A 124505-nucleotide genomic window follows, 5' to 3' on the forward strand; every position below is an offset into this window, starting at 1 on the left:
GGAAGCTACACAGAAGGTGATGAAGAGAGAGCTAACCTCCTACTTCATACACACTTCCCAGGTAGCATATCTATTGATACGCAAGTAGCTCCGACCGAACCCCACAATCCTCGCAGGGAAGACTGGGAGACGGCCAAGCTAGTAATAACAGAACAAAAACTGAAATGGGCTATTGACACCTTTCAGCCTTATAAAAAGGCAGGAATAGATGGGATTTTTCCTGCCCTTCTAAAGAAGGGTCAGGAAATAGCTACACACCATCTATTAAACATTACAAGAAGCAGCTTAGCGATGGGATATATACCAACCATCTGGAGAAGAGCTAAAGTCATCTTCATACCCAAAATAGGCAAAACTGACTGGGCTAACCCCAAATCATTTAGGCCTATTAGTCTCACATCGTTCATATTAAAAACGATGGAGAAAGTAGTGGACAACCATATTAGAGTAAATCATCTACAGGTTAAACCACTGCACGATAGTCAGCATGCATATAGAGCTGGCAGATCCACAGAAACTGCTCTGTACCAGTTAACTGAGCTAATACAGGCAAGCCTGGATAGCAAAGAAACAGCACTTTGTGCCTTCTTGGACATTGCAGGGGCGTTTGACAATATACCTCACAAGGTGGTCCAGCGATCTCTTGAAACAAGAGGGGTGAACAGTACGATAATTCGCTAGTTTTGGGAAATGCTCTCGACACAAACAGCAGAGGCTGAGATATGTACCAAAACTGTAGTTGTTAAAACAACGCAAGGAACTCCACAAGGTAAAGTGACCTCCCCCCTACTGTGGAGCTTGGTAGTGGATGAACTACTGGAAGAATTAACTCTAGCGGGCATACACTGCATAGGGTATGCAGATGACATAGTCATCAGTGCACGGGGGAAACATGAAGGCACCCTGTGTGATATTATCCAAAGAGATCTCCGCATCACTGTGTGGGTCAGCTGCGCTTTGCGAAGATACACTTTAGGGTAGGCATGATTCTCATAGATTGTGCATCTGAAAAATCGGCGGATTGGTTGGTGGAAACGGCACCTAAGCCTGGTTGCGATGAGAGGAGAAAACATCCCTAAAGGGACAACCATCACGGTCTTTCTGCCAAGAAGCAAGGGGAAAGACACCACCTACCTGCTTGACCTTATCCAGCCTCAGAATGAGAATGTAAGCATGCATATAGACACTGTCTCCTCAAGGAACACCTCAGTAGGCTGAAGCTGAGAAACAACGACGAATGCAGATTCTGTGGGGAAAATGGGGAAACACCAGAACATCTTATCACTGAGTGCGCCGAGACAACGACCTTTCGTGCCATGAACTTTGGTACGTCTGATGTCGAGGATGGAGAGCTGGCCTCTGTGGAGCCGTCTCAGATACTGGCTTTTGTTAAAACCCTGAGACTGTATGATGAGTTATAACTCGTTATAACTCAAGAAAGGGGAACACACAATAGATCTATAAGGTCGGGGTGATTAACTCCCCTCCTAAACATTCTACATTCTACGTAATTGTTAGTTCCGTCAAAGATTACATATTCGTTTCTTCATATAAACATTTTATTACATTGATCATTTTATCACCAACATTTCGTTTCTTTAACGGGGTCCATATTTCTTGTCTTGGGACTCTATCAAATGCTTTTTCCATGTCTAGGAATGCGAAGTATGCCCCTTTATTATGTGTCAGAGTTTTGTTTATAATTTCTTAAATTGTAAAAATATGATCCTGAGTGCTTCTTCCTTTTCTAAATCCACTTTGGGAATTTACTAAACTTGCTTCTGTTATTGATCTCAGTTTTCTTTCTGTTATTTGTTCAAAGATTTTGACCGCCGTACTTAATATTGTTAGTCCTCTATAATTATTATTACATTCTTTCCTGTCACCCTTTTTATGTATAGAAATTATATAATAAATTAGTTAATGAATGATGAATAAACAATTATTCTTCTTGGAAATTGAAGTAGTTGAAGGAAAGAATTATTGAAGGAAAATGTGTTGAAGTAGTTTCTTAAAACTCGAGGTATTAATTAAAAATACATATTTTAATTATTGTTTTTATTATAAACCTTAAAAATGTTCCTTTGATAACTTACTGACATTTATACTAATATCACAATGAAACTAATTCTTGTTATATTCTGTTAATTAAAGAAACAAAAATACCCATCTGTGTCACAAGTAAAAAGTACAAATAAATGTCTAATTAAACCGCCTTAACAAAACAATTGTTGCTCAATTAATAAAAACAGTAAAATATTAGAAATGTCGAAATAAGTAAAAAGCAAAAAAAAAGATAAAATAAATAAGAAATAATCAGGCAGTAACTAAGCTATTCAATAAAATTTAAAGAAAGATGTTCTGTTATAACTAATATATTTATGATAAAATTCATTTTATGTAACGTTGTTTGTAGCTTTATGAATAGAATATATGTGTCTCTAAAAAACATATAAATTTAATTTAAAACTTATAAAAATCTTTAAAACTAATAAATTTTAAAACATTGAAATTATATTATTTGTTACATACTACAGGGTGGTCCGAACTGTATTCCGGAAACTTCGGCAGCATATTGTGCAGATAAATATAAGTAAAAAAGTTCGTCTAATGTATGTCCTGAAATGCTTAGTTTCGGAGATACAGGGTGTAGAAGTTTCATTTTTATTTCGATTTTTTCCAAATCATTTCAGAAGAAACGTCAATAGTTGGATAAAAATTGGTGTCTAGGAGTTTTTTGATATGAGAAGTTTGTTTTTGATGTTAATAAGACTCCTATTTGTAGAGGGCTCCACCCACGTGCGCTTTAACTGTTTTGAAGAGTAAAAACTTTTCGTCCGTACCTGTATAAAACTACTCACTTAAAACTTGAATTTGTACGTAAAAAATGTGTCTTCGTGAAAATCGCTACGAGCAACCGTTTTCAACATATTTAGAATGGAAATAGTCAATACATGTCATTATAAACACAAAATATAACAAAAAAATAAACACGAAGAGCAGTTAGTTATTTGATTGAAATAAATAAGTTCGTGAAATTTTTATTTTTTTAAATTATCACAAATTTTTCTGCGAAAAAATGACGATAAAACAGTTTCCTGTTGATTTTTTGGCACAAAACCATTTCTGAATTTATAATTTCAGTGTAATAACTATTTAGTCAACATGTTTGTTTAATTTAACAATGATAACAGGTATTGATAATTTCGATTCCAAATATCTGGAGAACGATTTCCAAAAGACCTTTTTACGTAAAAACGTCGTAAATGTATATTTTTTACTCAGCAATTTTATACAGGTTCGGACGAAAAGTTTCTTCAAACCAGTTAAAAAATATGTCCCACTTGCATAGGGCGCCACCTACACAGGAGTCATATATTCAAATTTCTCATGTCAAAAAACTCTTAGACGCCAATTTTCATCCAAATATTGACGTTATTTCATAAATTACTTGGAAAAAATCTCCAAATAAAATTGAAACTTCTGCACCCTGTATCTCTGAAACTAAGCATTTTAGGACATACTAAATGTATGTCCTTTTTTAACAACGAACTTTTTTACTTATTTTTATCTGCAGCTACCGAAGTTTCCGGAATACAGTTCGAATCACCCTGTATAATGGTGGAAAAATTATGACTAACATCAAACGTAACACAAAAACTTTAGTGAATAAATATAAATAGTTACAGTGCTACTGACATCGTTACACATCCCGTAGAATGTCAATATATCTAAATAATCGGTGATATTATAAAGGTTCGTAAATCAAATGATTCTTAATGACAGATCTACTGTCATTAAGAATCATTGATATATTATGAAATCTGCATAATATAAAAAAAGTTAAAATACTTTGGTATTAAGACCAAATAATCCTATATAAATATATGAATAAAATACATAGCTTACTTTTACTACTTAACATATTATACGTTGAAAGTATACACAGAAAAGAAATTTCGCCGGCACGAAAAACGAGCACCTTAAAATTTCCATGTGTTAATTAAAGTTTGTAAATTTGTAGCTAAATTATTTTACTTTTTGTATCTCTTTTTAAATTAAAAATGAAAGTTGTCATCTGTATCAGTGTGGGAAAACAAAATGTTTGTTGTTGAAAGTTTGAAACACCCTGTGGAGTACGTTAACAAAGCAAGGAATTTAAAAATTATTTTATCATCTAGATTATCTCTTCTCGATAGTTTGCTTTTTGATTCATTTCAATAGCTTTATTTTTTTTGGAGATGTTCGCTTTTGAAGAAGACACTTACATTTTTTCGTATTTTTTACATTAAAACCACGCCTTTGCTTTTACTCCTAGAAAACAGACCTATAAAATAGTGTTTATGATTTATGTAATGTGATTGTCTTTCAAAAATTGAATTATTGTTGTCTGTTGGGCAGTTACTCTAGCAGATTGGTTTTAAGTCCAAAAGTTGATCTCTACCAGAATCAATTAAGGCAACAACAGCCGATGCTTCAAAACTTAAAACAATCTCTTCTAGAGTAAACGTCAGTAAACAATAGTAATATGACTTTTCAATGATAGTGATATTACCAAAACAATACACTCTATTTTATAAGTGTGTTGATGAAGACCTAAAAACAATGCCATCATTGCTGTAAATAGTTACTGTCTTATTCAAAAGCGAATGTATCCAATAAAAACAAAACTAATGAGATGAATGAAAAAACAAACTAATGAAAAAGACGCGCCAAGATGATAAAATAGTTTTTAAATTCCTTGCTTTGTTAACATCAACATTTTGTTTTCCCCCCAAATGACAGATGGAAATTTTAACTTTTAATTTAGAAAGAGATACTAAAAATTCAAATAATGTATCTACAAATTAACACGTTATCGAATGGTTTCAAGAGAAACGCAAGTGTGAGACAGGGATGCGGGGCCGAGCCGCCCATGTGTGCGAAGTATGCGGCGCACACAGGCGCTATAGCAATAGGGGCGCCGGATGAAGTGCCAGCGCCATTTTTTAAATAATACTGAGTTGTACTGCTGAATGCACTGCTGACACGTACCTAGAGCAAATTTGTAACATTATAAGATTTGTCAGTTTTAACACAGAAACTAAAATGTTTAAAATAGGAAAGCATTTTCTAGCGTTTTGTATGATTATCTATACAGATGGCGCTGGCTTAACATCGTTTATAATACTCGTAGAAGAACTAAAAAAATGAATGTGGGTCTTAAAATATGCTCGGTAAGAACAATGGTCTTCAAAAAAAATTTACTGGGTCTAAACCTCGCGCTTTTTATATACATATACCCTTCGCTAGCAGTAAAGGACACTGTCAACCTCAATTATTACGACTGGATTATTTAGCATTGTGCAAAAATTATATAGATATTTTTCGTCCTCTATCAAAAGATGGGATTTATTAAAAAAATATATTTTAAATCTAACCTTAAAACCATTATCCGAAAACAGATGGTCAAGCAAAATGAAAATAAAACAAAAATTGGTATACAAATTTATCCCAAATGTATTCCTTATAGGTATGATATATCAAATGGCACCTGCATCATTCGATCAGAAGAAAAAATATGACGCTAAATGTTTATTATACTTAGAGCCTTTGGTGTTACAACAGCAATATAAAACCCTAATTCACCACAGTATATCAAACACTTAACTTTTGCACTGGACGCGTCAGTTTTAATAATAATCTGCTGATGATGCTTAATGAACATGATTAGTGAAAGGCGCGTTCAGTGGAAAAGTAAAGTGCTTAGGTGAATTGTGGTGAATTAGTCTTTTATTTTGTTGCTAAATGTCTAATTTCAGAAAAAATATGTACTTTTTCATTTATTTCTTTACTAAATGTATAGGCATGACATATATTATTGACAACAGTAAATTTTGTGAAAGCAAGTCAACAATCCATCGATATGAATATGCAAGAAGCTTTAGATGCTTAAACGGAATTAAAGAAGTTTTTGATAGAAATTAGAACCGACAAAAATTTTCACAAATTTTGTAAATGATACCATGTAAATTGCCAAAAAGTTAAATGTCGAAGCTGAATTTTAAACTTCCTGATCCAGAGATCCAGAGGTCGTAAAACTCCAAAGAGTTGATTATGAGCACGATGGCCATACTATAAATGGTAGTAATTGACAAGCGGAAGCGCACCGTTTTTACATATTTAGGAAAATAATATATTTAAAAATTATATAAAACTGCAGAACATATTTCAGTCCAAATATTAAAAATAAAAAAATGTCATGTCGAATAAAGACGACAAAAAAGGCGCATCATAGGTTTTGCCAGGGGTCGGCGCGGCCCTGCAGGGATGTATACTCTCGCCAATCCTGTTTAATATCTACACTGAATATATCATGCGTCGAGTAATAGAAAAATGGAACGTTGGGATATCCATGGGGGCAGGAGGATAAATAACCTGAGATACGCGGATGATTATAGCCGTAATTATAGCCGCCAGCAAAGAAGAGTTGCAGGAAGTTATGGCTGTACTGTGCTCTATTAGTAAAGAATATGGCTTGGAACTAAGCAAACGGAAAACCAAGACGATGATTGACCGCCTCCGCAACAACCAACCTGATGTCCGAATCGTGGCTGGATACAAGGTTGTGAGCCAGTTCAACTATTTAGGTTCCACGATAGCAAACTCTGGAGGGTGCGAGGCTGAAATCAAGCGCAGAGTTGCAATGGCAAGGAATGCAACAACAAAGCTGACTAAGGCTAAGAACATAGTGGAGCGACGAGGATAGCGGCGAGCAAGCAACGCGACATTGCGTTCAAAACAAACCTGTGAAGACAAGTACGTCCGAACGTAGTAAAGCGATCTGCTCGAGCGGTTAGATCGAGCGGTGAGATCGATTCAAATAATTTTGTTTTCGTGGCCCTGTCGCGCTGTAGAAAATGATAGATTCCCAAAAATTAACAGATTTAGTACTTGTAAGAGAGATTTTATGGGATCAGAAAGATAGTAATCACTATAACCGGTACATTTTAGATAAGTTATGAGATGAAGTGGCCACAAATTTTCGTGAAGGTTATAAAACTTGCCACACTTTCTCCGGTTTTTGAAAATTTCATGTAACCAAATGTTTGCGACACTACTGCCCATAATTTTTGCCACTGTTAACATTTTAAATTATCAATAAGCAAATGAAAATAATAAATTTGCACAAGTACCTCGCTATTCCTCGCCGATCTACTATGTTTCAGCACCTCGAGGCTTGCTTGCCGCTATCCTCGTCGCTTCACTATGTTCTTAGCCTAAGATATGGAAAACTTCAGTAATCAAACGGAAAACTAAACTGCGCATTACAAACTCCCCCATTTTCTCCATAGCTATGTATGGCTCTGAAATATGGACACTAATGGAACGTGATAAGCAAAGAATAAACACCTTGGAGATGTGAGTAGATCGACGGCTGCTGCGAATACCATGAACCGCTCGTCGAACAAACATTTCTATTATTGAAGAACTAAAAATTGAGACACGCCTGGTTACCAAATTAAATCAGTCAATCCTCCGATATTGTGGCCATATTGCCAGGAGTGGCACGTCAATTGAGAGACTGATGGAAGGGAAGGTAGAGGGAAGACGATCACGTGGAAGGTCACCTAAGAGGTGGGTAGACCAAATCAAAACCCTAGTGGGCCACAACCTCCCCGAAGCCTCACATATGGTGCAGTGTCGAACAACTTGGTCCGAGGAAGTGAGGGGAATCAAGACATGATGTCACCATACTCTCACGTAGGGTGAAGGACTGAAGAGAGGTCTACAAATTGCTTAAAAAATCATCAAAATCGGCCCAGTAGAACAAAATATACCTATTAAACTCTAAAATATATCAAAATTTGAAAGTGCCCGTTTTTCGTGCCTGTGATTGAATTTTTAGTATGCACCCGGCATTTTAATTTGTAATTACAATTATGTGTTTGATTACGTCAAGCAACATTAAAAGTTCAAATGTGTTTATATTATTAATACAAATTACATATTATTTTCTTTTAATTAGTCCATCTATACAAAAGCTGGCCATAATTAGTTTTTGGTATGGTTTCTATTTAATAATTTAACATATTATTATATGTATGTAGTTTTAAACACAATCAAATAGAAGGATTAATTTTCAACTAAAAGAACAGTATCAAACAAATCAAATGCCCTATCAATTTTTAAAATAAAAATATGTAATAAACTCAATTAATAAAATCTGGAAAGTATCATTACGACAAAGGTGACCAAGGAGGAGCTTAGACTCACGCCGGAGCTCTTAGGCTGCTGACTGGCTGCAACTGTTTGTACCGCTGGTTCTCCACAGGGCATTTGTTTCTTCAAAAATTTAAAGAAAGCATCAACTATGTTAGCCGGAGTGGTATTCTCGCACTTTTCCAAAACGTTTGTGACGCAGTCACGAATTGTGGCAAAATCTCTGAAATTGAAAATAAGTTTTAGTAAGCGCAATTCTATGATTCATTTATAAAAACTGAAGATAATTAAGACTTTATTTTATAAAAAAATACGAGACAGGTAAGAAAGCATTGGATTACAAATTGTTCCCTTTAGATTTGTATTGTTTTTGTATTTATTATGTAATTCTAGCAATCAGGGTGATCCGAATTGTAATCGGGAAATTTATGCAACATATCAGTGGCGGCTCGTGGGTATAAAATTAGGTGAAGAGTTAATTTTTTAACTTTTTTTGGCGCATTCACCATTTTGTCAACATTTTTTAAAATATTATTTAAAACTTTTTTGCTGCATTCACCATTTTGTCAACATTCTTTTTTTGTTATTATTTATGCACTAATTCCTATAATATTTTCGTTTTAGTTTGGGCTAAAACACATTAAGTAAAAAGAGATACAAGTTACAACCAGTTTTCGATAAACACATTATTTTGCATTCCAGTGAAAATATAATTAAATTTAAATTAAATATAATAAACAGTATATACAGTGTCCCCCATAAAGTTGGATCCATATAGACGTTTTTTTTTTATATTAGAGTTTTAAAAATCTTTTTGTGGCAATCACTTCTGCTTTGAAAACAACTTAAAAAGCAAGCACCAAGTCAAAGTTGACACCTAACATCTGGGAGCTGTCAAATACAAAATATTTAAAAGAAATTTTTAAAAATTGGTTAAATAATTATTATTTTAAAAAAGGTGACTAACAAAATTATGTTTCACCTTTGACTTGGTGCATTTTAAGTTGTTTTTAAAGCAGAATTGATTGCCACAGAAGTTTTTATTTAAACTCTAATACCAAAAAAACGTCCATATGGATCCAACTTTATCGCGAACACTGTAATTATTGAAGGGCTTCCCCGAAAAACGTTGTAACCGACATTTTTTTCAAAATAGAGAATTCAGTGAAATAAGGTTGTAATTTTCATAGGTATAACGTTTTTTCCTCGGTTTTTTGACTAAAATTTCGATATTGAAGAAATTGTTGGTTACAACCGAGGAGCCATTCAATTATTATATAATTATTACATTAATTATTATTACATTAATGTTTACTAAGCAATATTAGCTACATAGCCATTTAAAATCAGAAAACCAGGAAGACTTAAATTTAATATTATAAGATTTACCACTTTTTCTTATTTCTTTTTTGCAATTTATGGATAAAGTTTCAGTTGGTCGCCCTTGAGATAAAACATCCCTCTTATCTTCATCTGTCCACCGTCTGAAGGGACTTTCCAATAAATTGCACACCAAGTCAATAATTGGGTTAATTTTTTAACACATACACACACATAAAACAGTTTTAAAACACCACAACAAAACAAACAGTAAAAATCGGCAAAAATTAACAAGTTAAATCAACAAAAGCCATTAACAAACAACAATAAATAACAACAACAACTTTCAGTCTTTACACGGTTAATTACTCGCCGAAGTAGCCGAATATTAGCATAAATGCATAAATTATGCGCCGCCGCGCCGGCGCCGTCACGCATTTCCTGAACAAAAGGAATACGAAGAGAACTGGTCAAAACCAACAACTCATTCACAGAAGTGTCTGGCCCCTAAGCTTGACCAATCAGGTTGGTTAGCGTGGTTATTTGGAGTGTGTTAATTCATTAGTTTTTGTCAAAAACTCTAACGTGATTGGTCGGGCTTAATAGTTGCCTGCTGGGGCTAGACGCTAGACACAAGTCTCATTCACATCGGTCGCCGATAATAAACCTCGGGGCGGGGGGATTTACATCTGCCGCTAGACTGGCGTTACCATGGAAACCGTGCAGCCGCTTGGCTCAGAAATAGAAACATTTTCACTTGCATTTCTGACTTGTAGGCGCTTGCGGGCCTATAATACTACTTTTTCGGTTGGAATTAACGATGCGGTGGAGCTATTATGCAGAGGTCCACCCAGAAAAAAATAAATAACTTATAAAAATTTACCATTTTATTATTTAGATACATGTAAATATATTAAACTAAATTAATATTTGAAGAAGTAAAGTTTTTTCTTTAATTTGAGTATTTTTTCGGTGAAGTGCCTCTTCACCTACTGCACCTGACGAGCCGCCATTGCTGATATGTTTTGATCACTAGGTAAAGCCGCGTATAAATATGCCGAGGCAAGTACGAGACAAACCCGAGTATGAAACGAGGCTATAGCAAATACGAGTATGAAACGAGGCTATAGCAAATTCTTTCCAAAAGGCGTACTAATATGCCGAGACGAGGACGAGACGAGTCAACCTCAAGCGGAATTCGTCATATTATAGCCTCGAGCCGAGCGATTTAGCCTCGAGCAGAGTCCCTGCCCAGTCGAACGGCGTTGTCTCGCGGCTATCCATTTTCAGTGGAGCCTTTGGCGAACCCACAAAATTCTTCATAGGGCTGTGCGATACTGAGGCAGTATCGATATTTTGGTATCGGTTGTATTGAATATAAAGTATCGATACTTTAAAATATTGATAAATATATTAAAGTATTATTCGATACCATTCAATATTTTAAAAAATTAATTAATAAATTTAAGTATAATGTGTTTTTTAATTGGATTAGGATCGAAAAAAATCAACAGAAGTCCTTTGTTTTAAATTTGTCGACGTTTCGCAAAATTTATTTGCATCTTCAGGACACTACAAAGTTAAGAGAGCAAAATACAATCAAAAAATTTTAAAAATTTAACAAACAACTTAAAACACATATCAGTGGAATTCCACACATACACAATTGGTAAAACTACCCTAATGTTAACAATTAAATAAAATATATGTATATGTTATAAACTTAAGATCGCTTGTAAATAAAAATAATAAGGGATAGGGCCAGAATATAATCAGGATATTTTCTTATTCGCATTTAACGAAAAAAATCGACGATGGTGGCACTGTTTTATACAAAAAACTACCCGGATCAGAACTAAATCAGTCATCAAACGATCTCAAATTACTAAAAGCACTTGGAAGAAAATGATAAAACACTTAACCTAGGGTTGGCAACTTTGAAAATAAAAAATAGGGGCGAGAGGATAAAAAAAGGCACAGGCGAAACATTTTTGAAACGTCGCTCAAATGTCGAGAATTTACCAAAAAGTTATATAAACGGTATGCGATAAATATTTAAAATACACAAAAATATTTATACTCAAAACTTATTAAAATAAAGCAAACCATTGTCAACAAACTTTTTTTCAAGACATAAACTAACAGTAAGTAAACATAAAATTACATAAAAGACACAGATTAACAATTCTTTAAAGCATTGTGGCGATAAACGAATATTTTTTAGATTTTGAAGTTAGTATGTAACAAAGTTTTCAATACGTGAGAGAAAAGAGGACAATCAGATCAAAAAGAGGACTGTTTCTGGAATAGAGGACGGTTGGGAACCCTATTTTAACCCCCTGTAGCTACGAATCAAAGCAGAATTGGATTGGTTGATATAAAAAATAAATCTTATTTTTACGTGAGGAACTTCCCCACGAGAGATGGAACATGTTTTTTGAAACACCCTGTATATGTTTGTTTAATTTCAAAATAGGTAAAAAAACAAGCTAGATAAATTAAAGGAATTCATGATAAATTTAAATTATATTCGGGCTGTTTACATTAAAAAAAAACTGGAGAACGCCGACTGAGATACCTGGAGATAACGACACGGCAGCGGCGGCGGCGGAGCCTTCTGCCAGTGCCGTTTTTTTGAGTCTTTAATTATTTTATTCAATAATATATTTTGTATGTGGTTTGTATATCTATAAAATTTTTAAATAGAGTAACAGCGCTTTCAGATGGAGCGGACCGTACGCGCAGAGCGTCCGCACGGATGTTTTTTCAAGATAGCTCATCCGGACGGAGCATACGCAACCCAAATGAAATTGTTCATATAAGCTCATGGTACTTGCTCGAAGTCGCGGACGCTCCGTTCCATTTGAAAGCGCTGTAAGATAAGACCTAATTCGACTTTATTTACTTAAAAAATTAGAAATTTATGTAATTAAGATTTAAATTATTAATTTAAATCTACATTTAAGTGCCAATAACTAACCTGGAACAAATATTGTAAATAATATATCTGCATTTCTTCATTTCTAAAGTTGTATATTTTTTCAAGGTATTCCATTCGCCACATTATCATTCTATGGCTTTCCATCATTGCAGCACGCTTATTAATAATTTTTAAAATATTATTATGTATATAATTTTAAATCTAATTCCCATGCAGTTTTTTAAACCTTCGCCGTAATGTGCTTTCTGAACAGGGTTTTTTTAAAGCTCAGAGAGTTTTTTTTTAATTATATCTATGGCGGGAACTTTATTATTTTCATATTTGCCATAAATTAAGTTTCTTAGTAGTCTGGATAGTTCAAATTTCTGGATTTTTCTATATCGAATCGTTCCTTTCTTTGTCGATTCCCTTTATTTATGAGAGTACCGTAAGGAACTTCTGAGAGCATGGCCACCTTTTTCAACACTCTCGATTTGCCTCTCTTATCTTCTATGTATCCTATATGTAAAGAAGCTTGTTTCACATCTTTAATTCCGTTCAGCAGAAAAAGCGCATAATTTACGTTTGAGCCGTTAATAACTCGACGAAAAGTTCATTACGTTTATTCATTTTTATAAAATTTTCATGTTTTTATAAAAGAAATCACTAATAAATCTTTGTATATGAGATTTACCTACTTTGGCTAACTTACCTATACTATTTTAGAGAAGACAAAATTGCATCTTTCTAGTTAGGATGCATTATTAACATTATTACAAATAAAGGAAAAACTATTTATTTTTATATAAAAATGAGATGTGGAATCCGAGCCCCTTGAGACTCGAGGCAATTGTTCCGCGGAGCCGCGGTGTATACGCCACTGGTTAAATAGACGCCCCAATCCTTTTGATGGTTCGCCAAAGGCTCCGGAGAAAAAAGAGACAACGCCGTCCGGCTGGGCATAGGCTCGGCTCGAAGCTCAGACCCCGTCCCAATATGACGAGTCAACCTCAAATCCGCTTGAGGTTGACTCGTCTCGGGTGTCTCTCGCACTCGTCTCGACATATTTATACGCAGCTTAATATGTCGTTGGCATAAGCTAAGGGCTGTAGGATTTTAATGTACTCTTCAATATATTCGAGATCAATTTCTTTAGTTAGTCTGTCGGGCTGCATAACCGAGCCATGGATTCACATGAAAGACAACAGACCCACTACGCACGCGTAACACGACAAATAATCAAAACCGGTTCCGAAAAACTAACATTTTAATTATTGGTATTGAGTAATGATTTTTTTATCTGCGTCCTGGCTGCCGCCTAACAATTTAAAAAGAAATTCTGCTGTTAGAAATTTATCAAAAAATTGTATAACTTAAGTTTTTTTTAAAAGACTTAAATCTTTTTAATAACTTAATTTTTTTCTAAAAAGACTTAAATCTTTTTCTATTTCGGAATAAAGATTTTAAATCACAAATCATTTTGAAAAAGACTTAAACTTTAAGTCTTAAGTCAGTTTTCAAAAAAAATGTATTTTTGTGTCTTTAAAATGATGTAAGTCAAAAAAAGACTTAGGTCTTCTGTGAGCTTGCAGCTCTGCCTCCTTGGCAGTGTAAAATATACATATTTTGTACCTATTAACTATTAATGCGTGCACATAATTACCCGTTTTCAACCAAGCTAATAATGTTTTTCTGTAAATAATTATGGCAAATTAAATTCATAACATAAAAGCAGACATACATACATAAAACTGTTCTATTTCTGTCGATATATTCTAGAAGATTATAAAAGAATAACTTATTGTCTCCAACAATAATGCTTATATTTATGTTTTTGTAACAATACTTTTACAGTACCGCAAATTAGTGTAAAGTACCAGTTCTATTTGTAAAATATTTCAGTATGTTGAACGTTGTTGAAATATTAAAAAAAATAGTATTACAGAGCAATGAACATCGGTCAGCGTCAAATATGCCAATCAAGATAGAAGTCAAGAAAATATAGATTTTTGTCATTGATCATGACATAGTATAAGTATAATACCCCAGTCAAAATAGACATTTCAATTAACAATAATTCGCATAGAGCTGAAAATTGGTACTGGTCTTAAACACACTATTATAAATGATATCTGAAGAATTCCCACCCCTCCCACGTCTGCTAAAAAAATTATTCAAAAAGGTCAAAAGTCAAAAATATGCTTTTTTTGCTTTTTTCTCCTAAACGTAAGCGCTATCGCAAAAGTACCTTAAACAAATGTTGTAGACCATTAAATTTTCTACAATAATGGTTCTTATACTTTTTTCTTACGAAGCACCATTCCTGAGATATGGTGATTTCAAAAGTTGAAAAACTCGTATTTTTCATAATATGCACATATTTCCGCACCACCTGTGAGGTAGTGTACTTTGCGCGTTTTTTTAACGTGGTTTCCCCTGTAGGCCTAGTCCACGATGTATTGTGGTTAAGTTTTATTACACATTATACTATTAATTTTAAAAAACGGTGCTCTTGGTAATGATTATAGTCGAACGAATTATTGTTGATTTTAGGAGAATTTTAATCTGAGTGGTAATCTTCAAATGATACTTCAACAGTAATGTCTTCTTCGCTTTCTTCTTTCTCATCTTCTTGCGGAATATCTGGAAATCCATCTATGAAAGATGCATCAGCTGTCTCCTCATCAGTCAAAATTGGAGCAAGACTGACCTTGACAATTGGTACATATTGGTCTACAAAAGAATCCGACCTTTTTACAACCACTGTTTGCGCTACAACCCTTTTTGCAATTGCAAAAAATTGTATTAAGTAGTTTTTCTGGAGCAGGTGAAAGTAAAGTTTTAATCAGCTCCAAAGTATTATCTATAAATGTCCAACCCCAGTCTTCTGGGTTCAGTTGATTGCCTAGCCACAATCGAACTTGATAGTATACACGATATAAGTGTTAACAGGCAGAAGCAGATGTTGGAGGAAGACAAGAAAGTTGTACCATTTTATTGTTCCGAATATTTTTAACAAAACTTAAATATCTATACTTGTCTATAGAATCAATTTTTTTGGAGCACCATATACCGTGTGTTGCATCGTCGGACTGGAGATAGGAAATCCCATGCAAATTTTAATGGGGTCAATTATTGGCTTCCCTGATTATTTTAGAGAAAAATTCTATTTAGGTTTATTGAAGAGCACTAAAACCCACATTCAAAAGAATAACTTTAGATATTTTTGATTAGCTCGTTTACGAGTTATCGCCCATTTCTTTTTAAATATTTCTCCTTTCTTATGGCCCTGTATTTACTTATGAGCACCAGTCAAGGTAAAAGATAACTGTCAAATGAAGTTGTCATTTCAGAAATTTACCTATTTGGTGCTTTATTATTATTGAAAACTCATTCCTACATCGGAAATCTTAAAGATGTATTTATAAATACAAATTAATATGAATTAAAGTAAAATAAAGTAACCAATTACAAGATTATTTATAGTATTATTACAATATTCAATAACTTATTAATTTAGGTACTATTAAATTGTTAGAACTTTAGGATTTAAGAAGACGTTCAAATATTCCTCCATCGACTGCTAGACAATAACCCAGGCGATCATAAAATTCTCTTCTTACATTCGCTAGTTGGTAAACTTAAATTGTATTGCATTCGGCAGAAATAACGTTTTTTAACTCGTCTAGATTTGGGTATTTTTTATCCTTGTCTATCCTGTTTTTTAAATGGCCCCAGAGAAAGAAATCGTTTGGCAAAATATCAGGAGACCTTGCTTTAAAAATTCCCTATCCGTGTTTACTCTTTCCATCATATCAAAAAAAAGCCTGCCACCGTATTTCATCCCCATCTCCTAGCTCTTGGTGCTTTTCATATTTGAAGGAATAGTATTTATGTCGTTTCAAAATTCGAAACGCTCTAGTGTGATCTATTCCTATTTCATCCTCAAGTTTTCTTGTGCTGATCTTTCCATCGTTCTCTTCCACGCACAATAGAAAATCGGTATCATTTCTTGCATCTTCTCTTTGTTCCTGCCTTGCTTCACATCTGCAGTTATTTATTAGTGTACCTTTGGTCTCAAATCTCTGGTTATTCCTTGCGATTGTAGATTTTCCAGGTATCGGTCTATTCGGATACAGAGCAGCAAACATGTCCGACACCTTTTGATAACCATTTCCTTGATAATACCATTTAATCATCAATACTTTTTCTTCGGTAGTGTAATTCATGGCTAATATTTTCGATGTAGGTATGAGTTTTTAATAATAATAATTAAGCACTAAATAGATAAATTTCTGAAATGACAACTTCATTTGACAGTTATCTTTTACCTTGACTGGTGCTCATAAGTAAATACAGGGCCATAAGAAAGGAGAAATATTTAAAAAGAAATCGGCGATAACTCGTAAACGGCCTAATCAAAAATATCTAAAGTTATTCTTTTGAATGTGGGTTTTAGTGCTCTTCAATAAACCTAAATAGAATTATTCTCTAAAATAATTAGGGAAGTCAATAATTGACCCCATTAAAATTTACATGGGATTTCCTATGTCCCGCTCGACGATGGGTATAGCAAGAAGCAAGCGAATTCCACATGTGATGATGACTTGTGGAGAAGAGTCAATCTCTTTGCATACGTCTGCGCCAACATTACTGTTGAGATTATTTGAAGATTACCACTCAGATTAAAAGTCTCCCAAAATCAACAATAATCCGTTTGACTATAATCATTACCAAGAGCACCGTTTTTTAAAATTAATATTATAATGTGTAATAAAATAAAACTTGACCATAATAGATCGTGGACTTGGCCTACAGGGGTTAAAAAAACGCGCCAAGTACACTACCTCACAGGTGGTGCGGAAATGTGTGCATATTATGAAAAATACGAGTTTTTCAACTTTTGAAATCGCCATATCTCAGGAATTGTGGTTCGTAAGAAAAAAGTATAAGAACAATTATTGTAGAAAATTTAATGGCCTACAACATTTGTTTAAGGTACTTTTGCGATAGCGCTTACCGTTTAGGAGAAAAAAGCAAAAGAAAACATATTTTTAACCTTTGAACTTAAATAATTTTTTTAGCAGACGTGGGAGCGGTGGGGACTTTTCAGATATCATTTATAATAGTGTATTTAAGACCTGTACGAATTTTCAGCTCTATGCGAATTATTGTTATTTAACCTCCTTTTTTTGTTTATTTTGACTGGGGTATAAGTAATATTTGGCCTGCAGACTTGGTTTGCGGATAAAAACTTTGTGTTTGTGTGGCGAACTAAGTCTGTCACAGACCTAATCCGCAGATTTAATCTGTCAGATTAGCGTGGTCTAAAAAATCGAATGAAGAATAAAGTCGGCGGACTTGTAACTTGCGGATTGGAAGAGAACTCATTTTCTTTCCATTTAAGGGCATTTTTTATTCCGATAAACATTTATCTATATAAAAACTGGTATAAAACGTCGAATTTTGTCCTAAACGAGAATATTTAATCCAAGTCCGCAGGCCAAAATACGAGAGTTTTGCTAAGTAATATTCCAAGTCCGCGGACTAAATCCGCAGGTCAAAACTCCTGGTGTATGGGGGGCTATTCTTACAAAAACAAGTATAAAATTAATTAAGACATAAAAATAACGTTATAAAACACAGAAATGCTGATAATTGAAATGCAATTGAATATGAATTTACCTAAAATATGTCTTAATACCCACTTTGAAAAAAAAAATACTTACTGGCAAGTTTCTTGGTTAAAAGCCAACACAGGCAATGATGCAACAGATAATTCATCTACATCTGACGGTAACCTATCTTTTAATGTCGCATTTAAGCAGTCTTGAATGCCATCCTTTTGTTTTTCGACGCACTCAACTCCTCCTTCAGCAACAAACACTAAAACAAAAAACACACATTAAGAGTCCATTTCACTAGTCCGAAAAAGTAGCAAAATAAGTGTTCGGCATTTAACGTTTTATGTAAAACTGGCTAGGCATTTATCAGCGCCGGTTTAACATAAAGCGGAACAAGCGGCCGCTTGGGGGCCCGTATTTCGGTCATAAAAAAAATAAATATGAAAATGAAGCAGAAGTCAATAAATAAATGGTCTTTTAAAAAAGGTAAAGTAAATATTTTAACAAAATTTTTTTATTATGTACAATATAATGTTCATGATCAACGATTAACCGAGAAGGGTTTAATAGATATAATAATTTATTGTTCTGCTCGGTACCTTAAAACTGAGTTATTTTTTAATGAAATTAAATCTGCGAAGTATTATTCTCTTATAGTAGATTCCACACCTGATATTAGCCATTGTGATCAATTAACTTTTATTTTAAGATACATACATAATAAACAAGTAGAGGAAAGGTTCTTGGGATTGATTAAAATAGAAAAACACACTGGCAGAATATCTTAAAGATCTTGTTTTAAAAAAACTAGAAGCCTTAGGCTTAAAAATTTAGAACTGTCGTGGGCAATCTTATGACAATGCAGCTAATATGTCTGGTAATTATAACGGGCTGCAAGCTAGAATCAAGCTGTTATCTCCTACTGCTGTATACCATGTGCGAGCCATTCTTTAAACTTATCAGTTAATTTTTCAAGTGAATCTTGTCTTCAGGCTTCCAATTACTTTTCCTTAGTTCAAGAAATATACGTATTCTTTTCCTCATCCACCCACCGTTTGTCTATTCTATTAAGTCAGTGTAAAATTTCTCTTAAACGTCTTAGTGGTACTATATGGTCGGCCCAGGCTGATGCAGTTGCTGCTCTTAAACTAAATTATAAAGCAATTATAGAAATTTTTTCTGTCATTGCGAATGACCAAAATGCTGCAAAAAAAGATGATTTTATAAGTAATTTTTTTAGCATTAAATGTATTCAAATCGATTTTAAAACTAATTACGAGCATGTCCGGAAGCTTCCTTAATAAAGTGAAACAAAAATTATTTCAAGAGCGATCCCTTCCTGAGCGATCCCTTCCTAACAAACACAGGCGTTAAGCAGGGATGTGTCTTAGCGCGTCTCCTATTCAATATATTCATGGCAGCGCTCTCCATTATAGTGGACAGCAAACTGCAGGAGAGAGGTTTGGGCATTAGATACAGATACGACGGCGGTCTGTTCAACATAAAAAGACTCAGTGCAAAAACACGTACAAAATTCATCACAGAACTTCAATACGCTGATGACTGTGCTCTAGTTGCAAATACGTTACAGCAATTGCAAGAAGTGTTGAACACATATACATGGGCATATGAGGCCTTGGGACTTAAGCTGAACATCGATAAAACTAAGATCATGTGCACTCCCCCGGAATATCACAACAGTGCTATAATAATCGGAGATGAGCTGTTGGAATATCTAGCGGAATTAAATTACCTCGGCAGTTTGATTTCGGAAAAGGCCAATATCAACTCTGAAATTCAGCACAGGATTAGCAGCGCCTCAAGAGCATTCTGGAAATTAAAAGACAGGGTTTTCTACAATCATGACTTGAGCACAAAAACGAAACTTGCGGTGTACCGAGCGATAATAATCCCCACCATGTTGTATGGGAGCGAAACCTGGGTGGCCGTACCGCCGACACATGAACGCATTAAACAAGTTGCAAAAGAGACACCTTAGACAACCCTTAAGAATCAAATGGTTCCGTCATGTCTCAATGGGGCCTTGAAAAAGCTAACTGCGAGAGTATTGGAGTCATGGTTACAAAATCCCGCATAAGATGGGCTGGTCACGTATGCAAAATGCAAGAAAACCGCATACCGAAATCTCTGCTTTACGGTGAGCTTGTAGACGATAAGAGGAGGCCGGGTGGACAACTCAAAAGGTTGAAGGATATTTTCCACGAAAACTTAAAGGGAATTAACAAGCAGAATGAGTGGGAAGAGGCAGCTCACAATAGAACGGAATGGAGAAGAATTGTAAAGTCAGTTAAGAGCGACAACCAAAAAGTAAAGAGGCACCAAAGCAATGAGATTTTTGAATGCCTGGAGTGCGGTAGACAGATAACATCACGTATCGGGCTTTTCAGTCACAGAAAAGCTCATAAAAGAAAACGCCTTGAGTGACAATCTTCTGATGCGTGTCAAATACTCGTCAGCGAGTAATGGCGGCACAAAACATCCCCCTTTAGAACTTTTTCTTTAATGGCCATAAGCGGGAGTAAAAGACCAACCGCCCGAACAAACACTAGAGGCGCCACCGATCATCAAATAGTGTAAAAATTGCGAAAATTTAATCATCTAATTTTTACACAAGGGGTCGCGCTTCAGTCGCACTTAACTCTTTTTCAATTTTAATTCAATATTCATTGTTTTCAAACTATATTATTAGACTTTGTTGTATTTTGTGAATGTATAAATGTTTTCTTAGTATAAAGTTGCATTATAGTAATTTAAATTATATTACATACATATTTAAGATTCAAATATTATGACATAGATGTCAGTTGCCGTCTAAAATGTCATCTTGATAAAAAGTTAGTTATTGTCCAAAGTAGTTAAAATCATGTTAAAATATTAAAATTTACAAGTTATAATTAGATATTTTATATTATTTCAACAACAAACACATAATAGTACAGCGTAATGTTAATATGCAGGTCCAAAACAAAAAGTGCCGTTATATTTTTCAGTTTTCGTTGTCAGCCGCGGAAGTTTCAGTTATTTTAGTGTTGTCGGATATTTTTATTTGTGAAATAGAAATATTGCGTTTGGATTGCAAAACTAAAAGTGGAAGTTTTATTGCAATGTAAGTAAGCGTTTGTCCATTTTTTATTTTACTTTTTTCATACCTACGACAAATATACATATATTGAAATTTTATAATTCGTTTTATTTAAAAAATGTTAGAAAACAAGCTTGTAATCCTGCAATTGACATAATTGTTATGTAATAAATTCCATTTAAATGTAATATATTACTTTTCAATTAAAAAAATGTAAATTTAAAAAATATATTAAAAATATATACAGGCATTAATTGAAATTTTTTGAGTGCGAACAAACACGAGAGGCGCTTTATTATTTACTTTCATTTCTTAACATGACAGAAGAAGTTCTAAAGGGGGATGTTTTGTGAATGGCGGTATGTATATGAAACCGATAAAGATGTTTTTGTTTATGAATATCGGGAGGTCGACGGTAGGAGAGCAGGGACATTATTATTTTTTTAGTTAGTTGGCTTTCTGTATTGTATCGATATACAGTATTCTAATTAAAATATTATGATCGCTAAATAATCTTATTATTTTGGCCATACCTTACATAATTCAAATTTTTAGTACACGAACAAACACTAGAGGCGCTTACTTATTTACTTTCATTTCTTAACATGACAGATGAAGTTCTAAAGGGGGATGTTTTGTGATTGTAGCTTTCTCTGGGCCGTATATATACAGGGTGGTCCGAACTGTATTCCGGAAACTTCGGCATCATATCCTGCAGATAAAAATAAGTAAAAAAGTTCGTATAAATGTATACCCTAAAATGCTTAGTTTCGGAGATAGAGGGTGTAGAAGTTTCATTTTTATTTCGATTCTTTCCAAATAATTTCTGAAGTAACGTCAACATTGGGATAAAAATTAGTGTCTGGGAGTTTTTTGACATGAGAAATTTGATTTTGATGTCAATATGACTCCTATTTGCACAGGGCGCCATCTACATGTGTTTTAACTGTTTTGGAGAGTAATAACTTTTCGTCCGTACCTGTATAAAATTACTGAGTGAAAAAATATTCATTTCTGTGATTTTTTACGTAAAGAAATGTCTCTTGGTAAAAGTCGCTACGATCAACCGTTCTCAAGATATTTAGAATGGAAATAGTCAATACATGTCATTATTGATCAGGGTTGGCATGATTTAAATAGTGATTTAAATCAAGTGATATTTTTAATTTTAATCGTGATTTAAATCAAAAAATGAACTTTTTTAAAACTTTACAATAAATCGAAAAATAAATGTAAAAGTTATAAAAATGTGTCCTAGAAAACTATAAAAAATATTTCTATAACAGATATACCCTATATCTAACAGATATACCCTATATCTATTCATTAAATAAAATGTTGCGTTTGCTATGGTAGCCTTAACTATATAAACTATATAAAAATGATTTGTATACACATACCTATACCTACTACATATCTATTCATCAATTAAAATGATGGACCGATTTTAGAAGTAATTTCATGTGAATCCGTTACACTTCTAAAGGGCAGGGATTTGCTTTGAAATTTATGTACTAGTGACAAAAAAACGCTATTAGAATTCATTTCATTCGCAACCTCTAGTGCAGAAAAAGGTTCTTTAGATGTTAGACTGTATCTTCAAATCGTTGTCAGAAAATATGTTGTTTTATATTTTTTTTGAAACAGCTGTATATTGATGAAGATAACTTCTGCCTTCATCAATTTATCTACTAGTTCTTTCCAAATTTCTACCGAAATTTCGACCTGCAGTAAGTATTTTACACTTTGACAATAGATAATACCAAAATAATACTAATTTCATTCTCGACCTAAGACTATTTCCGGACAATAGTGTATTGTGTAAGGAGTAAAAATTATACTTTTTTTGACGAGGTTATACGGTTGACTAGCGTAAACAGGGAGCCACAAAAGTACAATTTTACTCCGTGTAGAATATTACTATATTTTTACAAATTAAATATTACAAAAAAATTTTTAATCAATTTCAAACGTTGCATATAATATAAAAAGTAATACCTTGTAAGTAATTGAGTAACAATTTGTACACTCGTTGAAATTGACGTTTAATATCAGTTTAATAATATATTTTTGTAATTTTGTGCTTCAGTGTAAAAGTGCTTTACTTTTATGCCTAGGCGTTGAAATGACAAAAATTAATACTCTTGTGACATTTCAAAAAAAATCCTTTTAATCTGAAGCGAGCCACTTTTTTGCGAAATATATTGGTGACCAATGTGGGAAAATAACACGCGCCGTAGAATTGTTAATGTTATTAGTATCGGGCAGAGTTATGAAGATTTAGCCATTTAGGTTAGTACTTTAATTGGAATTAAGTCCTAATTATTTGGAAATCCGATTTAAATAATGTTTTCTATTAAAATATAAAAAATCTGATTTAAATAAAAAAAATCTGATTTTTTTGATTTTTTTAAAAAATCATGATTTTTTCCAACCCTGTATTGATAAAAAATAGGCATATTGAGTAGACAGATATTTGACTGAAATGGTAAATTTGGGAACTTTTTATTTTTTTTTAATTAATTTCAAATTTTTCTGAGAAAAAATGATGATAAAGAACTTTTAGCACAAAAACATTTCAAATTTATGATTTCAGCCTAATAACTATTTAGTCAACATGCTTAATTTATGACAAAGATGACAAGTTTTGATAATTTCGATTCCAAATATCTCGAGACGTTTTTTACGTAAAAAACGTTGTAAATGCATATTCAATCAGTTGCTTTATACAGGTACGGACGAAAAGTTATTACTCTTCAAAACAGTTAAAAATATGTAGGTGGCGCCCTCTACAAGTAGGAGTCATATTGACATGAAAATCAAATTTGTCGTATCAAAAAACTCCCAGACACCAATTTTCATCCAAATATTTACGTTACTTCAGAAATTATTTGGAAAAAATCGAAATAAAATTGTAAATTCTACACCCTGTATCTCCAAAACTAAGCATTTTAGGACATACCTTTATACGAACTTTTTTACTTATTTTTATCTGCAAAATATGCTACCGAAGTTTCCGGAATACAGTTCGGACCACCCTGTATATAAATTTTGCTAAATTGAAGGTAGATTTTTGTAAATAACTTTTAAAACGACTATTCCAAATGAAACGAAATTCTACACAAAAGTACAAATTTAACTCCTCTACAAAAAAGTCTAATACAACTTTTGCATAAAGTGATCTGGGGAGATAATATTTAACCTTTTTAAAATTAACACGGAATTTCCTATGTCCTGACTAAGAGGAATAAACAGGAAATATATATTCACCTCACATTATATTATTATATTACTTGACCTATAAATATAAAAAATGTAAATAAACAAACAATATTAACTATAATCGCCGTCTTGTTTATAAAGCTTTGAAATTTTTTATCAATGTCGCCTTTCCTGTGAATTGCGGATGATGTATAACTCACTTAAACACAGACAAACAAATATTTATAAACAGAGATATTAAAAGAAATGCAATGATAAAAACTGAACAATCTTACTTAGTTGTTTACTGAATTATGTATAAATATATTCTTGATATTGGTATACTTAAATTTGACATCGTTTAAAATGAATGTTTTTTTTTCGAATAAGTTCTGGAATAGTAGGCATTGATTCAGAAACAGCAAATAGCACAGTGGTATTTCCGCAGAGGCGGATATACAGGGTTAGTCTTAAATAAGTGCAAATATTTTCAAGGATGGTATATTTCGACCCCAAGAACACGTCTATGAGATTTTTTTCGCAAAAAATGATGTTGAAAATCGTGCACTTTCTTTTAAATTTCTCTGTATATTTTTCGAAAATTTTATAACTGCCTGTTCACCGCAAATTTTCCTACGGTATCTCTGATATATTACCATAGTTACGGCTTTACTCTATGGTTACGGCACTAAAAGGGATGCAAAAACAGAAAAAATTCCGGTGGCTCTCAAAATTTTTCAAAAAAAATCATTTTTTTTTTTAATTTTCAAACTTAAATAACTCGGTCATTTTGGACTTATCTGAAAAATGGTAAAGAGAAAATATGTTTCTTTTATCGAAATCTACCAGCCCTGAAAATTTTTGCATATATTTAAGACTCACCCTGTATAGGGGGGTTGGGGGGGTCTTGATGGAAGGCATATAATTCTCTCTGGACTATCTTTTGTTGGTATGTAAAGTTCGTAATGGCTTTGCTTCATAATTTGATATAAATTTAAACCTTAAGATATAAATTTAAACCTTCTTGACCTTTTAAAATACCAAATCTACCCATCTCTAGTGTTCAATGATTTCGTTGTCAATGGCTAGGTATAACTTATTTAGCAAACCTTGGCTTAGTGATCGAGAACTATCGATAGCCTATCGATATTTATCGATAGCGTATACTATGGAAAACTATCGATATTATATTTCCGACCTTCGATAGTTTTCGATAATTATGTCTTTATTACTATTTACCAGTTTCAATAAAGAAAAGACATTCAGGTTTAATTTTTTTTATCACAACCAATCGGGTTCTTTAACATAGGCTGAAAATAAATAAGAATCTTCTTTTAAACGAGTTTTCGGAGCAGTTAGTCAATCCGAAATATGTCATTATTGTCAAAATTATCAAATGTCGTGTCAACACTGTCAACGTTAACTGTCAACAGTGTCAACTTTAAGGTCAAACGTCAACTTCAAGCTTACGGCCAACGGATTTTTGGATCTAATCTGGCATTTTTGCTTTGCATTTTGCAATTTAATTTATATGTGATAAACAATAATAAATATAAATCAAAATATAAAAAAAAATATGTGATGTGTGATGTGTCCATTCCATTTACAGGCGGTAATTTAATATAAAAATGTTATTTAAGGAGTCTGGGGTAGTTTTTTACGTCAATGATCTTCCACAAAACATAATTTATTTAAAAAATAACCTAAAAACTGGTAAACTCACTAATTATTATGACTATCGAAAACTATCGATAATAATCGATGGTCAAAGGACCGACTATCGATAATTATCGATGGTGGGGACTATCGATAGTTCTCGACCACTACCTTGGCTGCTATTTATCTACCTTAATAAATACACTTCTGTAATCAGAAGTGTATTTCTTTTTTGGTAATGATTAGCAAAAAGTCGTATGGAAAAAAGTTTACACACAACCAAATTTATATGGAATCATCTATTATTTTTCATAATTTTTGAGACGTATGAACTTTTTGTGTTTGTGAATAAAACTCCAACTCCTTACCAATGACTTTTAATGAAAAATAATCCATATAGCAATCAAAAAAATAACCAGTTCCCAAAACAAACACAATGGTATTTTTTTGGTTTCTGAAACAAAATAAGATTTAAATTTTTAATGGTAAAAAATTGTTGTCCCTGTTGCCACCTCTAACCCTTATGCAAGTTTCTATCCGCGCTGGCATGCTTCTTATTAAATTATCAACGTTGTCTTGGGGTATGTTTTCCCATTCTGCTAATGCTGCATCAATAAGCTGTGCGAGATTTCCTTGATTATTTTAACGAGCTCTAACCCGTCTTTTAAGCTGGTCCCACACGTGTTCGATAGAGTTTAGATCTGGTGAACACTCAGGCCAGTCCAAAACTATGACACCTTCCGTTTCAAGATATTCTCTATACTCTGTTTTTTTTCTCAGGTAAGATTTCGACAGACGATGACAGAAGAAAAGCAGATGACGTCCCATACCAATCTATTTATTTTACTAAAAAAAGTTTCTAATAATTTTTAAGTTATCTATGGATGGGTTTAAATATAAATCCGTCATACGTTGTGTCTTGTTGTTTTTAACCAGTTTTATTGGTTTATTTAAAAAATGACAGATCGTATTTCAATTTTATTGGTTTGACGGAACGATGAACGATAAACGGACGCCGATGCGTATGAACTCGCCTTTAGATTTTTGTCATTTTTGACGCTTGTCAAAGTCTTGCCAAATTATTGGTTATAATTTTGTGTCAACTTTTGTTAAATACCCTGCATTTTGAAAGATGATGCATTTTGATTCGTATTATTACGTGTGTTTTGTGTCTTTTGAAGTCAAGTGGAGGAAAAATCGAGTGAAAATTAACTGTAGGCCCAGAGCACAGTTTATGGTTAATACACGCTGCCCAGGCAGAAAGTCTTATACACCAATGAAGTTGCCATCGATAAAGTTTGTATACCATTTCGTCGTAGATAAGTGCATTTCGTATATAAGGATCAAACTAAACACATACTAAAAACTGGAGTAGCTGTAAAATATCGACATCACACGATAGGTAAATAATGGATTTTAGTACTGGTGCAGAAAAATAATGTCAAAAGGTACTGGTTTAAAAAAATTAAGATTAAAGGTAATTAATCCACCTTTAAGGTATAAAATTTGGTAGGTGTTATTATTAATAAAATAGTTGTTGTATTTACCTATGTTGTTTTATTTATACCTGTGGAATATTACAAATTTGTATTTGTACATAAGTTATATTGATAAATATAATCATAAATGCGGGTAGTTTCATAAAGCTTGAAAGTAAATAATAGTTATTTTTTATATTTTTTTGGTATGTAGTGCCTTGTTCTTGTTTGTTTTGTATTAACACATACCGTTTTTATTAAATAAAATAACTCGATTACATTTTTTCAGTTTTATACAATTTTGAAGTAATCACTTGTCATCTTGTCAATCAAATTTTAAATATTTCCTGCTATGCGTTCCAGTTGTACCAACTTATTTCTTTGTAAAATAAAATAAACTACTTTGAAATTAAAATGACAGACACATCTATCACTGTCAAGGATCTTCTCGTTGGACAGACTATAGTCACTCTGCTGGTATGGAGAGGTGCACTATCGCGCATGAAGTTAAAATTATCCCCAATTGCAGCTCTCCAAAGACTAACGATTGGTTCTAGCACTAAATCAACATACCTCCGATCCGTTAAAATTTGTTGAAGCAACAATGGAGTTTTTGCTCCCAGCATAATCAGCTCTCCAGAACATTACAGTTCTTGGTACAGTATCTTAGTACAATTTTGGCAGCCTGGAGTCTCGCTCTTCTTCCTGGAGTTCTGAGATCCTGAATTTGATGGTCATCTGACATTTTGCTAATTCTCAGTTGTCCAGTTTTGATATTGAGGGCATCAACTTAGCCAGTCAATTTTATTTTACCGACATAACTGCGGGATCCGTAACTCTGTTCTGCTATACAACCCTCGGGTACGAAGCCTTTTTCTAATAGTTTGAACTGAAACGTTCACATCTGTAACTGCCAGAAGTTGTCTTTGTAGCTTTGGATGAGAAACATTGCAATTTGGCTCACAAGGCGGTCTTGTTGTTCACTTGTGATTCTTTGACGACTTTGTCTGGGCCTGTTCTATGTGTTCCTAATTCCAAGTACCGTGCATATGTTTTCGATACAATACCCTGAGTAACGCCTACTATATTTGCTACGTCTCTATGGGGTATTCCTCGTTCAATGAGAGCAATAATTCTTCCCCTCTATACGTCAGTTGACCAACATAAGGCAATTTTTATTTCTTGGGTCGAATGAAAATTACCGGACAATCGTGATTTTACTACTGAACACAAAATTCAAAAGAGAATACATCACAGCAGTCGATTACTCTTTATTATCATGTTTATTTACAACAAAAAGCCTTATCTTAAACAGCGTACACACTATGCCAGAAACAACTCGAAACATGCCAAGGTCGCATTTCGTCGCCCAACTTTGACGCATTTCGATTTATTTCCAGTTGTCTTGGCCCACTTCGGTTTACCTCGACCTACTTTCGATTCTTAAAAGCGCCTGAAAACTACTCGTAAGGAGGGCGAGAGGGGATTTTTTTGCGTTTTTTGTTGCCTTGTTCAATTTTGTTTTGTTTTGAGCTATTTCCAAAACGTGGCGGTATCTGTACCGGAGGCAAAGGATTTTTTTGTCATAAATCTCAGTGAAATAAGTAAACCTAGACGTTTCTAAAATAGCTTGTTACGATGATATTTATTTAATTACATCTCGATTTATGTTATATTGATATATATTCCACAAAATTAATATTTGAATACGCGTTTATTATATGTATAGTCGATATATACAGGGTGTCTCAGATTTTAATCGGGAAAATTTAATAGACGATAGAACTTGTAAAAATAAAACAAAAAGTTCATATCAACTTGTAAGATTTAAAGCTTCCTTTTCGAGATACAGGGTATCATTAGAATAATAATTATAATATTAATTACCAATTAGAATTTAATTTTTTTCGCATGAAGTAAGCAAGATAGACAAAAAAGTCAGGAGACAAAAAAATAATATTTTTAATTACTAAATCCAAAAATAATATTAAACTTCTAAAAAAGCAGTGGCGTGCCTATTTTTTCCTTTAAAATAATTTAACAGTGATGCCCCACCGGCGCCCCTGGCAATGGCCAAGCTTAAATCTAATTACATCAAATTAAGTCCCATAGTAAGTATTATAAACTGTTCAAGTTATATCCAAATCGATCAAATAGTTTTTCAAATATCTTATTATTTTTTTCTTTTTTAAGTAACTTTAACACCCTGTATCTCGAAAAGGAAGCTTTAAATCTTACAAGTTGATATGAACTTATTGTTTTATTTTTGCAAGTTTTATCGTCTATTAAATTTTCCCGATTAAAATCTGACACCCTGTATATTAAGGAATAAAAGTTTTCACTTATACTGCAGGAATATAATTACAATATTTTTATGATTTAATTTTATTATAATGAATTAGTATATAAAATTGTATATTATGATATGTTTGTTTACGGCTTAATTGATTAATACAAGAGTTAGTTGCTTGATGAGTAATACTGGTAACGTTATCAATATATCCGCTTAGGAAAATTATTAATTGACCCGATGTCAACAAAAAATATGGTCCACGTACATTATTTAAAAGCAATGTTCTTTTATTGTTTCTAAGAGAAATTTGTAAAAGATACTGTTATTAGCACCCAGTATGGTTTGACATAAATCAATTCAACTAGTATTTATTATGCAGGGATTTAGACAATTAAAACCAGAAAAACAAAACCAAATTCGTTAAAGTTTTATATTTTTTTACTATATTTTAATTAATTATATTAGACAATGATTAAAACTAAATATTCTTTTGTAACCTTCGAGGAATAGCTAATTTAATTTACCATCGGTAATTGTCTTCATATCAGTTTTTCAAGACGCGCCGTGATTGGTTGTTTGTTTTTTATTGTTAATCTGGGTTAACAATAAAAAACAAATAACCAATCAATTTCGGGTCTCGCTCAATTTCAGGAAACGTGGGAACTAATTTTTATAACACGGGCATATATTTATCGTACTATTTTCAGAAATGTTTTGAGAAACGTTTCACAAAATATTTCCAGAAATATTTCGTAAAACATTTCGGGGATAGTGTAGCGGCTGTTTTAAAGTTGAATACCAATTTTTTTCCTTGTAAGAAATTTAGTCAGAAGTAAAGAGTGATTCCATATAAGTTTGGTTGTGGGTATGTTAAATAACCAACAGGTGAAGGAACATTAAAAATAATACATCGACTTACTTGCCAAACGATCTCCATCCTTATAGCACATAAATTCTTGCAGTTCGCTAACAATCGTTAGCGTTCTGTTGAAGGTTTTCTCCTCGGTTTCGCTCAAACATCTACGCACCTCGCTTGTAACATTCTCAACACATTCGTATATTTCCGGCCATTTTTTGCAGTACTTTGCGAACACAACATCCATTGATCCAGTTTTCTTCGCTTCTTCCAATTCCTCCTGGACTTGGGTAACGTTGACGTTCTCAGTAACGCAGTTTTTAATTTCTTCTTGTTTGTCCTGAGAACAAAAATTACTCTTGAATGAAAACAACTTTAAACATCAATGATTATTTCATTAATAAATAATAATATGAATATCAAAATTCAGTTAGATAATGTAATTAATAGGTTTATACAGGGTGTCAAAAAAATAGTGTAACTAACTTCGGTGGGTGATTCTACAGATAAAAATAAAACAAAAATTTCCTATGAACATATGCCCTAAAATGCTTCTTGAAGATGTGACAGCCCTGAAAAGGGTAAATAAAAATAATATACAGGGTGGTCCAAACTGTATTCCGGAAACTTCGGCAGCCTATTTTGCAGATAAAAATAAATAAAAAAGCTCTTATGAATGTATGCCCTCAAATGCTTAGTTTCGGAGATACAGGGTGTAGAAATTTCATTTTTATTTCGATTTTTTCCAAATAATTTCTGAAATAAAGTAAATATTTGGATGAAAATTGGTATCTGGTAGTTTTTTGACATGAGAAATTTGATTTTAATGTCAATATGACTCCCACTTGCAGAGGGCGCCAACTAGTTGACTAAATAGTTACTAGACTGAAATCATAAATTTGAAATGTTTTTGAGCCAAAGGTTCAACAGAAACTGTTTTTTTTTCGAAGAAGAAATTATGATTAATTTAAAAAAATATAATATAAAATATATAAATTTACCAAATTTATTATTTCAGTCAAATAACTATCTACTCGACGTGTTTATTTTTGTCAGTAATGACATGTATTGACTATTTCCATTCTAAATATCTTGAGAACGGTTACTCGTAGTGATTTTTACCGTATATTTTTTTAAAGAGACATTTTTAGGTAAAATGTCACGGTAATGTATATTTTTTTTGCTCACTACTTTTATACAGGTACGGATAAAAAGTTATTACTCTTCAAAACAGTTAAAACACATGTAGGTGGCGCCCCATATGGAGTCATATTGACATCAACATCCCAAATTTCTCATATCAAAAACTCTCAGACACCAATTTTCATCAAAATATTGACGTTACTTCAGAAATTATTTGGAAAAATCGAAATAAAATGAAACTTCTACATCCTGTACCTCAGAAACTAAGCATTTTAGGATATATATTTATACGAACTTTTTTACTTAAATCTATCTGCAGAATATGCTGCCGAAGTTTCCGGAATACAGTTCGGACCACCCTGTATTTTGTTTATTTTTAATAACATTGGTAAACTATTTTTCTTGTAATTTGGTACTCTTACACACATTTTAATGCCAAAGCGATAGTGTAAATTTCCGTAACAGCCCTAAAAGAGTACTTTCCATTAGGGTAGAGAGTACTACGTCGATTTTGACCATTGCGACCATTAGCGAAATCAGGAGAATAATTTATTTAAATTTAAACAAACGCTATGATCTTTCATTTTTTCCTTTATTGTCCTAATCTACCATCGATCGTAAAGTCCACCTTCTATATTAAATGAAATTAAATATATATTTATGCATCTACTAACAAGATTTGCACAGCGTTTTCTTCTAAATCTTATTATATTTAATTTAATAAGAGACACAGCTAAAATCTATTTTACTATTTTTCTAATACGAAATTCTAAATAATTAAATATAATTAATATAGAGTGTTCACATACATTTAAAAATAAGATATACATCATACCTACAGCATAGATTTTATGTTAAACGAGTTAAAACAACATATTAAGACATCTAACATGAAAAATACATATAATAATAAATAATAAATTAATGATAAAGAATAAAGAGAAATAGTACATATAATTAAATATTACTAAAAAAAGTAAATATAGTTAAAACAGTGGCAGCTCGTCAGGTGCAGTAGGTGAAGGGGCACTTCACCGAAAAAATACTCAAATTAAAGAAAAAACTTTACTGCTTAAAATATTAATTTAGTTTAATATATTTACATGTATCTAAATAATAAAATGGTAATTTTTTATAAGTTATTCATTTTTTTCGGGGCGGACCTCTGCATAATAGGTCCATCGCATCGTTAATTCCGGCCGAAAAAGTAGCATTATAGATTCGCACGCGCCTACAAGCCAGAAATGCAAGTGACAATGTTTCTATTTCTGGGCCAAGCGGCTGCACGGATTTCATGATAACGTGACGTCAGCCTAGTGGCAGATGTAAATCCCCCCGCCCCAAAGTTTATTATCGGCGACCGATGTGAATGAGTTTTTGGTTTTGGATAGTTCTCTTCGTCTTCCTTTTGTTCAGGAAATGCGTGACGGCGGCGCATAATTTTTGCATTTACGCTAATATTCGGCTACTTCGGCGAGTAATTAACCGTGTAAAGACTGTAAAGTTGTTGTTATTTATTATTGTTTGTTAATGGCTTCCGTTGATTTAAGTTGTCAATTAATGACTTGGTTTGCAATTTATTGGAAACTCCCTTCAGACGGTGGACAGATGAAAATAAGAGGGATGTTTTATCTCAAGGGCGACCAACTGAAACTTTAACCATAAGTTGCAAAAAAGAAATAAGAAAAAGTAGTAAATCTTATAATATAATATTAAATTTAAGTCTTCCTGGTTTGCTGATTTTAATTGGCTATATAGTAGTATTGTTTTACAAAAATTATTTTGTTGGTCGTGTTTACTATATATTTTCTAATAAACATGGCATTTGGAATAAAGAAGGGTTCACTGATTTCGTAAATATAACAAGATCTTTGTATAAACACGGGAATTCTGCAGAACATTTAAAATGTCAGTTAATGTTAAGAAATTAAAAAAAATCAAAATACAATAGCCGATGCTTTAGAAAAAAACGTTAGACTCTATAAGTCTAATTTTAATGAAAATGTTCGTTTAAATAGGCTTTAATAAATATAATTAATTAATTAAATGACGATATTACTGATAAGTTTGCATCAATAAAGTACAGAAAAATTGAGCTTATTTACAAAAATTAGTAAGGTTAGTAATATAAATAAATCAAATTTATTTTGGTTATTATTGCTTGGTAAACATTAATGTAATAATCATTAATGTAATAATTAAATAATAATTGAATGGCTCCTCGGTTGTAACCAACAATTTTTTTAATATCGAAATTTCAGTGAAAAAACCGAGGAAAAGAAGCTATACCTATGAAAATTACAACCTTATTTCACTGAAATCTCTATTTTGAAAAAATAATAAATAAATAATAAATTAAAGTATTAGAGTTTAAAAAAAACTTTTTGTGGCAATCAATTCCGCTTTAAAAACAACTTAAAATGCACCAAGTCAAAGTTGAAACATAATTTTGTTAGTCACTTTTTTTAAAATAATAATAATTTAACCAATTTTTAAAAATTTCTTTTAAATATTTTGTATTTGACAGCTCCCAGATGTTAGCTGTCAACTTTGGCTTGGTGCATTTTAAGTTGTTTTCAAAGCAGAAGTGATAGCCACAAAAAGATTTTTTAAAACTCTAATATAAAAAAAACGTACATATGGATCCAACTTTATGGTGGACACTGTATATAATGTTTATTATATTAAATTTAAGTAAATTTAATTATATTTTCACTGGAATGCAAAATAATGTGTTTATCGAAAAATGGTTGTATCTCTTTTTACTTAATGCATTTTAACCCAAATTAAAACGAAAATATTATAGGTATTAGTGTATAAATAATAACAAAAAAAATGTTGACAAAACGGTGAATGCAGCAAAAAATTTTTAAATATATTAAAAAATGTTGACAAAATGGTGAATGCGCCAAAATTTAAAAAATTAACTCTTCACCTAACTTTTTACCCACGAGCCGCCACTGAGTTAAAATAAAACTCATTGATGAACTTCCCATCTTAAGTACAAAGAATATTTTAATACCCTTATAAATAAAAATAAAATTATAATATTCTTTGCTGCTATTTGAAAGTGTTATTTTCTGTGCCCTAAATATGGAGTGTAGAGGTAAGGAGAAATAACTCCGTGTATTAAAAAATGGTCAAAAAAAGGGAAGAATTAGGATGGCGCTGCTGTAGCAAGATTCTAAAATTTAAGACATGCGCCGAACATTTTAGAACAGATGATTCAAGACATAAATATTTGACGTGAAGCAAACGCGAAGCCGCGGGTTTAAAAAAAATACAATTTTATTTTCATGTTGCATGAAATAAATTACAGATTTTTATTCAGCAGCAATAGACTAGGCCCTTTTTTTATTGTTTCTCATAACTTACTTCGCAAATGTCATTCAAGACGACGAAAAAATATTCTTATCGTTTTAGCTTAAAATTAATGGTAATTATAATTAAGACAAATTTTATTTAAAGTAATGATTGGTGATGGGTTTAAAATAAATATAATGCAGCTTTAAAATAACTTCATATCTACATTTATTTAGTATAAAAGTAAGTCAATATGTGGTTTTATTATTGATTATTCAGATATCAGAGCCTCTTTTTATTGTTTCTCATAAGTTATTTCGTAAATCTCATTCAAGATGAAAAGGCTTTAGTTTAAAATTAATGTTAATTATAATTAGAAAAACTTTATTAAAAGTTTAATTGATGATATGGGATTTAAATAAATATAATGCAGGTCAAAAATAACGTAACACATTTTCTGTAGTATAAAAATTAAGCCAGTATAATATAATTTTATACTGTACAAGTATTTATTTACGTTTTGCTCCATCGTAGTTGCCATTCATTCAAAATAGTGGATTTTAAATGTTCGATAGTCGGATGGCTTAACTACCTTAATATCAACTACTTCTAGACAAGAATCGTGTGCAGTATTATCTTCTTTTTCACTCCCAGCTATTCCAACATGGCTTGGGACGTGAAATAATAATATAATTTTATAGCCGTTCCAGATGCTCATGTCTTCCTTGTAGTTCACCCAATAGAATCGTTCTCGCAGCTTCCTCCCAAGTTGGTAGTTGCTATTCATTCAGAATAGTGGATTTTAAATATATTTGGTAGTCGGATGGTTTAACTATCGTAACAATAACTACTTTTAATAATTCTTTTTCTTAATTATTTGCACTATAATTTGCATCCCACGTATTGTAATATTTTCCTTTGAATTTCCTTTCCTATTGTTCCATGGCTTGAGACGTAATGTTATAGCCCTTCCAGATCCTCATGTATATGTCCCTTTTCCTTGTAGTCCACCCAATAGAACCTTTCTCTTAGCTTCCTCTCAAGTTGGTAGTTGCCATTCATTAAGAATAGTGGATTTTAAACATGTTTTGTACTCGGATGGTTTAACTACTGTAACATCATAAATAAATTGTATACCAACACATAATGGCCAAACTTCAACAGACTTTAATATTCATAAACCTCATCAGAAGAAAATATTTTTTGATCCAAACTTTTTTTTTCGTTATTAGAATAAATTACCTGCAATTTGTTAATTCATTACAACATTGAATAAAAGATGCAAAGTGTTTATACATACTATAATAGATAAATCTTCATTTAAAATTATGTGATAGATCTGCTTGCTTGTAGGATCTAGACTCATAAACTCAATAATTTATTTTATTGATATAACCAATAAAGTAGTCATGCTGAAATTTTGTTTTTGATTTGAGCAGTAGGGTCCATTATTTCCATTATTTGATGCTGTTATTGCTCTACAAAATGTTGATCTTTATCAAGGGATGTTTATGTGTATAATATTATTATTTATGTGTATAATAATACTGTATGATCGAAAAAACACGGTGTCCAGTTGGCTTGGAAATGAACATCTCGATGACATTCTCCATATCATTTTACATATAAAATGACAGCAATCTTCATTTCATAGGCATCGCTGACGCCGTTTTTTATTCGATCAAATTGTACTTACGTGTATAATATTCATTTAATGGTTCCTGTTTTAGTTGCTGCTGTTCATATTTTGGTTTTTTATTGTGTTGTTGCTCTACAAAATGTTAATATTTATGTGTATAACATTACTCTTTCTGTGTATAATAATACTTATGTGTATAATATTCATTTAATGGTGCCCTTCTTGCTTGTTGCTGTTGTTGCAATTCAGAATTTAAATTAACCTGAGGCAATAGGTAGAACTTCATCCTCCAATATTTTCCTATGTAAATACTGAAGTGGACAGTATTTCTGATGACAATTTTATCACAAACTTTAACATCTTCTTCTTTAAAATGAAACTGCCATACCTTATCTGTAGATTTCAAAGCAATATCTAAATGCTTTTGACCATCACTGTAATCTAATTCTTGTCTGAAAATCAATACCTAATATTATCCTGATGATTTTGATTTTTGATAGATTATTAAAATACAGCACTTACAGTTAACTATATTTCTTGAAAGTACCTACAATTTCCTACTTTTACTTGTTTAAAAAAATGCCAACAATTTGTGCATGTCTGTCAAACTTTAAAATCATTAAAAATAAATTTTATTTAGGTTGTAACTTTATAAAAAGGATTGTAAAAATATATTTTGTAACATGTATGTCAATAATCTTACGAAAAATGTTTACTACACTTTTGATTGACTCTAATTTTTACATATAATACAAATAATACAATACTGAATTATATTATGTATTTTACAGCTATTCAATCAACTTCGCACCACACACACTTTAACCATTGTTAAATAATAAATAAAGCACAAGATATTGATAAACAATAATTATTTTATATTCAAAAACTCTGTCTGAAAAATAAAAACAAAATTTTTTTGGGTAATGTTTGGTTATATTTATTTTTATTCTCTTATCTATGGTTACTTTTAATTTTTTAGATTCATGCGTTTTTAGCGCCACTGTGCTTATTTGGCGAACCCTTATTCTTCCCATTTTGTGACCACTTTTTCAATAAAAGTCCCATAAGAGTTATTTCTCCTTACCTCTACACTCCATAGCCCTAAGCTACCACATCTCTGCTGGAAGGGGACATTAAAGTGTATTGCAACACAGGTTGTTAAGAGTAATATTTAAAAACAAAAAAATTCTATAAAATATTATTATAGACCTATTTACGTTTTAAAAAATCTAAATAAATTTAACCTACCAATGATAAGTATTTTAGGGTAATTTAGGAATTGAAAATATTAACATATGTAATTAAATTTTCAAATTTAACCATTATTTGTTTATGTTGGAAGAGCAAGGCACGTATTGATAAAACAATTATTATTTAAAAAAATAACACAAATTAATTTATTCATACCATAGACTTAAAATAAAATATAGACTACACTATTTACATCTCAACGCGGACAAACAACCTTTTTTGTACACATGTTTACTTCTGGGTACAGTCGACCGAGCCTTCCTCATCCAGCCTATGTTGTCACGTCTTTAATATTATCAATATTTTTTTTCTTGTTATACACATGTATTGAGATATTAATACTACAGTTTAATAAAGTAGGTTTTAATATTCCATAGATGTATTAAATAGTCCTTATACTACTAAATTATAAGTCGGATACTGTTTAATAAGGATAAGTTCTTTACAGCATGACAACACCGATTAGAGGCGAGGGAGCCTATTCATTCATTTATTACCTTGTAGTACGTGTCGCACGTGTGCGGTAAAGCTTTGTTGCCGCTATCTCCCCGGCTGTATTAACGCATTTTCTTAGCTTATAGTCCTTAAGTGTTTATTTTATTGACTTTTTCTGTTCAAAAACTATAAAATATGGTTCGCCAGTGCCAAATTTGCAAGAAATTTGACTTAAAAATCCATTTAAGTCTTGAAACGACTTTTGACCGGTAGGCAACTCTCAATTTACCCATTGGCAGTCAGTGGCGTTGTTGTAGAAAGGCACTTATTTAGATAATATTTTAGTAAAATGTAAAATCTGAATTTTTCTTTTACCATTACATTATTTACTTACTTACATTGTAACAAAATCATAATTATAACCCTGTTAATAATTAATAATGTTTTTATTAAAAATATATTCCGGTTTATTCTAAAATTATCTTCAGAATCTAAAATAACGTACAAGAATTTTAAAATGATATTACTTTATGAAACAATATTTTTTAATATACCGGGTCGTCTCAAAAGTGGCTTAACCCTATAACTTTTTATTTTTCAGATAAAAAAAACAGATTTGTATGTTAGTAGGTATATGATATAAATTAGGATTTATTGACGTATTCAATTGTTTTGGTCTCTTCCTGTTTCACCGAAATGATTACATCTTTTGATTTTTAAAGGCACCCTCGGTATATTGCTACTTTATTCGATAAAAAATGACACTCTGAATAGAATGACATATCATATGTCAACTTTTGACATTGTCGCTTAAAAACATATCCTATTTTAAATTTCAATCCAGTTTTTTTCAATCCACTAAGTTTTAATCAAGGAGCCTTGAAAAATAGTTTTGATCGTCTAATAGGTTTCGTGTCTTGTCTAGGCCGGTTAAAAGATGTACAAATCGTATTTTTAATCATACAAATATCAATTTTTTCAGATGGAACAAGGGTGACTCATTAGCATATTTGGAAAAAGCATTTTTTTATGAATATATTGATACTTGGTATTTCGAGTCAAATTGTCGTTATGAACCGCGTGTTACAATTACAATTAAACCATATGCGAAAATGTCAAAAGTTGACATATGATATGTCATTCTATTCAGAGTGTCATTTCTATCGAATAAAGTAGAAATATACCGAGGGTGCCGTTTAAAAATTAAAAGTTATAGTCATTTCCGGTGAAACAGGAAGTGACCAAAAACAATTGAATGCGTCAATCAATCTAATTTATTTCATATACTAACATACTAAATCTTGTTTTTATTTGAAAATATAAAAATTATGGGGATGAGCCACTTTTGAGACGCACCCGGTATAATAAAGACAGTACCGAGTTAAATAAATGTAGTTTTTATTTTATCCACTTCCTATCACCTTCCTTGCTTTAATGGAACAGATTTATGTTTCCTCTAATTTACATAATAAGACATCACTTAACCAGAAAAAAAATTACAACAATCATTTTTTTTCTCTCCCTGTCGCCGTTTATATTATATCTGTGGAATAGATCCTGTTTTGATTAATATTAGGGGTTGTAAATGTTTGACTAAAATTAATAATTTATTATTAATTTCAAAAATTACCTAATTTTGATTATAAAATTTCTTCTATAACGTGTATTTTATTATTTTTATCCTTTTTGGACTCTAATTGTTTTTTCTAAACTTTTATTTAAAAAACCTGTCCTAAATCTTAATAAAATATAAAAAAGTTTAAATACGATATATTTTTAATTTAATTATAGCTTCATTAAAATAAAAAAAAATTACCCGGCTATGATACGGAGAGTTCAGGTGTACTTGAGAAACGAAAGACAGTGTTGTGTTTCTCGGCAGAGTCGTCAGGGAACGACCGTTACGACAGAGACAATCTATCTATCGCTCGTGTCGCACTCGTTATAACCTAAAACAATAACACAACAATAACAAGACAGTGTCTGACCGCATGTTCCAGCTATTTATGAATGAGATGCTCAGTCTATATTTTATTTTAAGTCTATGATTCATACTATTAGATATTTTATGAATACATGTAACAGGGTGGCGCCTCTCATACGCCGTAGAAGCTCCAAGGAGAACGGTAGTTTATATCAAAATGAAATTTTGGCAGCATATATAAGTTAACTGAAAGCATTTTATAAAATATATAGAATTATACCGGGTGTCTCCAAAAAAAAAGTTACACATCAAAGTTGTGTTTTTTCTAATGGAACACCCTATATATTAATTTATTTTCGCATTCTAGGAAAAAAATAAAACTAAGTTTAAATAAAATGAAATTAAATGAAATTAAATGAAATTAAACGTCAGTCTAAACAAAACTGTCATTTTTGAAAACTTGTCAAAATTTGGACACACGCTAAATGGACTTGATTTTCCTATGTCTCGAAGTCTGTTGACTTTTCTGTATACCGTAAAACCGTAAAACCACCCGGACTATATAAAATCAGGAGCACTTAAGTATTTTTAAGATTTTTTTTTTGTTTTAACTGATACAAAATGATAATTAGTTGTTAAAGTTGGACTAATTATACAGCTATGTTGAAGTAACGTCAGACATATCACAGCCACCTAGATTTTATCAAATAATAAAGATCACTCAGATCAAATCAAGTAAATGAAAATATCTAGGAAAATCTTTGTTTGAGGAGTAGGCAACCTTAATAGTATTTTGAAGAGACATGAATTCTCCATTGAATATCGGAATAATATACTGGGTGTTCCATTTAAAATAAAAGAGTAACATGCTTTTAAAGGTGACCAATCTTCAATATTAATTTTGTCTCACTCTGTATAACTTTTTGAATCAAGTTTTAATTTGATTTAAAGTACAATAGTTAATTTAACTACATATTAGGCTATACCGGGTAAATTCCAATTTAGGTAGCTTTTAAAGTGAAAAAAAAATAGTCGATTTTTTTGACCTACCCTAATACAGACATTAAACAATTGAAGTTGAATTTAATTATTTGAATAAATTTACTGAGAATTTTAATTTTTTATAGGAGATCTCGTGATTTTTTTAAATAAAAAGGAATTACAATATTTTGAAGGGATGCGACGCATCACCCGCATCAATCTTCGCCGCTGATAACTGGCGAAATACTCAGGATTTTTTCAAGAAGCCATTATTTTTATCAAATATCATTATAAAAGATAATACAAAATTGTTCTTTCTATTATTTGAATCTCATCTATTTAATAAACTTCTGAAAGTTCTTAAATAATTTCTTAGACGATATTTTTATAATGCTTTTGTATATCGATAGCGTTCTCAGTTTCTGTATTCTAGAAATAGAAATATAATTTTAAAGTTTTACCTTAATCGAGTCTACGACATCTCCAGCACCTTGTTTTTCGCATTTTTCTCTTAAAACTTGTTCCACCTTTTCTACATTCACGCTTGTCACATTTAATTCTGGCAAGTTAACACCATTTTCTTGAAATGTCTTTCCCAGATCCTTTAAATTTGTTTCCATATCTTTTGATAGCTTAGATGTGTCTAAATCTAAGTTATTTGATATTTGTCCGAAAGCACAGCCTGAAAAAAGAAACAGATAATTAGGTATGCGTATTATATTATTATATTAAAAACTCAAAACTTTAAAAGAAGAAACAATACTTTTGTTTGATTAATCAAATTATTTTTTCACGATATATGCTTATTCACGTGTGTGCTCCCTAAATTTTGACTAGAAAAGTTATTCTTCTTTCTACAGAAGAAAAATAAGAACAATCAAGTTCTTGAAAAAATATTTGAATATACAGGGTGTCTCAGAAATAAGTGCAGATATTTTAACTGGTAGTATATTTCGACCCCAGAAACACGCCTATAAGATTTTTTGCGAAAAAAAATTGTTGAAAATTTTTAATTTCTCTTGACATTTTCCGGGAAATTTTAACAAACTTTTTAGTGCCACTTGTTTATTCACCTGAGATTTCTCTAGGGTGTATCTAAATTTTGCAGTGTTGTCACCTTCTACGTTATCTACCATCTACAGATTTCTATATTTATAATATAATTTCTATATCTATACCAAACCAAAGGTATAAGTTCACAACAATTTCACATTTCTACACAAATTATTAGGAATTTTAATTTTAATCTTTCATCTAAATTTGTTAATAAATTCACTAATTTTAATTCAAATTTTGATTAATATTTACTCAATTTAATCTAATATTTTTAGATACCTTTGAATACAGAGCAAAATAAAACACTAATAACAATTATGCCATATGCATACCCTTTAAGTTAGGCAACTGTCTCGACAAGCGTGTTTTGATTGCTTTGGATTCAACCATTTTGTTTGTTTCCTTTCGTGTTTCTCTGTTTTATTTTTAAAATTTAATACGCATTTGATTGCTTCGAATGTCTTGAATTTAAAATTCTTTAGGTACGGTAGCGTCGCTTTAAAGAACTGGTTGGCACGTGGCACTCTTGGCGGACGATTGGGTTTTCGATGGAGCCATTCAATAAATCGCAATACATCAGAAATACATCGAAAAGATAGTGAAAAAAACTAAATATGTATTTAAAATTGTTGAGTGAAACATGTATTTTCTGAGATTAAAAATAGTTCGTGGCGATAAAAGGCAATAATTCTCAACATTTATTCATTCAGGTAGGTATTCAAAGTAATATACGCTTTTCAAAATGTTTTGTAAATCATTGGTTCAAATTATGATAAAGCCTATACCTATATAAATAATGTGTTAGAAATGGGAACTGTTATTTTGTATACAAGTAAAGCAGCACAGTGAAGTGTATTTTAGTTAAGTGGGTATCGAAAAAGTGAACTGTCACAGTAGGTCAGTTCACTAAAAAAAAATTTGCACTAAAAGTGGTAAAAAATTAATGTTTTAGTATTATAATACCTATTAAAAAACTTTTTTTTCAAAAAAATAAACTCCTTTGACAAGAGAGACTCTTGAAGTTATGCGCTCCGTTCAAATTAAATAAACGCGCTCTCATTGGCCTGACGTCACATGCCTGCCGCACGCTGCTCTGCTTGCGACGGCAAGACCGTGATTCAGTTTGACTGTGACACTTCATGTACAAAGTATTGAAGTACAGTCGACATTTACAGCAGTTACATTATTATTTTGTTGTTGTTGAATACCGTAAAAGAAGTTGTTTTTGTTGCTAAATTTGGAGGAGGGTTTCCAGAAAGGAGATTCACATAATTTACCGCAAGTAGATGTCAATATGGTATTCGACTTTCTCTTGCTGAATACTGATTATAACCAAGTTGAATCCAGTGGTGTTAAAGCTAGTCGGTAAGTGCGTGAATAAGTTGTTTAGTTTGATTATGTTGTTTACTTTGTTATTTAATTTTTGTATTTTTTAAGCCGATAAATATTTATTATGTTAAAAATATTTTTTTATCATAAGTATTTCCAAAAGTGTTTTTATGTATAAAAATATAACAATATTATACATACAAAACTACAACTTTGGGAAATACTTATGATTCTTTAAACATAAGAAACTAAGGTAACAAGATTATTTAAAACTATATAACAGATGTATCATATACTTTATGTTTTTAAACGATGATATGTATTTTTACAGGTCAGCACGGTAAAGCTATGGCGATTCAGCTGTAGGGTACGTTCAGATTAAACGGCAGGGTAGTAGATGTATTGTGATAGCCAGAATATGTCCCGAACATAAAGTCAGGATAAAGCCATACTCAGTTAGAGCTATCATTAATGAAGACACGGAAATAGTTGAAGAACCATTTTGTCCCAAATGGGATCCAATATTAAATTAATCAAGTGCGCAAGTATTGGAAGAAGTTTAAAAAATACTGTTGCTGATATTCCAAGTAGCAACGGCTTTCTAAACGATGTTTTAAAAATGACTGAAACACAAACGCAATATGTGCGTCCTTTGGTTTTACATAACAGTCCCTTAAGTGGTAGCAAGAAGTTGTCTGTCCATCACTTACTACAAAATTGTATTAGAAATGGTGTAAACCCAACGGCAGATTATTTTATTGAGTATTGCAAAAATTCTATTACCACAGAAAACATTAAAAATGCCAGCAAACTAAGCCATACGCAAAGTGAGGATTCGTTATGGTTTGAGCTTCGTTATGGTCGCCTAACCGCTTCAAAACTATATGAGGCTGCTAAATGCAAAAAAACAAATGGTAGTTTGGTAACACAAATTATGGGCGTTTCCAAAAAATTTGATACGCCAGCCATGAAAAGAGGAAGAAATTTGGAAAAACATATTTTAAATGAGCTAAATAAAAAACTTAACATAAACGTAAATATATATGGATATATAAGGAAAATATATAATATATAAGGAAAACTTTAACAATTAGTTTTAAAAGTAAAATTTGATATAAAAATTGCCGACTCTGAACTGTCTGGAACTTAGAGAGGTAAAAAGTAAAGTGCGTGTTGAAAAGTAGAGTAAAACGCGACATCTTGGAACTGAATTGAATTAAAAAGTGTGATTAAGTGTTAAAACTGTACCTAGTAGATCTTTTGTTGGCGTAATATACAAACGTGTCTGAACAAAGGCTATATAATTTTACAATAAGGACTTTCCATCGACTAATAATAATTGACGGGTCGTTTATGACTAAGCGTAAAACAGAATTGGTACAAATTATTCTGAATACAGTGGCGTAACTTGTAGTACAGATAAAACTTGACTACAACTATGTATCTAATCTAATTAAATCTAGACAGGGATACAAGAAAACAGCGCAACGGATCTGCTTGTTATGTCTCTGGTAAGGCGCTACGCGCGATTAGCGAGCATGTGACGTCACACCCACGGTAGCTCTCCTGGCAGCGTTTTCCCGCCTCGACGCAATGATCCAAATTGAATTACGAATAACTCGAAAAGTATATGAGTATTTATTTTCAAACTTTGTACAGTCTTTCAATATGCACAAATTTATAATTTGCAGTAGAAAACTAAATTTTGTTGACAGACCTGTTACTTTTCTGTCATTACTAAATTTGACATAAGTATCTTTTTTTAATATTGTGGGTAAGTTTTTTCTTTTAATTTATTTTGTGTAATAATAACACCATCTTAAAATTGTAATGCATCTCTGCAATCTCTGCTAAACTCTTCAGGTGGTGTGTTTTTCTGATTTATTTTTATTTAATAATATACTTTTTTGACTATGCGGCAACACAGGGCGTCGAATTATCTGAGATCCGGGGACCAATACCAGTAATTGGATGGTGTTGGCCATATCTGCGGCGGCTCTCAAAATATTGCCATAATTTTATTAAAATTTCAAATAAAAGGTTAAATAACTCGGTTATTTTCCATTTATTTTAAAAATGGTAAAGAGAAAATATGTTTCTTTTGACCAGATCTACCACCCCTTAAAATATCTGCACTTATTTCTGGGACACTCTGTATATAAATATTTGGACAAAGCAGTTTCTTTTCTTGTAACTAGTCTCTAAGAACAAAATTCATTTTATGGCTTAAATATCTGAAATGCAAATAAAGACCTGTTCAAAGTAATAAACAATAGTGCGTGATAAATTTAAACTAAGAAATAACAGAAAAATAAGAAGTAAGTAAATAATCTAAAGTATTTATTTAAATATTTATAATGATACACACTACTAAAAAAAGATGGTTACTAAATGATTAAAATTCAGCGTTTTAAATTCAAACAAACCTGTCAATGCATAATTTAGATGTTTTTAGGTCTGAGAATTCAACTTTGATAGTTATTAAATATTATTTTATTCACAAGGTACATGGTTCAGTTTTTTGTCTATGACCAAAGGTCAATTCCCTAAGTATTTAATAATTGCTGGTACTGTTGGTATTTGAAAAATATATAGTACTTAACTATATTCCTTTGTAATTTGGAAATATAAAATATTGTTGACGCTTTTAATGAAACACACAAAAAACGCCAAACAATGACAGAAAACAGAAAATACAATGTGATACAATGTACATGCTCATTAAAATAAGAGACATAACTGTCACTGTCACGTTTTCTCTCTTTGCGCAAACTATTAAGGTGCGTTTTCATAACTCTCAAATCACAAAATTTCAACTGAATTGAAATAAATAAATAAATAAATGCCTTTATTGTCAAAAAATTTTACCATTTGTAGACAAAGGTAAAGTAAACAAACAAAGTAAACAAACAAAATAAACAAACAAAGTAAACAAACAAAAGAGAATACAAAACATTATACAAATTACATTGCCAGTCTTATTGTTTAAAATAAACATTTATAAATGTTTACAATGTCAAAGAATAAAACTATAAAAATAAGGTTCAAAAATATTTAGTAAGTTTATAGTAAATATCAATGAACTACAAATAAATTTATTTCGATGTCATTGGTAAATATAGTAATAGCAAAGCATTAGACCAGTGTTTACAAGATCAAATTCGATTATCAAAATATAAGTCATTTACGGCTTAGAAAGCCTTGTCTAGTAAATAAGATTTCAATGCTTTGCGAAATGAAGAAAATGATGTTATGGATTTGATTTCAAATGGCATTTGATTGTGCATTTTTTTCGAGTTGTATAATATTGGACTTTTAACTAACTCTGAGCGTGGGGTAGGTAGATAAAGATCTTGCTCCGCGTTCCTGAGTGGATAAGTGTGAGATGGCTTTTCTTGAGAATAATATTGAAGAATATTCCATGTTTACACATGTGATATCAAAATGTTTTTGCTAGTTGATTTAAAGTGACGATTACTGCGTAAGACTGTACTTCAAATTGCCAGAATCTCAATCCCGCCAACCCGCGGGATTAAAGCAATCAATCCCGCGGATCCGCAAAATTGCGGGACTGTAAACAATAGTCATACATTTGGTCCTAAATGGTACAAAAGGCATTGTACATTTTGCATAGACCCACAATATATTGATATAGCGTGTATCTTAAACTAGCTGTACAGAAATCTGGACCGATGTATATAGAGTGTTCAAAAAATATATTTAATATTAAATAAACTTAAATTTTATTATAATTTATCTACTTATTTTATAAATAAAAATATTATTCTGATGTTGAAGTTTTTAACTTATGTTAGTTATCTGGCTTTTAGATATACTCTATATCAATAATTTTTTGGCATATGCAGAATGTTTTGAATGAATGCTTTTTGTACCATCATACGTATGACTAAAAATGCATATTTTTCGAAAAAAACGTCTTATTTTCCTTAAAACAAAAAAAAATAAAAAACCGATCAAACTGTTTATTCTAATTTCAATACAGATTAGCCGTACTTGGTAAAAATATCGATTTTTTAAAAATTGTAAATTTGCGGTAAAACATTCTTGGCCAAAATTTCACACTCTTATAAAACACCCTGTATACGAGAATTCGCTTAATATATTTTCGAAAACCACATAGCATCTTAATCACAATAGATGCATCTAAAACCTGGTCCAAACCGCATTCCATAATCTTTTTTTTTAGTTCAAGAGATATTCAACTTTAAATTTACCCTAAAATTTTGCTTGTCTCGATAATTATGTCCGGCAGTTTTTTGACGAAATTGTCCACAAGTACTAGTTAAACGCTTTTCTTCACTTACGCACATATGTCAGAAAGACATCTAACAATGTTTGTTTCACTTAATGGCTAAGCTGTAAGGGGAATCCCCCGGGTTCCGAGCGCCGACGCATCGGCCCGGAACGAAGCGGTTTGGCCTTGATCGAGATCGATATAGAATCCAGTAATAAAGTGTCGATCCCGCGGATCCCGCACGGTAAATCCCGCAACTTTGATCCCGCGGAAAATCAGACGGATCCCGCATTTGCGGGATTGCATTCCCTAGTTATTAGTGTTTTATTTTGATCTGTAATCAATAGGTATCTAAAAATATTAGATTAAATTGAGTATATATCAATCAAAATTTGAATTAAAATTAGTGAATTTATTAACAACTTTAGATAAAAGATTAAAATTAACATTCCTAATGTTTTGTGTAAAGATTTAAAATTGCTGTGAATTTATAAATATAGGAATATGTAGAATGTGGATAACGTTGAGGTGACAACAGTGCAAGGTTTGGATACACCGTAAAGAAATCTCAGGTGAATAAACAAGTGGCACTAAATTTTTTTTTATAATTTCACGGAAAATATCAAGAAAAATTAAAAATTTTCAACAATTTTTTTTCGCAAAAAAGGCTCATATGCGTGTTTCTAGGGTCAAAATATACTACCAGTTAAAATATCTGTACTTATTTCTGAGACATCCTGTATAGTTTAACTTTAATATTAAAATCAAATTGCAAATGACCCGTATTCCATAACAAAATTGTCCTCGACCACAGGATGCAATTTCAATTACAAAACTACATACTGGTAATTAAAGTTTTAAAATTTCGAAGTATCTAAATATTAAAATGATACGTTGATGTTCTTCAAATATAATTACAGACACAATTTCAATAAAAATAATTTAGTACTTTGTCCTTTATACTTTCATATTATATCAATTAATTTTATTGCAATATAGTAAATAATACGATAAATTTATTATATTAATCTAAGTGCAATAATGATTAAATTCAAGATTTACATATTGATAAGTAAAGATTTTAACTGTCTTGAATCTTGAATATTCATTTATGTTTATAATCTATACTAATATATAAAATCCTTAAGTGACTGACATACTGATTAATCACGATCCTGCTCAAACCACTCAACGTAAGAAGCTCAATTTTGGCATACAGGTTGATTCTAGGGTGTAGAGGTTCGATAAGAAGGGATTTTTCGAAATTCCAGTTCCAAGGGGGAGAAACCACCCCTCATATATTACAATATTTTTTATTTAAAAAACGGCCAAGTTTCCGAAAAAACGCTTAAACACGTATATTTTATTTTGTTTTTTTTACATATTTTAAGATTTTTTAAAAATGTATGCAGGGTGTTTCGAAAAATCTGGTCATTGATTAATCACGATCCTGCTTAAAGTGCTTGACGTAAAAAATTGATTTTTGGAAAACAGATTGACTTTAGGGTGTAGAGGTTCGATAAGAAGGGATTTTTCGAAACTCGAATTTTAAGGGGGTGAAACTATCCCTCAAATATTAAAATACTTTTTTATTTAAAAACCGGTGAGTTTTTCGGAAAAACTCTTAAACGCGTATATTTTATTTTGTTGTTTTACATATTTTAAGATTTTTTATAAATTTATACAGGGTGTTTCATAAAATATGACCATTGAGTAATCACGATTCTGCTTAAACTGCTTGACTTTTAAAGCTGATTTTTGGCAAACGGATTGACTGTGGGGTGTAGAAGTTCGATAAGGAGGGGTTACTCGAATAACAAATTCCAAGAGGGTGAAAACGCCCCTCAAATATTACAATATTTGTTATTTAAAAAACGGTTAGTCTTTCGGGAAAACGCTTGGACAAGCATAATTTATTTGGTTTTTTTACATATTTTGAAATTTCTTAAAAAATCATACAGGGTGTTCCAAAAAGTTGGGTAATTTCTTAACCACGATTCTGCTTAAACTGCTTGACGTATAAAGCTTATTTTTGGCAAACGGACTTTTGGAAAGTCAAATTCCAACGAGATGAAACTACCCCTCAAATATTACCAAGTTATATAATAATATAGCCATATTGTTTTTTCTCATGCTGACATAAATGTGAGAAAATGTTATCCAGTTTGTATGTTAATGGAAATTCTTGCTTTGCTTTATCATCACCATTACAAATGATTAATTCGACGCGAACGAAGTCGCTGGTACACGTTAGTTGATTAATAATAATGGACTGATATGTACCGCACGTACCGCTAAGAATGGCAGTCATATTTATCTCAATCAAGTATTCATAGCACATGAATAGTTACGACTATAATTTAAATAGTTTCATTAATCATTTATTATTTATTAACCAATATCGTTTTTTTTTTTCAATTTGTTACTTGATTTTGTCGTAAGGGTAGATATACATATATATTATCAACAGGCCAGAAGCCAGAAAACCAATAAAACGTGCAAGAGGGACAGCTACAAAATTACATTCCCAACCATCTAAAAGAATGATAAGCATTATAGCCACAGGTACCATCTTTCAGACCTTTTTTAATTATGGGTACCTGCGAATATGGAGCTACAATTCGTTTCACATTTAATGGACCTTCTGATCTGATCTATAGCTGCTATAGCTAGTAGCTATAGATATTTATAATAAATATTCTATAAAAAATGTCTATATCTATGTGGCGGATTCATCTCTCCAAAAAAATCCTTTATGGGTATTTCGCTACTGCACTGCAAGAAAATTCTACAAAATAAAATAGTTATTTTTTGTAAACACTTCTGGCGTTAAACCTAAACGGACGCTGCTTGTCAGAAGTTATGTTTACAGTAATACAAATTTGCCTAACAAAGAAAAAAATGCTTGACGTTTCGGAAAGTTATCTCTTTCCGTCAAAATACGAAGAAATCAAATCCGTCAAAATACAAAAAAAAATACAAAGAATAAAGAAAAAAACTATTTAAAATATTTAAATTCAACTATTCGAGAACACTTTACTTTTTTAAAACAGATACGTCTACAAGAACCCGTTGACGTTCTGTTAAAATGACATTATATCAAGTTAAACTTCAAAATTAACAATTACTACCTGATAACAATAATTATACTTAAATAAGGTAAAGCCAAAAAACCCCAAACTTTCTGTATGATGTTGTTTGATGCAGTTATGTTTATTTATGTTATGTTCTTTAAAATCAAAGAAGCGATTGCCATACATTACTAACATTTACAGATGCGTGAGCAATACATTTATTTTTATTATATTGAATTAAAAAAGCCTCTTTTTTATATTTATTTTAGAGGCTATCGCTTCTTTCATTATAATTTTGGCGTTATTAAAATTTATTCTGTGCCCTGTGTCCCATAAATGCTGAAAAATCTTAGATTTGTTAAAATCTCCCTTTCTTAAATAATCTTTATTTTCTTTAATTCTAACATTTAAGGGTCTAGATGTTTCACCAATGTAAAATTTATCGCATTCACAGAGTATTTGGTATATTACATTTTTTGTTTGTTGTTCTGTATCATAGAGAAAGGTAATAAAAAGAGAGAAGCAGATTGCGTAGTAAAAATTGGAATCGCTGCTGTGACAACAGGGCAAACTAATTTAAAAAAATTTGGCGAATGCGCCGGGGAATTTAAATCAGCTTGCTTTACTTTGAATTTATTTGAAACTTTTATTGAAGCCTGTTGAAGCTTTTAACTAATACATCGACGAAAATTGAATTTGTTATTATTTAAGTGGGTATAATTAAATATTTTAAAACAAATTATGATATTATTAAACAGACAACTAAAATTTTTAAATGGTTAATTGGCAAATTCAACTTTCGAAGATCAATTAGTTAAAATGCTTCAACATAAGTTTCAAATGAACATTTGATACCTAGATATCAAACGAAAATTAAAGGGAAAACTAATAATAATGCCATATTGTCTTTTAATCGCAGTTTATTTAATCACAGTTTTGTAAAAAAATGTTAAATTTAATCATAAATATAAATAATTTTGTATCAAAAATAAAATTAAAAGTATTAAAAATAAAACATTAATAGCTTTGTTCGCGGGTCCGATTCCGAATCGATTCCGAACCAGTTCAGAACCATTTTCGGACTATCACAGAGCGCATGCCTAGTTATGAACCAGTTCCGATTTTAATTTAACCGCGAACGATTATGGAACCGAATGAGAACTCTACAGTCCCGACTGTCAGATGTTAGGCATTCCTTAAACAACAACATAACCTAACCACCTACCACCAAACCTTTACCTAAACCCCTAAACCTTGTTTTATTTATTTATTTTTTTGAAGTTTTTAACTTGGATTTATGGTTTATGGTTAAAGCCATGTTAAAGCATTCTTTGGTTAAAGTCACGTGCACGTTAAAGTTTGTTAGTTTAGTTGAGTTTAGTTTGCTTTGTTATCATTATCAATCGGTTTTAATCTGAAAACGTTAATTGTACCCACAAAATCAAGAGAAAATGGGCGATACTGAAGAAGGTAAATACTTTATTATTTCTATAATCTATTTTTTACTTACAATAAACATTTTTAGTTCTTGCCGAATTTTTGGTTTTTCCTTCGACTTCAGAAGTCGAGAGTTATAAATGGGCTCACCAAAATACGTTATTGTTCCTAGATTTATATAAAAAATACCGGGAGCAAGTAGGGTCATTAAAAATTAAAAACTTAAAAAAGATGTTTGAAGAAATTGCTAAAGAAATACAATCCATTACAAAAACAAATATATCAGGGACAAATTGTGAAAACAGGTGGAAAGTCCTTGAGAGAAACTATAAGAAATACTTAGACAATTCAAAACTGACTGGCCGACGAAGAAAGATGTTTGATTATGCTGATATAATGCATGGCATACTAGGTAAAAAAAGAAACATTCATCCTGTTTTACTTCTTTCTTCAAACACCATCGATGTTCCTGAGGGATCAGCAAGAGATGAGATCATGGAAACCTCAATGGAAGCTGAACCAAATACTATAGAACAAGTCAATGAACAAGTAAATTCAGTTACAGAAATCAAACAAAAGGCGGTTGCTCCAGAAATTAAAAGGAAGGCAAAGACAGTGACGAGTAATGTTTTACGTAAAAATGAAAAGAGCAGAACACTTAAATCTAATTTGCTGAGAGAGATTAGAACTGACCGGAAAGAATATTATAAGAAAAGGTTGGAAATTGAGGAAAAAAACCATTTGGAAAGAAAAAGAAAAAATTACTTATTAGAAAAACACAACATCCTATTCGAAACTTATTTAAAAAAAGATACTCATACACTCAAGCATTCACTTGATTTCAATCTATGATATATACTGAACTATCTCTATACTCTTCATTATTTTGCTAATGAATTTTCTGCTAGTATTTGGCCCTGCTGAAGTTTATTTGTACGTATATTTTTTTTTTGTGAGTACCTACCCATAATACTGATCTTGCCAAAATGTGCCTTTACTTTTAAAAATGGTTGTGTTAATATTTTGTTCATTTTGTTATATTATTTAAGGTAGTTTAGTAGATAGTATTTAAAATTAAGTATAAGTTTTTCTCCTTATTTGTTATAAATGTTTATTATTTTGAATTTGAATGGGTATATTTTGAATACCCATAAAACTAATTTTGCACAGAATATGTCTTATTTTTAAATGGCTGTGTACCGTGTACCTAAATATTTTTTAGAGAAGTTTATGTTTTAATAAAATGTTTATTAGTAGTTTAAATGAATAAATATGTAGCTATATCTTTTCATTGTTGAATTATTTTTTTGGGGAATATAGCATTGCTTTTGCACAAAATATCTTTTCAACACCTCATTTTAAATAAAAAAATATCTCATGTTATTTAGGATTTAAAATAATGATTTCTCATTACAAAATATATTTTTCTAAATTTTTTTATTAAATTACAAACTGCAAATTATTCATAACTCCCTGTCGAACTTCTAAACCATTTCTGTCATCCCCTCGGTCATCCACATCTTGTTGACCATTTTCATTCAAAACTATATCATCTGCAGGAGCTCTTCCTTGGTTGTCGGCATCAAAAACGACATCTAATGATAGATTATGTAATACAGTACACGCTCTTATAAAATGAACAATAAATTTAATATCTCTCATCTTCACATGGTAAAGTTGACGAAATTTTTGCTTCAAAATGCCAAAACAGTGTTCAATTATGTATCTATTTGTGGATAGAATATAATTATAATTTCTTTGACGCCGGCTTATATGTCCATTGTCTTTAAAGGGAGTCAACAACTTTTTTAAGCAAGGATATCCACTGTCACCCAGAATATAATAGTCTCCACATTTTTCATGTAAGGTCTCGTGTAAAGGAGAATTTCTCAAAACCCGGCTTTCATGCACTGATCCAGGATACCCCACAAAAATATCCCGAATTCTTCGTCTGTGGTCACATACCATTTGAGCCTAAAACAAAATTTGCTCATAAGTATATTGTAGTTATATTATAAATATCATAGGTACCTACCTGAATCGAAAAGAAATGTTTTCGATTTAAATAAGAATCAGGATCCTCTGCTGGCTTGTCTATCCGGATATGTGTACCATCAATAATCCCAATAACACCAGGAAAATTGTTATTCCTGAAATGTGTTTCAATTTCTTCTTTCTCAAAATCATCGGGCCACTTTATTACCATTGGAGACAGGTTGCTTAGAAAATAAGCTACTCTTCTAAAAATAAGGAGCTTTTGGTTATACAAAACCTATCAGCAACATCTCTGAATGAAGCTGCCTCATTTGCTGCATACCACAAAAAAACAGATATATATTTAAGTTTTTCTGCATCCCCCTCCTGCCATTTATAATACTCAGAATTAGCAAATCGATTTGCTAAGTCCTCAGTAATTTCACGAGTTAATCGAAAATGTTCGATATATTGCTCATTGCTAAGCTGTGGCACCACTTCCTCAAAATAAGCCGTACTTTTGGGAACTTCGGCAAGCTGTAGCAATTCTTCCATGTCCTCATCGCTAGAGGATAAATGGTCTGACATACTAAAGAGTCCGAAATCTCTAAAAAAATACTACAAATTCGTAAAACTAAAATAGAGTTACATGTTATATTTACCACCAGATTTATAAAAAAAATACAAAATGTATACACCACAGTATAGACTGTATAAACTAGTTAAATTCACAGCTTTGATTCACAGGTACAAATTAAAAAGGAAACAAAACAAAAACAAACATCAGCTGATGACGATGCTTGTCGCTTGTCGCTCTCATTGCGCATGCACGCCCGAACCGTACTTTCAGTCTTTCAGTCCCAAGAAAAATCCGAGGATCGCCAGGACCAATTCCGAACCAATTCCGAATCGATTCTAGGAGATCCGCGAACGCAGAACTGTTACTAAAAATTCAGAATTCTATGCACCGCGAACGCCACTTTTTACACTGCGCATGCTAATAGTCCCTGAACCGGTTCGGAATCGGACCCGCGAACAAAGCTAATATTAATAACTTAACCTCACATTTAATTTACCTTTCTTTTCGGTTAATCCTCTGCCTATTCCGGTTAATTCTATGCATAGTAATAATAAAATTTTAATTACACCAATATACAATAATTATAACTGATTATAACAAATACCAAATAAAATCCTAGAAACTCAAACAATTTTGCTGTCCACGCGCCAATTTCCAATAAAGTTATGATAGAGACAACACACAATGTCCACACAGATCACGGCTTGTGCAGTTGCGTTAGAGGAAGATGGAAGCAAAATCGTCAGTCGTAGCTTAATTTGGACAAATTTAGGAGATCTGAGTTGCGCGACAGGAAAACAAAATGCGATGCCATTCGTCCTAATTTAATCTGCCACTCTCTTTTTATTACCTTTCTCTATGTTCTGTATTCATTGGCTTAGTATGTGATAAAATGGATCTGAGTGTATTTTGTGTTTTGAAAGATGTTATATTGTTTTTCTATCCTTCTTATTTTTTCCGAAACGCTTCGTATGTATGGAATTGTAAGTTGTATATATTGTGGATTGTTATCATTGTGTCTATGATTTGGGGTTTGTATTTTGTCAATAAAATATGGTGGATAGTCGTTTTTTATTAATGTATTTTTTATGTGGTTTATATCTCTGTTTAGTGAAATGTCGTCTGTACATATTATTTTTGCACTATCATATAAACTTTTTACATACATACGAGGCGTTTCGGAAATAATAGGAAGGAAAACAATATAACATACGAACATCTTTCAAAACACAAAATACACTTAGACCCATTTTATCACATACTAAACCAATTAATACAGAACAACAAACAAAAAATGTAATATACCAAATACCCTGTGAATGCGATAAATTTTACATTGGTGAAACTAGACCCTTAAATGTTAGAATTGAAGAACATTGGGGCTTTTTGGCTTTACCTTATTAAGTACTTGTTATCAGGTATGTAGTAATTGTTAATTTTGAAGTTTAACTTGATGTAATGTAATTTTAACAGAACGTCAACGGTTTCTTGTAGACGTATCTGTTTTAAAAAAGTAAAGTGTTCTCGAATAGTTGAATTTAAATATTTTAAATAGTTTTTTTTCTTTATTCTTTGTATTTTTTTGCCTCCGACGACGGAAAGAGATAACTTTCCGAAACGTTAAGCATTTTTTTAGGCAAATTTGTATTACTGTAAACATAACTTCTGACAAGCAGCGTCCGTTTAGGTTTAACGCAGAAGTGTTTACAAAAAAAAAAATATTTTATTTTGTAGATTTTCTTGCAGTGCAGTGGCGAAATACCCATAAAGGATTTTTTTGGAAATATTCTGGAAGTATGTACCACTAACCCTTTAGATAAAAAATGAGAGTTATTGAAGACTTCACTTTAGCAGTAGGTATCTGTTGGCGATGGCGGAAGGAATGAATATGTTACTAGTGATTTTATTTTGTGAAGAAAATTGCTTGTTGGCCTGAAGGGTTCATGTTCATAGCCCAAAGATATCCATATAGGAATTTTCTTGAAAAGCGTTCCTTTGAAAAATTACTTTTCCTATTTCGCAGAGCTGACAGTGTGGTATATGAAAAAAATTTAGGCAGAAACCTGTCGTTGGAAGTGAAGAAAATTAATTTATAGAAAATCAAATATAACAAGCAGAGCTGCAAGCTCACAGAAAACTTAAGTCTTTTTTTGATTTAAATAATTTTAATGACTTAAGTAATTTTTCGAAAGCTGACTTAAGACTTAAAACATAAGTCTTTTTTAAAATGATTTGTGATTTAAATCTTTATTCTGAAATAGAAAAATATTTAAGTCTTTTTGGAAAAGACTTAAGTCATTAAAAAGATTTAATTTTTTTTACAAAAGACTGATGTCTTTAAAAAGATTTAAATCTTTTTATAAAAGGCTTGATTTTTGTTTCAATGGAATTTGATGTCGAAAAATATAATTTAAAAATGAGCTGTTAGCTGTTAACTCTTAAGGCATAGTTCAATTTTTTTGCAACAAAAAAGACGTTGAATGATATATAATTGAAAAAAAAATAGAAAAATATTACCTTTTTGCGCTGGTTAAATTAGTGATAATATTGACAGATGTTTTCTTCTGGAACCGTATTCTAGAAATTTCAAGCAAAACATAGAAACTGAACAGAAAACCATACCCAAGAGTAATTCTATAGAATATAGGAAATAGAAGATCTCGTCCTTATAGGCTACTTTGCAGACGTACTTAGCACTACGTAAGCTAATTTTCACAAAGTTTACAAAATAAGTGTGATCTTTGCGTGGCTTTTCTCAGATCAGAGAATTGGAAAGTAATAAAATAATAAACTATTGAAACATTTATAAATTTTCAGATTAGCATTATATTAAAATATAAAACACTCACTATATCTCAAGATCACTTCGGTACTATCAGGCGTTAAACGAATTAAAATATGAATAAAAATCGAAAGTTATAGTCTAAGAGCTAACATAAGAGCAACGTTTTGGAGAAAGTATTTTAAGACGTCTGGCTCTTTGATATATCTTTTACTATGCTCTCTGGAACAGCATGCAGCCCGTCTGGCTGCCGATACCCGTTGCGTTCACTACTGCGCATCGGATCCTATATTTTTTATAAATTTAGTCCTATAAATTCTAGTATTGAATATAAATCGAACATGTCTCTATAGCGCAGTGCGTAGAATTTCCGATCACGAACCGATGATTCAGAGTTCGAATCCGGATCAGGGTAAAGACTTTTTTATTTTATTTTCGTTTATATTCTGATAGTAAAGTATTAAATAATTCTGGTAATTAAAAAAAAATATATAATATTCAATACTAGAATTTAAAGGACTAATAAAAATATAGGATCTTCTTTCAATGCGCAGTAGGGAACGCAACGTTTACCGGCAGCCAGACGGGCCGCATGCTGTTCTAGAGAGCATAGTAATAGATATATCAAAGAGCCAGACGTCTTAAAATACTTGTTTTTCCGACGTTGCTAGCTCTCGTACTATTATCATAGTAATGGTATTTAATTATGCGGAACAGGTTTTAAGGTTGCGTGGGTCAGGGTTTCCAATGTACCGTATGATCATAAATATAAAATAAATCCGTGGCTATAACCAAATGAACTGAGGAAAGAACAGCTGAATGACATAATTTTTTTAATATGTGACAATATTTCAAATATTCGCTTGAATGTCTCACTAAGCCACAACGTTGGAAATAAAACATTTTTAGTACAACTGTATTTTACTAATAATTATCTGATACAAATCTTTTATTTCTTGTGTTTTCTTTTCATAGAAACGTAGTTAATAAGATATTGTCTGTCAACTATATATCGGCTGTTCCTCTACGAAATATTGTGCATTATGTGTAAAATGGACACGATTACATATAACATGTCCCAAAATACCGTGGCGCCGTCGATTCCATATTTTCCATCCGCCAACTACAGGAAAAAGTAAAAGAGCAGCAGGCTAAACTTTATGTTGCATTCATCGACCTGAAATAAGCCTTCGACTCTGTGAACAGAGATACACTTTGGGCAATAATGAAAAAGTTCGGAGTACCCAACAAATTTCTTACAGTGTGTAAAAGCCTCCATAACAAGTCAAGAGTGTCACCATCATGGATCACTGAACGATCCCTTCCTAACAAATACAGGAGTTAAGCAAGGATGCATCTTAGCGCCTCTCCTATTCAACATATTCATGGCAGCGTTCTCCATTATAGTGGACAGCAAATTGCAGGAGAGGATTGGGCATTAGATACAGATACGACGGCTCCGGCGGCGCACTATGGATCGAAGTATAAGAAAATATGGACATTGACTTATTTCGAAATTAATACTTTTATTTGATTGCTTTTTATGTACGACTTCAATAAATACAACAAAAATCTATACAGGGCGTCTCAAAAAAGCACTAATATCTAAACAAAAAAGAAAACAAAAATATTATAACAAAAGAGAAATTGCTTTCTCTATTAAATTTAAATTAATATGACCTTTTGTAATAGATATTTTAAAAAATATACAGGGTGTCTTACAAAAAGAGCTCACCTATAAACAAAAAAGAAAACAAAACATTATAACAAATGAGAAATTACTTTCTCTGTTAAATCTAAATTAATATGGCCTTTTGTACCAAATAGTTAACAAAATATACAGGGTGGCTCACAAAAGAACTAATCTCTAAATAAAAAAGAAAACAAAAACATTATAACAAAACAGAAATTGCTTTTCATAATGTGCTTGATTGTTATTCCATGACAAACTTGATATTTCAGTAACGAAATTGCTAAGCTAAGGGCACTGTATTACAAATGTATAAATATTATATCATTTCTGTATTGATAAAAAGACAATACCTGAACTTCGACTCATTCATGTCCGGTGTCACTTGTTTATCTTAACTACATAAAAATTAATGGTATTAACGAAAACATTTCTGGGCCTTTCAACCATATGTCTTATGTATTTTAGTGTAATTTAGTCCCACTCCAATATTCTTTGACGAATATACTTACCTATGTATATCGGCAAATTACAAATTGTTTGATGGTGCACTGTGCGTGCATTGCATACATTCAAGGATTTTGACATTAAAAACATTATATTTTTGCAGTGGCACTTTGGGGCAGCCAATTTTTTATGATATGTGCTAGTAAAGGTGGCTCTTTACATTGCACGTAATATCTCCACTTACATCCGCTTACATTTTTTTGTAATTCAAGAAAACTTTATATTTTTAAGTCTTAATGACATAAATAAAAACAAATGAGTTTTTCACTTCTGGTGTGACTTTTTTTTTAAATTTAACAATCCAATACTATAGCCCAAAAACGCTTCTAATAAATCGTTATATATAAGAAACGAATATCTTTTACATCCATTTTAAAATTACAATCAAATGTAAGACTCTTTATCTACCAATTTGAATGATTTTTTAATTTACTTCAAATGGTGCTCATATGCTCAATAAGTAAATAACAAACAGACATACTGTATATGTTTTACAAGACTAGAATATCTCTTTAACACAAATATGTAAAAAAATATTTAAATTTGGAACTCTTCAAAAACGGCCAATGTCTCTATTTTCTTATGCTTCGATCCATTGTGCGGCGGTCTGTTCAACATAAAAAGACTCAGGGCAAAAACACGTACGAAATTCATTACAGAACTTCGATACGCTGATGATTGCGCTCTAGTTGCAAAAACGTTACAGCAATTACAAGAAATGTTGAACACATATATACCTGGGCATACGAGACTTTGGGTCTTAAACTAAACATCGACAAAACTAAAATCATGTGCACTCCCCCAGAAGATCACAACAATGCTATAAAAATCGGAGAAGAACTATTGGAATATGTAGCGGAATTCAATTATCTCGGCATCGGCAGTTTGATTTCGGAAAAGACCAATATCGACTCTGAAATTCAGCACAGGATTAGCAGCGCCTCAAATGCGTTCTAGAAATTAACAGACAACCATGACGTGAGCACAAACCCGAAACTTGCAGTGCACCGAGCAATAATAATCCCCACCATGTTGTATGGGAGCGAAACCTGGGTGCCGTACCGCCGACACATGAACGCATTAAACAAGTTGCAAAAGAGACGCCTTAGACAACCCTTAAGAATCAAATGGTTCCGTCATCTCTCAATCGGTCCTTGAAAAAGCTAACTGCGAGAGTATTGGAGTCATGGTTACAAAATACCGCCTAAGATGGGCTGGTCACGTATGCAGAATGCAAGAAAACCGCATACCAAAATATCTGCTTTACGGTGAGCTTGTAGACGGTAAGAGGAGGCCGGGTGGACAACTCAAAAGGTACAAGGACATTTTCCACGAAAGCTTAAAAGGGACTAACATGCAGAATGAGTGGGAAGAAGCAGCTCACAATAGAATTCATTGGAGAAAAATTGTAAACTCAGCGACAACCAAAAAGTAAAAAGACAACAAAGCAATGAGATTTTTGAATGTCCGGAGTGCGGTAGACAGATAACATCACGTATCGGGCTTTTCAGTCACAGAAAAGCTGATGAAATAGAACGCCTTCTGACCGCGACCATCTTCTGATGCGTGTCAAATACTCGTCAGCGAGTAATGGCAGTATGTATGTACATATGTATGTATGTACTCCCAAAATATACATAACAGGTATAAAGATACAGTTGGTCAAGAGCGAGAGAGAGATGTCATTTTAACAAATCGTCAACAGTTTATAATAGACGTATCTGCTTAAAAACTATAGTGTTGTAGAATGTAGAATGTTTAGAAGGGGAGTTAATCACCGCGACCTTATAGATCTATTGTGTGTTCCCCTTTCTTGAGTTATAACGAGTTATAACTCATCATACAGTCTCAGGGCTTTAAGAAAAGCCAGTATCTGAGACGGCTCCACAGAGGCCAGCTCTCCATCCTCGACATCAGACGTGCCAAGGTTCATGGCACGAATGGTGGTCGTCTCGGCGCACTCAGTGATAAGGTGTTCTGGTGTTTCCCCATTTTCCCCACAAAATCTGCATTCGCCGTTGTTTCTCAGTTTCAGCCTACTGAGGTGTTCGTTGAGGAGACAGTGTCCTGTTAGAAACCCCGTGACAATCCGAAGATTGTTTTTACTTAAATCAAGGAAAACCTTTGATTTTTCTCGGTCATAAGTTCTAAGGAACTTTTTCGAGTGTCTTAGACCGTTGGAGGACATCCATTCCAAGTTACGGATGGAGTCTTCCAGATTCTTCAGTTCCGCTTTCAGTTGGTTCCCGTTTGGAAAACAGAACGGTTCTGGTCCAGTTAGTGGAGTGTTCGCTCCTTTCCTAGCTAGATCATTTGCTTTTTCATTGCCTTCTATCCCTTGGTGAGCAGGCACCCAGAGTAGGAGGACTTTATTTTCTTTGCCTAATTTGTTGAGCTTCTCTAGGCATTCTTTGACCAACTTCGAATTGATGGTTACTGAGTTGATCGCGTTAAGTGCTGCTTGACTATCGGATAGGATGGCAATTTCCTGTTTTCGATAGTTCCTATCCAAGATAAATTGTACGCATCTTTCGATAGCGCAAATTTCTGCCTGAAGGATACTGGGGTAGGTGCCCATTGGTTCGGAGTATTCAGTTTTCGGCCCAAATACTCCTATCCCTGTCCCTGCTTTGGTTTTGGAAGCATCAGTATACCACGTGATGGTATGGTCTTTTATATGCTGAGTAAGCGTTTCTTTCTTCCAATCCTTTTTATTACTCAATACTACAGTGAGGTGTTTCTCAAAGTTGTAAATTCTTGGTATGTCATCCACTGGGAGTTGGAGAAGTGGAATTTTCTTTTTGAGGGTGTTCCAAGCCCCTGACCTGAAAATTCTCCCAGTACTGTTTCCGTCAATGACCATTCTAATCATTGTCGCATTGGCATAACTACCGACGACAATATGCAGTGGTGTTAGGTCTAGAATGACCTCCATTGCTGCTGTTGGACATGTTCTCATGGCACCTGTGATGCAGATACATGCCAGTCTCTGTACTTTGCACAGGGTTTGCCTTGCTGTACGTTGCTCTAGTTTTGTATACCAAGCAACTGCTCCATAAGTAATCATGGGTCTTACTATCATGGTATACATCCAGCGCAAAATGTTAGGGGCGCAGCCCCACCTATTTCCCGCCAGTCTTCTGCATATCATGAGAGCCTTTGTGGCTTTGCTGGTAATGTTCTTAATATGCCTGTTCCAGAGAAGTTTACTATCCAGGGTTATTCCCAGATATTTCACTTCCTGTGATGGCAGTATTTCCTTTCCATCTAGATGGATTCTTTTCAAGTTTTTCAAACTTCGCTTTCTGGTGAATGGCACTACTGCGGTTTTATCTGAGTTAATACTCAGCCCGACAGTCCTGCACCATCTCTCAGCGATGCGGAATCCTCTTTGGATAATATCACACAGGGTGCCTTCATGTTTCCCCTGTGCAATGATGACTATGTCATCTGCGTACCCTATGCAGTGTATTCCCGCTAGAGTTAATTCTTCCAGTAGTTCATCCACTACCAAGCTCCACAGTAGGGGGGAGGTCACTCCACCTTGTGGAGTTCCTTGCGTTGTTTTAACAACTACAGTTTTGGTACCTATCTCAGCCTCTGCTGTTCGTGTTGAAGCATTTCCCAAAACCAGCGAATTATCGTACTGTTCGCCCCTCTTGTTTCAAGAGATCGCTTGACCACCTTGTTAGGTATATTGTCAAACGCCCCTGCAATGTCCAAGAAGGCACAAAGTGCTGTTTCTTTGCTATCCAGGCTTGCCTGTATTAGCTCAGTTAACTGGTACAGAGCAGTTTCTGTGGATCTGCCCGCTCTATATGCATGCTGACTATCGTGCAGTGGCTTAACCTGTAGATGATTTACTCTAATATGGTTGTCCACTACTTTCTCCATCGTTTTTAATATGAACGATGTGAGACTAATAGGCCTAAATGATTTGGGGTTAGCCCAGTCAGTTTTGCCTATTTTGGGTATGAAGATGACTTTAGCTCTTCTCCAGATGGTTGGTATATATCCCATCGCTAAGCTGCTTCTTGTAATGTTTAATAGAAGGTGTGTAGCTATTTCCTGACCCCTTCTTTAGAAGGGCAGGAAAAATCCCATCTATTCCTGCTGTTTTATAAGGCTGAAAGGTGTCAATAGCCCATTTCAGTTTTTGTTCTGTTATTACTAGCTTGGCCGTCTCCCAGTCTTCCCTGCGAGGATTGTGGGGTTCGGTCGGAGCTACTTGCGTATCAATAGATATGCTACCTGGGAAGTGTGTATGAAATAGGAGGTTAGCTCTCTCTTCATCTCCTTCCGTGTAGCTTCCGTCAGTTTTCTTAAGTGCCATGTTGGGGATGGGCCCACTCTTGGCCATAGCTTTCTGTAGCCTAGCTGCATAAGTAGTTGAAGTGATGTTTTCGCAAAAGCATCTGAAGTCAGACCGCTTTGCCCTTCTAAACTATAGTGTTATTGAATAGTATTTAGATATTTTAAATAGTCTTTTCTTTATTCGTTGTATTTTTTTGCTTCCGATGATGGAAGGATATATTATACTTCTTGAAACGTTAAGCATTTTTTGTCCGTTTAGGCAAATTTGTTTTATTAGTAAAATACCGCTGACAAATTTTGGATCAACGCAACGGTGTTTACAAAAAATAACTATTTTATTTTGTCGATTTCCTTCTAGTGGCGAAAACCCTCGAAGTCTTTTTTGAAGAAATTGTATGTTTCATATCTCACTTTTTCTTGGTTTGAGCCAATCACGTGATACAAGCCACCATATTTATTATAGTTGAGGTTTGGAATCATTGGTGTTACAACAGAAAAATAAAAAACCCTAATTCACCACAATACACCAAAACACTTTACTATTCCACTAGAGGCGCGCTAACCATGTTAGCATCATCAGCAGATGATTAAAAATGTTTTAATCATGATGCTAACATAGCAAAACGCGCGTCCAGTGTAAAAGTAAAGTGTTCTGGTGTATTGAAGTAAATTAGTGTTTTTATTTTGCCACCATATTTAGACAAATTTTAATTAAGTTTTCGTTCTTATAAACTGATAATCGTTGCCCTTATCTCTCTTTTTTTTGTGCAAATTTTACAAGTGTAAGTGATTTAGTGAGTTATCTATAAAGCATTCTTTTATTTCGTTTTTATTGGATATTTTTGAGAAAAAAAAAATTCGCAAGTATTATTTTAGAACTGTTTTACATAAAAACACAGCGTGGCACTGGCAATTGGTTATTTGAATAAAGCTCGAAACAGTGGTTCAAAAATTACAGTTTTAAAATTATAATCCGATACCCCTGACAGCGACCGATCACAATGTGATGTCGGAATCGCCACGCCACAAAATTTTACAAAACTTAAAACAGTTGTTTCAAAAAAATCTATACTAATATATGAGGGGTGTAGTAACAAAACGTACAATCTCCACTTTTTATAAAAAATGCGGTAAAAAACTAAAATTAAAACTAACATTAAAATTATAAAAATAAAACTACATTTCGAGCTGCATTAGAATAAGGTGCTATTTAGCATCAAACTGGGCAATATCCTATTGTATTTTACGTTCAAATGTTGGCTTTAGTTTCAAAACGTGCAATCTCCACTGACAAGGGAATATCAAAGCGTGCAATCTCCAAACAACCAATAGGAGAAACCCTCGGAGAAACCACAACAAGACCACGTGATTTGGTTAGTTATATTAGTAGTTAGTTATATTAATCTAATAATATTAGCGAATAATAATTACCAAAGAATTGAGGCACGGAATCTAGGTACGTGGAGAAGTTACCTATAAGAGTGACTTAGGTGCTGATAAACCTATTTGCAAGAGGTAAACGTTTAGGTGATATGGTCCCAAATATTATTGAAAAACAAAATGCGATAAAGGAAAAAAAATCGCACCATCACTGCTTTGCTGAAAGGTCATTATGGTGAAAACTGGAAAGAAGATAAAGATTTGGAATTTTATAAGTTCGTTCTAGATGAGGCAGAAAAACAGTCTGAGGACGATTAAGGAGAAGACGAAATTTGCGAGTATTTTGATGAGGGACCCAGCGTGAGAGTTTAAAGATTTACTTAATTAGATAAGAAAAAATAGTTTGAATCCTAAACAATAAGATTTTTTGTATTTGAATAAACTACTTTATTTTTGTCGATATTATTTTTTGCTGTTAAGTCGGTCAATTACTACAGTTTACTTTCAAAATGTACAATCTCCACAGTTTAGTTTCAAAATGTACAATCTCCAAATTAAATTTTTAAATTTCGAAGTTAATCCGCAATATTTTTCTTGTAGCATGATTTTATTTTTCTTGTAGCATGATATACTAAGTACTTCTTAAACTGCAGAGCCATTGAAAATTATGTTTGCATCTATATTTTGATTTATAAGAGTTTTTCGTGATTTCCTCAAAATTGACACAGAAGGAGATTGTACGTTTTGTTACTACACCCCTCATATAAAATCCTTAAGTGACTGACATACTGATTAATCACGATCCTGCTCAAACCCCTCAACGTAAGAAGTTCAATTCTGGCATACAGGTTGATTCTAGGGTGTAGAAGTTCGCTAAGAAGGGATTTTTCGAAATTCCAGTTCCAAGAGGATGAAACCACCCCTCAAATATTACAATATTTTTAATTTAAAAAACGGTCAGGTTTCTGAAAAAACGCTTAAACACGTATATTTTATTTTGTTTTTTTACATATTTTAGGATTTTTTAAAAATGTATACAGGGTGTTTCGAAAAATCTGGTCATTGATTAATCACGATCTTGGTTAAAGCGCTTGACGTAAAAAGCTGATTTTTGGAAAACAGATTGACTTTAGGGTGTAGAGGTTCGATAAGAAGGGATTTTTCGTAACTCGAATTCTAAGGGGATGAAACTATTCCTCAAATATTAAAATATTTTTTATTTAAAAACCGGTGAGTTTTTCGGAAAAACTCTTAAACACGTGTATTTTATTTTGTTGTTTTACATATTTTAAGTTTTTTTATTTAATTTATACAGGGTGTTTCATAAAATATGACCATTGAATAATCACGATTCTGCTTAAACTGCTTCACGTTTAAAGCTGATTTTTGGTAAACGGATTGACTGTGGGGTGTAGAGGTTTGATAAGGAGGGGTTTCTCAAATCTCAAATTCCAAGAGGGTGAAAACGCCCTTCAAATATTACAATATTTGTTATGCTTGGACAAGCATAATTTATTTGTTTTTTTTTACGTATTTTGAAATTTTTTAAAAAATCATACAGGGTGTTCCAAAAAGTTGGGTAATTTCTTAACCACCATTCTGCTTAAACTGCTTGACGTAAAAAGCTTATTTTTGACAAACGGATTTTTCGAAAGTCAAATTCCAACGAGATGAAACTACCCCTTAAATATTACCAAGTTATATGATAATATTGCCATATTGTTTTTTCTCATGCTGACATAATGTGAGAAAATTTTATCCAGTTTGTATGTTAATGGAAATTCTTGCTTTGCTTTATCATCACCATTACAAATGATTAATTCGACGCGAACGAAGTCGCTGGTACACGCTAGTAATAGTTATAAAATAACAGTCGGCCTTTAGAAGGTTCGTGAAGCATATAGTTGCAAAATAATTTCGAGATCGCCAACCTAACCTAACCTAACCTACTCTCCGTAGAAGCTACGGATTTGGGCATTGACCTGTTTGAGGAGTAAGAGTTAAATAATTAAATAATAACTATTAGTTTGTTGCTGTCTCTTTTCCTTTATCTTTTGATTCATATTATCTCACAGTAACATAGTTTTATTTAATTTAACACAGCTATAATATAAATTATAGTTTTTCTGTTGTCATGTGAGAAAAAAAAAGGTTTTAGATATTTAGACGCCTCTTTTTAGTAATCACCCTTTTATAGCTTTTGAATTAGTAGTAAACATTCCCTTTCTTTTGTCTTTTGGATTTTTACCTTCACCTTTCTCTTTTATTTTTTTTAATATTTTTTTCTGTATGACAACTTCAATGGCTTACTCTGACATTTTTGCTTGCGGGCATACTGATTTTTGATGTCAATAAAAGTCAAGGTGTATAAATAAAGGCGAATGTTGAGAAATTTTCTGATGATTATATGTTTAAATAAATTTTTCTTACTGTATGAAAAAATCATTTTTTTACAATTATAAAATTATTTTTTTTTGCTACAGAAAAAAATGGGAATATTTAATACGTATAGTATTCACACAGTAAATAAAAGCACTCAATCTTTTAGATAAATTTAGATCACCGTTTTAAATAATTTAGATAAATTGAATTAGTTTAGTTTACTTTTTTTACGTACAAACTAATAAAAACAGTACTGTAGGTAACTTGAGAAATATTTTAAATCTAAATTGAAAAAAAGTGTTGAAACTAAAAACATTGTTATATCTTGGATACGCAAGAATGAACACTACCACGGCCAAGGTACATAGCGATAAGTATTTGCGTATGATTCACTACGCCACTGACACACTCGTTCAATGTCGTCCATTCCGTTACTTATTATGATAATTAGAGTGCAGCGCTAATTGGAATCAGTTCTTTTAATAACCTACTGGAAATATCATATTATGATGAGTCCAAATAGATAAGAGAAATATTATAAATGGTTAATTGATTAATTATATTTTTATGACATCAAAAGTGATGTTTTCAATAAACAAATAAATGATAGAAGCCTAGGAGAAGCTTATAATAAAATTAAAAAACCTTTGAACTTTGACACACTAGATATGCGATAAGATATCTTTAATTTATGGTAGATACGCTTCAATTATTAATGTCGACTGTATCATATTAATATTTTCCGTAAACATAGAAATAGTTTTGTTATCTGGTAACTAATAAATTTGTGTTCATGTTATCTTTTAATATGTATTATTTCGTTGACAAACTTCAAACTTATTGATATGTTGTTGATCCTTATTGTTGTAAAGAGCTATTGCCTTAATGTTTCAATGCTAAAAGTGGATCAAGATAGAGTGTCCGCCGAAAAGACGTTCGGAAAAAGTATTATTAGGGGGTACTAATTTCAAGGTGAATAAAAATAAAAATAACAGAAAAATGGAAAAACAAATATGAAAACATAATCGCGTTCTAATCAACACCAATAGGTGCAGTAGGGTAAATAATAATTATAGATTAGATATGGCTCATATTATATTATGTACTTATATAATTTTTAAAAAACACATTTATCAATTTTTATCATATTCTAAATATTCACTCAGTATATGTACCGTATGAATTAATATCTATGTAAAACATTAAATAATTTTTCGATAAATATTACAGAAACAAGGAAGGGGTGCAGATCGGGGCCGGATTTAGGGGGGTGCTAGTGGAACTAATAGCATCCGGCGGCAAATTTTGAGAGGCGGTAAGAGGCGGTGTTAAAAAAAATAAAAAAATTATTTCGCCTCTTTGACGGTGCGTTAGCAAAGCAGACTGAAATTTAGGTTCCTATATTGTACCTATACTTTAAACATATTTATTTAAATCTTGAAAAACTGCAAGATTAAGATTTTTTAATTGACAAATGGGCTACTATGCACTAACTAGAATTATTAAAAAAAAGTGTCTTTGAGGGCACTCGCCCGTCGACAAAAAACAATTATTCAGCACCTTCAATAACGCTGCCGCCCGTCGCGTCGTCGGCGCCGCGGCGCGACGCGGCGCGGCGCCATGTGGAAATTTCTTTTGACTGCTTACCATGTATTTAAAGGACCAACGTACATTAGAGCGCGCAACGCCGAAGCGCGCCGCGCAGGGCCATGTAAGCGAAATATTCAAAATGGTTCCAGCAAAAGTTTCCCAATTATGACGGGTGATGGCGCTGATCGTCAAGATTTTTGGACAGGGATTTTGCTTACCGACAATACGACGTGAGCTACGACCGGACCAGGACCAATCAGAATGATCAGTCTCTCTTGGACATTTGCCGCGGAAGTGTGTGTTAATTTCTGTTGTGATAAGTGTGGTTGTGTTTGCAGTTTGATTTTTCGGTTTTAATATTATGTTAAAATTAATTTTGAAGTATTGTATCACCTGTTTTTATGTAATAGTACTTTTTTTACTTAATATATCAATTTGCATAGCCTAACTTTTTTATCAATAAACTTTGTAGATTTTCAGATTATTTAATTCCTTTTGTTTCCGTTTGTAATTTTATTTTTAAGACATATTATGTGATTGTTTCAGATAATATGTTTTAAAAATAAAATTGCAAATAGCGAATAAAGATAATAATTAAAATAAAAAAGTGTATTTTACAATTCCCCCCGGCCCCGCACCCCTTTGGTTAACCTGTAAATGTCAGCTTTGTCGAGAGATGGCGTTACGAAAATGGAACCGATTTATTACAAGGAACTTGGGCTTCTTTTTCGTTAGTATATTCTGTGGCGCCGCGGGATTTCCGTCAAGAAGTCGGAAGACTTCTCTAGCAACTTTTTTCCGTCTCCCGCGTTTCGGTGCGTTGCAGTGTGCGTACTCACAACGGAAATAATTTTGCATTCGAGTCTTTTCAGTTGGCTTTTTGACTAGGAACTAGTGATACGTATCAATGGTAGAATTATATTTTTAAAGGTAAATTAGGCAAATCGATTTTCATAAAGGAAGATGATATTTTTTTTTTAGTCTTCCCTCATTAGAGACAGATGGACGAAATTCTATCAAAGATTTAATATAATTGAGGGGTGTAGAGGCAAAACCGGCAATCTCCACTTTTTAACAAAAGTGACAATCCCCACTTTTTAACAAAAGTGACAATCTCCAATTTTTGAATTCTAATTACCTAAATATATAAAAAAGATCAGGGTTTTTTCACCACATAACTAATATACACATCAGAATAAATAAGAATTATCAAAAGAATTAGTAATTTGTCTCTTCTGAAAAAATATAATGAGTAGAGATATCCGGTGTTTTGCTTCTAAAACCCTCAATTGAGGAGTGCGTAAAATGTTTCCTTCGCGCCGCGGTCTAGTGTGCGCCAAATACCGATAAAAAATATGCCGAAAAACAAAAGAGAATATTAGACCAAATTATTTGTGATTTGGAAAAAAGAGGACAGGCTTATGAAACTGCAATAAAGCCATTCCTATTTCTTTTTTCATTAAAATCTCTACAGGATGAAAACATTTTAAATGCTGATTTAGCTTTAGTTTATCAATCTGACTTAGATCAACAATATTGTGGTAAGGAATGTGTCCAATTAAAAAAAAAATATAATTTCTCTTGACAAAGAATGTTCCGTGTCAAATGCGAAAAATTTGATGTATTTATTGCATTCCAGTAATATTGTTTCAACGTTTCCAAAGGTCGGAATCATTTTAAGAATTTTCTTGATCCTTATGGTGACAAATGCAAGCGATGAAAGGTCATTCATTCTCTACTCTAAAAAGAGTTAAAACATATTTTTAAGGAACTCGATTTCACAAGAAAGGCTTAACGCTCTTTCATTATTATTATACATAAATTCCGACTTATTGAAATCTTTGGTTTTTAGTGAAATATTAGACAAATTTGCCGATACTAAATCGCGAAAAGTAATATTTAAGTAAAGCAAAGTAGTTTTACATATGTTTATATGTATGTTATTTTTATATTTTATGTGTAGGTATGTAAAATATTTTAGGTTTAATAGTTACCACAGTTTGTTATACTTACTGTAAAACCAAGTTGTACGTGTTTTCCACTTTTAATAAATTTAAGGTTTTAACTTTTTTGTTTAATCTTTTTTTTTTCGTATGCTTATGGTGTGTATGGTAATAATGCAAAATTATGACGATTAGGGCGTGGCATCTCAAAAAAAATTTTACGTCACTATTTTATGTCACTAAACGAGGCGTTGTTTAAAATTAGCACCCGGCGGTAGCTAAGGTAAATCCGGCACTGGTGCAGATATGAATAAAAATTGATGATGAATGGATGTAAGAACTTTGCGTTCTCGGAATATTTTTGTAAAGGCCATTTACGTACGTAAAGAACGTAACTAGGATTTATGCAGTGATGCCAACTCGTGGGAAATTTCAAGATCCAGAGAGAAAAAGGAAATTTTAACTCAAAACACCATATTCGTGAAAAATTCTAAAGTTCATGTAAACTGAGTAAATTTAACCTTTTATAATGGCAAACGATACCTTACTTCGAAAACCTCGTAAGTTCAATTTTTGGCAAAAGTTATATTTATAGCCTATTTCGATATTTTCGATAAAGGCCTAATAGTATTGTATGGAAGCGCTGAGGGGCCAGCTGAGTTCTTTTTATATATGACTATAGTCAGATAATAACCGGCTATAGTCAGATAACAAATGACTATAGTCAGATCATAACTGACTATAGCCAGATAATAAATGACTATAGTCAGATAATAAATGACTATAGTCAGATAATAAATGACTATAGTCAGATAATAAATGACTATAATCAGATAATAAATGACTATAGTCAGATAATAGTTGTACACTTCTAGACGCTCCTGGATATGTTAAGCATGCGCAGTATATTTCGCAACAGGTGGTTTTCAAGTGGATTTCATTACCTGTTCAAAAAGAAATGAATAAGCTTGCGCTGTTTAGTTTACGATTTCGAGCCTACTTTTCAGAGGCTATATGAAATGCTACATGAAAAATACTTAGAATTTAAAGGAGGATCCAAAAATAGAATAAAAATATAACCTTTTTTATTTAAAATAAGAAAGTTCAGCGGCTTAGAGAAAAAAACTATAAATTTGACAGCATCCCCTCTATCATCATTGGCTCAAGCTTAATCAAATATTCCCGTATACCAAATATCATAAAATTAAGTCTAACGGTTTCTGAGATATATGGCCGTTTCGGCACTTTTGACTAACCCTGTATAATATTTTATATGACATAAAATCTTTATATGAGACTAGCTGGTACCCGACATGCGTTACAATGCCAAATGCTGAAATACAATAATATAGTTGGAGCATTTGCCAACTTTTGCCTAAAGTTTCAATGAATATAGTAATTTATTATCTTGCTATAGTCAGGGTGAGTTGATCGCTTAGCTATTAAAGATTATGTAGTCTCAGATGGTCTCTATTTTATATACCCTGTATATAAACTGATGGTTAAAAATTGAGGTCTAAACTTAAGTGAGCGATTTTAAGGTAAAAAATTCATATAAACATGTGTGTCCAGAAATGCATATTTTTGAAGATATAGGGTGTCAATTATAATTAAATGGGACAAACATAAAAGTGGTCGTACAATAAAGTGGTCTTTATTTTTTTTTGTCAAAAACTCCCCTCAAGATCAACGGGATGGCCTCCGAAAAGTAGGCCCGAAATCGTAAACTAAACAGCGCAAGCTTATTCACCTCTTTTTGAACAGCTAATGAAATCCACGTGAAAACCACCTGTTGCAAAATATACTGCGCATGCTTAACATATCCAGGAGCACCTAAAACTGTACAAATATTATCTGACTATAGTCAGTTATTATCTGACTATAGTCAGTTATTATCTGACTATAGACATTTTATCTGACTATAGTCATTTATGATCTGACTATAGTCATTTGTTATCTGACTATAGTCGGTTATTATCTGTCTATAGTCATATATAAATAAAACTCAGCTGGCCCCTCAGCGCTTCCGTAGTATTGTATTGTAAGACAAAATCGAATTATTCTGATTATTGCAATTTTTTTCACCAATTTATTGCAACCAAATACATCTAAATCTATGACACGGTAAAAATGAAATTTCGCGCATCGCCTACCTTGTGTTCTATAAGGTTCATTGGATAAAAGTGGTCCGGATGCAAGGAACAGTTCACGGATTGAGTTCATCTCTTTTTCTTTCTAAAGCGTGCGTTGAAAGCCAAGACAAAAACCATTTTTGTTGACCCATAATTTGTTATTCGAACTTTCAAAATTATGATATATATCTTCATTTCTAAGCCATCTATGACGCCATTTTTTTCAGTTTTGTTATAATTAATTTTGTCTCTTGATCTGTACTTGTAACACTATTCTTTTAATTTTATTAATTTATTGTGGTGAAATTAATTTCTGTTGTAGATATATTTGATATTGATATATTAAAAAAAATAGTGTATTTTTTGTGTTTTTATGTATGTCATAATTAAAAATAAATAAAGAATTATTTTTTTTATTTCTTTAAACTTCCCGCCATACGTGACAATCTAGTCAATAGTTTCTACAAGCGATATTGGGGGCGCTAGTAGCAGTAGACTTGTCAACAGTGTCAAATTTAAACGTCAATTTCACTTTCCAATATTTAGCAAGGCGCTAGCACTTCTTCTTGTGTATGTGTTTTGTGGGTTCACTTCGTGGGTTAGTTCACTTTGTGGGTTAGTCAGTCCACTTCTACAGAGCCCCGCATGCGGTAAGAGGAAGAAAATACAATAGGGTACCTCCAGGTTGAGATGAGTAGTGGGTAGCCTTCTATCTAGCCAGGTTTTTTTTGGTGATGTTGTCTCCTCTTGATCCAGGCGGTTAAGCTAAGACCACACCCTCTCCCCGTGAAATCTGACCACAGACAATAGAGAGTGCATGGTATAGTGGATAAGATAATCCCATCCTGGCATCGTTTTATATCTTGGGGCAATTCCCTGGCCACGACACTACAACCAGGGATATGAGATACTCCTTAGACCCAGCCAAAGTGCTAGAAGGAATTCCTCCTAGCACCTGACTAGGAACTTTCCAACCAAGGACAAGGTCTCAAATCCTAGCGGAAGAGATGCCTTGTTTCCAGTTAAGTGTTCTTACAAAGTGCATAATCTGTGAATAATGATATATAACAGTGATTCCCAAAGTGGTCCAGGTGGACCCCCAGGGGTCCACGGGAGACTCGCTGGGGGTCTACGTAGGCGTGAACAAAAAATGGGGGTCCATAAGATGTTAATGGGGGTCCACGAAAATTTATCTGCTTTTGATAGTAAAGAGCAAAAATGTAAGCATAGTTTTTATAAGGGCCTACCTACATTGTTTTAAGTACCTATCTAAGCAGATAATATTTTAATAAGGCAAGCGACTGTTACTTGTCCAAACTTGCGTATTCGATATTACGTACAATTTCGTGTACAGACTTGCAAAGCGCTATCCGCCCGACAATGCTTAATGCTTGTTCAGACATGAACTTGATCACCACTATAAATACTTGATGCCAAAGGCAAACGCATTCATTTGTTTCCGGAATTCCGAAAAAAAGGCGGAATTTGGAAAAAAGTTGTGAGAAAATTTATATCTGTGTTTGCTAGTGCCGGAGAAAAGTAAGTAACCTACCTTTTTTTGTTATAGTACTTAAGTATTTTGTTTACGTGTACTAGTCGGTTGATCACAACGGCCTGTATAGATAGGTAACTTAGTAACTTACAGATATTTTAATTGTCCTCTTTCGATTTGAAGACAAACACAGCACGTTTTATTCAATTGTTTTTCACGAGAGAAACACTGCCTCTCTAAAAGGCCGAATAAGCAATATTGCAGAGCAATTAATTTTGTAATTTTTCTTGCAAATAACTACTAATTTTATAAAACAGTAATTTCATAATCATTTTAAAATTGGTTTTGAAGTAACTATTTTATCAAAACTATTCCTTTTCGGAAAGAGCGAGCGGTGCGCGGGCGACGGGAAAAGGGCGGGGCTTGGACTTCGATGCCAGTTTGTCACGTTTTAACAATGAAGCCGCAGACAAAAAATACGCAAATACACGGAGCGCGTGAACTCATTGATTTAATAAAATGTTAGTTATCGTTTTTATGGACAATTTTGGGATTTCGACTTTTATTTTTTCCTACACAAATATGATCAGTATTCGATACTGAGTACACCAATTTTTATTTATACTATTAAAAATTGGTGGTAAATTATGTACTTTAAAATTGATACCGTTTTGTGAAAACGTCTGTATTTGTCTCAGCGGTTTATTAGTTGGTCCTTTACAAGCCGTAATTCTATTTCCGCGTGCTGACAAAGGCTGCGGTGTGATACCTATATTCAGAAAAAAACTTGGTTACTAAAACATTTTTTTTTACAGGTAAGGTAACTGACACGAAACATGGCTACAGCAAAGAAAAAATGTCGACAATATAGTATCGATTATTTGAAATATGGTTTTGTTCCATCAGAGGCAGACAAACAATTGCCCATGTGCCTATTATGCAACAAAGTTTTGAGCAATGACTCTATGAAACCATCAAAGCTCGAAGATCATCTAAAAAGGTGTCATACTGATAAAATAGGTAAAGATTTAAAATATTTTCAAACATTGAAAGAAAAATATGGAAAGAGACCCACCATGCACAGTATTGTTACGTTTTTCGTCGGTTCCGTGTGGATAGAAAGTCACAATTTATTTAAACACTATTTATTTAACACTAATTAACAAAAACAATAACGATAAAAGACTTATAGAAATATTTACAAACGATTTATAACTAAGAATTTATTTTGAATTTTAGCGCGTCAACTGCACTGGTATATTTATAACTGCCCTCTCTAGGCCACTGCCGCCGGCTTTTATACCTACAGCAAAAGAAATCTAGAATAGTCCATAGATCGTTAGGCGCATAGAGAAGGTTTTCGAATGTTCTCGTATGTACGAGTCCATTCTAGTGGGTCTCGATTCTTCTCGAACGAATGAATCATTGCGGTGTCTATGCGATGTTAAGGTCATCCGAGGGCGGGCCATATTGTGAGGTTAGGTCGAGTCCACACCGGCTCGCAACACTGCCCCCTTCTTAGGCACATGCTCGTCCCGAGATGTATACGGTGAATGAAGGTATTTGCAAAGCTGGCCCCTGGTACGTTGCGAAGTCTGGTAGAAATAGCAGTCTACAGTTTTCTCCCCCGATCTCAGCTTTGGGTTGTAGCAGCAAACGAGGATCTCGATTCCCGTAAATCTGAACAAGACTTCAATCATGTTCCGGATTGTACGCCAACTCAAACCATCGAGTCCACACGCCAGCTTCGGAATGGCTAGTCGTGCAATGTTGTTGTTTAGCAGGGCTTCTCTCAGTTCAATCAGGGTCTTCCATAGATTGAGATAAGTCGGCTTACTCGGGGACCATTCCTTGGTGACCAGGTAGAAGATGTGCCTTGCTTGACCATGTGCATTGTCGGTTAGCCTCAAGACGCTTCCAACCTCTGGATCCTGTCGGCGTAGTTCTCCGACACGCCCAAACTTCTCATTGAACGTCGCAGCGATTCCTCTGGACATCCGCAAATCTCGAGCCACACAATGAGCGAGCGAATAATCAGGAGGCACGGAAAAGAGGTCTCGTTGATCTTCTTTGGTTACACCATAGCGAGCCTTCTCACTGCTGTTGTATCGGGCCATGAAATCGTCAAAGGACATCTCCGAATCAGGGGGGATCAAAGCTGCAGGTTCTCACGGTCCCAGCACGATCTTCTATTTCGCCTTGGTAGGGGCTCAAACGGTTGAAATGGACTACCCTCGGTTTTCCTTTTGGCAATTTTCTGATACGGTATACGACGTCATTAATTCTATCCATGACTTCGTATGGCCTTTCCCACGAGGATTGTAGCTTCGGAGATAACCCACGACGTCTCTGCGGGTTATATAGCCACACCAACTTCCCTGGTTGGTATCCTCCATGCTCAGCTTGAATGTCGTAGTGTTCCTTCATTCGGTCACTAGCACTTTGAATATTTAGGCGGACTCTCTGATGAATGTCGTCCATCCTTTGACGTAGTGTGTGGACATAATCTTCTCCGGCGACTTCTTCTCCCGGTCGGCAACCAAATTTCAGATCACAGGGTAGGCGCACTTCCCGTCCCATAACGATGCTGGCTGGAGTTTGCCCTGTAGATTCTTGGACGGATGAACGGTAGGCCAACAGGAACAGGTGAAGAAATTTGTCCCAGTCTCTTTGGTGGTCAGAGACTACTTTGGCCAGATAACGGTTGATAGTTCTGTTCATGCGTTCAACCATCCCATAGGATTGTGGATGTAGAGCAGTCGTCCTGGTCTTGCGGATGTTCAGGACTTCACAGACGCCTTGGAACAGATTGGATTCAAAGTTTCTTCCCTGATCTGAATGAAGCTCCATGGGAACACCAAACCTGCAGATCCATTCTTTAACAAGGGCATCAGCAATCGTGGACGCTTCTTGATTTGGCAACGCGTAGGCCTCGACCCATTTGCTGAAGTAATCCATTACTACCACAATGTATTTGTTGCCATCGTTCGTCTCCGGGAAAGGACCAGCCACGTCGATCGCTATTCGTTCGAAGGGACTACCAACATTGTACTGGCGCATAGGGGCTTTACCACGCTTTTGTGGCCCATTAATGGCTGCGCAAATGTCACATTTCTTACACCAGGCCCTCACATCTTCTTTGCAGTTCACCCAGTAGAACCGTTCACGCAGCTTGCCAAGTGTCTTGGTAACACCAAGATGTCCTCCGCTGGTTCCATTGTGAACTTCCTCCAAGACTTCTGGGACCCTCTTCTTTGGAATGACGATCTGCCTTCTCTTCTTGTCCCTCCGGTCTCTCGATCACACGGCGAAGTAGTCCGTTATCTATTACCAAGGAATTCCACTGGGCCCAGTACGACTTTACGTTCGGCGAATATCTGCAAACTTCTTCCCACGTTGGTCTTTGGCCTGTGTTTTCCAGTTAATTACTAAACCTAATTCTGGGTCACTGGTTTGGTCATTTGCAAGATCTTCGGGTTGCCAACTATCATTAACCACAGTTGTTCTTAGGAGTTTCACTTCTTTCTCTTCTGCTCGGGAACAATGCTTACAGTCCTTAGCGCAAGGTCTTCTGGAAAGTGCGTCGGCATTTCGATGGATTGCCCCAGCTCGATGTTCTGTGTCGAAGTCAAATTCTTGTAATCGTTCAATCCATCTAGCTACCTGCCCTTCAGGATTCTTAAACTGCAACAGCCATTTCAAAGCAGCATGGTCTGTTCTTAACAAGAACTTTCTTCCATAGAGATACTTGTAGAAGTGTTCCACTGCTTTAACTACTGCTAGTAATTCTCGTCTGGTTACACAGTAGTTCCTTTCCGGTTTTGACAAGGTCTTACTAAAATAACCAATGACTTTTTCTTGACCATCCTGGATCTGAGACAGAACAGCGCCTAATGCAACATTGCTAGCGTCGGTATCCAATATAAAAGTTTCCGTTGCCAAGAGGGTAGCTAAGTATGGGCGCACTAGTCAGGGCCTTCTTCAATTTTCGGAATGCCTCGTCAGAATCTGAGTCCCAAGAGAAACGCCTCTCGCCTTCGGTAAGTCTGGTCAATGGTTTTGCGATGGTGGCGAAACCCTGTACATAGCGTCGATAGTATGTGCATAGTCCCAAAAAGCTTCGTAGTTCATGTTTATCTTTAGGTATCGGCCACTCTTCCACTGTCTTGGTCTTCTGTGGATCTACCGCAACTCCTTGGGAGGAGACTACATGGCCCAAGTAGTGTACCTTTCTTGACACAGATGACATTTCTTGGGGCTAAGTTTCAAACCAGAACTCCCTAGTCGCTTGAAAACTTCTTCCAAATTCTTCAGATGATGGTCAAAGGATTTCCCAACCACTATGATGTCATCCAGGTACACTAAACAGGTAGTCCAGGATAGTCCCTTTAACACAGACTCCATTAGTCTCTCAAAGGTAGCTGGCGCGTTGCACAATCCAAAAGGCATGACGGTAAATTGCCACAGTCCGGAGCCCACCGAGAACGCTGTCTCTTCTCTGTCTTTCGGCGCCATGTCGACTTGCCAATATCCACTCTTCAGATCTAACGTAGAGAATATCGTTGACCCCGCCAGTGTGTCTAGAGTATCGTCTATCCTCGGCAGGGGATAGCTATCCTTCTTGGTAACATTATTGAGCTGCCGATAATCAACACAGAACCTGGTGGTACCGTCTTTCTTCTTTACTAGTACTACCGGCGATGTCCACGGGCTGTTAGATGGTTCGATGACACCCTCTTCTTTCATTTCTCGAAGGATTTTGTCAGCTTCTTCACGTTTGGCGAGCGAAAGTCTTCTCGGATTTTGTTTGATTGGTCGTGCATCTCCGGTGTCAATTTTATGTTGTACTAAATTGGTACGACCTCTATCTCCTGCTTCTCCTTTATCAAACACGTCTTGATACTTGATTATTAGGTTTCTCAATTTTCTACTATTTTCGGGAGATAATCCTTTAACGTTTACTAACTCCTTCACCATTTTGTCCGGAATTTTTGAAGTCGAAACTTTGGAGGCTACCACGCTTCGAATGACTGAGGAGACCGAACAACAGTACCCTAACAGGGTTCCCTTCTTCAAGGATACAGAATAATAATTCGTGTTCATTACTCTCACCGGTACAGTCTTCTTCGTCTTCTTCGCTCGTAGCAGGGCTTTTCCAACAGCGACCCCTCGTCCTATTTCGCTGTCATGGTTCCTTGGCTCCAACAGAATAATACTCCCATTATTCATTTTACCTTCCAGGCAACCATCCAAAAATATCTCACAGCGCTCAGGGATCGAAACATCTTCTGCTACCACCACGCGAAGCGTCTCCTCACATTTTCGATGTAGAACCACTTCTTCTTCATTTATTTTCAAAATTCCCTGCTTGAAGTTTAGTTCAAAACCTTTAGTGGTCATGATGTCCATTCCGAGAATAAGTTCATCTTCGATATCTGCTACTAACACTGGATGTTCAAAACTGGTGCTCCCAATAACAAAATTAAGGTTTACTTCTCCATGGACAGCAGCGGAGCCCCCCGTGGCAGTACGTAGTCGCCATTGTGTTGTTTTAACCTTCTTCGATGTTTTAAGAATGTCCGGTCTGATGATAGTTTTTGTCGCACCTGTATCCAACAGCATGGTCCGGAACTCTCCATCAACATAACCATCCACAAAAATGCTGTTGAATTTGTGTTGTAGCGAGGCGACTTGAGCAGTTTTCGTTGGGGCATGTTGGGTACAGGTCGACGTGTGCCCCTTCATTTCGACCCTTAGTAGTTTTCCGACCTCGACGAAGCCGGTTCTTCGTTCTTCTCCTTACAACGGCTTCGCACGTGTCCCACCTGTCCGCAGTTCCAGCAACGAATCGGTCCCTTCTTGCCCATGTACTGGTCCATTACCTTCCGAACAATCCCTTCCACGGATTCGTCGGAACATTCGTCGATGGCCCGTACTCTTCCTAAAGACCTAGAACTTTGTTTCGCGGCCTCAAATTCTAGGGCACGTGCTAAAGCATCCACCAAGTGCGTTGGGTGGGCTAGGAGAAGTGCTTGTCTTGTCTCGTTATCACGTAAGCCGTCGGAGAATGCCTGTACTGCCAACCGCTCCATAACATTCTCTGGCGTAGCAGGGTACGCAAGGCGAACGAGGCGGGCTACGTCGGCTTCAAACTCCTGCAGAGACTCATTTGACTTTGAATGCGATTTTTTAGCTGGGAATGATAGACATGTTCCAAATGAGCTTGGCCGTACCTCATTTCTAAATGTCGTACCAATTGCTGATAATCTCCCTGTTCCGATGGTGACAATGTCTGCAGGATATCAGTCGCATCTCCTCGCAGTGCGACAGTCAAAGCGGTAGCCTTTTCAGCGATTGTCCATCCGTTCGCTCTCGCAGCGGCCTCAAACTGGCAAAAATAATTGGCCCAAGCGGTTTTTCCGTCAAACTGTGGAGGCTTAATAACTGACTTTGAGATATACTTATTTTCGACTAGTTTCGGTGCCTCCGATGTTTCTTGACATTTTGGTGAATTGGCCTTTTCTATTTCTTGTTTAAAATTTCGATTTTTTATTTTACATCGTCCTCAATTTGTGTTATTTTGTCTTGTAGCTCCGTAGAATTCTCTATAATCTTTTCTTCTAATTCCTGGAATTTCCTGTTATCTTTTCTTCTAAATTAAGTATTTTATTATTAAAGCTGGCCTGTATGTCTTTAGAATTTTCTGCGATCTTATCTTCCAAAATATTAATTTTATCACTGATTTTCTCTTCTAAATTAACTTCCAAGTCAATTATTTTACTATTCAAATTGTTCAAGTTGTCGTCTAATTTTTGAGAATTCTCTGTCATTTTATCATTCAAACTGTCTTCTAATTTTTTTGAGAGTTTTCCGTCATTTTAGCTTCTAATTTTTGTAGGCACGAGTCAAGGTCACCTTCGAACTCAAAGCAAAATGTGTCCGGATCCTCGCCTTCCTCCCTCAAAACGTCTCTCAGTCTAGTTTGCAAAATGCTTTTTCTTTCCATCTGTCTCGCACTCTCTCTCTTCCAATATGGATTTCAGTTCGGACACTTTCAAGTCTTTCAACAATTTCTTCGGAGCCATGGTCAGTCTTTTTTATTCTTCTAGTCTATCACACACGCCACACTTGACACCAATTGTTACGTTTTCGTCGGTTCCGTGTGGATAGAAAGTCACAATTTATTTAAACACTATTTATTTAACACTAATTAACAAAAAAACAATAACGATAAAAGACTTATAGAAATATTTACAAACGATTTATAACTAAGAATTTATTTTGAATTTTAGCGCGTCAACTGCACTGGTATATTTATAACTGCCCTCTAGGCCACTGCCGCCGGCTTTTATACCTACAGCAAAAGAAATCTAGAATAGTCCATAGATCGTTAGGCGCATAGAGAAGGTTTTCGAATGTTCTCGTATGTACGAGTCCATTCTAGTGGGTCTCGATTCTTCTCGAACGAATGAATCATTGCGGTGTCTATGCGATGTTAAGGTCATCCGAGGGCGGGCCATATTGTGAGGTTAGGTCGAGTCCACACCGGCTCGCAACAGTATGTTCGCTTCAACATCTCAAAGTAACGATGATGGCTTGAGGGCATCTTACAATATCTCATTACTTATAGCAAAATCTGGAAAACCGCACACTATCGGAGAACAATTAATTTTACCCGCTGTTGAAGAGGTTTTAAAAACTGTTTTGCACAAATCTCCATTTGACGTACTAAAAAGAATTCCATTAAGTAACAATACTGTACAAAGACGCATTGATGAAATGAGCTCTGATATCGAAAGCTTTTTGTGCAATCATCTGCAAAAAACTCATTTTTCTATACAACTGGACGAGTCAACGTTACCCAGTAATGAAGCATTACTATTGGCATATGTCCGATTTATTGTTGAGGAAGAAATTCACGAAGAATTGCTATTTGCCAGAACTTTGGAGACTGACACTAAAGGCGAATCAATATTTAATGTCCTGAGTAATTTTTTTACGGAAAAATCGATCCCATTTACAAACATTATTTCAGTGGCAACAGACGGAGCTCCTGCAATGGTCGGGCGATATCGTGGGTTTATAAGTCATCTCAAAAGAATTATACCAGGACTTACAGCTATTCATTGCGTAATCCACCGACAACATCTTGTGGCAAAACATTTAAGTGACAGGTTGAACCAATCTCTTCATTTTGTAATAAAAGCTGTCAACAAAATCAGAAGCAATGCATTGAATACGCGTTTATTTGCTCAATTGTGCGACGAAAATGATGAAGACTTCCAACGACTGCTCTTACATACTGAAGTACGCTGGTTGTCGAAAGGTGCATGCTTAACGAGATTTTACTCTGTTTTCGATTCCATATTAGAGTTCTTAGAAAGTAGAGATCCAGATTTAAAAGAAAACTTGATCAAATTCAAAGCAGACATTGCGTATTTGACAGATTTGTTTAAAAAATTTAATGATATTAACTTGCAGTTACAAGGGGACAGCCTGAATTTAATAAAAACAAAGGGGATAATTTCGGCTTTTCTTGGGAAATTGAAATTTATGAAGCAAAACATTAGTCGGCGCGAATTCTCTCAATTTCCAAACTTGTCGCAGGTAGAATGTATTGATGAGGATATCCATACCTACAGTCAACATTTAAGTGCTCTGCATGATGACTTCAAAACCAGGTTTGAAGATATACTGACGATGGATATACCACCATGGATCATAAATCCATTTGATGAAACGGAAGTGGCCAATGTTGTATTACAAGAGGAGCTGCTCGAGCTAAGCACTAATGAGGAGCTGAAGGTGAAATTTAGAAAAGGCTACCCAACATTTTGGCTGCAAGCAGAAATACCCGAAAAATATCCTGGACTGTGGGAAATCGCAAGGAAATTTTTAATAGCTTTTCCCTCGTCATACCTTGTCGAAAGGAGTTTTAGTGCCGTTACAAACCTCTTAACAAAAAAAAAGGAGCAAATTAAACATCACAGAGCGGGGGATTTGCGGTTATTGCTCACAAAAATAAAAGCCAAACATTGATCGTTTGCTGACACTCCATCAGATACATCCTTCCCATTAATTAAAATTATGACCTGAACCTATATTACCTTAATATTTTTTCTTGTAATTCTATTCTTTTAATAAATAAAGTGATATAAAATGTACCATTTTTCGTTTTTATTTTACATATCGGAATATAGGGACAGAACTCAGAAGTGACACAATTTTTATTTTTTGGCGACTTTAAGAATGTGGTAGAAATGTAGCAGCAGGGGGTCCACCGAAACCAGTAAAATTTTGAAAGTGGTCCACGAGAAAAATAAGTTTGGGAACTACTGATATATAATAATGTAGTCTGCTGCTGATGCTAACACGTACCAGAACGTACCTACGTGTTTTGGTGAATTGTGGTATATTGAGGTATTTTTCTGCAATATTCCCTAATGAAACTAACTTATCAACTACAAATATCTAGAGCACAAATTATTTGTTTGAAATTCAATAAATTCTTAAACAAACAAAATTTACGAAAAAGATTATATACGAAACTTTTTTTTAATGATTAAATAAAAAACTTATTGATTTTCCATTTGTTATCGACATTTAATGGTATGCAACCCGTTATACAGCTCGAGCCTTGAAAAAGGTGATGTAGAGGAAGAGAGGGGAGTATTAGAAGAGAACTGTACGGCAAGAGAGTATAATAATTTATTGTTAATATCGGCTGACGAAATAATAGTGTAAAATAAACATAAATTAAGTTAATGGTGCTTTATTTGGACTAAAGTAAAGTTAACAATTCAGAAGTGAGATTAATAACAACGTGTAGTGCCGGGAATCGAAAATAAGTTATATGGTGAAAAATATAGGTTAGACGGGAAAACGTGGACAACGTGGTGGCATAGATAAATGAAACAAGTTTAGATTGGAAAGTGCCCATAAGGACAATGTAAACACTATTTGGCGCTATTCTTGCAACGGTCGCGACCCAAAACTTTTGAAAATTTCGGAGCGGTTCGGCTTTTTCCGGAATTATATCGCCAAATATTGTTTATTCAAATTTATTATTATTTTCGTTTAATTTTATAAATAAAAGACAGTGTGTTGCATACAAGAAACTTTATTTTATATAAGGACGCATGTATGAAATACCTATGAAACATTGGAAACCGACGTTGTGCCACGATTCACGATGGTTTTTGCAGTTCACAGTTCACAGCACAGCTTTTTGAGTTTTTAATGCCACTTTTTCACAATTATCACCGGTTGGAGTAAATAAAACTTAAATTAAACTCACAAGATAGCAATTATTACTTTGAAAATGGACGCTATAAGCACTTATCGGAATTTCTTTAATGACAGCAGTTTGGATTTTGAAAGATTATTATGATTTTTGAAGATTCTGACTTTGACAAGAGAAAATTATTTCTGTTTTTGTTTGCCGTTGTTCTTAGCGACCGCTATAGCAGCGCCAGATCGCGTATAACGGTCGCGACCCAAAGTAATTTCGCGACCTAAAATTTTTACGGGCTTTCCAATCTAAACTTGTTGCATTTATCTATGCGTGGTGGAAAAGGAGTCTTAATCTAGGGACATATTGACCATAGATAAAAGAAAATAATCTTCTATTAAGATAGATATGAAACTTAATAGTAAAATTTTGGGTCAAAGCGCCCCTCCGTGTTCTTAGTAGAGACTACGTTTAACCCAGCGCCTGCGCCTTTTCTGCTGTAAATATTTTTTATGTTTATATTTGATTTCAAAGGATTTAGTTTTAAAGTTACACTGATATATTAGTATATCAGAGTAACTTTAATAAAACATAAGAATATATATATTTTACAGTTTATTAAATATAAATTTTGACTACAATGTAGAAAGTAAATCACAATATTTGATAAAACTTATAAGTATACCATTTTTACAGTTAATAAATAATAAAACTATTTGTGACTATAATATTTAAAATTTAGATAGATAGAATATTAAAAAACATACCGGTATTTGCAGACGCAGGCCCAAATTCAATAAAAACCAAAATTTTTCCTGTGAAAATCGGGCTTTTTTCACAGAAAAGGTATTTTTTGATTTATCAACAATCATTGTCAAGTTGACAATATACAGGGTGTTTTCTAATTAGTCTAAAAAATTGTGGTGTGATTCCTCATGTGTTCTTAAAACAATTTTTATATAACCATTAGGTCTAAAGTACTTCCTTTCTGATCTACAGGGTGTTAAAAATTAAAAAAATCGATATTTTGCTTAAAATAAATGGTACACTACTGTTTTTTTAAAGAAAATATATTTTTTTCTTGACTGGCCATCCTTTTTCGACAAAATTGATCTTTTGAGTTTTTCTTGTTCATCAAACGGTTGCCGAGAAAAAAATAAATATACTTATTAAGAGCCCGCCTTAAGCCGTTTTCAAACGATTTTTTATTTTTTAGATTAATTAGGAAACACCCTGTATATGCATATCACAGGCAACCAAATAAACTAGTAGTGTTTTTAGTGAGTACTAAATTATTTTATCAAAATTTCACCATATAAGTTTCCAGGCAATGATATTGACTTTTTGATCGAACAGCTGGTACGGTTCTTCTTTTAAGAAAATTTGGTCTGAAACAAGCAGTAAACCCAGAGATATAGAATAAACCAAGGCAGTAGACAGTGTTCACAATTGACAGCTAAAAATAGAACTGAAGTTAGGTCAAAGAGTAGATAAGACAAGAGACGACAGTTCGCGCGGTACCTTTCATGTTTGAGTGGTGGGGAGAGTGACCTCGTCTCGCTTGTCCCTTTAAATTTTCGTAATTTTTTCGCGGGAAATTTGAAATAGACTTTTATTAAAATTTTCCTGTATAGCTTATAAATAGTTACTGTATGGGTAAAGAGATAAATAGAAACGAAAAAAAAATGAGTTTTCTAAATATTATATAAAATAAATTATAATTAGAAACATATTTGTCGGGGAATAAAGATAACAAAAGCAATACTTTGTGTATCGTTGGTAAACAAGAGAAAGCGACTAGAGTGAAATATTATGTTTGTCGAAGAATAAGACCTATTTTTGCAGTCTTTATAAGCACACACATTGCCACCATCTCGTCTTTTCCTGCTACTCGTGTCCTGTTCAGTATTCATATTTAGCAATACTTACAAATTAGAACGCAATAAAAACGATACTAAAATTAAACCTTAAAAACTCTCAAAACCATAATATATCGAAAAACTCTGAAAACACACTTTAAAAAGGCAAAAATTCAAGAAAACAACTAATCAGATTTGTTTATGTTTAAGCTTGATTAGCACAGCTGATTAGCGTCCTAAAATCATAGGTTAGAATAAATAAAATGCGCCGTTGTCAGATTTTCAGATTTTATCTGTTTATCTTTGAAATCGATCAACTTTAGCCATTCTGTTTCTTTGATATTATCACTACATTGCGAAAAAAGAACCTAAACCAACCTAAACTAAAAATTTACATTTCCGTTTTAACATACGTTACTTATATCCTTCTTATATTATTAATTTATTTTCAGAAAATCTTGTTTATTTTTCAAAGAAATATACTTGGCAACAGACAAAATGGAACTTGACGGGACCTTTAAATTTTAATATATCTGCGTCTCTCTCGCGAAATTCGACTTCTTTGTTCACTGTCGTCTCTTGTCTTATCTACTCTTTGGTTAGGTGAAGATAAAATTGACGTTTTGTGAAGGACAAAAAGTGTTGTTTTGAGAATTTTATTCTGAATGCCTCGATTTAATCAGAATTTTACAAGTTATTCCGGGGAAATGGAGAATCCTAATTTTACAGAAGCTTCTGGAGCTATGGAATCGTCAGATTTAGCAAAACAGATGATGGCTTTGATGCAAATGATGGAACAGAACCGTATAACGAGTGAAGAAAGGTTAACGAGACTTATTCAGCAACAAGATAATGTCCAGAAATACCAAATTATCCCAGACTTCAGTAAGTCTATTAGTGATTTTAACGGAGAAACATTGGGGAAGACTGCAATGGATTGGTTGGAACAATTGGAAACTACTGCGATAATACATAAATGGCCTGAAGAATTCAAGTTAGAAACTGCGAAAATACATTTAGTTGGAGCAGCTAAGAATTGGTATATGTCAAATGCCAGGGAAATAAAGGAGTATAACGATTTTAAATCTAAGTTTGAGAAAACCTTTAAATTAAGAATTAGCATGACTGAAATTTGGGAGAAAATGAAAAATAGAAGGCAACATAGGTCGGAAAGTATTTTTCTGTATTTCCATGATAAAATCTCTTTATGTAAACAACTTAATTTAGAATTCGAAGAAATGAAAGAACAAATTTTGATAGGTTTAATAAACAGAAAAATCATTCCAGGTTTAATGGCAGTAAAACACAAGGATGCAGACGAATTATTGCACGACATTGTCAATTTTTCTAAAGTGGAAGATCAAGCTAAAAAAAAATTGCTAAGGAAATCACTTTAGATAATGTAACAGCTAAGGTAGATGTCTTTGTAGTGCCGAAGAATGCTCAGGAAGTCGATGTCATTTTGGGCAGGACATTTACAGAGCAGACTCATTTAGCTTACTATAGAGTTGGAGATCAACTAGTGTTTGGATACTCAGAGACACAACCATTTTGTGATTTTCCAGAAGCAGATAAACAAGGTAAACATATACAAATTACCAAGGGACAAGTCATTCGAAAGAACCACATTAATGTGATTCAAGCAGAAATAAAAGATCATAAGGCATTGTACGTACCAATACTTAATACCACAGACCATAATATAGATATATCCGAACAAAATATTAAGTTACGTGGAGATCAGGAATATACAGTACAGGCAGTTAGTGACTGTGAACGGATTTCTAAGGAAATGCTGAATGTGGATAAGCATACACCTCACGAACATGTGGAAGACTTATTAAATTTGGTTAATCAGTACCGATCCATATTTGCATTGACGTTGAAGGAGATTGGATGTACCGATTTAATTACGATGGATATTGTTGACAATGACATACCAGTAAGGCATAAACCATATAAAAACTCTTACGAGGATCGACAAGAAATTAAATGACAGGTTGGTGAACTAAAACAGTTGGGTATCGTTAAAGAGACAAATTCTCAGTACGCAAGCCCAGTGCTATTGGTTGGAAAGAAAAACGGAGGAAAGAGGTTGGTGGTGGATTTTAGAAAATTAAACCAACAAACGATAAAGCAGAATTTCCCTATACCACAAATTGATGAACAGTTTGAAGGGTTAAGTGGCTGTACACTTTTTAGCACGTTGGACTTAACAAGTGGATATCTCCAGGTACCATTGACGGAGAAGGCCCAGGAGAAGACAGCTTTCATCACCAATGACGATACAGGACAATTTACTAAAATGGTATTTGGATTAACAAACGCACCATATGAATTCTCGCGACTCATGAATTTAGTATTAGGTGACTTAAAGAATAAAATATGTGTTAATTTTTTAGATGATGTTCTTATACCAGCAAGGGATTGGCAACAGATGCTGGAAAGATTAGAAATGGTGTTTGAAGCGTTCCAAAAAGCCAAATTGACCTTGAACCTTGGAAAATGTGTTTTTGGCAGTAACACGGTAACCTATTTGGGATTTGAATTATCAGAAAAGGGTATATTACCAGGAAAGGGAAAGATGACAGCTATAGAGGGACTATCCAAAACCTAGAAACGCTCATGAGGTTAGACGATTCCTTGGATTGACAGGATTTTTAGGAGATTCGTAGAAAGGTATGCCGTTATAGCTAGACCATTAGCCGACCTAACTGGAAAGGATAGAAGTTTTGAATGGGGTAAAAGGAAGAGCAAGCATTCCGTGAATTAAAGGACAAATACTACATGCACCAGCTTTGCAGCTGTATAGTCGAAGTGCAGAAACGGAACTACACACTGATGCCAGTTCTATCGGAATAGCAGGGATGTTATTGCAGAAAGGTGATGATAACAAGATGCATCTAGTCTATTGTGTATCCAAGAAGAACACAGAGGCGGAGCAAAAATACCATTCCTACCGCACAGAACTACTGGCAATAGTTTGGTCAGTGGAGAGACTGAGAGCTATGTTATTGGGAATTCATTTTATCATATACACCGATTGTCAAGCTTTAGTATACCTAAACGCACATCGAATGAAACCACAACTAGCCAGATGGTATGCCATATTGATGGAATATGATTTCGAGATCAGGCATAGAAAAGGTGAAAAGATGGCACACGTAGATGCATTAAGCCGAGCACCAGTAGGTGAAATGGAACATCTTAATTTAGGAGTCTACAGTTTGCTAGAAGAACACGATAAAGTATTAATGATACAACGAAATGACGAAAGTATAAGTACATTAATTGATATTTTGAGAAAGAATTCCGAAGATAGGAGCCAAGAAGAAAGAAATAAAGTACAGAATTATGAGTTAGATAATGGCAGATTGTACAGAAAAGTTGAAGTCAAGGGAGAACAGAGATTGTTATATGTAATACCACCGAATATGAGGAAATCCATAGTGGTGAAATATCACAATCAAATGGGACACTTTTCAGTTGACAGAACTGTACAGAAAATACTAGAGACATGTTGGTTTAAGGGTATGAGAAGATATGTCCGAAGACATATACATGGATGTTTTGAGTGTGCTACAGAGAAAACACCAGGAGGTAAGAGACCAGGACCCTTACATCTAGTGGATCCACCTTCAAGACCAATGGAAAGAGTTCATGCAGATCATTTAGGACCGTTTATCAAAAGTACCAGAGGTAATTCCTATATTTTGGTTTTTGTAGATGCTTTGACCAAGTTTGTAACCTTATATCCTGTTAGAAGTACGACTAGCAAAGAGGCAGCCATGGTATTTAAACATTTCATTGATAGATATGGAAGTCCTAAAGTAATTGTTACTGACAGAGGAACTGCTTTCACAGCTGATGAATTTGAAGAATTTTGTTCGAAACGAGGTATCAAACATCATTTAACTTCAAGTAAATGGGCACAAGCGAATGGACAGGTTGAGCGAGTTAACAGGACTCTTGTACCAGTCATTACGACTAGTTTGGAAAATGAAGAAGAATGGGACAGTAAGATCAAAGAAGTAGAACGAAATTTAAATCTTGCTGTAAATCAGACAACAGGAAAGTCGCCATATAGATGCCTATTGGGATATACACCGAGGTTTCAAGATGCCAAGTTTGCGAATGAAGTTGTAATAGAAGAGTACCAGAGACCTGAAATATTACAAGAAGAAATTCAGAAAGAAATTAAAGAAAAACAAAAGAAATGGAAATTTAGATATGACAAGAAAAAGTGTTATGAACAATTGTCAGTTGGAGATATTGTCATGGTAAAGAGATCACCTGAAGCAACGGGACAACCGACCAAGACACAATCTAAATACAAAGGACCTTACGTAATAATCAGTGACTTGGGCTGCAATATATACAAGGTGAAAACTTTGGATGAAACTGTGCGACAATATACTATGAATGTTCATATTTCACATTTAAAAATTTACAAGAATGCTATAGAAGAAGATGTAAGTTCTGAAGAAGAGGACGAAGATCAGGAAGGTAAGGAAGAAAACGAGGAAGAATACAAATCAGATCAGACTGAGGAGGAGTATTCTGACCAGGAGGAGAAAAGAGAAGAATCAGATTTTTGTGTCGAGACAGATGAGGAGGAAGATCCTTATGAACATGAAGAAATGGAGAAAGAGAAAAGACCACGACGAAGCAGGAAGATCCCAGCAAGATACCAAGACTTTGTGCTGATCGACTCCGAAGACCATTGAAGAAAATCTGTATTTTAATTTGTTTATTTTCTTTTTACTTTGTTTTAGTTTTCTCTACCATTTTGAGGACAAAATACTGTCAGGAAGGCCGATTGTTATCGACATTTAATGGTATGCAACCCGTTATACAGCTAGAGCCTTGAAAAAGGTGACGTAGAGGAAGAGAGGGGAGTATTAGAAGAGAACTGTACGGCAAGAGAGTATAATAATTTATTGTTAATATCGGCTGACGAAATAATAGTGTAAAATAAACATAAATTAAGTTAATGGTGCTTTATTTGGACTAAAGTAAAGTTAACACATTTAATATTGTTTTTATTGTTCATATTTCTCGTACATACAGTACGCAGGTATATAGTATACAGGGTGTTTTAAAAACATGTGCCATCTCTCGTGGGGAGATTCCTCACGGAAAAATAGGACTTATTTTCCATATCAACATAGATCCGATTCTGCTTTGTTTCGTAGCTACAGGTTGTTAAATGCTTGCCTATGAAAAGATAATTCGGGGACCTTTATATTAGAACTTCCACACACCAAACACTTTCTAGTCATTTTTACGAGTATTTAGAAAGTCCAACGAAAAAAAAGTAGAAATATAATTGCACAAACGCAAAAAACAAGCGTCGTTATAGAATAGAAATAAGATTATGACATATGATTACGACAAGATTATGACAATATGATGACAATGAAAAATTGGTTTCCATAACAATGTATAATTTGTACTTTCTAAACCGTATAAAATTGTGATTATTTTGGAAATACGTGCAACTTTTAATGCGCATGTGCAAAGTAAGGTCCTCGGGAAAGATAAATCTATTGAACGTTTCATAAGTGCAATAAAGAAGGTTTGAAAATGGCATGTCGTGATGTTGGAGACATATTTTTTAATGCTAAACTTCTGGTGTTCATTTGTCCACGTAAGTATATACCGGGTGTTGCATCGTCGGACAGGACATAGGAAATCCCATGTAAATTTTAATGGGGTCAATTATTGGCTTCCCTAATTATTTTAGAGAATAATTCTATTTAGGTTTATTGAAGAGCACTAAAACCCAAATTCAAAAGAACAACTTTAGATATTTTTGATTAGCTCGTTTACGAGTTATCGCCGATTTCTTTTTAAATATTTCTCCTTTCTTAAGGCCCTGTATTAACTTCTGAGCACCAGTCAAGGTAAAAGATAACTGTCAAATGAAGTTGTCATTTCAGAAATTTACCTATTTACATAGATAAATGCTATGGATAAATGCAACAAGTTTAGATTGGAAAGCCCGTAAAAATTTTGGGTCGCGAAATTATTTTGGGTCGCGACCGTTATACGCGATCTGGCGCTGCTATAACGGTCGCTAAGAACAACGGCAAACAAAAACAGAAATAATTTTCTCTTGTCAAAGTCAGAATCTTCAAAAATCATAATAATCTTGAAAATCTAAACCGCTCTCATTAAATTAATTCCAAAAAGTGTTTATAGCGTCCATTTTCAAAGTAATTATTGCTATCTTGTGAGTTCAATTCAAGTTTTATTTACTCCAACCGGTGATAATTGTGAAAAAGTGGCATTAAAAACTTAAAAAGCTGTGCTGTGAACTGTGAACTGCAAAAACCATCGTGGATCGTGGCATAACGTCGGTTTCCAATGTTTCATAGGTATTTCATACATGCGTCCTTATATAAAATAAAGTTTTTTTGTATGCAACACACTGTATTTTATTTATAAAATTAAACGAAAATAATAATAAATTTGAATAAACAATATTTGGCGATATAATTCCGGAAAAAGCCGAACCGCTCCGAAATTTTCAAAAGTTTTGGGTCGCGACCGTTGCAAGAATAGCGCCAAATAGTGTTTACATTGTCCTTATGGGCCCTTTCCAATCTAAACTTGTTTCATTTATCTATGCCTATTTAGTGCTTTATTATTATTGAAAACTCATTCCTACATCGGAAATCTTAAAGATGTATTTATAAATACAAATTAATATGAATTAAAATAAAAGAAAGTAATCAATTACAAGGTTAATTATAGTTTTATTACAATATTCAATAACTTATTAATTTAGGTACTATTAAATTGTTAGAACTTTAGGATTTAAGATGTTCAAATATTCCTCCATCGACTGCTAGACAATAACCCAGGCGATCATAAAATTCTCTTCTTACATTCGCTAGTTGGTAAACTGAAATTTTATTGCATTCGGCAGAAATAGCATTTTTAACTCGTCTAGATTTGGGTATTTTTTATCCTTGTATATCCTGTTTTTTAAATGGCCCCAGAGAAAGAAATCATTTGACGAAATATCAGGAGACCTTGCTGGACAATATTGTCTAAATATTCCCGAACAGCCAGGGTACTATGTGCCGGGCAGCTATCCATTTGGTACCAAACTTCCTGATTTTCCCTAGCGGCATCATGTAAAGCAGGTAAAATATGATTTTCGAGTAGTTCCAAATAATATTCTTCATTTAAATTTCGCGTAAGACATAATGGCCCGATAATATTGTGTCCGAATATCCCTGCCCAAACATTTACTTTCTGTGGATATTGCGTCCTTGTTTCGACAAACCTGTGTTGGTTTTCTTTGTTCCAATATCGATAATTTTGAACAATGGGTTCATTATTGAAGGTAAACGTGCATTCGTCAGTGAAACATATGTTTTTTAAAAATTCCCTATCCGTGTTTGCTCTTTCCATCATATCAAAATAAAACGCCTGCCGCCGTATTATTACATATTTGAAGGAATAGTATTTATGTCGTTTCAAAATTCGAAACGCTGTAGTGTGATCTATTCCTATTTCATCCCCAAGTTTCCTTGTGCTGATCTTTCCATCGTTCTCTTCCACGCACAATAAAACTTCCAAGTCGGTATCATATCTTGCATCTTCTCTTTGTTCCTGCCTTGCTTCACATCTGCAGTTATTTATTAGGGTACCTTTGGTCTCAAATCTCTGGACATGCCTTGCGATTGTAGATTTTCCAGGTATCGGTCTATTCAGATACAGAGCAGCAAATATGTCCGACACCTTTTGATTACTATTTCCTTGATAATACCATTTAATCATCAATAGTTAGAAAGAACTGTTTATTATGCCCTTTGAGTCGCACCTCAGGTATGCCCTTCCATTCTGGGGTACGTGTTGTGCGACTCAATTTGACCGCATTTTCAAGCTCCAGAAGAGAGCTGTTCGATATTCACTGGGACTAAACAGTAGAACCCATTGCCGGGACTTTTTTAAAGAATTAAAAATATTGACTCTTCCTTCCTTATTTATATTTGAATCCGTTTGCCTAATACGTAAACATGTATCAGCTTCTCTAGAAAGGCCATCTCACACTTATCCACTCATGAACGCGTAGCAAGATCTTTATCTACCTACCCCACGCTCAGAGTTAGTTAAAAGTTCAATATTATACAACTCGAAAAAAATGCACAATCACCTGCCATTTGAAATCAAATCCATAACATCATTTTTTTCATTTCGCAAAGCATTGAACTCTTATTTACTAGACAAGGCGTTCTAAGCCGTAAATGAATTATATTTTGAAAATCGAATTTGATCTTGTAAACACTAGTCTAATGTCTAAGGCTAATCAAAAATATCTAAAGTTTGAATGTGGGTTTTAGTGCTCTTCAATAAACCTAAATAGAATTATTCTCTAAAATAATTAGGGAAGCCAATAATTGACCCCATTAAAATTTACATGGGATTTCCTATGTCCCGCTCGACGATGCAACACCCGGTATGATCTAGGGTCTGGACGGAGCTTTAAAATTAAAACTTTTATTATTCTCGGGTTGGAAGTAAGGCACCGCCAAAGGTACCACTTTAAATAATTTCTAACGAACTTTTAAATGCTTGAAAATTTCACCGCACTATGACAAAAGACTGTTTACTTATTGCATAGCATGTTTAAAGTCCATATTTAAACAAGTGCGGGTGTTGTTTTTGTAATATCTATGCGCCTATTTGCACAAGCACTTAAACAAGTTCGGCTGGATATTTCAGTGTGAGTCGCCGAATCTTAGTTGCTACCTATAGTAGGCGGACCCAAGATGCTAAATGGGGATTTACTCGAGATTTCTTTCGCGAAAAAAAAATTGAAAATTTGGAATTTAAAAAAAATGGATTTTTTTTAGTGTTTAGTTAAAAAAACATAATTTCTTGGTAATATGCCAATATAAAATTTACAAGAATGAAAATTCCGAAAAGATCCAGTAGTTCTAAAAATTTTAGCAAAAAATCGCTATTTTGGAAATTTTCAAATAAAAATAACTGGTTATTTTGGATTTATTTGAACAATGGTACTAAAAATTGTACCAAACTTATTTAAGACTCACCCTGTATATGAACGGAAAACTGTAAATTCTTTATCAAAGGGAATGAAGTATATACCTCTTATTCATATCTATAAGTTATTTCATTACATTCACAGGAATGCAAGCAGATAAATGTGCGAATGCTTATAAAAATGCGAATCGTGCCATTAATTTCTGTACACGTAGATAAAATAAAATTCAGAGAATTACTTTTTAGACAAGTAATGCAAAACAATAGTCCCCTCAACGAGAGAAGAGCGATTTTGACAGTGAACATCCAAAAATTGACAGTGAAAAATATCGTACGCTGAAAAAATGACAGATAAATGTCTCCATCATTTTTTTATTGGTGGGCAGACTATACCGAGAAATGACCGTGTCTATGATTTCTTTTAGTTCTACCAAGACTAACGTTCATATTTTATTTGAGTACCTAATTTAAAAAGTATGATCTATAGAACTTATACCAGAGAACTTGGTTACCAGACGTCGGGATTTTTATTATGTCCGAGTGGATTTTTGAAACACGTCCGGATTTTATTGTTCCATTAAGAAATGTCGCTGTAATGCAAAATAATAAATTAGTTTTAAAAATGTACCTGGTTATTTAAAAAATCGTCGATAAGTTTAGCAATGTAAATTCATTGTTTTACTTTGCAAGTTTTAGGCTTTGACAATTTAAATATAAATGTATGTACATTCTTGCTCTTATTGTTTTATTAATATGTAATCATCAATCAGTATGCAATGTGAAAAATACTAATTTGCTAAAAAATTTGGCCGTCCGGATTGTGTCCGGATTTTTTTGGAAGGTTGTATGTATATACATATTTTAATGTAATGATAAAGAATAAATACATACCGCATGATCGAAAAAAACGGCGTCCAGTTGGCTGGGAAATAACGATTGATGACATTTCCCATATAAATTTATATATAAAATGACAGCGATCTTTATTTCATAGCCATCGCTGATGCCGTTTTTTACCATACGGTATTATTTTACACAAATGAATCTTACTGTTTATGCTATCAAAAGTAACGCCAGTAATGCGACTACGAACTATACCCGATTTTGGCGCATTTCCCATTTCGTATACCGTGTTAGAGACATCTTTACTGCTGAACTAAGCTTGTGGGCGGGGCTTATAGACCTTATGTTCTCTACATGGTATATTATGGAAATACGCTACCCGGTAACATTCCTCTATCAAGCGATGTGTAAAAACAAACCTTTCCAATATTATTGAAATATGTCTCCTGTCTCCTCCATTCAGTAATATAAACAATTTCAATAATTTTACTGTCATTCCTTTTTTTAAACAAAGAATAATTAAAAAATGCATTTCGTCAAAATTTTAACAGACAAAATAATAAAAATTGAAAATAGTTTTTTCTCGTACATTTCCACATCTTACGGAATTAGAATATTAGGTAATTAGATTTTTATTTTATATTTTTCTGATATATTCAATGTCAATACCAAACAATTTATCGAGAATTGACCTTGCCTAAATTCGAAGGGGCCAAGTTTAAAGTTCAGACTTCGAACTAAAGAATGTACTCCGTCTCAGTTGAGAATCAATTAATAGGTATCTTAAAAATTGCGACCTATCAAGGTATGTAATTGTCCAAAAATTCAAATATTTATATATATTAAACTACAGAAACTAGATGAATCTAACACACTGAAGATACAAAATTAATTAGATTTTGGTATAAAATTAGAAAAAAATGAATGCTCTAAAAGTAGTTAATAAAAAAATACAAAAATACACTTAGATGCAAAAAAATGCAACGGAAAACTTTATCGTCAAGCTTAAAGTGTTATATTTTTTTATTTTTAGCCCTATTTTCATGATTTTTTAGCAAACTGTATATAAATCTATCAACTTCATGAGTTCAGTTTTTTCTAAACTTTAGTATTTGGATAATTATACCGAGTTAATTGTACCAATAATTTCGTGAGTAACTTTTCCTAAAACATTATTTTTCGATCAGAACCATGTCTCCTGAGCATTTTGAATTTTTTGAATTTTTAAGAGTGAAATGAACTTGCCACCAACAATTTGCAAGTTTTTCAACTCAACTTTCGTTGCACGTCATCAATGACACCATGCGTCGTCTTATGGAGTTTGCTGGTGGTCGTATTATGATGTGCAACGAAAGTTATTTTAATTTATGTTTATATCATAACTTTATGATGTTATTTGTTTAATATCACGAGGTAACTTTGGTTACTATTATCGTAATGTCATATCGACACTGCATTAGAACCATAGACAATTAGAACTCTATATTAAAATTTAAATAACGTCAAAAAGCAACTATACAGGCTTGGTTTTAATAAATATTATTCTAACACAACTGAAGATATTTAAAAAACATAACTGCGATAACTAAGTAAACAAACAAACAAAATGCTTGTAAAAAATACTCTTAATACTTTGTACTGCCTCCACAATTGCCTCCCCCGGCTGCTAGAACTGTCTGTAGACGTTGGTTCACAATGCCAGTGAGGCTGCAAATATATTGTGTTATGTTCTTATATGACTAAAATGTAAGATTATTGACATATTTAACATTTTCTAGAAATAAAGAACAATTTTTAAATTACAATAAAAGCTACCTAAATTGGAATATACCCGGTATAGCCTAATATGTAGTTAAATTAACTATTGTACTTTAAATCAAATTAAAACTTGATCCAAAAAGTTATACAGGGTGAGACAAAATTAATATTGAACAATGGTCACATTTTTTTTCTTTTATTTTAAATGGGACACCCAGTATAGTATTCTGATATTCAATGGAGAATGTATGTCTCTTCAAAATACTATTAAGGTTGCCTACCCCTCGAACAAAGATTTTCCTAAATATTTTCATTTGCATGATTTGATCTGAGTAGATCTTTATTATTTGATAAAATCTAGGTGGCTGTGATACGTCTCACCTTACTTCAACATAGCTGTTTAATTAGTCCAACTTTAACAACTAGTTATCATTTTATGTCAGTAAAAACAAAAAAAAATCTCATAAATTTTCTGAAAATGCAAACTTATCCTACATCAGAGTATCAGAGAGAATTGATATGATTCTATTAGTTGGTGATTGCAGTGTGCATTCACCAATTAATAGAATACTTAAATGCTACTGATTTTATCTAGTCTGGTTTTTTTATGGGGATATGTTAAAGACAGTGTTTAAAAAACTCGAGCAACTATTGTCGACAACATGAGAGAAATTATTGTAGCTGTTTTTCGAGGTAGAACTCCACATAATGCTTTTTAAAATGAAAAGATCCTTTTGAAAAGACAATCATTTTATGCAGTTAACAGGAAAGGAAGCATTTTGAGCATTTGATTTCATCTAGCTAATTTTTGTCACATAATGATAGGTTTATATCTAGTTTTAATTGTGTAATAATTAAAATATGTTTTAAACGTGTATCTTTTTATTACCGTTGAGTATTTTACCCTAAAATCTTTAATTTTTGTTAAATTAACAAAATGTATAATATCACAGCCACCCTAGATTTTTCCAAATAATAAAGATCTACTTACTCAAAATCATAAACATTAAAATATCTAGGAAAATCTTTGTCTGAGAGGTAGGCAACCTTAATAATATTTTGAAGATATATAAATTCCCCATTGAACACTGGAATAATATACTGGGTGTTCTATTTAAAATAAAGGGGTAACTTGCTTTTAAAAGTGACTAATGTTGCATATTAATTTTGTCTCACCCTGTATAACCTTTCGGATAAAATTTCAATTTGGTTTAACATACAATGGTTACTGTAATTAAATACCAGGCTATACAAGGTCAACTAAAATTTAGGTACCTGTTATCGAAATTTAAAATTTACTCAACATTTTCACAAAATGTGAAATATGTCAAAATCCTTAGATTCTAGGTATATGCTTCTTTAATAAAACCTTTATTTTTTTCCTAGAATCCGAAAATCAATTAATATATAGGGTGTTCCATTAGAAAAACCACAACTTTGATGTGTAACTTTTTTTGGGGACACCCTGTATAATTCTATATATTTTTATAAAACGCTTCCAGTTAACCTAGATATGCTGCAAAAATTTCATTTCGATATATACTACCGTTCTCCATGGGGCGTCCGCGGCGTATGAAAGGCGCCACCCTGTATAATAAGCCAAACACTAAAGTTTTTTTTTTCGTAAACTAAGTTTACGAAAATTAAAGTTGATATATTTATATACAGTTTCCTAAAAATTCAAGAAAATAGGGCTAAAAAAGAAACAACAGTTTAAAAATGATGAAAAAAAATCCGTTGCGTTTTTTACATTTTTCTTTTTTAGTGATTGGTAAAAACCGAGGTAGAAACCCTTCGTTTTAAAATGAATAATAAACAATGGACTCTTTCCTGTAGACACAAAGAGAGCAATTTGTTAGTCAATTATCACTTTTGTTATCATTTTTGTTAAAAACTTTTACGAACAAATATTAATAATGCATTGTATTTATTAACTAAAATTAACTTATTTTAAATTCCAAGTGATTGATAGATATTGACAAATATAAATAAGCAATTTAAATTGCGGTTTTGTATTAAAAAATTTCAATGAAAAAGTCTTATAAAATAAATGATTGAAATCGTCTTTAAATAAATTGAAAATTGACAATTTGAAAGTAAAGATAAGCTCAATGAAATTTGCCAATTATAACAAGGTCGAGATATCAACAAAAGTCCACTAACTCAAAGTGTGATTTTTTTCATAAAATTACTATACAATTATCTAAAAATAATTTAAATTAGCTAGTTTACATTTCCAACTAATGCTTGGTTTAGAAAAAATATAATAAATTAGTAATATTTCTGAAAAAGTTAACAATTAAAAATAAAATGTCTAGTGTTATTAAAAATAATTATAATAAAAATATTAAATAATGAAAAAAAGAAACAAATAAATAATAAATAAAATATGCAAATAATTTTTAATCTTCTATCAAGTCGACATACTAAAATCATAAAAAAAACTTTCCAAATACATTTCGGAAATATTTACCTTCTATTCATAAATATGAATTATATTTTCATTACTTTCACAGGCTACAATCCATGCAAACAGGTAAAAGTTCAAATACTTACCGATAATTGACAGAAACACGAAGTACAAAATGTTGCAATTCATTCTGATTAATGTCCTTAATAACACACGCGAATAAAAATATGACAAAATATGTGTATATGCACAAGAAACTGTAAAAATAAATGTTTAGGTGCCGCTTTTTTAGAACACGGTTTGATCCGGAGGTAGCGATATAGTTGACTGAGCCGCTTGTCGCTTTTCATATTTTACTACTTAGGAGCGAGTCTACTTAGCGAAAAGAGTTTTCGCATATCAAATTATAACGTACACATAAATACCGAGAGATTTAAGGGTAGACAGACGTTAACGTAGAGTGTAGAATGTTTAGGAGGGTGATTAATCACCGCGACCTGACAGATCTATTGTGTTTCCCTTTTTTTTTAGTTATATACAGTGTGTCCCACTAAGAATAGCTCTCGGCTGTATCTCGGAAAGTATTAGCCGTAGCGGCTGCGGAAAAAAATATTTATAACTAAAGAGGCTATGGGAAATTGCTGGAAATTATTTTCAAGTTTGTAGAACGACCGCTAGGGGGCGCAACTACAGCAAAAAATAAGAAAATGGAGTTTTTACACAATTTTGTCTAGATAAGGTGTACTATAAGTAACAGCTTCATAATCTTCAGTAAATTTTGAATATTTTTTGTTAGAGCCATTTTCCCCTATCTACCGAAATAAAGCGGTGGGGGAAGGTTAGATCTGTTTTTATATGATTATTAATAACTCTGGACTGAATAATCGGAATCCAACAAGCGAGGGCTCGTTTAAAAGAGCGTTTCATACTCTATATTGTACCATAAGAATAATAATAATAAGGTTTTGAACGTAGACGCTAGGGGGCGCTTTCTTACAATTTAACAAACATTGCGCGTTTTTTCAAAAAAATTAAATGCAATAGTATATATGTAATTTTAGCTGATAGTAAAGACTAGTAAAAGCTTAAAAAGTCAGCAAAAACCGTATCTTTATATCTTCTTTCAAACCGAAGATATTAGCAAAATTATAATAAATACCAAAAAATAAGCCCTTAATTACCTTATTTTTACAACACGGTGTCAGTAGCCCTCTTGATAGAAGATAGAAACAGTTAGTTTATTTTAAAATCGACGATATACCAGAATATCATAATATCAGATGTATTAATATCTAATAATTAAGATATTAATAATAGTGAACAAGAAACGATGATTCAGTGAAATCATGGTAGGCCTTGGTAAAAAGTTCGTTTTCTTTTGACGTAATAGTATAAACGTCAAATTGTTATTAGATCAATATTTTGATAGTCTTAGCAGCGTTTTTTCTTTTGATTGCTTTTTCAAAATGCCCCAACAACTTCAACTATACCTCAAATAATAAAGGCATTTTGAAAAAGCATTTAAAAGATAAAAAAAACGCTGCTAAGACTATCAAAATGTTGATCTAATAACAATTTGACGTTTATACTATTACGCGAAAAGCAACTTTTTTCCAAAGCCTACCATGACTTCACTGAATCATCGTTTCTTGTTCACTATTATTATCTGGTATTATGGTATTCTGGTATTTCGTCAATTTTAAAATAAACTAACTGTTTCTATCTTATTTTTTTGTTAGAATGGGCCTAATCAAGAGGGCTACACTGATACTGTATTGTAAAAATAAGGTAATTAAGGACTTATTTTTTGGTATTTATTATAATTTTGCTAATATCTTCGGTAATAAAATTCTGTAAAAAATCTATTTTCTTATTTTCCATAGCAGTTGCGCCACCTAGCGGCCGTTTTACAAACTTGAAAATAATTTCCAGCAATTTCTCATAGCCCGTTTAGTTATAAATATTTTTTCCCTAAGCCCTACGACTAATACTTTCCGAGATACAGCCTTAGTGGGACACCCGGTACAGGGTGGTCCGAACTGCATTCCGGAAACTTCGGCAGCATATTCTGCAGATAAAAATAAGTAAAAAAGGTCGTATAAATGTACGTCCTTAAAAGCTTAGTTTCGGAGATACAGGGTGTAGAATTTTCATTTTTAATTTCGATTTTTTCCAAATAATTTCTAAAGTAATGTCACTATTTGGATGAAAATTGGTGTCCGGAAGTTTCTTGACATGATAAATTTTGATTTTGATGTCAATATGACTCCTACTTGTAGAGGGCGTCACCTACATATTTTTTAACTGGTTTGAAGACTAATAAATTTTCGTCCGTACCTGTATAAAACTAATAGAGTAAAACCAGTAAAACTAATAGAGTAAAAAATATATATTTACGACGTTTTTTACGTAAAAAAAGTCTCTTGGTAAAAATCGCTAGGAGTATTGGTTCTCGAGATATTTGGAACCAAAATTATCAATACCCGTCATCATTGACAAAAATAATTAAACATGTTGACAAAATAGTTATCAGACTAAAATCATAAATTTGAAATATTTGTGTGCCAAAAGTTCAACAGAAACTGTTTTATCATCATTTTTTCGCAGAGAAACTTATGATTAACATAAAAAAATAAAAATTTCACAAATTTATTATTTCAGTCAAATAATTATCTACTCAACGTGTTTATTTTTTTGTCAATAATGACATGTATTGACTATGTTTACCAAGATACATTTTTTACGTAAAAAATCACGGAAATGTGAATGTGAATTTTTTCACTCAATAGTTTTATAAAGGTACGGATGAAAAGTTATTAGACTTCAAACCAGTTAAAAAACTTTGAATAAGAAAGTTAAAAAATATGTAGGTGGCGCCCTCTACAAGTAGGAGTCATATTGACATCACAATCAAATATCTCATGTCAAAAAACTCGCAGACACCAATTTTCATCCAAATATTGATCTTACTTTTAAATTTATTTGGAAAAAATCAAAATAAAAATGAAATTTCTACACCCTGTGTCTCCGAAACTAAGCATTTTAGGACATACATTTATACGAACTTTTTTACTTATTTTTGTCTGCAGAATATACTGCCAATGTTTCCGGAATACAGTTCGGACCACCCTGTATAACGAGTCATAATTCATCATACAGTCTCAGGGCTTTAACGAAAGCCAGTAGCTGAGACGGCCCCACAGAGGCCAGCTCTCCATCCTCGACATCAGCCGTACTAAAGTTCATGGCAGGAACGGTCGTCGCGTCGTCTCGGCGCACTCAATGATAAGGTGTTCTAGTGTTTCCCCATTTTCCCCACAGAATCTGCATTCGCCGTTGTTTCTCAGCTTCAGCCTACTGAGGTGTTCGTTGAAGAGACAGTGTACTGTTAGAAACCCCGTAATAATCCGAAGATTCTTTTTACTTAAATCAAGGAAAATCGTTGATTTTTCTGAGGAACTTTTTCGAGTGTCTTCCGTTGGACTCCAATTTCCAGTTACGGATGGACTCTTCCAGGTTCTTCAGTTCCTCTTTTAGTTAGTTTCCGCTTGGAAAACAGAACGGTTCTGGTCTAGTTAGTGGAGCGTTCACTCCTTTTCTAGCTAGATCATTTGCTTTTTCATTGCCTTCTATCCCTTGGTGAGCGGGCACCCAGAGTAGGAGGACTTTATTTTCTTTGCCTAATTTGTTCAGCTTCTCTAGGCATTCTTTGACCATCTCCGAACTGATGGTTACTGAGTTGATCGCGTTTAGTGCTGCTTGACTATCGGATAAGATGGCTATTTCCTGTTTTCGATAGTTCCTATCATAGATAAATTGTACGCATCTTTCGATAGCGTAGATTTCTGCCTGAAAGATGTTGGGTTAGATGCCCATTGATTCGGAGTATTTAGTTTTTGGCCCAAATACTTCTATGCCTGTCCTTGGTTTGGTTTTGGAAGCATCAGTATACCACGTTATGGTATGGTCTTTTACATTCCTTTTTATTACTCAATACTACAGTGAAGTGTTTCTCGAAGTTGTAAATTCTTGGTATGTCATCCACTGCATGGGAGTTGGAGAAGTGGAATTTTCTTTCTGAGGGTGTTCCAGTTTCTCCGCAGATAATAAAACCTTCTCACAAAGTAGATTTCAGTATTTTTAATTCTGTAAACATTGGCGTAACTACAGGGGGCCGGAGTGGCCTGCCTGCCCCCCAGGCTACGTATTAATTTTTATTTGCTTGTGATGCAGTAAAAATGACGTTTTCTAGTTTTATTTAGTTAATATTATTTTGTTGTGTTCAAAAAATGAGCTAATTTTAATTTTTTTTAGAAAATTTGTAGGTATTTAAGTAATCTATAGTCTGTCCCACGAGAAGATCCTTGACAGTGATAGATGTGTCTGTCATTTTAATTTCAAAGTAGTTTATTTTATTTTACAAAGAAATAAGTTGGTACAACTGGAACGCATAGCAGGAAATATTTAAAATTTGATTGACAAGTGATTACTTCAAAATATTGTGAAAAAAACTGTATAAAACTGAAAAAATGTAATCGAATTATTTTATTTAATCAAAACGGTATGTGTTAATACAAAACAAACAAGAACAAGACACCATATACCAAAAAAATAGAAAAAAGAACTATTTATTACTTTCAAGCTTTATGAAACTTCCCGGATTTATGATTATATTTATCAATATAACTTATATTTACAAATACAAATTTGTCATATTCCACAGGAATAAATAAAACAACATAAATAAAACAAACTATTTTATTAAGAATAATAACACTTACCAAATTTTATACTTTAAAGGTTGATTAATTAACTTTAATCTTAATATTTTTAAACCAGTACCTTTTGACATTATTTTTCTGTACTTGTAGTACTAAAATCCATTATTTACCTATCGTGTGATGTCGATATTTTACAGCTACTCCAATTTTTAGTATGTGTTTAGTATGGTCCTACCATATTCGAGATGCACTTATCTACGACGAGATGGTATACGAACTTTATTGATGGTAACTTGTAACTTTATTGGTGTATAAGACTTTCTGCCTGGGCAGCGAGTATTAACCATACACTGTGTTCTGGGTCTACAGTTAATTTTCACTCGATTTTTCCTCCACTTGACTTCAAAATACACAAAACACAGGTAATAACACGAATCAAAATGCATCATCTTCCAAAACGCAGGGTATTTGACAAAAGTTGACACAAAATTATAACCTATAATTTGGCAAGACTTTGACAAGCGTCAAAAATCTAAAGGCGAGTTCATACACATCGGCGTCCGTTTGTCGTTCATCGTTCCGTCAAACCAATAAAATTGAAATACGATCTGTCATTTTCGAAATAAACCAATAAAACTGGTTAAAATCAATAAGAGACGACGCATGACGGATTTATATTTAAACCCATCCATAGTTAACTTAAAAATTATTAGAAACTTTTTTTAGTAAAATAAATAGATTGGTATGGGACGTCATCTGTTTTTCTTCTGTCATCGTCTGTCGAAATCTTACCTGAGAAAAAAAAACAGAGTATACGGGAACACGGTTTGATAACCAAGTCTATGAAATTTATTGATAGAGAAATTCATGTAAACGTTTTATTCGAAAAATGTGTTTTTTTTTAATTATTTTTCATTTAAAAAAAAAACAAAAGCCCTAGGCCCCCCTGGGATGAACCCCCCCCCTGGATAAATTTCTAATTACGCTAATGTCTGTAAACTTTGCTATCAGTTAAGAAACAAAAATATATATTTTCAGACAATTATTTACGCTATCTAAACGTTAAATATCCATTAGGCAATGCTAATATTACACCAATTTCATTAATAACGATCGGAAAAAAGTGATAAAAGATTAAGAGGATAAAATAATATGGTACTTTTTATTTATCATATATCCCTTTGGACCCTATTGATACGATCAGTGTGTATGAAGTGTGACCTAACGAGAATACTCATAAATAGAACAGTAATTATTTCTATACAATATCCTTGATTATATAAATACTTATACAAGGATAATATAAAGTGTCTTCTTTGTAAGATTAAAAATGTTGACAACGACTCATACATTAAATAAAGAGATCTAACTATAAATATGTTGTTATCAAAGAGTTGTCACAAAGGAATTATCAGTATGATTATTACATAGATAACGATAAAACGTTTATTAGAAATCTCATTATGATACTGTACACTCTACAGGATTAACATGCGCAAAAAATCGGGTGGTAATTACTACTTACTTGGTGGTATTTACTTACTAATTACTTTTTGAAAAAAAAACGGACAAGTGCGAGTCGGACTCGTCCACCGAGGCCCATTACTTCGGTACCACAAGTTACTAGGTTTGTTGACTAGGATTGCAAGCAAATTCATGGTTTTAATGTAAAAATTACGAAAAAATGTTAATGTCTTCTTCAAAAGCGAATATCTCCAACAAAAATAAAGCTATTGAAATGAACCAAAAAACAAACTATCTAGAAAGGATGTACCTATTTCTTTCTGTCTTGACATATTCCACAGGGTGTTTTAAACTTTCACCAAAATACACTCAGATGAAAAAAAAACGCAACGGAGAAATTTTTGGTCAAATTTAAAGTGTTATATTTTTGTTATTTTTAGCCCTATTTTCATGATTTTTTTTAGCAAGCTGTGTATAATTATATCAACTATAATTCGTAAACTATTTTTTTTATAAACTTTAGTATTTGGCATATTATACAGGGTTAATCGAGGGGTTGTTTTTTTACCTTAACTTTAAAACACCCTGTGCAATAATTTCGTGTGTAAATTTTCCGAAAATATAATTTTACGGCCAGAACCATGTCTCCTGAGCATTTTATTTTTTGGATCATGTCAATTTATACCTTGGTTAATTTTTAAGAGCGAAATGAACTTGACACAAACAATTTGCAATTTTTTCAATCATTATTATATTTTGATGTAATTTTTTAATATGACGAGATATTTTTGGTGACTATTGTCGTAATGCCATATTACGCTGCATTGGATACTTTATACTAAATTTAAAAAAAAACGTTTAAGACTAACAATACAGTCCTGGTTTTAATAAACATTAACAACGATAGCAGAAGTAACGATATTAAAGAAAGCATCTGTAATACTTAAGTATACAAACAGAAAAAAAAATGTAAAAAATGCCCTATACTACTCTCCATTGCCTCCCTTGGCTGATATAATGTGCGTATACGTCCATTCATACTGTCATATCTGTGACTGTCATTGAGGCTGCATATATCATATTGTGTTATGCTTTCCCATTCTTCTTTAACAACCGAAATTTATTTAATGAAGCTGGTACCGCTTTGCGACCTCTAACCCTGCTGCCAAGCATGTCCCAAACGTCGAACATGATGGGCAGTTCATAGTAGTATATAGTTCACAATAATCACCAAAGCCAGCTTGTCATATTGAAAAATAACTTAAAAAAGAAATGATTGAATTGAAAAAATTGCAAATTGTTGGTGTCAAGTTCATTTCGCTCTTAAAAATTAACCAAAGCATATATTGACATGATCCAAAAGACAAAATACTCAGGAGACCTGGTTCTAAGGATAAAATTTACACACGAAATTATTGCACAGGTTGTTTTAAAGTTAAGGTAAAAAAACAATTCCCCGATTAACCCTGTATAGTATGCCAAATACTAAAGTTTATAAAAAACTGAGTGTACAAATTAAAGTGGATATAATTATATACAGGCTGCTAGAAAAATCATGAAAATAGGGCTAAAAATAATCAAAATAATCAAAAATAATCGAGTGTATCAACATTTTGTTTTCCTTCCTATAATTGACAGATGGGAACCTTCATTTTTAATTTTAAAAGAGGCACGAAAAAGTCAAATAATTTAGCTACATATTAGTTAATCAGTAAAATCGACCCACTAGAACAAAATATATTAAATTTTAAAATACATCAAAATTTTAAGGTGTCCGTTTTTCGGGTCTCGCAGTTTTCCCGAAATTCAGTTTCCAAAACTTATGATTACTTATAGAAATTATGGTTACACTAACAGTTCATAACTAAATTAGTTTGGTAAGCTAATCCTAATCAAAGTTGAGTATGCCTAATCAAAGTTGGTGAATATGTTTATGTCTAAACTGAAATATAATCTAAGGTCTAAAAACGTGCCTAGTCTGCCTACTGCCAAAGAATATTTTAATACCCTACTGCCCACCCATTCGCGAAATTTGATAAAACAACCCGCATATATTTAGATCAAAAACACATTGCGGGTAGACGAGTAGTAATTTGTACCCTCATGTATGAATTACACTGTTAGCCCTCCTTAAGGTATTAAGAGAAGTAAATTGATAGAAAAAAGGTTATAGGCGTCGCCCAAATAACAAATTTGACAGAACTTTTGCAGTGTACTCAATACAATATACTGTTAAAGCTGTTAATATAAAAAATATACTATATTTTTTATGTGTTTTAATCTTCCCCGTATACAAGATAAAATACTTTAATAGATACTACTTTAATATTTGAATTTTGACATGACACAGATGTTCGCCAGATGTACAGGGTGGGTCAAATTCGACGCTTTTAAATGGAAACACCCTTTTCTATAGGAGATAGACAAAAACTAATATCGGTGTCTGGAGCTCAATTTTTGTCAAAAACATAATGGTGAAAACCGCATATCGATATCTGTTACCGTTTCGGAGTTACGGAGTATTTTCCAAAAATATGCATTTTTAACAAATCGCTGTAACTTTTTTGCTATGGAAAATTTTGTATTTTTATGAAGATATTTCCAAAGCACCTTTTTACGTAAAATTTAATGGTTTAAGTATAATTTTTTTAAAATTAATAATTTAAGAATTATGAACAGAAAATTTTATTTTTTATATGGGACACCCTGTATATTTTTAATTTATTGAAAAGAATTTAAAATTATGTTTCCAAAACTTAACACACTTGATGTTTTGCTCGATTCCTCTTCGAGATATAGAGCTTTAAAAAATAAGTAGGCTTTGAACGGCACCGGCTGTAATGCAAAAAAATTCTAGCTCTGAGCATCAATTAAAACGAAAATAATATTTGCTATGAGAGATGCAGAATTTTATAACCATTTAAAATATATTTAACAACATCAACACATTTAAACTATATCTAATAACAATAAAAATAAATACCAAACCAAGACACGATATTTTGCTACAGGTGTTCGACATATCGACCGTCTTCTGTTATGGACAGACGGGGCAGTTTTTGAACATTTCTCGCGGAATTCATTAACTCAGTGGGGGTGAAAGATACCCCCTCATAACTGCTAAGTATTTCTGATTCTTGTCTAGATTATACGGAAGAATAAGGAACCTTTATTCTTCCGCAAATATATCCATAGGATTAGATCCATAGGTACTAAGTCAGGCTGCCTCGACGGCCAACGGCTGGGATCTTGGTTAGCTATAATTATTCTTGAAATTGACTGCAAAAATTTGTTGATAACTTCAGCGTTCAGAGGCGGTGCGTCGTCTTGCTGGAAAAATATGTTTTCGAGTTCCATTAAGGGCATATCATCAATAAGGGGTCCAAAGCCTACTAGTTTAAAGTGGCGAACTTTTAAAAATTCTATATTTCGAAGGGGATTATAACAAAATATCAAGTGTGCTATATTTTTGGAAAGGTAATTTTAAATTCTTTTCAGTTAATTAAAAATATAGAGGGTGTCCCAAATAAAAAATCAATTTTTCTGTTCATAACTCTTAAATGATTAATTTTAAAAAAATTATACTTAAACCATTATATTCTACGTAAAAAGGTGCTTTGGAAATGTCATCATAGAAATACAAAATTTTCCATAGCAGAAAAGTTACAGCGATTTGTTAAAAATGCACATTTTGAAAAACACCCCGTAACTCCGAAACGGTAACAGATATTGATGTGCGGTTTTCACCATCATGTTTTTGATGAAAATTGAGCTCCAGACACCGATATTAGTTTTCGTCTATCTCCTATAGAAAAGGGTGTTTCCATTTGAAAGCGTCGAATTTGACCCACCCTGTACACTGAAAGCGGTATTTCATACAGTAGATTTGCAATAAAATTACAATTGCAAAAATCCTTGTCATTAGTGTTCAGAACCGGGAAAACCCGGTACCGAAAGTACCCCCGTAATTCCCGGTTCTTTTGAGACATCAAATAACCGGGACTCGAAATTATTAATTCCCGGTTCTTTCGGTACTTTCGGGACTCGGTATAATAATAATTAAAAACATATTTTTTGTTACGTGCGAAAGACCTTTGATACTTTCTAGCGTCGAAATCAAACTCTTGGCTATCTCTTACTGTTCCTATTTCTGAAGTTATTTTGAAGTTTCTGATTGAAGTTTAAATCTGTTATTTTATTATTTAGTATAATATTTTATTACAATATATATTACATTAGTATAATTATAAAATGTATTAGTTATATTTCTTTGTGTTATGTTTTTATAGGCATTTGCTAGGCATTGCTCTTTAAGTGAACATGTTATTTTTTTTTCTAATTTAGTTAAGTTGGTTTCGAGGTTGGTTGATGTAATTTTTAAGCTACCTATGTGTTTTCTTGTTTTTTTTTTCGTTTGTGTTTATGTTTACTTTCTCATGACTTAATAATTTAAAAATTAAAAAGAAATAAGAATTTTTTTAACTTTCTAAATTTAAGTCTTCCTGGTTTTCTGATTGTAATTGGCTATGTAGTAGCATTGTTTAACAAAAATTATTTTGTTGGTCCTGTTTATAGGTACTATTTTCTAATAAACATGGCATTTGGAATAAAGAAGGGTTACCGATTTCGTAAATATCGTAAATTCTTTGCATAAACACGGGGATTCTGCAGAACATTTAAAATGTTAATGCTAAGAAATTAAAAAAAATAAAAATACAATTGCCGATGCTTTAGAAAAAAACGCTAGACTCTATAAGCTTAATTTTAATGAAAATATTCGTTTAAATAGACTTTGTTTACGGGTAGTTATTCAAGCAGTCTTTATAGGTAAGCCAGCAAGAGTTGATTTTTCGTGGGCATGATGAAAGGATTGACTCAGTGAATAGAGGAAATTTTAAGGAGTTATTAAAGATATTAATTGAAATAAGCCCAAATAATTGGAAATTAAACAACATTACGAAAAAATTAGAGTTTATTAATCAGAGTTTATTAATATAAGGTATTAATGTTTAAAAAAAACTTTTTGTGACAATCAATTCTTCTTTAAAAACCACTTAAAATGCACAAAGTCAAAGTTGAAACATAATTTTGTTAGTCACCTTTTTAAAATAATAATAGTTTAACCAATTTTTAAAAATTTCTTTTAAATATTTTGTATTTGACAACTCCCAGATGTTAGCTGTCAACGTTGACTTGGTGCATTTTAAGTTGTTTTCAAAGCAGAAGTGCCACAAAAAGATTTGTTAAAACTCTAATACAAAAAAAACGTCTATATGGATCCAACTTTATGGTGGACACTGTATATAATGTTTATTATATTTAATTTAAATTTAATTATATTTTCCCTGGAATGCAAAATAATGCGTTTATGGAAAAATGGTTGTATCTCTTTTTACTTAATGCGTTTTAGCCCAAACTAAAAGGAAAATATTATAGGTATTAGTGTATAAATAATAACAAAAAAATGTTGACAAAATGGTGAATGGCTCTTTATTTTTATGCCTTTCTTGCCAAAAATTTTTCAAATAATAATTTTAAAAATGTTGACAAAATGGTGAATGCGCCAAAAAAAATTTCGCAATTTAAAAAATTAACTCTTCACCTAATTTTATACCCACGAGCCGCCACTGATTATTGCTAGTACCCTTCTAATACTGAATATTAAATTTTTATTAATATTAAAATATTAAGTTACCTACGTTAGGAAATAACGTTGACAACTTAAGGTCGGTTTTTGACTGATGTTTGATTGTTACCTGTTCTGTTTCAATATAAAAATAGATACAATCTTTCTTAAATCACTCAAAATCGACTGGTCCAAAATTGTTCAAATTTAGCATGTGTATTCAACAGGCCTTTAAAAAACCTATTTACGACTTTTCTGTAAAATAAATAGGGGAGCAAATATTTGAACAGTTCAAAATTTGCATGAGATTTCCTATGTTTCCAACGACCGACGATGCACCACCCGGTATTATCTTTATAACTTAAATGTAATATACCGGGTCAGAGAAGACTTTATATCAAAACTTTTTTTATACAGGGTGGCGCACCTCATTCGCCTCGGTTGATTATACGAAAACGGAAAGATGTAGAAACAAAATATTTTATGGGTGTATGTGGAAAGGTAATGTTGACAATTTAAAATTATTTTGAAATGTAAGTTAATTAAAACTAAGATCCATACCAAAGTTATTATATTTTTTCTTATGGAACACCCAGTATTTTATTTTATTTTTGGATTCTTGTGCCCAAAAAAAGGTATTTATTATAAGGGTTAAATATGTTTAAAATCTTTGGTTTTTGAGATATTTAAAGACATTTTAAATTTGCATGCCACAATAGAATAGATTATTAAAACCCTGTACATTACTTTTCAGAATTAATTCTTGTGCTGAGTTTAAAGGTAGAGAAATAAACTTTACAGAAAAATGTTATTCCTCCCTTAAATGTATACAAGGGTATAAAAAATTTTTGGTCCATTTTAAATATTTATTTTACATAAAAGCTTTTTCGTTATTTCAAATGCAACACTATGTATTTTTTTAAATATTTCGAAGCAGATTTAAATGCTCTTTCAAACTATATTAGGGTTTCCTATACCTATCTGGCTCAGATTTTGAATAAAAAGCGATTTTTCAATAAAATTGTAATCAAGATAGCCATCTTGATTGTTGTCATGGCAAGTTGCTAGTGACAATTAGTAGCTCTTTTCAAAATTGAAATTAGTTTATGGACTGATTTAAATTTATACCAGTTTACTTTTATTTAATTTACCTACAATAGTTTAATAAATAATATTTATTAAATATGTTGTAGCATAATTAATAAAATATGCGGGAAATATTAGATATAATGCATTAATTTAATATAATAGTAAAACAGGTTTCTGGATCTTAACATTAGGTTTCTTATAAACTAATATATAGATGGCCCTGGTAGTTTCAATTTATAAATTTCGATTTTTTGCAATAATGGAATTCGAGTGATCGCCATTTTACTTATAACACTACAAGTGCTAACAGCCTTTGGTTTTGGATTTATTATCAAATATATTAGATTCTTATTATTTTGAAGTATAAACCTGGTATTAGGTAAGAAATTGATTTTCAACCCTTAACTGGGTTCCCTATTAATTATAATTTATTTTAGAATTTTGTTAGAACTTTTATAAACCACCCCTACAATCATCAGCGTGGAAAATAAAAAAAGCTAATATTTCCTGCAGCAGTTTGTTTTATTGACAGTCTTCAGAACCTTACGTTACAATGTATTTATTATTCTATCAAGAAAAACGAATAAGTAGTTCTTTGAATTATTTTACGATTACTTGTAGATATATGGATTTTCTATAAAAGAGCCAATTACGGCAAATTCATTTTCTTCTTCTAACGACAGGTTTCTGCCTAATAGCTTTTTTTATAAACCCACTACCAGCTCTGCGAAATAGGACAAGTTTTTCAAAAAAACGCTTATCTGGAAGATTCCTATTTGGATATCTTTGAGCATAAGTCCTTGAGGCCAAGAAGCAATTTTCCTCACAAAATAATATCACTAGTAACATATCTATTCATTCCGCCAGCAGATACTGCTTTATTTTTCTTGATAAAGTAATGAACACTTACTTATTAAACTATATTGTAGTTAAATTCAAGTAAACTATTATAAATTATAAATAATAATGTCCATAAACTAATGTCGACTTTGTAAATAGTATGGTAAATTGTTACTAACTGTCACTAGAAAATTGCCATGACGATACCAGGCATCTTTAAAAATCGCTTTTATTCAAAATCTGAGCTAGATAGGTATAGAAAACCCTAATATAGTTTGAAAGAGCATTTGAATCTGCTTCGATTTATTTAAAAAAATATAGGGTGTTGCATTTGAAATAACGAAGTTTTTATATAAAATATATCCTTAAAATAGATCAGCAACTTTTGATAGCCCTGTATAAATTTAAGGAACCAATACCATTTTTCAGTAAAGTTTATTTCTCTACCTTTAAACTCAGCATAAGAATTAATTCTGTAAAGTAATGTACAGGGTGTTAATAGTATATTCTATTGTAGCATGCAAATTTAAATATCATTAAATATCTCAAAAACCAAAGATTTTAAACATATTTAACCCTTAACCCTTATAAATGTCTTTTTTGGGTCGAAGAATCCAAAAATGAAATAAAATACCGGGTGTTCCATAAGAAAAACTATAACTTTGGTATGGATCTTAGTTCTGAAACACCCTGTATATTTAAAAACAATTTTAAATTGTACACATTGCCCCCCACATATACCCATAAAATATTTTGTTTCTACATCCTTTCGTTTTCGTACAATCACCCGAGGCGAATGAGGTGCGCCACCCTGTATGTATTATATATCACTTAGTAAAAAACGTTTATTATACTAAAGCGTGAATAATTATTAATTTTGAACTTAGAGCTTTAAATGTGTAGAAAATTAATCCTAAAAAGGATTATATTTCAGGAACCAACCACTCAATATTATTTTATTATTTTTTAGAATGGATATTTTATGGAATGGACAGTTCCACTCAAAATATATAGCTTATAAAAAAATTAACCATCTAAATATATTAAAATAAACTTCAATTTTCATTCCCCATTACTTACAATCATTAATATTATTCGAGAAGTAGGTTTTTTTTGAAAAATGGTTACTAAACGGAATTTTAAATTAATAAAAACCAATTATATTGACCGATATTATAGGTAGTGTTATTTTTTTATAGATCATTATACGGAAGAATTGCGGTGCTTAATGCAAAAATTATGCGGTTGTTATTAAAAAAATATTTAACATAATCTGTTAATTTTTGTGATCCGAATATAGGCAACCAGTAAATCTCTTCGTGTTTCGTCGCTTGCCTTAATATCTCACCGCTCGCTTCCGACGTAAAATAACTATATAAACCGATACGAAGCGTTTACTTTCGGAGGTGTGTGTCAGTGATGGCACAGCTGAACATTGATCGCTTAACGCTCTTTAGCTGATCTGCTCAGTAAAGTGCAGTCACGTGGTCGATCCAGCAACCAAGGGACTCGCTGATGCCTTGTCGCTCGGCGTCATCCACTGGTTTCTTGAACGTCCGCCATTTCCAAATTTTGGGGGCTCGGGTGATTTTAAATTTAAGACACCTCCATTGATTGGCACTACAGTTCGGTAGTCTGCCATTTTTTTTAGGTTTATTTCATTGAAAATTTGTAATTTTGACATTGTTAACGTTCATTGGTTTATTATGCCTTTTTTAATTAATAGAAATATTGAAAAAATAGTGTTTTTATAGACTTGCGTGAAGAGGTGTTTCATACAGGGTGTTTCAAAAAACATGTGCCATCTCTCGTTGGGAGATTCCTCACGTAAAAATAAGATTTATTTTTCATATCAACATAGATCCGATTCTGGTTTGTTTCGTAGCTACAGGGTGTTAAAGTCTTAATAATTTTTCGATTTATTATAATTTTCTTCCAAGTAGTTTTAGTGATTCGAAAGAAATTTTGAGGGCAAATTTTACTAAAAGTTCTACATGCTAAAAAAGTGTCGATAAGTTCATCAGGGACGTGCATATGGGTTATCACTGGAAGATTTTTCAAAAAAAAACATGTGCGCCACTGACTTTTTTTCTTTTGATACCAAAACTGTGTAGGCTATTTAATACCAATTAAAAGTTATCTCTTGATATTTTGTCGAATTTGGCCTCCTTGATGAGATAAACGCAATTTTATAAATCACAATTATAAAATAAAATTAAATTAAAAATTTATATATTTTACCTCTAATTTATTATTAAATATTATTACTATTAGTTACTGTTACCTAGATATTCTGTGCTATTACCCTTGATTATGGATCTATTACTATTAGTCTAACCTACAGCAATTTCAAATAAAAAAATAATGGTATATATGAGGGAGTGTAGTAACAAAACGTACAATCTCCTTCTGTGTCAATTTTGAGAAAATCACGAAAAACTCTTATAAATCAAAATATAGATGCAAACATAATTTTCAATGGCTCTGCAGTTTAAGATAAGTACTTAGTATATCATGCTACAAGAAAAATAAAAAAATATTGCGGATTAACTTCGAAATTTAAAAATTTAATTTGGAGATTGTACATTTTGAAACTAAACTGTGGAGATTGTACATTTTGAAATTAAACTGTAGTAATTGACCGATTTAACAGCAAAAAATAATATCGACGAAAATAAACTAGTTCATTCAAATACAAAAAATCTTATTGTTTAGGATTCAAACTATCTTTTCTTATATCAACTTTAAATCTAATTAAGTAAATCTTAAACTCTCACGCTGGGTCCCTCATCAAAATACTCGCAAATTTCTTCTTCTCCTTTATCCTCTTCAGACTGTTTTTCTGCCTCATCTAGAACGAACTTATAAAATTCCAAATATTTATCTTCTTTCCAGTTTTCACCATAATGACCTTTCAGTAAAGCAGTGATGGTGCGATTTTTTTTTTCCTTTATCACGTTTTATTTTTCAATAATGTTTGGGACAATATCACCTAAACGGTTGCCTCGTTTGCAAATCGGTTTATCAGCACCTAAGTCACTCTTATAGGTAACTTCTCCACGTACCTGGATTCCGTGCCTTAATCCTTTGGTAATTATTATTCGCTAATATTATTAGATTAATATAACTAACCAAATCACGTGGTCTTGTTGTGGTTTCTCCTATTGGTTGTTTAGAGATTGCACGCTTTGATATTCACTAGTCTTTTTTTCGTGGGATATTGCCCATTTTGATGCTAAATAGCATCTTATTCTAATGCAGCTCGAAATGTAGTATTTGAATCATATTTTACCGCATTTTTTATAAAAAGTGGAGATTGTACGTTTTATTACTACACCCCTCATATACAGTACGTCTGTCCGTTCTGTAGCTAAGGGGTATCCGTGAGCGGGAAAACGATATTCTCTCGATGTTTTTCGTAAAAAATTAGAGGACGCGTCCCATCAATAAAAATTCGACAAATTTGCAAGTAGCCAATAAAATGAGTGGGCGGAGCGATTTGCGGTGACGTACTCGTCAAGTCGACGTATAAAATATATTGCTGTTTATTTACAGTACATCTGCTGGATCTGTGTCTATGAAAGGAATGCGGACAAAAAACATTTAAATAAACACCAATATACTTTATACGTCGATTTGACGAGTGCGTCACCGCAAATCGCTCCGCCCACTCATTTTATTGGCTACTTGCAAATTTGTTGAATTTTTATTGATGAGACGCGTCGTCTATTTTTTTACGAAAAACATCGAGAGAATATCATTTCCCCTCTCACGGATACCCCGTAGCTACAGAACGGACAGACGTACTGTAAATGTTTTTGTCCGCATTCCTTTCATAGACACAGATCCAGCAGACGCACTTTACATATACAAGGATATAAGATAATTACACAAAAAAAAACTAATTTTAACATTTTTTAACATTCTGTATCTCAAAAACCATGCATTTCCATACCCGTGTTTATAAGAACTTTTTTCATTTATTTTTAATAAGGAATCAATGAGTATTTATTTAAAACTTTCGCAAGTTAATGATATTAAAATTTTTTAAAGGTTGCTATTAGACTTGGATCAAGGCAAATTAATAAAATTGCGTTTATCTCATCAAGGAGGCCGAAATCGACGAAATATCCAGAGACAACTTTAAATCGGCATTAAACTGCTTATAGGCCAGTCAATCTGGAGGTTGAGGTGGAAAAAATTAGTAACCAACCGATCTCAACGGGAATGTGTAGATATTTAATGATCTCCTATTTAACCCCTCAAACGTCCCATTCGGTCCCAGTGGTGGAAGTTTGAAAAAAACCGCCAGCATCTTGTATTTTTTCGTTTTTTTTTCAAAAAACTCCGTTTGCATAACTTTTTTCAAAAAAACTAAAGATATGTTTTTGTATGTATGTTTGTATGTATTCGTTATTTACGATATTCTCCGGCGCGGCGGTGGGAGCACCGGCAAAGAATGCACCAAGCCTATAGAGTGTTAATATAGATAAACCAAGTATAAATATACGCATTAAAACAATTAAAAATAACGTTTAAGTATTATTTATTAAATAAAGTTATTGTTAAAAAAATATTAAGTTAAAGTTATTAAATAAAATCTGCTATAACGTCATCCTGAGCGTCATTTTCGTCCTCAACTAAAATACAAAAGTTTGTGCAACTGATTCCGTTGCACTGACCACACTTGAACATTTAAGACGAAGTTTTTATTAGTGATGGGAAAAACCGATTAATTTCAATAATCGAGTACTCGAGTATCAAGCGATAAGTTGTCAAGTAAAAACGATATGAAAATGTGTCAAAATATTTTTTGGAGGTATAACTACATGATATTTATACAGGATCATCAGTTAGAACTTTGTGCATGTGAAATGACTAATTACGACCTTTTTGGGGGGGTCAGAAATTTTTTATCTCGGAAAATGTCAAAAATCTGTCAAAAATGTATAACCAAGTTTTTTTACCTTTCCTACGCGATAACTCCTAAATTAATTAACTTATTCACATACTCTTTTTTTAATCGATTAAGAACACATAGGCGGTGATAGCTGAAGTAATTAAAGTTCCATAATGAGTGTATTTTTTTTTTGGAAAATGGATTAAACTTCAAACATTAACTTTATTGTATCATAATTTTCGGTAAACGAGAAACTTTTTTATTTGAAGGAATTTTTACATAGTATCTGCGTATGAAATAAAGTAAAAATATTGAAAAGTTTTTAAAACTTGGTACAATCTTCTATTGCTAAAACTTTTCTAGTTATCCTAAATTAAATTTACGAATAGGCCGCGCGCGTGACCTCTCGGGCCTCGCCACGCCGGCGCACAGTGTTCAAAATTTGCAAAAAACCGATCGAAATTGAAAATTTTTAGTTTATTTGAGAATCGTCAAATTTATGTATATGTTTCTTTACGTAATTTTACAACTTTTAACCAAGCATTGCTTTAATGGCTTTATCATGACTGAAGATTTTTATGACCAAAAGCTAAAATAATAATAATAATTTTATACAGCATATTTTGGCATAAAAATGTTTTCTTTTGCTTCGGCGTTAGCCGCTGCAGGTCGAATTTTTCATGGAAATGTAGAATGTAGAATGTTTAGAAGGGGAGTTAATCACCGCGACCTTATAGATCTATTGTGTGTTCCCCTTTCTTGAGTTATAACGAGTTATAACTCATCATACAGTCTCAGGGCTTTAAGAAAAGCCAGTATCTGAGACGGCTCCACAGAGGCCAGCTCTCCATCCTCGACATCAGACGTGCCAAGGAAATGTAACTATATCAGGAAAAAGTACATATTTTAAGGATTTAAATAACCTAAATACTATAATGAAGGTCGCTTTTCCTTTCAGGTATAATTCGCTGCCTATAACCCAATAAAGTTTATGAATGAATGTCATTTTATTGGCCCTATTATGTTTATTGCTAGTCCTTGCTCATCAATAAATTATACATTAAATAAAAGCCTATAATCTAAGGAATTTAGGAACACTTTGTTTTACCTGCGCAAAGGTGCGCATCAGGCTGCAATATGGATTGGTTTGCGCTGAGTTCCAAACATGTTTACACGCAGCCGGGTGGCCAGTATTTAGTTTTTTATTATATGGTGTTCAGTGTAGTCATAACTTTAGTTTGTGTTATTTTGCAGTGTTGTAAATCAAGAAATATATTGTTTTAAAGTGTGTGTGTTTATTTTTGGCATTTGTTCATGATGACAATTACACGTCTGCATCTACATGAGAAAATGATGGAAATACCTGGCCGAGATTTCTCTGTGAAAAAAATTCATGTTTTGGACTTTTTAAAAGATCATTTTGAAACAAACGGAGATGAAATTGCAACTAACGCTCTGAATAACTTCATGAAGCAAATCGTTCTTTCCGCAAAATGGAAAGCGGCTGGGAGGAAAGACAGAAATTTCTTGTCTAGGTATGCAGATTGGCTACAGGTTGATGTTATTTTTCCCGATGAAGTGTTTCGTTGTCAACAACTTGCGGTTCCTGGTTATTCTGCATCTAAAAGTGGTGGTAAATATGCAAAATAATTATTTATCTATAGGGATAAATTCTAAAATTTTATATTATTATAGCAGGTCGGCCTAACCTAACCTAACCTAAACAAAAACATTTGTAGAAAGTTGGGACGTTAGAAAAAAAAAGTTCTACGTTTAGAAAGACTGAAGAAATTCGACAGCAAAATACAGCAGCCGAGTATCATATTTGCATATCATCATTTGCTGCGTCCATGAAATTGTGAAGAGGAAAACGTCTCTGCTTCAAAATTGGTCACAGAGGCAACTATGACCACGCCCACAAGAGCAACTAAAATTCTGGAATGTTCACACAACAAAAATCAACCCTACTAAAATTAATGAGAATTTGTTCAAAAAACTCTTATTGAGGTCGGATCCACTCCTGAGTTCATTTCATTTCTCCAAAAAAGTTCATAGGAAAATAGACAAAAGCGTGCTTCCTTTGTTGGACCTTACAGAGGAGGAGAAACATGAACTCAAAATTGATGAGCATAATGACAGTGAAGATATTGATGGGCGAGAACAATATGAGGATTCAGATGATTAGTTTTTATTAGTAGTGGGAACTATCGAATGAATACTATCGAAACATTCGATAGTTGCAATTCATTCGAATAATTCGATAGTTAGTAAGAAAACATTCGTTGAAAACTATTCGAATAAAAATTATCGAATAGATCCGTCATCTGCCTTGAAATATTGTATTCTAGTAATTCGGCAGCAAAAACCATTCATTTATAAAATTCATTCATTTATAAAATTCATTCATTTATAAAATTCATTCATTTATAAAATTCATTCATTTATAAAATTCATTCATTTATGAAATTCATTTATTCGTCAGGATCGATTATAATAAAATATTAACTGAATTTTAGTTGTCGCCCGGCGACGTAGGTTTTTTCCGAGAAAGCGGTCGGTGGCAACGCTATGAAAGAAGCCGGCATCTTTGATTTTTTGCGGAGTCATATGTAGATAAGGACACATTATTTTTTTTATTGAGGTGCTAGTATTTACACAGAAAATACATTATGAAAGGCGCTGTTGCCATATTTTTGTATTAGTTGATATTAGCAAAGAATATTATTGTTTGGCTTTAGTTAGTTAGGGATAGTATGTCTATATATTCTGCATTTTTTTATTAATATTCTGTTGTTACACTGCAATAATACTTGTTATTTTGGATGTAGGAAAATTATTTTAATGTTTTTAAGCAAAGACTGGTTTAATAAATAATAATAACAGTAATAATTTGTTATACCTATTAGCAACAAAATTTAAAATCATTTAATATAAATATTTTTTTTAAGTAGTAGCAAAATATAAACAACAAATTAGATGTCAAAATTATTTATATTAGATCCTATTTAAAAATAATATAGTCTCTAATTTTTTTGGCAACGTTGGTTTATTAAATAATAATAATTACATATATTATATTAACAACAAATTTTAAAATCATGAAATATAAACATTTATTAATTTTCTAAGCAAGCGGTGTAATGGAAGGAAAATATAAATAAAAAATTAGAAATCAAAATTATTTATATTAGGTGCTTTATATTACTATTTAAAAATTATATTTACTTTTACTGGCATTTACTTTAAAAATAAATGAAATATTTCTTCGCAAAAACTACATGTAAGAGAAATAATAATAAGCATAAACAAAATACAAACATCGTTAACTTTTTTTTTAAATTGGCACGTGTAAAATTTTCATTTTAATTTTCTCACCCCATAGTTTGAGTTCGATAACCATTTATTTAACAACATTACTTAAATATAATTATTAAGTTCCAACTAATTCATAGGTATTATTAAAACATCTAAAATACAAATATGTATTTTTAAAATTAATTGTAAGTTCATCTCATCTCTCTTAAAAATTGCTACTTCCCAAAATTTCCCATTAAAAAATAGACCATATACCATATAAAATTAAATAATTGAAAGATCGGACTACGGAAAACCACACAAATTATCGAAAAAATTTTGACCACCTGCACATGCACACAATCGTCAATAAATAAAATTAAAAAATAACTACTATTTTAGTATTTTAACTATTTTAATAAACGCAAAAATAGCACAGTATTTATACGGCGAAGTTATAAAAATTTGGAAGAACCAATAATGCACTGACGCATACAAAAATCAAACGAATACTAAATTTCATTTATCAAAAGCATTCGATAGTCGTGGCTCAACGATAACCATTTAGTCGCACGGCGAGGTTGTCACATATGCTTTAGTTTACAAATGAATGAATGATTTTATTCGAATAAAACCATTCGATAGTTGAAATCATTCATTCATTAACCATTCGATAGTCTAATTCATTCGATAGTTCCCATCGCTAGTTTTTATACTATTATAATTATTCATATATGACTGCTATAGACTATTTGCAATAGAACATGTCAAAAATTAATGAAAAAGTCGTTTAAATTGGCGCAATAGGATTTACAGTTTGCACGTAATCAATTTTGATCAAGTTTTCATCAATCTTGAACACTGTGCGGCGCCGCCTCGAGATTCTTCAATTTTATTTGGTGGCACGGCGGACGCGAAGTTCCGTAAGCCTATTTCTGATTATGTGCATTGTACCTGCAGTTTGAAATTTAGTAAATTTTGTACGTTTTAAAGTAGTTATGGACTGTTTAATTTGCAAAAAAAACTATAAACGAAAATGATAAGTTTTTTTTATTAAAAATCCTACTATACGAGACTTAAAAACTATCATAAATGCTGCGAAAAAAAGGCAAGGTGATGTTGCTGTGAATATTAATAATTGTTAATATATTATATTAACAATTATTAATTATATTAATATATTAATAATTGTTAATTAAC

At 32.8% G+C, this 124505-nt stretch overlaps 2 protein-coding genes across 3 annotated transcripts; one reads left to right on the forward strand and one right to left on the reverse strand.

Annotated features, from left to right (window-relative positions):
• Window positions 1–4286: 4286 nt before the first annotated feature.
• Window positions 4287–101707, reverse strand: LOC115874960 (27 kDa hemolymph glycoprotein-like). Of its 2 annotated transcripts, XR_004048942.1 has the most exons (6): window positions 101518–101707; window positions 41794–42014; window positions 30717–30993; window positions 18172–18328; window positions 8122–8425; window positions 4287–8089 (listed from the first exon to the last, which is right to left on the reverse strand). XR_004048942.1 is itself a non-coding variant. In XM_030890265.1 (5 exons), exons 1-5 carry the CDS (start codon window positions 101558–101560, stop codon window positions 8197–8199), a joined length of 927 nt encoding a protein of 308 aa, XP_030746125.1. In that variant the 5' UTR covers window positions 101561–101707; the 3' UTR covers window positions 4287–8196. The 2 variants fall into 2 exon arrangements, 1 of the variants encoding a protein (XP_030746125.1); XM_030890265.1 differs by having other exon boundaries at window positions 4287–8425.
• LOC115874961 lies at window positions 87945–88699 on the forward strand. The gene is made up of 2 exons (XM_030890266.1): window positions 87945–88378; window positions 88627–88699. The coding sequence occupies exons 1-2, from the start codon at window positions 88005–88007 to the stop codon at window positions 88688–88690; spliced, it is 438 nt and encodes a 145-aa protein (XP_030746126.1). The 5' UTR covers window positions 87945–88004; the 3' UTR covers window positions 88691–88699.
• Window positions 101708–124505: the final 22798 nt, after the last annotated feature.

This window comes from Sitophilus oryzae, unplaced genomic scaffold, assembly GCF_002938485.1.
Source record: "Sitophilus oryzae breed Bouriz unplaced genomic scaffold, Soryzae_2.0 scaffold_130_pilon_pilon, whole genome shotgun sequence".
Taxonomy (NCBI): Eukaryota; Metazoa; Arthropoda; class Insecta; order Coleoptera; family Curculionidae; genus Sitophilus; species Sitophilus oryzae.

Bases quoted from the DNA above. Each gene is read 5' to 3' on its own strand.
- LOC115874961 (XM_030890266.1), top strand. From the start codon at position 88,005: ATGCCTCGATTTAATCAGAATTTTACAAGTTATTCCGGGGAAATGGAG. The intron at 88,379-88,626 runs GTATATGTCAAA...AAATCATTCCAG, and splicing joins GTTGGAGCAGCTAAGAATTG to GTTTAATGGCAGTAAAACAC.
- LOC115874960 (XM_030890265.1), bottom strand. From the start codon at position 101,560: ATGAATTGCAACATTTTGTACTTCGTGTTTCTGTCAATTATCG. The intron at 18,329-30,716 runs GTAAGTCGATGT...TTTTTGTTTTAG, and splicing joins GGATGGAGATCGTTTGGCAA to TGTTTGTTGCTGAAGGAGGA. The intron at 8,426-18,171 runs GTAAGTATTTTT...TTTCAATTTCAG, and splicing joins TTTAACCAAGAAACTTGCCA to AGATTTTGCCACAATTCGTG.